Source organism: Zootoca vivipara, chromosome 15 (assembly GCF_963506605.1).
Source record: "Zootoca vivipara chromosome 15, rZooViv1.1, whole genome shotgun sequence".
NCBI classification, from domain to species: domain Eukaryota; kingdom Metazoa; phylum Chordata; class Lepidosauria; order Squamata; family Lacertidae; genus Zootoca; species Zootoca vivipara.
Genome location: NC_083290.1, coordinates 37,923,221 through 38,067,399, shown reverse-complemented (window position 1 = coordinate 38,067,399; position 144,179 = coordinate 37,923,221). Strand labels below are relative to the sequence as shown.

Sequence of the window (144,179 nt, the reverse complement as noted above, 5' to 3'; positions counted from 1 at the left end):
CTCCTTAGTAATCACAATCAATACATAAACATATGGGATTAGAGAGCAGAGCTCCTTGGTCAGAAGAAGTGTCCAGGATGGTTTTGTCAAAAATTCCCTCCTTAACCTAGAAGGTGGGATGCTTCCGAATTGCTCTTCATTTTAATTTTCCCCAAGACTGCTGTAGTTCTGAACTGCTTGGTGTCGTGTCCATTTTGGTTTATTTATATTCCACTTTGAGGCTCAAGGGATGCAGGTGGTGCTGTGGGTTAAACCACAGAGCCTAGGGCTTGCTGATCAGAAGGTCGGCAATTCGAATTCCTGCGACGGGGTGAGCTCCCATTGCTCGGTCCCAGCTCCTGCTAACCCAGCAGTTCGAAAGCACGTCAAAGTGCAAGTAGATAAATAGGTACCACTCTGTCAGGAAGGTAAACAACATTTCCGTTTCTTGCTCTGGTTCTCCAGAAGTGGCTTAGTCATGCTGGTCACATGACCTGGAAGCTCTACGCCGGCTCCCTTGGCCAGTAAAGCGAGATGAGCGCCGCAGCCCCAGAGTCATCTGCGACTGGACCTAACGGTCGGGGGTCCCTTTACCTTGGGGCCCAAAGGCCCCAAAGCAGTGAACAGCATATTAATGCAAAAGAAAAATACAACACAAGTACAATGAACGCAATAAAACAATCAAAACCAGGGGCGCTAACCATAGAAGGCAGAAGGGATTTCAGCCCCCTCAATATTTCTAGGCAGGGGGTTGAGACCCACCCCCCGTATTGAGGGGGACACCACCCCCCACTGCCCTGGGGCAAGCACTGACCCGCTGGGTGAGTGTGGGAGGCATAAAGGGTATTTTCACCCTCTGTAGCAATCGCCAGAGCACCTTCCATGAAGGCGCTCTGGTGGTCTTCAAAGGCACATCCTGCCCGGCGTGGCCAGACTGGAGGAGGGGCATTGCGCGTGATGGGCCTGATCTAAACAATACACAAAAGCAAAACACTGGATAGGTGTTTGTTGCATGCATAATATCACAGATGCAGATCCCCAACATTGCACATCTCGCTAGGAAGTCAGGTGAATTCACATCATGTTTCTCCACCACAGTTGTCCTAAGAGCTCAGTTAGGGGCAAGTGTATTGGCAACCAGTCACCCACCTAGCATGCATTTGCCCTCATCACACCCTGAAGAAGTGACCCAAATGGGACAATCACATTTGGGACTCTCCCCTTCAGGGCCTTTCCTTTGGGACTGGTCTGCTAGCATTGTCTCACCACCAGCTGGGGCGAAACCGAAGTCAGCAGAGCCATGGCTGGGATAACTCCCGGAAAAGGGGTGTTCTAGGTACGTGGTGGGGGCAGGTTGGGGCAGGGGGAGATGTGCCCCTATTCCCAGCTCCTATCAGCTCAGTCACATGACCCAGCAACCTAGTGGACATTACACTGGCAAAAAGGGTGGTGCAAGTCAAAGTTTATTTTAAAGACTTGTTTTTCCTGTGCTAGGCTTGTGCTTGCTCGGCCAGTAGCAGTCCCACTACAGAACAGTGTTAGAAATAGGGGTATATTACACCAGCATAATTTACACTCACTTCCTATGGTTCCGGTTGCTCTGTAAGGTTGGAGTCCTGTGCACACTCATTCAGAAGCAAACAGCACTGACTTAATCCTGAGTTAATATGCAGAGGAATTGTGCTCTACCGCTTCCATCCAGTATTTGTTTCTAAAGGATATCTTTTTTATGTTCCTCTCCTCTTTTCATAAAAATATTGCACAAAAACCCCATGGGAATCAAATGAGCCTCAAAAAAATACAGATTTTCCCCAATTATCAATCCAACTGAGCACATTTTTCTTTTCTACCTAAGACTGAGCCCTACTGATTAATCAGGTAAACATTGCCATTTAAGTAATAACAACATACTACTAAGGTACACAGAGGAGTAATATATCAAAACAACAAATTATACAATGAAATGTAGCATAAAAGCCATCAACTATCAGAACAATATGAAACAGAAAAACGTCAACATGGGAAAAGGTAGAACGATAAAGAGTGCTCTCACCACCAGGAATCCTATATACTTACTGGGGTGTAAATTCAGTGGGGAGATAATTGATTCATTTTTACTCAGTACCTTCTTATTACTCTTATCTTAGTCTGTTTCTTTTAAGAGTTTGTAGTTCCTACTCCTCCACAAAGCAGAAATTACCAGATGTCCTTCAGTTTTCTTCAAAAAAAATATTTATTTATTTTTTTGGAGCTGTTTCTATCTTATTGGCAAGTGACATTTCCTTCCCCAAGTTTTTAGTGCCATGGAGGAATGCCTGGCTTCTCATCAGCCTGAAACACTTTCATATTGCTGGCATCAGATCTCAAACATCCTCCTGCACTAAATGAACAAATAAGGGAGTCAAGGGTGGAGATGGACGATGCAATCGATAGTTTATCAGTTTTCTAATCTTAAATTTGGTCCTCCATGTTTGCACATTCTTTTAAGATTCCTTTCTTTCTTAAATGTCCTCATGAAAATTCATTTTAGTGAGAGTTTCTCCTAACAGACACATATTTGTATGCAACTTTGCCTAATGTACTCATTTTTGCAAACCAATCTCCTCTAATATGATGGGTTTTTGTATGCTATGTGCCAAAAATGCATATGTATAAACTTGACTTTGTTGGAGAACTGCAATGTGAAATTATGAGAAGTGTGAATGCTAGATTTTGGTATATTTTCCTTGAAAAGTGAACTGAACCAAATTTATCTACCCATCCCTAGTAATGGCGTTGTGCTTTGTAGCCCTGATCCCACTGCCAATTCTCATCCTGGCCACAAATGCTGCCAGCTACACAATCAGTGGCTGTGTGAAGGAGCCTTACACACATGATCATGTGGGGCTCATCATGCAAGGGGAGGATTCTTGTAAAACCTGTGTCTCTCCTTGCAGGAAGAAGCTCTCAATTAAATTGCTAATAGTAATACTGATAACAGTACTAGGATTATGATTTTGTTGTTATCTAGACACATTGAAGCTGATGTGTTTTAATCTCTGTTTAGATTACTGATGATTGTTTCAAAACATTTTTGTTATTTGTTTTTAGATGTTTTTATTGGCGATTTTAATATTGTAGAACACTTAGAGGTTTTGTTACCATTAAGCAGTATATACATTTTGTTAAATAAATTAAAAAATCAGTAATAGTGATGAGATTGTGGGATTTTAATAATGAATAAGAGTAAATTTTGTGATGTTAAATTTAGTTCAGCAATTTTATCTGCTAAGCTGTGTTTGTATATTTATGTACTTGAATATAAATTGCAGTGGCTGGTGGGCTGATTCAAATATCTACATTATCTACCTCATAGGCCAGGGGTCCCCAGACTTACCGGGCTTCGGGCCGGTGCCCGCCGTGCCGACCGCACGGCGGATCGTAGGGCAGGGGAGTGCGCGCGCAGCGGGCCAGAGGGCGGGGGAGTGCGCGCCCGTGCGCATGCGCACATGCACACGGTCGGGGAAAAATCGCCGAAAATCGCTTGTGCGCATGCGTATGGGCCTCCCCCGACCCGGAAGTGCATCGGAAATGACCTCTTCTGGGTCGGGAGAGGCCCATACGCATGCGCACAAAGGATTTTCGGCGATTTTTTGCCGATTTTGAAGATCGTCGCCGCGCCACGTGCCGTAAGAGCGGGCGGTGGCAGCGGGCGGCGGGGGTCATCGCGGGCCGGATTGGGAGGCCAATTGGGCCGCATCCGGCCCGGGGGCCGTAGTTTGGGGACCCTGTCATAGGTAGTCACACAGGGTGTGCAGGGTGTGCACAGACACACTCTAATGTTTCAAAAACCTGGAGATCATGGCGAGGAGGAGAGTGTATGGCGTGGCAATGCAGCTCTCTAATAATAATAATAATAATAATAATAATAATAATAATAATAATAATATAATTTTTTATTTATATCCCGCCCTCCCCAGTGAGAGCCGGGCTCAGGGCGGCTGACATCAATAAAGTTACAATAAAACGTAAAAGAAAGAAAAACCATTGATTAAAATGCAGATTAAAATACAATTTAGATTTAAAAATTGTTTTTAAATGCAGCCTCATTTTAACATGGCCCAAATTAAAACCCAAAGGCCAGGCGGAACAGCTCCGTCTTGCAGGCCCTGCGGAAAGATGTCAAATCCCACAGGGCCCTGGTCCCCTGTGAGAGAGCGTTCCACCAAGTTGGGGCCAATACTGAAAAGGCCCTGGCCCTAGTTTTGGTCAATCTAGCCACCTTATGGCTCGGGATCTCCAAAATATTGTTATTTGTGGACCTTAAGGTCCTCCGCTGGGCACACCAGGAGAGGCAGTCCCATAGGTACGAGGGTTCCAAACCACATAGGGCTTTAAAGGTAAAAACCAGCACCTTAAATCTGATCCTGTACTTCACTGGGAGCCAGTGCAGCTGGTAAAGCACTGGATGAATGTGGTCCCACGGCAGGGACCCCGTAAGGAGCCTCGCTGCTGCATTCTGCACCTGCTGGAGTTTCTGGGTCAGCTTCAAGGGCAGCTCTGCATAAAGCGATTACAATGATGAAGCCTGGAGGTGAGCAATCCTCCGGGATTAACAGCGCTACTCCTCTCAGATGCTATGACCGCACAGGGAAACAGCAGTAAGAGAGGGACCAAGGCAGAAGAGAAGCGTAGGGAAGCAGAGAGAGATGCAGACCAATTGTCCAATTTTTCATTTTTCATCCCCCCCCCCCCATTCCCTCATCTTCCCTTTCTGGTTTGCTACAAAAATTGTTATCTTCTGCTGCATGTTAAAATACATAAAATGTCATTACATTTGTGGGTGTTTAGTCAAAACCTGCCAATGAGTCCAATTCTTTATGTTGTTTTTGTAAATAAACTGTAAAAGATTCCCATCCATTATTAAAGTCTCTATTTTATGCAATTTATCTGTTAACTTTGCTAATTCTGCATAGTTTATCAATTTTTCTTGCCATTGTTCTTTAGTTAGTACTTCTTCTTTCTTCCAATCTTGAGCTAATAAGATTATTGCTGCTGTTGTAGCATGCATAAATATTTTCCATTTTTCTTTCAGCAGTTCTTGACCTGAAATGCCTAGCAAAAAGGCTTCTGACTTTTTTTTACAAATGTTATTTTAAACTTTTTTTTCAATTCACTGTATATCATTTCCCAAAAGTTTTTAAACTTTTTACATTCCCACCACATTTGATAAAATGTGCCTTCCTTTGTTTCTTTATCTTATTTGACAAATAATGTGCTTTATGATTTAGTATGAGTATGTATTCAATGAATGTTTGCCTTTTCTATAAATAAAATCACTGGGTGTACAACCTAATGAAATGTGCTTCACCTGAAGGCCAGGGTGAAGCACATCCAGTGCTTTTTTCTGGCGGGACGCAGGGGTACACACACCCCTAAACATTTTGTGAATCTAAGTTTGGCCTCATTGAGGGGCAGTAGTTGAATATGAGTAGGAAAATGAGAGTACCCCTAAACATTTTTTTAAAGAAAAAAAGCACTGTAACCTATCAATCTTAATAATACTTCTTTGACTTCTGTACCCTGAAAGTTAGGAAACGTTGGACAAGATGAAATCACACCACACATAACTGACCATTACCAGGAGGCATGGGGAGGCAAGGTGTCCCAGTGGTGATTGGGCTTCGAAGACAAGAGTTGGAACTGTTTCTTTGGCAGTTTGGCCAGAACTGTTTCTTTGGTCAGGGTACTGTACTGCTGGCAAAGAGGGGACCTGAACCAACGCAGGACTTGACAACTCGGTTGATGGAGATGGCGCTAATGTTGTTTTGATGGGGCTGTGAAACTGCACACGTTAAAAAAAGAAAGGGGGGGAATGAAAAGCTTTGTTCAAAGACCTCCATTTCACAGGAGGGCACAAACAAAATATACACTGCATTACAGCAATCTGTCAGCTGTCAGGAGAGGCCTTGCTGGAAATTAATTTTCAAGTGCAATTTCAATAGCCAGTTGATTTAAAGCAGTGCACCAGTGGATGGGACTGGACTTGAACATTCTTTTGTTATGCGTTGCCCACATACGTAAGATCAACCACATCTCGGATACATTTTATTTACTTAAAACATGTCTATAGCACCTTTCAAGGCAACCTCCAAGTGGCTTACAAAATGTAATAACAGTGTGTGTGTGTGTGTTTATACACACATACCGGTACAAAAATGTCAAAATGAATCACTGTCAGCACCTTTAAAAAGTAGCAGCAATGTCAAATACCAGCAAAAACAGCCTAGAAACCTTCAAATAACAGGGGCAAAGCCATAACATAACTCATCCATCAAATGCCTAGGAGAATATTTATTTTCTTACATTTTTGTCCCACCACTTTCCCCATCATGGACATGTATCCCATTTGGGCACTAACCAGACTCATACTGGCTGAGCTTCAGAAAAGTGGTGGCCTCCTGCATAGGAGGGTCCTCCCCCCAAAAAAATATTTGAGGGGCATCCTGTGATTGTTTATGCAGGGCAGGGCTTGCTTCTCCCCTCCCTCCCAGTATTATATTCAAGTTGGCACCCCTGGCCTTCTGTAACTTTAAACCGATCCTGGGATTGTTTTAACCTGGGGTCTAAATAACAGTGAGGATGCCAGGTAAAGATGCATAGCTGCCAAGTTTTCACTTTTCTCGCGAGGAAGCCTATTCAACATAAGGGAAAATCCCTGTAAAAAAGGGATAACTTGGCAGCTATGTAAAGATGCCTGGGTAGCATAGCTGCCAAGTTTTCCCTTTTCTCACGAGGAAGCCTATTCAGCATAAGGGAATTTCCCTTTAAAAAAGGGATAACTTGGCAGCTATGCTGGGTAGGGATATTCCATAAACTGGGTAGCGCCACAGGAAATGGAACTTTCCCTACTTGCTATTTACGTAACACATGGAAAAGGGGCATCTGGAGAAAAGTATCAGGTGGAGATCTTAAAACATGGATAAGTTTATGCACTATTAAAACCTTGAGAAGAACCTTCAGAACACGGGTGAGTTTCCCCACTCTTTCAACACCCATTGGCATTCCATCAGAATTACACTTATGGCCCTTCATGAGAATATAATAATAGTCCTGCTGGATTAGGCCATTGACCCATCTGGTGCAGGATCCTGTTCTCACCATGACCAACCAGATGCCTATGGGAAGCTCAACAGCACTCTTCCCTCCTGAGGGTTCTAGCAACTGGTATTAGCCAGTGTGGTGTAGTGGTTAGAGTGTTGAACTAGGACTGGTGAAACCATGGTTCAGAGCTCTATCCATCTATCAATCTCACTAGCTGACCTTGAACCAGTCCCTCTCAGCCTAGCCTATCTCCCAGGGATGTCGTCAGGATAAAATGGGGTGATCCTGTACTCCATCTTGAGTGCCTTGGTGGAAACATCAATATAAATGTAATAATCAAATAAAATGAATATGTGTGGATGATTCCTATCCAGGGCTGGTCTTACCATTGGTCAAGCTGAATTGGTCACCCCAGGATTTTAGGGCTGGGGAGTGGTGGCAAGAGGTTTTAGAGCAGTGGTGTGCCACATGGCATGTCCTACACAACCTAACCTAGCCTTCTGCCCAAAAGGATGGTGGAGAACCTGTCCCATTGCCAGTGTGAGAGTAAGATTCAACTACCAATCTAGTCAGCTTCTCTATGTGGAACGGGAGTGGATATCTTGTTTGCCTCAGGCAGCAAAATGTGTTGGGCCAAACCCTGTTTCTGCCCTACTGTACTGATTATGGCTTTCTCACATGTCATAAAAGAAGAAAACCTATATAAATAATATTTGCTCTATTAAGTTTGATATGTTGTTGTCGTTTAGTCGTTTAGTTGTGTCCGACTCTTTGTGACCCCATGGACCAGAGCACGCCAAGCTTAGAAGAAAGAGATTCACCGAAACACATCACACTTAAGCAGTCCTTAAAGAGCCAAGGCTTTCCTGTGAATTTCCAGAGGTACAGTATAGTGATCAATAATGTAACAACAGACGATTTGAGAGCATTGTTAACGTGAATGCTGTATGATGCTGGCAAACAAAGGCTGGCTTGTTCCATCAGGGAGAGGTGACATGGGTATTGTTTGCTACTAATCAATACTAGTAACTAGCATATAGGCTGCAATGTCAGATATACTGCTTGTTCCTCTTGGGGTAGCTGTCCAGAGAGCTGGAGCAGAGAGGGAGGGAGGGAGGGAGGGAGGGAGGGAGGGAGGGAGAGAGAGAGAGAGAGAGAGAGAGAGAGAGAGAGAGAGAGAGAGAGAGAGAGAGAGAGATAGGAGAGGAGCAGGCATCCGACAGGATTTGACTTCCTCTTCTAACAGGTGCTAAGTGTACCCCTCTGAAAGGATGAGCTTCATTCCATAGCTGACTTTGGGATAAATTAGCATAAATTCATAAGCCTTAAATCCCAGTGACAGCAGCACAGCATCCCTCCTGTTGTTATTTATTTTGAGATTTTCACTGGGGCAATAGCTCTGCGTTTGACATTTATATAGGTCACGGTGAGCTAATAGCCATCTGCCATCTGGGGACTTTTATAATGAACATTGCAGAAGACTATGAAACAATCTTTGGCATTTCCAAATTGAACACAAGCTGGAATGGGGTTGATCTTTGCAATATGTTCTGCCTTCGGCACACAGGTTAACTTGAGTCATTTGTTTGGCCTTGCTCTACACACCCTCTCAAATACAAACACACACACACACACACACACACACACACACACACACACACGGGTTTATAGGCTCTGAGGGGCACCACAGACTGAGGTAATGTCACAATTCAATGGATTATTTTGCAACACCATAAATCACCACCAGGTACATTGGCACCACAAGTTCCAGGGTATTTAAGAACTGTACCCACAACTATCCCTGATCATTTAGAATACAGTCACAGAAATAAACTACTCTGGGGATGATGTGTGATTTGATACCTGGGCATCTCTGCCCTTGACCCTATTTCACTCAAGCTCATTCACACATGACAGGGGAGGCTTGAGGAATTCAATGTTTGTGAAATCTTATCAAGATTAAACTGCGGGTGACAATGTAGATTTATCCTCTGAATTTGTCACTTCGATATTGTGATGCAAAATGGCTTTCCATAATGAATATATTGGGAGAAATGTACTCTAAAATGCTGAGAAAGTCTTGTTAGGAGTTTTAAGAAATCACAAAGTGATGCAAAATTGTGGCAAACTGAAATTAACAATGGAAAAAATGAGAAATTGAAATTAATTTGTCCATCTCTATTTGGAATGACACATCATTGTATATGCTGGAAAATAATGTGTGAAAGTCTAAAGTGGGTTCGAAGAGAGAAGAGCATCTTGGTTAGTCCCTGATTCTTTGAATCTGTCCAGAGTCTTAGACCATTTTTATTAGGGTCATTTCTCCATGAGTTCCCTGAACCTTAGGATAATAAATAAGAATTTCCTTTAATTTGTCAGGCTGCAGCTGGAGCTTGGTTGGATCTTCTCCCTTTTCCAAGATACATCTCATGTCAAAATGCTTCTTTCCAGGTGCTGAGATCTTTGAAAATTATTCTTTCCAGTCTTGCTCCCAAGTGATGTTTTTCAAGCAAAGCAGCTGGAGAAGCTTTTGATTGGAAATGCTTGCTCTCTTCCTGAGACCAAGGCCTCATCAGTGGTGCCATTTGTCCTTTCTCGTGAGCTTTTATCAAACTATGTGAGGGGAGTGCTTGAAACGCAATCCCCTCCTAGCAGCAGCACTGGCAAAGGTGAAGACATGATTGAACGCTGACCAGGTTTTGACCCAGTTTGACAGGAACTCAGGTTATAAAGGCCAGAGGCTTGCTGTGATAGGCATAAATCTTTCATATGGAGGCATTCAGGAAAGTTCAGAGGGTTCTAGTTTAAATAATTCAGCCTGCTGACATACTGGTTATAAGCACAGAAGGGAGAGCCTGCTCCTTGGCATGCAGTCCAACTGTTCCTGTTCGCTGTCACCTGTGCCTACTCAATCAGCTCCCTGTTTTTCCTTTCTGATTTTGTCTATTGGAGACTCCTGGGTATATTTTAAAAAACATGAGTCCATGGAGTTGTCATTCTGCATGAATTCACACCATCTAGTATTTAAAACTAATGAAGAATGGATGCAGTAGGGTGGCAATACCTGACCCCAATAGTAATCTAGTACTGTAGATGTATTATATCCCCACCCGCACATTCAAAATGCACAGAGTGATATTGAGATGAACAATGAAATCTAGGAGGCATCCAAAGGAGGAAAGGTAGCAATGGGGGAACTTCAGTTGCCCCACATAGTCTCTTGTTCCAGACACATGCATGTTCCAGTCAATACAAACAAACCCTTTAATAAACTCTGCTCAAGTTCCATGGCTTGTCATGGAACTGACCAGAGGGATAGTGACCCTGGACTTAATATTTAGTGGCACCCAGGGCAATGTATGAAAGCTGGTGAATCAATTGGGAGCATATGTGAAGCTGGACAGTTTTCACAGTGACATTTGACTCCAGAAGAGAATGAAACCAACTAACTAACTAACTAACTAACTAACTAACTAACTAACTAACTAACCAACGGGTCTAGTAACATGGAAGTTGAAAGTCAGGATGATCAAGTTTCCCCCAGAATGCTCAGAAGTTATTCAACAACATAATAATAGAAGCTCAGATGGAATGTGTGCCACAGATCATGAAACATACCACCAAGGACAAGAAGATGCCAGTGTGGTTAATAAGCAGAGGCAAGGAAGCTATGAGAGGCAAAAAGGCTTCCTTCAGAAAACAGGAATAACATTTGCTGGGGAGCACAATGCGGGGTGTTCTCTTGCTCACATGTCCTCCTAACAGGCTTCCCATAAGCCCCTGGCTGGTGTTTTGAAAACAGGATACTGGTTGAGATGGTTATTTGGTCTGATCCAGCAGAACATATGTTATGTTCTTATGGGGTGATGGAAGGTTTTACTTTATTTATTTTAATGGAGATTGTCCCTGGTGACCAGGGATGGTAAGGTAAAGGTAAAGAGACCCCTGACCATTAGGTCCAGTCGTGACCGACTCTGGGGTTGCGCGCTCATCTCGCATTATTGGCCGAGGGAGCCGGCGTATAGCTTCCAGGTCATGTGGCCAGCATGACAAAGCTGCTTCCGGCAAACCAGAGCAGCACATGGAAACTTCGTTTACCTTCCCGCTGTAGCGGTTCCTATTTATCTACTTGCATTTTGACGTGCTTTCGAACTGCTAGGTTGGCAGGAGCTGGGACCAAGCAACGGGAGCTCACCCCGTCACAGGGATTCGAACTGCCGACCTTCTGATCAGCAAGCCCTAGGCTCAGTGGTTTAACCACAGCGCCACCTGGGTATGGTAGAGTCTGTTAAATAGAAAATGAGCCTCTGCATAAGGCAGGGATATGGAAGTGGTGGCCCTTCAGATGGGGCAATTCCCATCAGCCCCAGATAGCTTGACCAATGGTCAGGGATGAGGAGAATTGCAGTCCAACAACATCTGGAGGCCTAGATGTTCTCTGCCCCTGGCCCAGGACCATAGCTGCCAAGTTTTCCCTTTTCTCGCGAGGAAGCCTATTCAGCATAAGGGAAAATCCCTTAAAATAAGGGATAACTTGGCAGCTATGCCCAGGACATATGAGTCTTTTATTTAGGTATTGACTGCCACAATTTTATGACATGTCCGTGTGCATGTGTGTGTACTTAGCAATGCACTCCTTTGATCAGTGGAATACAAGCAAAACTAATGTTACCAAAACAAAGCCCCCTTCCTACACCAACCTGCCTAGGCCCCAGGCTTATACAATGAAAGCCACAGCAATATATCATTTTATTTCCTTTATTTCAGCCTCTTAGGCTCTGGTTCTGATTAGTGGGTTTCTGAGAAGGAATGAACCAATTTTAAATGAGAACATTCTGTGTCAGGGGAAGAGAAAGAGCTAATGATTTAGAAGAAAAGGCATTGTTGATGCAAGCCTGCCAGCAGCTGGAAGTTTATGGGAAAGGCTATATTGATTGTACCTGGTGTTGGGGGCCCATCCTGCCTTTAGTCTTTTTGAAAGCTGGCTGGTTGAAATAAGTGTTTGCATGGACTTTCTCTACTGTTGGGTGTTAGTTTTTTAAGAGAAAATTTAATTTAGTCCTCCTAACCAAACTTGCTAGGGACTGATCCATAGTGAAACCACTTTTCCAGCCCATAGGCTGCAACCTTCTGAGGACCCCATGTCAGTAGTGGGGTGGGTCCAAAAGCAAAAAGTAGTTGGGGTAAAGGATGTGACACTTATATAGTGGGCTATATTCCAATTATGCAAATGGTAGGAGTTTCTACATCCCGTTACTCACACACATTTCTCCATTCCTCATGTAGTCAAGCAAGAACCATTATCACAATTCAAGGACATATTCCAGCCAGGCAAAATCACTTGAGGATGGCATAGAGCAGGAAGGAGGTATGGTCTGTAGAGAGTCAGAGGTCCAGGTAGAAATGTCCTGAGGGTTACATTCAGGCCCCATGGCCTTAGCTTCCAGACTACTGAGAAAGACAGTCCAGCAGCCTGATTCAGCATAAGGCACCTCTCTATAGGGAGGAACCCACATAATGGGACTAGATTTTGCATTAGCATGGATTGGTTGCACATGTCCTCAGGGCACATTATAAAATAAAGTTATTAAAATGCATCTATTAAATGCCGCCAACTGAAGTCCAAGGCTGGATCTACACTGTCCTGTTTAACGTTATTAGAACGATATTAGATAGATCGTTATAAAACAACACAGGGCATATCATAAAATAAAGTGTCTCTTACCTCTGCCAAATAGACAGCTTTCTCTTTTGCTTTCTCCCCACTGTCTCCCTGGTTTCTGGTTGCTTTGCAGCATCCTCTGCTGTCACATTTTAATAATGTTAAGAGCAGAACATCATGTGGCCACATGGTTATCAAAACCATTCCTTAACCTTCTCTTAACATTAAAAGCCATGAGTGTAGATCCACCCCAAGGTAAGAGGTAGAAGCAAAGAGACCCAAGGTAAGGGAAGTTCAAGGGAGCAGTGGCAATGGAAAGCAAGGAAATAGAGTCAGTGACAAACATTGTTCAGGCCAGGGGCTGCATTTGCTGTTGGACAGCCTCCTGAGGTCTACATGCCAGGGGTGGGTATGGCCAGTGAAAGTGGATGCGGCCACAATGGGCATTGACACAGCTACCACACTCTTTCCTGCACACAGTACACATGCACTCTGTCCCAGAGATACAAAAGCACACATGGCAGTGTGTTGTTCCAGATCACATGGTCGTGGGGACTGTGCTGGCCCACAATGAGGAGTGTGTGTGATCTGGTAAATCCTATATAAAGCAACAGAAGCCTTCTGCCAGGTTTGATTTCTTTCCCTAATGACACAAAGCACAGGTTAATGAAGTCAAAGTGGTCCTGGGCCATCCTTGTTAAGGATATTTGATGTGAGCCGTACTCTTCAGTGTCCCAGCCAGTATTCTGCCTCTTTCCCCATCTTCTACATTGTGCTATGTGTGTTCTCTGGCATAGTCCTCTGCCACCGAGGCCCTTGCCTGCATTTTGTCTACATAAATTAGACCTCGTGTAGCATATTGGCCTGTCAGGGGACTGGGAAGAAACTATATATTGTTTCTGGCATTCCCGGGCCCTTCTGCTCCTGACATCTGGTGTGTTTGTGACAGGGAATACATTCCTAACTCATTACCCGGGCAAGCGGAATCCCACCCTGACAGCACCATTAATCAGAATCAAGCAGCCTGGCAACTTCAGAAAGAAAGAAAAGGGAGGAGGAGAGAGAACAGAACCACAAAGCAAGAAAGAAATATAAAAAAAGGAGAGGAAAGACACTTTCTAACTTTCACTTGTGTGTCATTTCAGTGTCTGGACAATGAACAATCTATCTTTCCAAGTGACAGTTGTGATGGATGGCATTATTTATGCTTTTGTGTATTAAAAGACAGCTCAGGCCCTGGCTTGTCACTCCAGTGATGATCTGCCAAAAAAAAAAAAAAAGTTGAAATTTAATTTGGAAGAACAGAGGCCAGAGATCAAGGGAGACTGGACCAGGAAAACCTATCAAGCTGAAGGGGGGGGGAGGGGAGGGACATGCCACCACAAGGAAGGAATATGTCACAGTGTTCTTTTCTTTCATTGTTGCTGTGCAGTTTTAACTGGGAATGTCCTTTGAAGAGAGGGAAACAGGAATGGTCGTGTTAGGCCTAAAGCAAAAGTGAATGGTGTAAGTGTAAGACCACATTTACACCATACATTTAAAGCACTATGATATCACTTTAAACACTCATGGTGTTCCCCCCCCAAAGAATTCTGGGAGCTGTAGTTTGTTAAGGGTGTTGAAAGTTGTTAAGAGACTTCCTCTACTTCTCCCACAGAGCTACAATTCCCAGAGTTCCCTGGGAACGGGGGGGGGGGGAGGTTGTTAAATCACTCTGAGGACAGTAGCTCTGTGAGGGGAATAGCAGGGTCTCCTAACAAATCTCGACACCTTTAACAAAACACAGCTCCCATAATCTTTTAGAAGAAGCCATTTCTCTGGATAGCTCAGCTAATTAGAGTGTAGTGCTGATAATGCCAAGGTTGCAGATTCAATCCCCATATGGGACAGGTGTATATTTTTTTCATTGCCAGGGGTTGGACTAGATGATCCCCAGAACCCACCCCAACACTACAATTCTATGATTCTATGACTGCTTAAATTGATATCATAGTTTTGATCATGTGGCTAGAAATGTCCCAGACCGTAGCTAGGGATGGGCAAATCTAGGAATTTTGCCTTCTCTCTGATTCACCTTTTTCCACTCTTAATTTTAGTCCTCCAGATTTCCACATTAGTGTACATTTTTTTTAAAAAAAACATCCTCATGAAAATTCATCAGCATTTTGTTGCAACTGTTTCCTCATAGGCATTTTCTTTTGCATGCAATTCTGTCTAACAGACTTTTTTTTTGCAAAGCATATTTTCCCCCAATATAATGCCCTGTGTATGTCATTTTAATGCATACTTTACCCTAGTATATGCCTTTTTGTACATTTTACTTGGCTGGAGAATTGCATTGCAAAATTCAGAGTAATGCAAATCTGCTGTATTTCGGTTCATAAATTGTTTTGGAAAGCGTGGATTAGGAAGATATGTTTTGAAATGTGAGCAGTATTGAATTGTTTCCCCTAGTTGTTGCAATGTTGTTAAAGTTCTTTAATTAGTTAGCAATTAAATTGAGTTAAACTGATTCCAAATAGTTTTGAATACATAACGTAGCTGCATCGCATGATTTCTCTTTTTTGGGACATGTTTGTTTAATAACCCCAGTCGACAACCTTGCTGATACATTTTGCACCAGCTGGACCAGGGATCAGCAAACTTTTTCAGCAGGGGGCCGGTCCACTGTCCCTCAGACTTTGTGAGGGGCCCGGACTATATTTTGGGAAAAGAAAAAAAATGAACAAATTCCTATGCTCCACAAATAACCCAGAGATGCATTTTAAATAAAAGCACACATTCTACTCATGTAAAAACATGCTGATTCCTGGACTATCCGCGGGCTGGATTTAGAAGGTGATTGGGCCGGATCCGGCCCCCAGGCCTTAGTTTGCCTACCCATGAGCTGAAGCTTCCAGGTTGAGCCCAAGAGAAGCCCTACATAGAGCATATTGCAGTAAACTAGTATTGAGGCTGCTAATGCCAGGACCACAGTGTTCAAGGAAACCCAGCTTGAACTGGACAGTCCTTCAGACAGAGGAATGTTCTCTCTTAATAGGAAACATAGCCACCACAATCTTTAAATCCCCATTTGGTCCAGGCACCCCTGTAAACAGAGCACTGCCCTCTGTAAAGTAATACACATGGCCACATTAAGAACTGACCTCAGGCGGCATGAAAGAAAAGCAATACATATTTTATTACCATCATTACAGATAGATTTCTGCTTTTGAATGAACCTAACCTTGGCTATCCCCCCCCCCCCAAAAAATCTGCTTCATCTGACCCTAACAGCCAACAATTTGTTTTTCATTAGTACAAGCTTGTTTCATCCTCCTCTCCCAGGTGTGCTCCCATGTTCCCTTCTGCAGGGTACAGTATTTCATCACTAGAACAGCTGCAAAATGCAATGCAACCACAGCAATTCTTGTCCGTGAGGCTGAAGTGTAATTGCCAAGGAAAACTCCCAGTTGTATCACTCTAATGCTATCAAAAGCTGAGGATTGTTCCAGCATTAGCAATGAGTGGGGCGGGATTATGCAACAGGTTCAGTATACTCCAGTTGTGGGGGATCTCTGTTCCTCTCCCCACCCACCCACCCACCCAAGTGTTGCAATTCTCTATGGTCAAGACTTAGCTGGTTTCTGGTATGTCATATTCATCTGCTTTTATGAACATGTTGAGATGATTGTGGGAGGCTGGCTACTGAAGCACATGGACCTTCAGTTGCAGATTAAACCCTTTGAAGGCCCCCAGACAGTCAAAATCTCAGGGGCGGGTTCCATGTGCTTGATTGCAATTTTCTTTCAAGATCAAATCAATATTTTTTTTATCCGTTGTTGCGGGACCCCTAAAAGGCATGGGGCCCATAGGCTGGTGCCTATTTGGCAACCAGGCACTGTGGACCTTTGTTCTGAACTAGCATAATAAAGAATTCATACATCTGTTTGAGCTCTGTCAACATACTGTATGGCCTGGAGGTTCCCCACCTCTGGCTTAGAACTTTCACCCTCTTGGTAGCTAACAAGGATAGTTCCAGAAACTGTTCTTTTTGGGGCTGCCCCATCTGTTGTGCTATCAGAAATGTATCACAGAACTTCCTGGCAGTGAAGTATTCCCTGGCCCTGGCCTGGCTCCACCTACCCAAGATAGCCATTAAGGCCTCTTGGACAGGAATTAGTGTTCCCTGTTTGGGGTGGGAGAAACTTCCTGGAGAAATAGTGTCTGCATGGCTCTGTTTTGTTTCTGAGCATCTCCCAGCATTAAAATCCCTGGCTGCCTTTGCGCATAGATTTTGTATGTGAACGTCAGTGTATCAGGTGGTCAGAGAGAAAGAGGAGGGGGGGGAGGTTAATTTTCCAGAATGTACAATATTTCAAAATCATGTACAGACTGAATTGTGACACAGCTGTCATTGTTTTGTGACAAAACTGAATTTTTCCACATTTCGGAAGAAAAATATTTTGAGAATGTCAAACCTGAAGCACGTGTTTTGAGGGACTGTATGAATGAGCATGATTTTGAATGTCAAAACATTTCATTTAGGCATGCTTGAAATGCTTTGTTTGGACACCAACAAAATTATAACTAGCTCCAGGTCTTCTTTGGGGCCTTTAAGGAAGTGTGCTAACACGCAGCCTGAGTCCCTAAGCTTAGAAACAAAACATGGAGGGTGCTCTTCTGAGGTGGGAGGTCACATAATAACAAGACCTTATATCTCTTTATTTCACTTTGGGGGTTCGCTTAATTTTGGGGGAATATTTCAATCAAAGTCCTAAAGTGAAAAGAAAGGGGGGTCATTTGGGGAAGGGAAATTCTTGGGTTTGTAAGAGGTAATGAGTTTAAATATCATATTTCAGGTGTATTTGTTACATTTGAACCTCAGCTTTCCAGAAAAGAAAAGAAAAGAAAAGAAGACAGAGAGATTTGAAAGCAATAAAAGCCATATCCCCCCCCCCCGAAAAAATCCACATAATCTTGCCCCTTATCCTTATCCTTGGTTTTTCCTGTGTGTGTATGTGTATACTCCGAGCTCAGTTTGATTGTCAAACTGCATGTTACATGACATGCCTCACCAATAGTCTCTCTGGTCCTGGTAAGTGTTGAAACACTTCAAAACACTGGATAATGGATCAATGTCCTTTAGCTGCTTGTATGTCTATTTATTTTAACGCCTTACATTTTTGGCAAAAGGGCATGTGCATTCATTATATGTAGCTGGAAAATGCCCATACATTACCTCGCGCCCTGCCTCTGAATATCCCTCATTAAATTAATGCAGAGGTAGCAACACCCTGCTCTCCAGGTGGACTGCAATGCCCATCTTTCCCGACCATGGGCTTGGGTTTATGAGGAGTTGGAGTTCAGAGCATCTTGGGGGGCATGTCTTTGGTTACTCCTGCTCTACATTATCAATTTTGTGTTTGGGTCACATTTTGAGTATCAGGAGTGGTAACATCTTTCCTCTGAAAGTCAGTTGAATACCATATTGAGCAGACACTTTTGTGAACCCCGGACAGTGGGCACCAGTCCTTGTATGGGAGCCCCCACATGCGCTACTTGATTCTTGCACTCAATCTTTTAAAGTGATGTATTTTCACATCAAAGGAGGGCAGCAGTGTACCTGATAATAGCCGCCATCTGAATAGTGCATGCCTAGGGCTTGAATCATGTCCCTTGTCCAAGCTCAGTGTTGCCAATGAATAATGCCAAAGGATAGAATTACTTGCTTGTCCCTGTGCCCATAGATGCCAGAAACCTTTTGTGGCAATTCTGGCTGAATCATGGACTCCTATTATGGCTCTTGATTGTGTGCGATTGTCAGGTCTCCAATGGGATGGCAACATCTGAATCTGGTTTCTGGGAGGCAGAGGGAAAGGAGAACATTAACATAGCCAGTCAGAGTACATCGTTCAAGATTAAGGTTTGGTTTTGTGAGTGGTTCTGACACCTAAAGCAAGAGCCAGATGGCTTTGTTCTTGTCCCATATGAGTAAAAAGAAGAAGAAATGAATTACTTGAGTTCATTTATGTGGAAATCACTGCAGTCCTGCTAGACGTGAACTCGGGAAGGCACCAGCCAACACTGGCTGATTTGATTTCAATATTTATTAGAACAGACAAATCTCCTTCCTCCCTTTCTGGTTTGCTATTTTACAAGTTCACATGGATATTTCATGTAGAATACTGGTCATCTAGACTCACTGGGGTTTTTTATGCGGGGAAGGCTGTAGTTTACTATTAGAGAACATGTCTTGTGTGCAGGAAGTTCCAAATTCCACCCTTAGCATCTCCAGGTACTGCTGCCAGAGACTCCCTGGCTGAAACCCTGGAGAGCTGCTGCCAGCCTATGTAGATAATACTGAGCTGGAGGGACCAATGGTCCGATTCAGTAAAGGTAAGGTAAAGGATCCCTGGACGGTTAAGTCCAGTCAAAGACGGCTATGGGGTTGCGACACTCATCTCGCTTTCAGGCCAAGGGAGCCGACATTTTGTCCACAGACAGCTTTCCGGGTCATGTGGCCAGCAGGACTAAACTGCTTCTGGTGCAACGGAACACTGTGACGGAAGCCAGAGCGCATGGAAACGCCGTTTACCTTCCCACCAAAGCGGTACCTATTTATCTACTTGCACTGGCATGCTTTCAAACTGCTAGGTTGACAGGAGCTGGGACAGAGCAACGGGAGCTCAGCCCATCGTGGAGGTTCAAGCCACCAACCTTCTGGTCAGAAAGCCCAAGAGGCTGGTCTGCTTTTTTTTTTTTGCTCCCCCCCCCGGCCCCCATTCCCCAGTGCATTTATTATTTATACTCCGCCCATCTGGCTGGGTTTCCCCAGCCACTCTGGGTGGTTTCCAACAAAATACTAAAAATACAAAAAAAAATCAGACATTAAAAACTTCCCCAAACAGGGATGCCTTCATATGTGTGAGGGACAGAAAGTACAGACAGCCCCCTCCCATCCTGAGAACCAGTTCTTCCCCCAGCACCAGCAATAGCGGGGAAGGAGAAGAGTCCAGTGGAGAAGCAGGAAGTAGGGGCCAGGGCTCTGGCAGGGTAGCGGAGCCATCGCTCCACGTGGAAAAGGAAGAGAGAGAGGGGGAAAGGGAAGGAAAACATGGGAAGAAGACCTTTCCCTCTGGTCCCAGAATTACGCAAGAAGAAAAGAAGGAGGAGATTTGGGATCCCCAGACTTCTATGTTGGAAGAAAATGCGGGAATCCCCATTCCAGGGTTCTGACTAGAACTGGAAGCATGTACCCTGTATAGCTCTATCACTGTAAATAGACTGCACCTAATAAAAGCATGAAAAAGGCAAAGACGGAGTAGCGTCTTTACTCTAGAGTAGTCACCACCTCTGTGACAATATGTCTTCTAAAAGTCAGATAGTTGTTTATTTCCCTGACGTCTGGTGGGAGGGCGTTCCACAGGGCCGGTGCCACTACCAAGAAAGCCCTCTGCCCGGTTCCCTGTAACCACTTCTCGCAGTGAGGGTACCGCCAGAAGACCCTCGGTGCTAGACCTCAGTGGGGCCTAGAGAAGGGGGAGCAGTGGGGTGAGAAGGAGCAGCAGAGGTTTGAGGTGACTAGAGTAGCTGGATCTTGGCTGTGCGGAAAAACCTGCCTGGGGGAGAAGAACAAACTTAGGCTCCTCTTTTCAGATTGGCGAGGGGGGATTTTTACAATGCCCACCTCTAGTGTTTCACATCCAACACACACACACACACACACACACACTGAAAAGGAAAGGGGACCTTGAATCTGTGGCTTTCTGCCTCTTCCCCTCCACCCCCTTCAGGATGGACAGGGAGGAGGTAGTCTAGACTGCTACTGCATGGGAGGGATGGGACATAGTGGTGATTGCTTTGGAGTCACTTTGACTCCAATTCCATGTGCTCAGATTTCCCCCGCGATTTCAGGGATCGGATTCACGCACACCCCAATCCTGGGTTCCTCTGCATTTCTATGCTGGGCATCTTTATCTGCCAGCAACTCTGAATTTGTGTATTAACTATGGGCAGCCCATAGACTGATATCCCCCGCTGCTTCCAGTTCATCTCCATTTGTGGTCTCACCCTGCTCATTTATCAGAACTTGCTGAAATAGGCCAGTTCAGGTAACTAACATTATCTGTCAACAGATGAGCTGCAGCCAGAGGCATTTTGAACACATCTCTTTTTGCAGGGAAGAGCTACCCTCTCGAATCTCGAGCCTTCCCCATAAATGTACAAGTGTTTGTGCTTGAACTGGCACAGCCGTCTTGTGCTGAAACCTTCCTTTCATCACCCCATATTAAGCTGAAAGTGCTGCCTCTTTGGTTATGTACACAGCGCATTCCAGATCCTGTCACCAGGATGACTGATGTGTCAGGCTTCTCAGAGGCCCGGCAGCACCTGAGGGGCACAGCAAAGCCGGCTTTTCAGCTAAGAGCACACACAGCTATTTTTTAAAGTCATCGGGGAACTTTCCCGGCCTCCTTTGGCCCCATTCTTCTCCGCCCCAGAACCTGAATGAGTACTTCTTTCAGTAATGGGTTTTTTCCACCTGGTTGACTTGATGAAAGGTTTATGAGTTGACATTATGTGCAAGCAGAACAAAGCAAACAGAGAGAGGCGTGTGAGTGTGTTTGTGTGTTGGGTGGCAGAGGGCGCCGGATGCAGCTGCTGAGAACTTTATTGCAAACTGGGGGCAATAAATCCATTGGATCTTTGCTGCTGACCAAAGGGAGATGCTGTTTCATTTCCCAAGGAACTGGAGAGCTGACATATTTAAGATCTTCGTATCAGCAATGTGCACCCAAAGGTCTCACTAACTCCCAGCTGAGATGAGCCTGGGGAAGAAAGGAAAAAGTGGACTGCTCATATGGAACTGCAATGTGATTTGGTGCATTAAAAAAACCCAAAAACCCAATACCATCATTGTTCATTTGTGGTGTGTTTCTACTGTAATACCCAAAGCATTGCATAAGAATGGGAAAACCAAAATAACAATTCATCAAACACTAATACAATCATTAAAAAAAATATTTCTGGTCCCCCGTAGTTACTGCTACCAAGCAGAGGAATACAACAGAGAGAAGTGGCCAAACAGTTCTCATTTTTCTCAGTGGTAAAAATAATAGAGGGAGGAGAACAAAACACTGATACCACCCCAGACCTACATTGATCTAATCTTCTAAAAGGATGGAGTCCAAAGCAGAGCCTTAACAGTTGACTGTGGAGGAACATGCTGAAGAAGGAATCTTGAATTTAGGCCACAGCTAATTGAACACCAGTAGGGATGAGCAAGAATATTTATTTATTTCCATAAATTTATATACCACCTGATAGTAAAAAGGGCCTAAAGGCCCCCAGAAACCTGCACCACTTGCTGCTTCAAAACCAAACATTGTTCTAGGGCAGCTTCATGTTGCAATACCCCAGCACAACCACTGCAAAGCTTGCCAAAGCATATATAAGACTTAGGGTGGCCGCATATACATCACCAAATGAGAGGGGACAAAAGCAGACACATATTTGTATAACATTTGCATATGCTAATATGCTATTCTAATATATAGGTGCAGTTACAGTTTTAAAAGCAATTACTGTAATATAAATAGAAATGCAACATGGTAGGGAAGAAGACAGTGACCAGGTGACATGCCTGCCAGCTCAGTTTGTTGCCCAGTTGCTAAACACAGATGGACAATGTAAGGGGGAGAGATTACAGAGAACCTCCCCCTCTCATCAGGAGCAGTTCGTCCCCAAGCAGCCATGAAAGTGCGGGGTCTGAAGGCATAGCTGCCAAGTTTTCGCTTTTCTCGCGAGGAAGCCTATTCAGCATAAGGGAAAATCCCTGTAAAAAAGGGATAACTTGGCAGCTATGTCTGAAGGGGCTAGTCAGGAAGCGGAGCGAGAGAGAGCCAGGTCTCCGGCAGCATGGGAGAGCCCCTGCTCCACAGGCGGGAAGAGAGAGAGACGGAAAGGGGGGAGAGGGAAAAGACGGAGCGCAGACCCTTTCCCCTGGCACTGGAATTAAGGAGGAGGAGAAAGGGGAGGAGATTCGCTGTCCTGAGACTGTTATGTTGGTCAAAGTCGCGAAAAGGGGCAGTGCCGGATTCTGAGACGGAATAAGCGGACATGAAACAGACAGCTCACTACACTGTAAATAACGTGCACCAATAAAGACTCTTTTAAAGACAAGCATGTGGAAAGTCGTTACTCAAGAGTGTCCGTAACAACCTCTGACAGACAATGTCAAGGTTCTCCCTTCTTACAGTTCTTTTTATCTTTAAAGTGGACTAGGAATGGGTGAATCTGTTGATTTTGCTTTCTCTGTTTCTCATTTCTTCCAATCTTAAACTCAGTTCTCCATGTTTCCATATCAGTTTACATTTTTTTTAACGCCCTCATGGAAATTAATCAGCATTTTAGTATGATTACCCCAACTAGAAATTACCCCTGTGTGTATTTCTCCTGGGGATGTGGGATAAATGCACTTCACTTCACATGCAAAGATGAACCTACCTAATTGTTTTGCAAGAAATGTTTTATGTTCAGCAAAATCGCATACAATAATGTATGTATTAGGAGCAATTCACACAAAAAGCTGGCGAGTTTTCATGAGGACATTTTAAATAAAAAAAAGCGCACACATATGTGGAAATGTGGAGAACTGAACTTAAAGGCGGAAAATGAGAAAATGAGGGCAATTGAAACTCACAGATTCACTCAGCCATAGCTGTGAGCTGTCATCCCTAGTGGGCAGCAACCTTCCTCTGCTTACAGGAAAGCAGAACTGAATATGGCATGAGTGTTTCAGAAAAGGTGAGCACCCAGGAAGGCTGCAGAGTGCAGGTTACCAGAGAGATGATTTGCAGAATGAAGGAATTGGCACATGTCACACAGGCAGATTTAGGGCAGCGCAACCAGATCCCCTGCACAATGTACTGTCCAAAGGGGACACCTTCCTGCCTCCTTCCCAAAGCCTAGTAATTGTTTGCTTTGGGAAGGAGGTGGGAGGGCTCTGACAGGGTTCTAGCGTTCTCCCTCTTCCTTCCTAAAGCCTAGTTACAGGTAGGTAGCCGTGTTGGTCTGAGTCAAAGCAAAATAAAAAAAATTCCTTCAGTAGCACCTTAAAGACCAACTAAGTTTATATTTTGGTATGAGCTTTCGTGTGCATGCACACTTCGTCAGATACACTGAAACAGAATCTACCAGACCCTTTTGTATATTCAGAGGGTGGGGGTGATGGGAATAGGTGATGGGCTGATGGGAGTGGTAAACCTGTAGGTGGCTGTTAACGACAACAGCCACCTACAGGTTTACCACTCCCATCAGCCCATCACCCATTCCCATCACCCCCACCTTCTGAATATACAAAAGGGTCTGGTGGATTCTGTTTCAGTGTATCTGACGAAGTGTGCATGCACATGAAAGCTCATACCAAAATAAAAACTTAGTTGGACTTTAAGGTGCTACTGAAGGAATTTTCCTAAAGCCTAGTTAGCACTTACTCAGCTTTGAAAAGGAGACAGGAGGGCTCTAGGACCCTGCCAAAGCCCTCTTGCCTCCTTCCCAAAACCTGGTGCCTGACTTTAGGAAGGTGGCATAAGGGAATGGCGGGGTATCAAATTTTGGCCTTGTACAGGGCATCATATTACCAAAGTCTGCCCCAGCTTACAAACCCCATTGCCCACTGCAAAAGTGAAGCAAGCACGGCAAGACTCTGGACCCTCCCCACGAGTATTTCACCCCAAATTCTCTCTCCTTTGAATGCTATTTTCCTCATTAATTGATGGAGAGCACTTGAAATAAAGCACGGTGGAGATGCTTTCTTGGCACAGCACTCATTTGTATGAGCATCCCACATTGCTTGTGTTTTCCATACGTGGGGAAAGACTATTGAGAATGTCCTGCCCAACAGTTATTTCTCCAAAACAATCACGACCACAAGGATAAAATGCTTCTATTTTAAACTCTAATCCATTACTTCTGCATAACTCTTGCAAAGCAGATGTCCTCGAAATGTCAGAGTGGAGCAACATGCTCAAGGGATTAAGGGAGTTCCACTTTGTAAATGACACTGCTGAGTTGCAATTGATGCCCCGGATGGTTGAAAGCAGCAAGGAATGGTAGCAATGTCTCAGGGTGGTTGGATTATTAATTTAGAGAAAGATGCCCTCAACCTCTTCCGTTGATTCTGTGCTCTGGGAACTGAGGCTGCAAATAATGTTCCCAAAATGAAATGAACTTTTGTTTGTTTGTTTTCACACTGATTCCACTGTCAACACCACTCTATTTCTCGGGAGCTGTACTCATTTGCGATTTGGGTATATGATTCTAACAAAGGCTGTACTTGCTCATTAGGAGAAAGGTGCACAATTTCCACTACATCTGCATGCAACTGTGGATATCCTATATTTGAATGCATCCCTTTGAGCAAAGTTGCCTCTGCTCACAGGAAACTGGGGTATCAAGGAGGAAGGCTCCAAACTGATGTTCTAAGCTTCCTGAAATAAGGACCTAACAATTTATGTATTTGTTACAAAAATGTGATCGTCTGTTCTTCACCCTGAAGTTTCACAGAGTCTAACCAATGATGATGATGATGGTGATGGTGATGGTGATGGTGATGGTGATGGTGATGGTGATGGTGATGGTGATGGTGATGGTGATGGTGATGATAATGATAATGATAATGATAATGATAATAATAATAATAATAATAATAATAATTTATTTATACCCCACCCACCTGGCTGAGTTTCCCCAGCCACTCTGGGCGGCTCCCAATCGAGTGTTAAAAACAATACAGCATTAAATATTAAAAACTTCCCTAAACAGGGCTGCCTTTAGATGTCTTTTAAAAATAGAATAGCTGCTTATTTCCTTGACATCTGATAGGAGGACATTCCACAGGGTGGGTGCCACTACCAAGAAGGCCCTCTGCCCGGTTCCCTGTAACTTCACTTCTCGCAATGAGGGAACCGTCAGAAGGCCCTCGGCGCTGGATCTCCGTGTCCGATGGGGGTGGAGATGCTCCTTCAGGTATACGGGACTAAGGCCGTTTAGGGCTTTAAAGGTCAACACCAACACTTTGAATTGGGTTTGGAAATGTACTGTGATGATGATGATGATGATAATAATAATAATAATAATAATATAGCTCATAATTACTTAATAAAGGTCCTTATGGCAGCAACATTGTAAGAAAGAGTAATGGATAAGAAAAAGTAATGGGTATGAGTCAATCTGTCAATTTCAGTTTATCTCACTTTCTGGGTTTTGCGATCTTAATTTCAGTTTTCCACCTTTTCACAACATTGTGCTATGCTTTTTAAAGGCCTGGTAAAAATTAATCAGTGACCTTTTCCTAATATAATGCATTTGTGCTTTATTTTCATCACCATATGCATTTTTATGAACACTTCCCCCTAGAAAATGTATGTTTACACACATTTTGTGGGTGTGGAACTGCATTACAAAATTCAGAGAAGTGCAAGTTTTGTTCTGTTTTGTTTTGCATACACTTTCAGAAGGTCAAACCAGGTAGGGTCACATTAAAATGCAAAGTGAATCGAATTTCTTGCCCATCCCTAGTTACACACACTGGCAGAGGAAGAGGAGTGGGGGGGGAGCGCACAGCCCCAGGCAGTGCAATCCCGGTTGGGTGCCACCGCAGCTGCCCCCCGCCCATGCTGGATGCTATGCCCCTACAGGTGGCGTGCCACGCCCCGAGATGCATGCCACGCCCCTGGGATGTGCACTAGTCCCGCCCCCACCTGCTGTCCACCCCCCCTGGTGCCGGAGCATGAAGCTCCACCACTGGTTACACAGTAGTGAATATGTGCTCTGTGCATATTTGTTGTCAATAAAGAAATGTGCATGCCCTTTCCGGTTACATGTATAAAACTCCACATTAGGAGAATACCTTCATCAGGCCCAACCAAAAGGTCAACAGAATTATGTGGAAACTGCCACATTCCCTAGTAGTCTTTATCAAGCTAGATTTATTTATTTTTCTATTTAAAAAGGTTATTAAACCACTAAATCCAAAACCCCAAAAAAGCAACACAAAATATTTATTTTTAAAATACATATAAACTGAAAAGTTAAAAACAAGTTGACATAAAATGTATCAAAATATAATAAAACCAGCCATTTTAGAACAAATATGCATAATAAAATGACATTTTAAAATTGCACGTCTGGATGTGTTGTCTAAACAGAAACATTTTTAGGAGACGCCGAAGAAACAATACAGTGAAGGAGCTTACCTGATATTGATGGGTGTAACATTAATAGATGATAAGTAAATCCAGATAGGGCTTTTTCATCAGAGACAATTGTCTTGGGCCTCGGAGAGGGAGGATACCAAATCAACATTGGGAGAGGTGCTTTGTTATCAACTCTCCCCAGCCCAGTTCATTAACTTGAGCCCCATAAAACTAACGGAGAAAAAACACCACTTTGTTGTGAGTGGCCCTGTCCTTTTTCTCCAATAGCAAACTGATGGCTGCAGCTGCAGGAAGTGCTAATGGCAGCCCCCCGCCCCCCAGCTGAACCATAGTCAGACCTACCCACATGCTTTCCAGGCTCTTTGTTCCCCAAGGTGTCAAATTCTGGTTGGCCAACAGACTCAGAAAAGAGGAAGGTAGGTAGGGAATGGTTCTAAATAGATGCTATGAGCAGACCCCTTCAAAACTGTTCTCTCTATTTTATAATAGAGAGAACCTTGTGGCTCGGGACCTCCAAAGTATTGTTATTTGTGGACCTTAAGGTCCTCTGTGGGGCATACCAGGAGAGGCGGTCCTGTAGGTACGAGGGTCCTAGGCCGCATAGGGCTTTAAAGATCAAAGCAGCACCTTAAACCTGACCCTGTAATCTACCGGGAGCCAGTGCAGCTGGTAAAGCACTGGATGAATGTGGCCCAGTGGCAAGAACCCCATAAGGAGCCTCACCGTGGCATTCTGCACCCACTTCAAGGGCAGCCCCGCATAGAGCGAGTTACAATAATCAAGCCTGGAGGTGACTGTAGCATGGGTCACTGTGGCCAGATCAGGGCGACAAAGGTACCGCTTGATACGGCAGAGACAGGATAATGCCACCTTTGCAGTGGCTGAAACCTGCGCCTCCCTGGAAAGGGAGGCGTCGAAGGTTACACCCAAGCTCTTGACAGAAGGCACTGGCACTAATTGAGCCCCCACAAGAGATGGGAGATGCCCCCCCAACCCCATGTCTTCCCGACCCAGCCAGAGGACCTCTGTCTTTGAAGGATTTAACTTCAACCAGCTCCCACACAGCCATACAGCCACAAGCATCTGGTCAGTGTGTCTGGGGCTGAGTCAGGGCAGCTGTCCATCAATAGATAAAGCTGGATGTCATCAGCATATTGATGACAACCCAGCCCAAAACTCCAGACAATCTGTGCAATGGGGCACATAAAGATATTGAAAAGCATCGGGGAAAGGATTGTGCCCTGCGGGACTCCACACACCAAGGAGTGCCCCAGCGACAACTCCTTCCCTAGCAACACCTTCTGTCCCCGACCTGAGATAAAGGAGCACAGCCATTGTCAGACTATGCCCTGAATCCCCATGTCGGCAAGGCGGTGGTCCAAAAGTTTGTGATCGACCATATTGAAGGCTGCTGACAAATCTAAAAGAATCAGCAGTCCCGACCTGCCTTGATCCAGCTGTCTATGGAGATCATCTGTTAGGGCGACCAAAGCCGTCTCAGTCCCATAACCAGGTGAAAGCCAGACTGAAATGGATCCAAAGCCGATGTTTCATCCAGGAACCTACCAAGCTGTCCGGCAACCGCTCTCTCAATTGCCTTACCCAGGTACTGAAGATTCGAAACCAGGGGGAAATTGGATAGATCTAAAGGATCTAGAGATGTTTTCTTTAAGAGCAGACTCACCACTGCTTCCTTCAACTCCCTTGGGAAAGTCTACTGCTTGTGTCTAATTGTGAAGGAGAAAGAGCATTTTCCAGAATTATCCATTGCTAAAATTAAATCGAGGTCAATAATGCTTCAGCCCAGACTGTCACCTGTTCTCCACATAATGGGAACTTTGGAAATAAATGTCTTTGTGTAATCTCATATTTGCCGCCAAATTTGCTGCCAAGAAAAGTGGGGGAAAGAACACGGTGTGACTTTTGCAATAATCTGTGTGTGGCTTTTGTCATTGTGTGCAAACATTCTCTTCAACTTCATTGTTGTTTAGCTGAGTTGATGAAACATGGAAAGAGGATCTGATATGCAGAAAGGCTGTGTTCTGACTAGGGCCAGAAGGAGCCTGTTCCAGAATGGAAGCTTCCTGGTCTCAACCAACATTGATCTATCTACTGGTAGCTCAGTATTACCCATACTGATTGGTACCGGTAGTGGCTTACCAGAGTTTAGGGCATATGTCTCTTCCAGCCCTGTTGGGATTGAGCCTGGAACCTTCTGCATGCTGTACCACTGAGCTGCAGTCCTTCTTGTAGTTACCACCTGGTGCAGATTACAGCTTTTGTCAAACATGGCCCTTAATTTTTCCACAATTCTCTCAGGATGCCTAAGTTTGATTCTCATTGCAAGAAGACTGAATCATTGTTCACTCAACTCCAGAAGAGTGGGATTCACTCAGAGCCCATGGACAGAATCGGTGTTCCCCATCTCTGATTTCCCCAAACTCTGACCCACCTTCCTTTTGGTAAGCAGTCTGAACAGCTCACCTGTTGAATGACAGAAACAAATTAGACCAGTTGCTGCTTCCTGACATCACCTTTCAATGGTAAGTTGATGGTGGAAACAAAGCATTTGTTTGCTGTCTGCAAACACTCTGGGGAGCATCTGCCTTTGCTGGAGCTGTCAATCAAAATTGTGTGCATGTTTCTTGGAATGGTTTTCAAAGGAAAGGGATGAGTTCAACCCACACTTCTATCATTGATGTGTCTATAATGTGATTTCCCCCTCTTTCCTCTGCCTCTCCCTCCAGCATAGGGCCCAACTTACAGAACTTAACTTTAGACCTACTTAAAACAAATAAAGTTACATTCACTTAGTTGCATAATTTCATATACTTGTCCCAACATAAGGCACAGTATCTTAGATTACAAATATTTTTGCATCTTGCGCTAAAAATCAAAGCTCCAATTCATCTCTGTTCCAGCCTCCATTAGCCTGAGGCCGTTTACTGGAGAGGAGAGAGTCACACATTCATTCTCTTCAGTAACTTGAAACAAAGACAGTGCTCCACCGAATATGGATGCCTGTAGATTGCACAATCCTTTGCATGTGATTTAAACACCTTGTGACTGAGCCACAAATATACAGCACCACTTAATGTTAAACCTGTTAGGCTCTCTTCAGCTTCAATGGCGATTTCCTGCCATGCTTCACAGTGCAATACAGGTATATTATATATTTATTCTCCACTTCGACGTACATTAAACAATTACACTTAACACAAACAGCTCAGTTGACAAAGCCCCTTCTTGGCATGCAGATGGTCCCAGCTTCAGACTCTGGCATTTCCAATGAAAAAGCTCAGGTAGCAGGTGGTATGAAAATATCTTCCTGTAACCAGTTTCAGGTAGGTAGCCGTGTTGGTCTGAGTCGAAGCAAAATAAAAAAAATTCCTTCAGTAGCAGCTTAAAGACCAACTAAGTTTTTATTTTGGTATGAGCTTTCGTGTGCATGCACACTTCGTCAGATACACTGAAACACTGAATTATGTTTCAGTGTATCTGACGAAGTGTGCATGCACACGAAAGCTCATACCAAAATAAAAACTTAGTTGGTCTTTAAGCTGCTACTGAAGGATTTATTTTTTATTTTTCCTGTAACCAGCAGAGTGTATTATGCCAGGCTAGATGCATACATTGTCTGACCCATTCAAAGCTTCCTGTGTTCATGTAATGTACTGTATAGAGGAGCAGTCTGGGCAAGGATATCTGATCCAAACCCTTTTGTGAGCAGGAATATACTCTATAAGTGTACGACATCTTCACTACCTTGAGTGACATCTTCTTCCCAGTGACTTTGAAGACAAACCTTTTACCAGGGCAGCCATGCATATGAGTGGTTCTCTCATCATTTTTTTTTTTAAAGATTAAAAAGGAAGAGGAAAGCTGGACAACAGCAGAGAAATAGAATGTGCAGGAGTGGGAAAAGAAGACAAATCTATCCCCTTTCCATCTTGTTGGCACTGTCATAGGTCCATCCTGTTTTAGAACATTTCTGCCCTGTTTTGCTCTGCTGCACCGTTTTGCGTGAATTCTGTGCGCACCTTTTGCATGTAAAATGAGCATACTATTCAATGCATGCATCCATGAAATGCACAATTTGCATGTATCTTTTATGTGAAATGTGTGTCTTTTATGCGCACGGTTTATGCAGTGTGAAATCTTGATGCATAATCTGGCAAGTTTGGGAGCAAGGTTGGGTAAGTTCACTGTGGAATCAGACCAAACAAATCCTTTTCCCACTCAATGGCAGGAGAAAAATGAAAATCTGAGCATTTTCTAAATCATTTCCCTAGGTGCCAGGACTCAACCAAGAGCTAATTGACCCTGTACATGGAACATGTAGCTTGCTGCGTTCCACTGGCAGGGGGTATCGCTTCATTAGCAGGCAACAGAGTGTCTTTGATTCCTCTTTATCTTGTGCTACAGTTAAGTCCCCAGAACTGACCGATTCAAATTATAATTGCTGTTATTAAAACTATAAACTCTGAGGCCATTAAAATCAAGAGAAGGGGAAGCTGTGGAAGGAGACTGATTAACCCTTTGCTCTTCTAATTGCTCCATCGTAATTGTAGATCACTTGCTATTCCCAAATACAACCTAGTCGGAAAATCACCACCACCAGTGGCAGACAGGCTGAGCAGCTGCAACACAGGAAGGGTGCTTCATACGGAGTCACAGACCACTGGTCCATTTAGGGTAGGTATTGGGAAGCTGTGGACAGGCAGTCCCCCCCCCCACAAACATTTATTAAAGTACTTTAAAAGGTAAAGGATCCTGACAGTTAAGTCCAGTCGCGAACGACTCTGGGGTTGCGGCACTCATCTCGCTTTACTGGCCGAGGGAGCCGACGTTTGTCCGCAGACAGTTTTTCTGGGTCATGTGGCCAGCATGACTAAGCTGCTTCTGGCGCAGCGGAACACCGAAACCAGAGCAGCGCACGGAAATGCCGTTTACTTTCCCGCCGGAGCGGTACCTATTTATCTACTTGCACTTTGATGTGCTTTCGAACTGCTAGGTTGGCAGCCAGCGTGGTGTAGTGGTTAAGAGTGGTGGACTCATAATCTGGTGAACTGGGTTCGCTTCCCCGCTCTTCCGCATGCAGCTTCTGGATGACCTTGGGCTAGTCACACTTCCTTGAAGTCTCTCACCCCCCCCCCACTCACCTCACAGAGTGTTTGTTGTGGGGGAGGAAGGGAAAGGAGAATGTTAGCCGCTTTGAGACTCCTTAGGGTAGTAATAAAGTGGGATATCAAATCCAAACTCCTCCTCCTCCTCCTCCTCCCCCTCCTCCTCCTCCTCCTCTTCTTCTAAATGTAGTAGCAGTAGTAGTACCAGTAACAAAAACAATAATTATTACTACTATAGCAAATAGAAAAGTTATTTCTTTACAGTGCCTTTAAGAGGTGGGGCAACTGAGCACTCCAGGCCCAAGCCATACAGGGAGCAAAAGTAAGATCTCTTGTCCAAATATTCCATAGTCTAGAACAGTGGTCCCCAACCTTTTTTTTTTGGCCATGCCCCACCTAAGCATCTCTAAAATCCTAATGCCCCCCCCCGGTGACATATAATTCTTATTATTCAAAAGGGGAACTCTTATTCACGTGGAGGAAGCCTAAAAGGCCATTTACTGTTAATAACTCATTCTTGAATTGCCCCCCTCTCTTAAAGATCAAATTGCCCCCCAGTGGGGCATGTGCCCCACATTGGGAACCATGGGTGTAGAAGAACACAAACAGGGGAAAAACATGTATAGAAGAGGTTATAGGTGCAGCATAGGTAAGTTCCAGGCTTTGGATCTAGTGTAATTCCATGGAATTGCAGGAGTTTCCATGTGTATGGGAATTCCTCTTGGGCCAGGTTGTCGCATTGCACGGATGAGCTTTATGTGCATCCATTGCTATGCATGGAAAACTCTTTCCAGTGTACTTTCAATGCACAGATTTGTGCTAGTCCATGTGGTTTGACAACCCCCTCCATCCCTTTAACATAATGAGTTGTCCTCAACAAAATCACTGTGCAAGCAGAACAGCTTCTGCTCATGCAGAGGAACTTCCTCTCCCTCTCCTCACCCTGAGAACCCTCCATCTTCTCTGGGTTTTCCCCAGCCTCTGGAGGGGGTTGTGTAAGCTCAGCAAAGAGTAAAATTTTAAAGCCTGGAGAGAACAGCTTTCCCAGTGAGAGTAAATTTCAGCAAAATGCTATTTGGATAAACGTGAATGTTAGTTTTTTCCCTCCCAGTGGTGGTGCTTTTCAATTAACTGATTGTCTTTTTAAAAAATAAATAAAGGACAAACAATTTGGTAGCAATTTCTCTGGAGAGCCACTGTGTTGTAGTGCAGAGAGGGGATCCTGTTCAGCCATGAATCTCCCTGGGAGTAATCGGAGCAGATAAGCATGTCTAAATTTTTGAGCTCCTAATGATTGGGGTTGGAATGATAACAATGAAAGAGTAAGTTACCCCTCAAGAAAAATACATAAAATTAAAATAAAATATCTGAATAGATAGACTGGTGACTGGGAGCGGCTGCCGAGACCACATAACACCAGTCCTGAAAGACCTACATTGGCTCCCAGTACGTTTCCGAGCACAATTCAAAGTGTTGGTGCTGACCTTTAAAGCCCTAAATGGCCTTGGTCCAGTATACCTGAAGGAGTGTCTCCACCCCCATCGTTCTGCCCGGACAATGAGGTCCAGCGCCGAGGGTCTTCTGGCGGTTCCCTCGCTACGAGAAGCCAAGTTACAGGGAACCAGGCAGAGGGCCTTCTCGGTAGTGGCACCCACCCTGTGGAATGGCCTCCCAGCAGAGGTCAAAGAGAATAACAATTACCAGACCTTTAGAAGTCATCTCAAGGCAGCCCTGTTTAGGGAAGCTTTTAATGTTTGATGGATTCCTGTATTTTAATATTTTGTTGAAAGCCACACAGAGTGGCTGGGGGAACCCGGCCAGATGGGCGGGGTATAAATAATAAATTATTATTATTATTATTATTATTATTATTATTATTATTATTAAGGGGACAGGAGTCAGATATAGTCATTAACCAATGCCTAAGCTAATACCGCTCACAATTGTAATCAATAAAGTTGTGGCCAAAATTTGCCCAATAGCCTTAAACCTAAAATTCAGTGTCTGTGTGAAGTTCTTTATTCTGACAGAGGGGTTGGCTTGGGGGTCTTGACACGCAACCATGTACACAGCGCTGAGTTCTTTGGAGGAAAGGTGGGGCATAGTTGTAACAAATAAATAATACATGGAAAGTCTACCCATGATACTGAACCTTACACAATATCATAGGGTAGTGACCCGAAAATAGGCATTTTTTTTTGCTATTGCCCCTGTATTATGGAATGGTCTTCCCTTTGTTGTACATGAAGCAGCAACCATCAGTTGCTTCAGATGTCTTGTAAAGGAATCCTCTTTGAGTAGGCTTTCCCCAACCTATAAGATTGGAGCACAGTTTAAATTTGTTTGAATTCCCCGATTTCTTGTTTTTATATACTTTTATACTATTGTTTTACTGATTTTAAGTTGTAGTTTAGTATTAATGTTATTTACTGGTTTTTGTGTTGTACACTGTTAAAATATTTTTTAAAATAAAGAAAAATCCAAGCTTGCACAAAAAGCTTCAAAATTTGAAACTGGTTCTTAAGATTTTGAATGATTTCAAACCTCTCTTCTGAAATTTGACAATGTGCATATTTCTGTGTTTTATGCTTGAGTTTTGTGACATCCCATAATGTGGAACCTTCAGCCCCTTGGGCATTGTCTCGGGAAACTTCATAACAATTTCCCACTTCATTTGGGATAATGTTTTGGGTTTTCCAGTGGTTGTATCAAATTTGGCACAGATATCGATGCTAAAACACCTTTCTGCATTTCTTATAATTAAAAGAGGAATGCGAAACAAAATCAAGACATAACCCTAAAAAGAAAGGAAAAAAGCTGGTTTCACTTTCCCTGCAAGCAGGTGGATTGTTTGCTGTTGAAAGAAAATTCTAGCACCTTTGAAGAGTTCCCATCACAGGGCGGTTGTAGCTCATGGTATTTCCACAGGAGAGAGACTTCCGTGTAAACAGGGAGACACAACACCTCCCTAATTACATAATAGCTGTGCCAGATGCAAGCTCCCAGGTGGAGTCTTGCTTGAGACAGGTGAGAAAAGAGTGATGACAGAAATGAGATGTAAAGGTATTTTTGAAGAGGTGCCTAACCAGAGCGGGTCTCATCCCTCATCAGAGGAAAGGAACCCAAAATCATCTGTCACTCAGGGATTAGAACTTGTTTCGGGGGATTTCCAATCTTTCATTCTGACAGTGTGGGTGGCTTTGACTGTTTGCTTGTCAAGGTAGGTTTCTCCCCCTCCCTTTTCTTCCCTGGGGCGTGTTTGGCTTGTATATATGCAGCAGTTCCAAGGCCTGGAGAGACGTCATCTTCTAGGCTTGTCATTTCCAATCATGGTGCAAAGAGATGCTGCTGATCCACGGAGGCCGTGTCAGAAAACACATTGCTAATAATCATGAGGTTGCTGTGTACTACAAGCCAAATTGGAGACAATGAAGCTTAATGTTAAGAACAGACCCAAAAGTTTTACATTGCAGGGATGTCTGAGTGAGACTTTGGTTGGGGTTTCAATTGTGTAACATTCCAGGCTCAATGAGGACAAGATCCCTCCCACTGCTCTGGTGGGCTTGGGCACCACTACCACCAGAATTTTCTTTTCCACTGAACCTTTGAGACATTCGATGTGCAGTGGTACCTTGGTTGTCGAACAGCTTGGCTCCCGAACAAATCGGCACCCGAACGCCACAAACCCAGAAGGGAGTGTTCCAGTTTGCGAATGCTTTTCGGAAGCCGAACCTTGGTTTTCGAATGGTTCCAGGAGTCGAACGGGCTCCCGGAATGGATTAAGTTCGACAACCAATGTAGCATTGTTCATTGATGTGGGTTTTAAACTTATTTGGGGGGTATATTACCCTTACTGTTTTACTGCTGCTTGTTGCATTTTTAATGCTTGTTTTATCTGATGTTGTTTATCATATAGTTTATTTTTTAAAAAAATAAATGTGTCTATATTGTTAGCCACTGTGCACACCTTCATTTTAGGAGGGGAGATTGAGTGACTGTGTACATTATTAACCCTTTCTCAGCTTGCCAATCTCTACTTCACTGCACCCAGCAGCTTTTCCCCAGACATACCTGTTCTCACTAACATGTGCATAATTAATTGGGAGAGGAAGCTCAATCGCAGAGCACATGATTTGCATGCAGAAGGTACAATACCTATAATTTTCATTTAAGAAGATCAGTGAGCAAGTGATTAGAAAGCCATTTGTCAGAACCACTACTAGTCAATTGCAAACTATTGCCCACTCGGATCAAACTCAATGCCTAAGTTGCATGAATTTGCCCCGATGAAGAGTAAGATGAATAAAGTGGTTTTTGGTGGAAGACAAACTGCAGGCGAATAGGAACAGTGTTGCATGCAATGAATACAGGGTGTCATGGAAAAGGATATCTTCTTGCATCCCTAAAACCAGAAAATATGGTCACTGCTTCACTCCCCTGCATGGCCTAATTCCAGCTGCTCTTGACATGCTGTCCTTCACTCTTTGCTAGCATTAGAAGTTATTAAAAAATAATAATCATATATCACTTATTCTTGTCTCCTTTATGTGCAAAGGTGTTTCTGCTTTGCAAGAGATAGAAAATGTGGAAACACAGCTTAAAAAAGGTAAAAGCATTATTTGGTCAAGGGCTTTTTTGCATAATACTATTATCACCCAGAGGACTCGGAAATAATCGTGTTATGTGTGTGTGGTGGAGCATTGAAGTGAATGGTCTCATCTTACTTTTTGATGTTGGAAGGATTTAGGTTCTTTGCAGGAACAAGGTACTTCAGACAGCTGATGGAGTCAGAATGTGCTTGATGGAGGAAAGCATAGGCTGAATAAATGGGATAATTAAAAGTTGTGTGTGATCAAAAACATGGAAAAGATTAGAAGGCTGTTTTTGCAGGACCAAAAAAATAAAATGGTCTGTGCAGTGAAGGAGAGTTGAAGTATGGTAGTGCACAGTTTGTTGGTCCTTGTTAGTCCAACATAATTAAAAGATTAAGGAGCTACACATACTGTACATGAACTGCAATGCACTTTTATTCATTACAAAGCTAGTACTCCTTTCTTCCTTGGAATTCAGAGTAGCTTCCATGGGTTCTCCAAGTGATCTCCCATCTTAAACCCTCTGGTTGCATCATTTGTCTTCACATCATGCCAAGATGACAGTGGAACTGCCCTCAGAGGGTTTGTAAGAGCCACCCAACCACTGTCTGAACAAAATTCACAATAGCAATCAAAGTACAGGCTAGGCTAACATGGTGAGGTTTGAGGAATTGTACTTTACTAGCACCTACATAACAAAATTCTGTTTGAACCCTAGGGAAAAAGGCGATTTCCTTGCAAAATAAGTGCTGCTTTGAGGAAAGAGCTCTGAATCACCTGTAAATGGCAAATGACACCTGTAAAGTAGCAATGAGGTACCTTTGGCCTTCCAGTTGTTGGACTCCCATAATCCCTCACCACTGATCATGGTGGCTGGGACTGATGGGAGTTGTAGTCCATCAACATCTGGAGGGCCAAAGGTTTTTCCAATCCCGATTTAAAGGATCCCATTGACCAAAAGAATGATTGTACATTGTTAATGCTAAAGATATTTGGTGAGGCTCTCTATCTACCTTGTTGCCATTTTCAAATGCTTGTGCATACACCATTGAAAAAAAAAAAGACTGCAGCATACAACACCAGACTAATCCATCCATCATAATCCTGGAGCTGCCAGAAGTCATGTAACTGCTTAAAGAATTTAGCAGCCCTCTAGCACTTATAGGGGGAGGAGGAAAGCCCCATCTAATTAATCACAGGTGAAACAGCTTGGCCTTACTCCAAAAAGCCTTGGAATATCTGCCAAGCTTTGATGGTAATTTTCTTTCTAAATAACCCCCTCAAGAAATTCACGATTAAGTAATTAAAGTGATGAATAAAGAGATACTTAGTTATTGGAAGGAGGGGTTTTTTTTGAGGGGGGGGGATAAAGTTCCAATCCATCTTCTCCCCTCCAGAATGAAATCCATTCCTTCTTTTTACATCACCAGTATAGTATAGTATAGTATAGTATAGTATAGTATAGTATAGTATAGTATAGTATAGTATAGTATAGTATAGTATAGTATAGTATAGTATAGAAATCAGATATAAACGTGTGCACTCTAACACTCCCTGTTTGCCTTACCTTAGTTTTTTGACTTCTGGTGATGCCAAAATTGGTGCTTGAACAAACATTATTGTCAGGATGCTTGTCAGCGGCTCCCAGCTGGTTGCCCAGGAAAGTATAAAAACAAGGAAATGTTTCTTACCATCCTCTGTTTATTCAGTATTTACAGAAAGAGGCTACAGAACCCAGCCTCTTGGGTAATGACATTGTCCCAAGTGAATCTCCACCCTCCGTCTCTCCCACTTCCTCATTTGTAACTTCTACAGGTGCTGCTACATGCCCTCTGAGCTCTTTGCTCTTCTACTTTTAAGGCTTGCCAGGTTCTGGGAGATGAAGGGTCTGGAATGCTTTCTAAAAACACCATGTCAGCCAGCTGCCATTCCGGTCCTGCCTCCTCCTCTCCCATTATTTCCCAACTTTCCCCCTCATCTGCCTCTGAGCTGTGACCTCCTGCAAACCACTGTTGTAAATCTACACTGTCTTCCACTTCCTCCTCCCTGGAAGGGTCAGGATGGGGAGGCAGTCGCCACCATTCCTCCTCTGCCCAGTCCCTGACAAATATCTGCCTTGGAAACAAAGACCTTGGAATGTAATGTGAAAATAGCCCTCTTCATGCACATTAGTTGGGAAGACAGATGAACTAATATCAGTGTACTGGAAGAAGCAGTGTTGAAGCAATGGTTCTTCAACATCAACTTCGTTGGACTGGTCATGTTGTGCGGATGCCTGATGATCGTCTTCCAAAGCAACTACTCTATTCCGAACTTAAAAATGGAAAGTGTAATGCTATAGACTGTCTCAAGGGAAATCTTAAAAAATGCAGTATAAACACTGACAACTGGGAAACATTGGCCTGTGAGCACCCCAGTTGGAGAACAGCCTTTACCAAAGGTGTCATGGGCTTTGAAGACACTCGAACTCAGGACGCAAGGGAGAAACGTGCTAAGAGGAAGGCACGCTTGGCAAATCCACACTGTGATCAACTCCTGTCCACAAACCAATGTCCCCACTGTGGAAGGACGTGTGGATCCAGAATTGGCCTCCACAGTCACTTACAGACTCATTGTTAAAACTGCGTTTATGGAAGACAACCTTACTTGGCTACGAGTGATCGCCAAAGAAGAAGATATATATGCTAAATGCATGGAGAAGAGGGGCTGCTCCCTTCTGGCCCCATGCCAGCTCTGCCCCTGACACCCACATAGGCTGAGCAAAAAGTTTGTGTGTAGAGTATCTACATGTGTTGTAAATGCACAGGCATTCCATGTGACTGGAAACCCAGCATGATCTATGATCTCAACTAGGGATGGAGGAGAAATTCAATTCAGTTGGCACTTAAATGTGAATCTATCTGATTTGCACTTTGCAAGTTGTCTTCTTGGAGCTATGCAAAGCCCAAGGAGTCCAGACTTACTGTCCGTACATGTCTTATTAAGGCATCCTCCGTACTGCCCCATGGGCTCCTTTTCATTGTCAGGTCAGGGCAATGAGCACCATTTCCTAAAGAGGGGAATTTGCCAATCACTGCTGAGCTCTTTTAAACAACAACAACACAAACTATGTTAGTTGCACTAAGTTCCCAATCAAATCAATGGGATAAATTGCAGGAAGGGATTACTTCCTTCCATCATGGGTTGAGTAAGTTCCAGCTGCTCAGCCCCTTCCCTTGATTTGGAGGACAACATCAAGGAAGACCAAGATTGAGGGCAGGAAATCCATTTGAATAATCCAGTCACCATCCAGACAATTTTGTTGCTGATACCAGACTTGTATATCATTTTTGCAGCATGATTTTGTTTTTTGTTCTTAAAGAAGAAACTTGCTTTGATAGCTTTTCAGGGCTGTAATGTGGAATAAAAAGTATTCTTTTAAAAGAAGCCATGACTTAAGTCTCATTGATTTCACTGGGAACTCAGTATAGTATACTTGGTGATGGCATGAGGTTTTTATTTTGTCAAGAAGATATGAAGGAGATCTGGTGCATGTGTGTATATTTCTGGCAATAGCAAAATAACCACTCACATCAACTTCACACAAGGCACTGCACATTTTATTTGTTTTTGCTTTTTTGCTACATGGAAATGATTTTCATGGGGAGAAAAAATTCTGCATGTGAAGCAGTCGAAAGGTTGAAAGAGGGAGCGACTCTGGGACCCAATGGGAAATTTTTTGAATGACATGGTACAAAGCTGAAATAACTTTGGGGATCATCTAGCCATCGCTTCCCTTCCAAATGAAATGAAGCCTGAGGATAGTTTGCTCACCTTGCCTACCCCAACAGAATCCCTGAGGTGGAAAGCTCTCAAAGACATTACGGTGACTGTCACTCATGCTTAATTAGAGATGAGTGATGATCGGAGATGTTTTCCCTTCACATATTCAGAATGGCTATGGAAAAGATATGGATGATTAGGATCATGGACAAAGGGCATAGCAAAGAGGTGACCTTGATCTCCTGGGCCTGAATTAAACAGGAATCCAGGTAACAAAAACCCAATGGCTGTGTTGGAAAATTTAACTAGTAATTATCTTACATAGGAAAGGTGAATTATTTGGAAATGGAAGTTAACAGTAACAGCCTTTACCAATCAGAATTCTTCCAGATGTTTTGGACTAGGATGCCCTGAGGTCCTTGGAGGGAAAGCAGGGGGAGATGCCATTAAAAAAGGAGGAAGGCTGTCACAGTAATGGTTGTGTCCCCTACTCTTGAGATTTTGTTGGCATCCATCTGTCTCGGAAGACAATGGAAAAGTGTACCTATGGGGCTGAAGTCTAACCACTGGAGAGTCACAGTGCCTGCTGTGGCTGTAGAAACTGATATGGGAGAGACATGTTTTGTTGCAGCTGAGGCAGATGAAAGCACCCAGTTATGCTGCTACAGGTGCACAATGGCACTTCTCTCTGTGCTCCTCCCAGCGGTCATTCCTTCTCTGGTCACTACTGTGGATTCACAACCTGTCTGTCTTGAGATTTAGTCTCAATATTTTCTGTGAAAAGGGATCCATTTGCAAGGCAGGGAGAGACCTTGGCCTGAAGCCCTGGAAAGATGATATTATGACCTATTGCTTGTTCATTAGATGTGTGAGTTAGGATGGGGGAGAATTTTGATTAAATCTGCATTTACATGTGAACCTCTGTAACTCACTGTAATTTTCAAAACCATACAAGAACCGAAACACAGCTGTGCTTCAAAATTGGCACATGCCTGAATTCTGCAACACAGTTCTCCAGTCAACTGATGTGCAAAAAAATCTGTATACTGGTAGAAAAATGTGCATAAAATGCATAAATAAATGAAAATAACATTAAAAATGCATTTTAGGATAAATTGCATTGCAAAACATACATATTGGGCTAAATCGCCTACAAACAGGTGTATCTGGATACAGGTAGGTAGCTGTGTTGGTCTGGTGTAGTCGAAACAAAATTATATCTATATCTATATATCTATATATCTATATATCTATATATCTATATATCTATATATCTATATATCTATCTATATATATATATATATATATATATATATATATATATATATATCAACTACGTTTATCATTGGTATGAGCTTTCGTGTGCATGCACACTTCTTCAGAAATTATCTTCAGAAATATCTGGAGAAATTCTCACTAAAATGCTGGTGAATTTATAATGACTTACCCAGTGGCGTAGCTAGCCACCTGGCTGTCCGGGGGGGCGGGGTGTCCGTCGTGCACATGCGTCACGCGCCATGACGCATGATGCACACGCACACAGGAGGCATGCAATGCCGCACCGCGGCAAACTCTGCGAGCAAGCTGTAGAGTGAGGCAGCCTCGCTTGCATCAGGGCTTGTCCTCGATGGCGGCGGCCGCGTCGTGTGGCAGCGGCAGCGGTGGCCATCGGAGGTGGTCAGCCCCGCCCAGCCTGCTGCCCCCCGCCCAGCCTGCCACCCGAGGCAGCGTGCCCCTGCCCCCCATTACTACGCCACTGGACTTACCCCCCTAATTCTCAAACTGATGTGAAAGTGTGGAGAACTAAACTCAAGACTGGAAAAATGAGAAACGGAGAGAAACAGAAATTGACGTGTTTGGCCATCCCTGGAAAATAAGGCCTCTTCTTACACTCTCCAGCTTAGTCTGCTACGTCCAATATCTCTGTGAAATTCCACGGTGAAGGTCATGCTATATATTTGAAACAAAGTCTAGTGCTTCCCCTTTTAAAGAGAAAGCAGCACAGACCTTTGTCTCCAGCCTCAGGGATCACTTAATTGGCTCCCCCGTAAAAATGCAGTGAGCTCAGTTGCCTGATAATGATTATAAATGACAGAGACTATCAGATTTACCTTGGGACATCTCCAGGGAGTTTGCAGTTAGTTTAGTCTGAACTCTGCGTCAGCTGCTCAGGCTTCTTGCTTCTCAGTATGTGGTGGCTGGACTCAAGCTGCAGTCTTTCAAACCTAATTAGTGTTAAGGGAAGGAGGGGAACCCACAAACCCTCCTTTTCCTCCCCCCGCCATCAGTTTTTCAAAAGAAGGCCAGAGATATATTCAAGGTACAAGTAACTTACATATTTGTAGGGAGCTTGATCTTACATAATAAAGGACTTCATCCACACTTGCAGATTTGAGACTTTAGAAGGGCAGCTAACATTCTTGGGCCTGAGGGCTGAAAACACTCTGCGGGCAACAGAGGACTGGGAGATGGCATCACTCTTTGGCTTATGGGGATGCAAATTGCCCCTTCCTGACTCATCAGGTGACCAACAGGAGGAACAGTGAGGGGGTGATGTGCTTCCAGGCCAGGGGTGAATCAACCCTTCATAGACCTTGTGAAATACACTGATGCACCAGAAAACACACACAAACTCCTAATGTCCTTGTTGTTCCATTCTGGCCTTGCAAAGAAGGTAGCATCTGGAGAAAGCAATTTGACCCAACAAAGGCTAGAGGTAGACAGAGGCCCTTTGAACCTCAGTGTCCAGTCCAACTCTCTGGCCTGTAGATGGGCCTCCTGCCTGGTTCACTCCCTATTGCATGGGACCAGCAAGGTAGAGCCTGGTTCCTTGGGTCCATGGAAAGCGTCCCAGCTGTGGCTCTATGGGCCCTGGTGCAGTGATTGACAGAAAGCTCATTGTTCTCTTCAGATGCTGGGTTACCTTCCCATTTCTCAGCAGGAGAAGTGCCTGGGAGCAGCAGAATGCAAGGAGGATGCAAGGGAGCTCCAACCACACTCCCTTCAGGAAATGAAAGGTCTCCCCAGAAGCCCCTACATTACAACAATCACCCGAGTTTGTCTAAACCAGGAATCCCCAAACTTCGGCCCTCCAGATGTTTTGGGCTACAATTCCCATCTTCCCCGACCACTGGTCCTGTTAGCTAGGGATCATGGGAGTTGTAGGCCAAAACATCTGGAGGGCCACAGTTTGGGGATGCCTGGTCTAAACTATACTTGGTGAGAATTTTGGATTTGGATCCTGGAATGCTCCTATAGGCGACCTTACATCATACCCCAGACAGGAGTGCCTGGCATGCTATGGTCCATGGGGTCACGAAGAGTCGGACACGACTAAATGACTAAACAACAACAACAACATCATACCCCAGGGTGGAAGCAGGGAGAAATGGTTGCAGACACTTCATAAAGAACAAAGTATTTATTTGAAGGGAGATGCTGGCTTCTTTCATGATAAAAACATGTGGTCTGCTGTCACCAAAGCATCCTTTCGTCTGACTGTTGAACGAATGGACTTTATCACAGCTGTCAGGTCATTTACTAAAGTGTTGAATGGGACAAGGCAAAAGAACTGATCAGAGGCGTAGATCTCAAAATTGGTAGGTGGCCGAGCAATCACACATCTGTTTTTAGAAAAAAAAAGTCAGCAATAACACAATTTGAAAAACTATACATTGTTTTTTGGACATATAGTTTAAGGGGTTTTGAATATGTTAAAAAAAAGCTCACATAATGATGCAAAATATCTGTGCAAAATGGGAGGGGTTAATGGGAAAGAGAAAATTTAATTCTTAATCATGTAATGATACCCTAAAATGTATCATATATTCATGATACAATATTTTAATGCAGTAGTACAGTATTCTCACTTTGCATTTTTGTGTTGTGAACCACCCTGTGATCTTCGGATGAAGAGCGGTATACAATTTTAAATGATAATAATAATAATAATAATAATAATAATAATAATAATAATAATAGGACCAATACTGATCCATGTAAATGCGAACAATTTTCTTATTTGTTTTGTAAATGACACACTCAAATGGACCTGCGTCTATAAGTTTCAATTTGCAATATACTTTCCTATTTTCAATAAGACTGTTCTCATCTTTCTGACGGTAGAGGCCAAAGCAAAGGATTCCAAGCAACTCAAGTGCTAGATTGTAGATATCCCCAAAGAAGAGCTGTGAAGGGGGGAAAGTGACAATATTGTCTTAATGCCATATCAACATTCCTTGATAAGATGAATTTCATTGATAAGTCTGTTTGCACCTTCTCGGACGGGTGGCTTTCCCCTGTGAACTGGCCTACTGCAGGCCAGATTGTCTTTCTGCCACCAAATTGGCCAATGGAGGCAGGAATGTAAGGGGCGTTTCCCCTGGGCGCGGTGCCAACCGACCAGTAGTGGCTCTTTGCACCGCGCCCGTGGCAAGGATAAATGCCTGGCCTGCAGGGCCTTTGAGCCTGTCCCTCGCTACGCATGTCCCATAAACTGCTGGTTGAAGGCCCTGGTTTAAAATAGTAGTTTAAAAGGAATCCACGGACTCATGGTTGGTCTTCCTTGTGAGGGGTTGTGCCCTGAGCCTGAGTCTAGGGGACATCTGGGGGGAGGCCTAGTAGACCCCCCTGCTTGCCACCATACCAGGTGTTCACCCGAGGCTGACCTATGGTTGATGCCCAGGGTCAGTGCTGTCTGCAAGGGTGCAGGGAGCTAGTCGAACCAGAGCCTATGCAACCACACACTTGATTGTAATCAATAAAGTTGTGGCCTGAATTCTGCCAAAAACCAAACCAAAAATTTGAGTCTTGTCTGAATTTATTTTGGGGGGGGGGGGGTGGTTAAAGCAACTAGCAGTGCATTACAATTGCTTCCACTAGCAGAAAAATCATTAGGGGGTCCACCAAGATCATCAGCATTTTTGTTTAAAAGGAACCACAGATATAGATGTTAAAGGGCATTGGGGCCAACACGGCAAGAAGGATGGATCAGACCAATTCTTATTCCGTCCAATTTCACACCTTCTGAGCATGAACAGAGGTTCATCTGCCTTTGTGCCATTGTCTTCACTGACTTAAGCCCTTCTTGTTACTTCAAATGGACCTTTTTAAATGAGGGTATTGAATGCTGATACAAAGCTCATGCATGTGATTCAAAACACTCTATGGATTGCAAATCCAAGAAAACAGTAAACACAGCTGCCTATCTTCCTAATTCACTTGTTCGTGATGGTTTGAAGCACATCAATGAGACTTAAAAGAGGTAGCTTGAAGAAAATGAGCTAAATACAACTCACCAGTAGTCCGTCTGTTGCACTTGGAGAGTCTGTCAGTGCTACAAGTGCCAGTTTACACCTGTTCCTCGATCCAAAGTGCATCATATTGCTAGTACTGCCACTCAGTGAAGCCTCCTCTGCCAGATATTCTTCCAGTTCTGGACTGGTCCCTCCAGTCACCAGTGACTGCAGCAAAGCTAACACGTGGTGATTACGGTAGGTCTGCAATGAAAATGTACAGAAGACAAACATTCCTTTCCACCAGATGATACAAAGGACAGCAAATGCCTATCCAATTAGAATTGATAGGGCCTTCCTGTAGGCATTCTAGAACAATGGTTTTCAAATTTCCTATAATCATGCAATGCTAATTCACTTTGATTTGCCTGCCGCCAAGAAGCTTAAACATCTTCTGTGGAATCCATGTGCATTTTCAGAAGGATCTGGCATGCCTTTTCCAATATTAACATCATTACGGTACTGCTCAGGGTTCTTGGGCCTCATTGTCGCACGCACAATTTGAGTGTACTCACAATGGATTTTCCAGCAAGAATTCATAGCAGGGATGGTTGTGGTGGACAGCGCTCTCTGCCAGGCAATATATATGGCAGGATTAGGACTGCAGGATTAGGACCTCTGATCAATTTTGGGGAAACTTTGGAAAATTTCATCAAAGAAAGTTTGATTGCCACTCTAGCTGATATCTCTCGAGTGTGCAGGGCATGGTGTATTGGCCACCAGCTTAATGTATGTGAGGAATCTGAATCCTAACTGGTCTGACACTGGAAATCTCTATATTATTGTGGAGATGCATGAGCAAGATAGTAGAGAGGCAGCATGGTGACCAGTACAGGGCCGCAAACTATTAAATTCAGATGACTGGGTGACTATGATTTTTTTCAGAAAAATAAGGGGACACCAAATCTCCCATGACAGCCTACTTAGATGTGACAAGCATGACTACAAAGCCCTTAAGCAGGCTTCCTCAAACTCTGCCCTCCAGATGTTTTGAGACTACAATTCCCCTTATCAGGGCCGGCCCTATGGTTAGGGTGGGTGGCGCAGGGCGCCAGGGGGCGCTGCGCAGCTGCGCCCGCCTGTCACGTAGCAGCGCCCGCCGCACTGGGAAATGGGGCGGGGGGCACCGGAGGGATCCGTCGCACCATGGCTCCAGGTATGCTTAAGATGGCCCTGCCCCTTATCCCTGACCACTGGGATCATGGGAGTTGTAGGCCAAAAACATTTGGAGGGCCGAGGTTGAGGCAGCCTGGCCTTTAGAAAATCAAGAACCAGCAAAGTACCCCAACCTTTTAAAGGTATTTAGAGAATCTGAAGGGATGATTCATATGACATGTAGATAGTAGCATTATTTATGAGTGTTACTTATTTGTTTCATATATTTATCTATCACTTGATATCTAAAAAGTCTCTCCTGCCCTCCTCCTCCTCCTCTCTCTCTCTCTCTCTCTCCAATGAAACAAAAATAAAACAATACCATATAATAAATAATACTATAAAAATACTATAATATTATAAAAATCTAAAAAGGCAAAAACAAAACAAACAAAGCACCATATTGTTGTTTAAAAAAACCTTTATATCATTAATATTTTTTTATTATAAGGTAAAGGTAAAGGGACCCCTGACCATTACCGGTAGGTCCAGTCGTGACCGATTCTGGGGTTGCGCGCTCATCTCGCCTTATTGGCCGAGGGAACCGGCATATAGCTTCCAGGTCATGTGGCCAGCATGACAAAGCCGCTTCTGGCAAACCAGAGCAGCACATGGAAACGCTGTTTACCTTCCTGCTGTAGCGGTTCCTATTTATCTATTTGCATTTTGACGTGCTTTCAAACTGCTAGGTTGGCAGGAGCTGGGACCAAGCAACGGGAGCTCAGCCCGTTACAGGGATTCGAACCGCCGACCTTCTGATCAGCAAGCCCTAGGCTCAGTGGTTTAACCACAGTGCCACCACCCAAAGCAGGCTGTTGGAACTGATGAGAGATAAAAGAACATCTAACTAACTGTGCTGCCTTTGCAGCATGGGATCACTATACATTATTTCTTTTGTTGCCTGGTGGCATATGAGAGGGAAAGTGCTATTTTCTGGTTTGGATTTCATGGAACACTATAATTTGCCACAAATCCAGAAGTAATAAATTGAGGCATGCAAGGGGATGAGAGAGATAATGAGGGAAGGGAAGGGAAGCAAAGAGGATGTACATGCTGGTTAAGTCCAGTCAAAAGCGTCTATGGGGTTGCGGTGCTCATCTCGCTTTCAGGCTAAGGGAGCAGGTGTTTGTCCACAGACAGCTTTCCGGGTCATGTGGCCAGCATGATGAAACTGCTTCTTGTGCAATGGAACACGGTGATGGAAACCAGAGTGCACAGAATTGCCATTTGCCTTCCCACCACAGTGGTACCTATTTATCTACTTGTGCTGATATGCTTTTGAACTGCTAAGTTGGCAGGAGCTGGGACCGAACAACGAGAGCCATGCTGGTGAATTGCATTTCAATTCTACTTGAGCCTTTTCTGCCTTTTTGAGGAGGGATTTATTCAGAATTATCATGTTCTCTTGGCCAGGCTTATCTAGCTCAGAGGGAATCAACATTTTACATACTTTGCTGAGCTCTTTAACATATCATGGCTAAACTTTTTTGACATCAAAAGGATTTCATTTACATACTTGGCTTAATTAATCGGATTTATGTGTCACCTGCATTTTATTTGCTGAGTTATACACCGAGTTTGCAGAATGAAAAGAAAGACAACTAAAGAGAGCTGAGTTTCTTTAAAAACATCCCTGCAATACAGTAAATGTGAGTACATTAAAAAGAAGCTTCAGTCTCATTGAAAAGGAACGCACTCCTGCAAAAATCCTAATTCACCTAGACATTACTGATATGCTTAGGTACATTGAGCAAACAGAGTAACAACAACAAAATCAATCTTGATGTAATTGTATGCATGATTACATCAATATTATTTTGGTGGTGTTTTACCCATGCTCAGGAAGTTCTTATGCACAACTATAAAACACTGCACACACACAAATGTTCAAGATTAGTTTTGGGCAGTTTTATCTTTTTATTAAAAAATCATTTTTATTAATTTTCCAATACAAACCGCCAATTAACATCTAATCATATTCCAATCAAAAACAATAAACTAAAAATAAAAAAGAACCAAATTATAGTCCAAATTATTAATTATTAATTTCCCCGGACTTCCCACAGTCTGGACCTCTTGAAGAACATCTCTCATTTCTGCCTTCTTCTGTTGTCCTCCTATTTTCCACATTCCAATTTTATCACTTTAAACTTCTCCGTCCCTGGCTATGCAATTCTCAATCGTCCAAAATCATATATCCTTACATCCATCGAGAACAGCTTTATTTGTAAATATATATTTTTCCAACTGTCTATTTGCCAGCGCAGCTTCTCCTGACTTCTTTTCAATCTCCCAATCTGGGCTGTTATCCAAGTCTTCTTTTAAAGTTTAATGATGCAGCAACTCCCATGTCGTTAAATTGTTGAGTTATTCCCATCCGGGCTGTTGTCCAAGTCTGTCTTTGATGTTAGGCATTCTGTTTGCATATTGCAATGTAAATGAACTGTATTCCACAGGTATAAATCATTTGACGATCGATCGGCTTTCGGAGACCACACAATCCCCCCTCCTGGGCCCTAGGAGGGGGGCTGCTAGACATCCATTTAGCCTTCTCTCTCACACTTAATGAAGAAATTCTGCAAACAGATGCAAATATTGTCCCAAATTATTGTCTCAAATCACTACAAAGTCATCCAGCAAACATCTCCCACTTCCCTTGAAACAGGGAGGAACTCTCATTTTTCTGTGCTGCGTCAAAAGCACCATCTTGCTTCTTCTTTTCTTTATCAAGTCTTATCAAATCTTTCAAACCAAATAATGCTGTGCAGTTGAAGATTTAATTTTAAATAGAAGTCCACCTGTACTCCTCAAAATAAATTAGGTTTCTTAATGAGGCTTGGCGTAGAAGACCAATTGTAAGTGTTGAGAAGAAGAAAAAAGAACATACCATCCTCCGTAATCCAAACACCATGATGAAAAACTTTGAAGTCCAAGCTTAAACGCCAGGGACTGTACAATTTTGCAGGTTTTTCCTCAGTCTTCTTCGGTCCAGACTATGTCTGTTTATTGTCCAAATCTGATTATTTTATCAAAACAGATATTCCCGGCTATGGGAATGGCTTCGGAGAGTGCTGGCTGTGTCGTGCTCTTGGGACCCAGTGTCCTGCCACTTGCACAATGCAAGCTGGGAAACTCGGACTATCTGCGGTTCTACGAGTCAGTCCTCCCCCACCCTGGGGAGTCTGCCAGGGCTAATTACCCCCATATCAGTTGGACAGTGTTTTATCAATAGGCACATGAGCATCAAGAATATTTAGGGGAGGGACAGGTGTAAACGCCCTGAAAATGTTAAGAAATCGCACATGCTCTAATTCCAGAATGAACTTTAGAAATTTCTCCACTTAACACCACAATTCAGGAGTAGAATGCAAGATAGAGGCAAGTTATGAAACAATCAAGCAATGAAATGTATGAAATCTACTCAAACCTAGCTTTAAGATTTTTAATAATATGGATAATTAGTGACATATTCACACAACTTTCTTGTCTTGTGCTAACTATAAGTAGTACAACATTAGCCTATCTATAAAGTCAAATTAGGGTGGATTTGTATGGTATTCTGAGTGAATTTGCATTTCTTGTTGTGTCCAACTCCATTCCAAAGTCCATTCCAGGAATCTAGAGATGTCAACAGGTTGTGCTTGCATCCTCTAGGGCCTTTTGGGAACCAAAGAAGACTATCCTACACCATGTGAAAGTCTTATACCCATACAGTCAAACCTCGGTTTGCGACCACCTCCATTTGCGACCGCTTCGGTTTCCGCGGACCCGGAAGTGTTTATATCCAGGTTCCACGGCGCTCGGATCCGCAGAAGTAATCTGTGCAGTGCTCAGATGCGCAGAAGCGATCTGCACAGCATTCATATGCGCAGAAGCGCTCTATCGATGCTTCGCACACGCGCAGAAGCGTACCTTCGGCGAGCAACCAATTCGGGGAGCGACCAGCTCCACGGAACAGATTGTGGTCGCAAACCGAGGTACCACTGTACAAGTAAAGACCTAGCATTATACAGAGGCTCCCTGAGATGCTCTAGGCTTCAATGTACACGTCCAGAGGTTTTGTCTGTTGCAGAAGAAGCTGTCCATTGCTGAACATGGTGGAGGTCTGGCCTTATAGAATTACAGGAATGCACTGCACCCTTGGCCCATTCTAGAAATAGTTCTGCCCAAATAAACCCTGCTCCTATGAACCCTAGTTATAAATTCCACCAAAATTCCAGAAAAGTAATTCCTGGCTTTAATGTGAAATAAATGCATGTTTTAGGTTAGAAGTGCATAATACATTTTGTAAACAAAGCAAACATGGACAGCAAGTCAAACTGCATTTCTGCCCATAGTAGAACTTTGCTGGAAGAGGTTAACAATTCAGTCTTCTAGAGGTGGATGATTTAATACGAGACTCAAGTTGGAAGGTTTATAAGGGACTTACAGTGCACATTATAGCATCCAAAAAGCTGTCAGAAAATACTGTTCCTCTGGATAACTGTTGCATTCCATAAACAGACTCATTTGTGCTGCTCTGTTCAAATAACTGTGCATTGGAGGCGATCTCTGAAAGAGGACAAAGCAATAGCAGAAGCTCAACCACTTGCAAACACCAAGGTTGTATATAATCAATGGAAACTATCATAATTAAACTCAACAATTTCCAGTGCTGTAAAATAATGTGAAGAATGCGAGAGAAAAGAAGGAGTGGTTGCTTTAATGGACTTGGACCCAGGTGGCGCTGTGGTTAAATCACTGAGCCTAGGGCTTGCTGATCAGAAGGTCGGCGGTTCAGGAGCTGCTTGGCAGGAGCTGCTTGGTCCCAGCTCCTGCCAACCTAGCAGTTCGAAAGCACGTCAAAATGCAAGTAGATAAATAGGAACCGCTACAGCAGGAAGGTAAACGGTGTTTCCATGTGCTGCTCTGGTTTGCCAGAAGTGGCTTTGTCATGCTGGCCACATGACCGGAAGCTATACGCCGGCTCCCTCGGCCAGTAATGCGAGATGAGCGCGCAACCCCAGAGTCGGTCACGACTGGACCTAATGGTCAGGGGTCCCTTTACCTTTACCTTATGACCAAATTGTATGGGACCCAGGTGGCGCTGTGGTTAAACCACTGAGCCTAGGGCTTGCTGATCAGAAGGTCGGCGGTTCAAATCCCTGTGACGGGGTGAGCTCCCGTTGCTTGGTCCCAGCTCCTGCCAACCTAGCAGTTCGAAAGCACGTCAAAATGCAAGTAGATAAATAGGAACCGCTACAGCGGGAAGGTAAACGGTGTTTCCATGTGCTGCTCTGGTTTGCCAGAAGCGGCTTTGTCATGCTGGCCACATGACCTGGAAGCTATACGCCGGCTCTCTCGGCCAAAAATGCGAGATGAGCGCGCAACCCCAGAGTCGGTCATGACTGGACCTAATGGTCAGGGGTCCCTTTACCTTTTTATGACCAAATTATTTACTGAGGCTAGGAGTTGAGGTCAATCAAGAAATGAGCTCTTGTGACAATAAATAATGGTGATGATTATCAGTAAGCAAGCAAGCTAGATGCATTTATAACTTGGTGGCACTTGATCAATTACCCGTATATACTCGAGTATAAGCCGACCCGAATATAAGCCAAGGCACCCAATATTACCTCAAAAAAAAACTGGGGAAACCTATTGATTTGAGTATAAGCCGAGGGTGGGAAATGCAGCAGCTACTGGTAAATTTCAAAAATAAAAATAAATACCGCCCTATGCCTTTCCCAGCTGGTGGCGGCAGGGGGGGGGGGAGAAGTGGTGAGGAAGGATCCCTTCCTCGCTGCTTCTCCCTCCCCGCTGCCTCGCTCAGAGCAGGCATACGACGGGGGTTCGGAGAGTCACAGCACAGCACTTCTCCAAACCCCTGGTCCTGTGCCTTTCTCTGCCGCCACCCGCCTCACTCAAGTATAAGCCAAGGGCGGCTTTTCAGCACATTTTTTGTGCTGAAAAAGTAGGCTTATACTCGAGTATATACAGTATATTGTGATAGATCAGAAGTGACAAGGCTGAGTACTAAGACTCACCTGGTTTGTGAAAACAAAAAAGTCAACATTTAATTACATTTCCCCTACCACTATCCCATATTTATATTAATTACAGTGGAAGATGCAGGCCAACAATATTTGGAAAGCAATATTTGGAAAGTTAGTAAAGTTACTTAAGTAAAAATAGTTAAAATAAGAAAGATGTTCTCAGCTGACATAATCATTACTGGGGCAGAAAAGCCACCATAAAGTGACTTTTTAAATCTGCATTTTTCATATAGGAACATTGTGAGTGTTTCTGATATCTCAGGAGACCTTGACTATTCCAAATCCCTCACTGCCAAGCCTCTGCTGCCCCCCAGCCTTCCCAGAAACCAAATCCCTCAATTATTGCATTCCATCCCTTTCTTTTCCCCAAAGGCTATCTTCCTTGAGCAGCAACTGAATGTGGAGAGTGAAGGCCTGCTCCTCAGGTCGTGAATGGACCGCTACACCTTCACAGCCCAAAAGTATCTTGAGGACCCAGTTGCTGCTGGGGAAAGTAACTATTTGGGGAAAGGATGGTGGAATATTTCAACAGACTGAGCTTCTGTATAAGCCTCACTCAAATGCAAAGTGGTTTTGGCTTGGAACATTAAAAAGTTTGTTATTTCCAAAGTGGAGGTGCTGTTTTCAACCACCTCCAATTCTGAAATCCAGCCACATCAGTAGTTTTACTTTGTACAGCGGGCTAGGGACAAAGGTGAGAGCTGTTTCCTAGTCCTGCTGGAACTCTCAGCGGCTTTTGACACCATCAACCATAACATCCTTCTGGACCGTCTAGAGGGGTTGGGAGCTGGGGGCACTGTTATACATTGGTTCTGCTCCTTCCTCCTGGGCTGTGTTCAGAAAGTGGTGGTGGTGGTGGATGAGTGTTCAGACCCCTGGGCTCTCACTTGTGGGGTGCCCCAGTGTTCTGCCCTCTCCCCCATGCTTTTTAACATCTACATGCAGCCGCTGGGAGAGATAATCAGGGGGGTTGGGCTGGGTGTTCATCAGTATGCGGATGATACCCAGCTCTACCTCTCTTTCAGAACCAGTGAAGGTGGTGAAGGTCCTGTGTGAGTGCCTGGAGGCGGTTGGAGGATGGATGGTGGCTAACAGACTGATGTTGAATCCTGACAAGACATAAGTACTATTTGTGGCGGACAGGACGCGGGCAGGTGTGGAGGACTCCCTGGTCCTGAATGGGGTAACTGTGCCCCTGAAGAACCAGGTCCGCAGCCTGGGAGTCATTTTGGACTCACAGCTGTCCATGGAGGCACAGGTCAATTCTGTGTCCAGGGCAGCTGTCTACCAACTCCATCTGGTATGCAGGCTGAGACCCTACCTGTCTGCAGGCTGTCTCGCCAGAGTGGTGCATGCTCTAGTTATCTCTCACTTGGACTACTGCAATGTGCTCTGCGTGGGGCTACCTTTGAAGGTGACCCGGAAACTACAACTAATCCAGAATGCGGCAGCTAGACTGGTGACTGGGAGCGGCCACCGAGACCACATAACACCAGTCTTGAAAGATCTCCATTGGCTCCCAGTTAGTTTCCGAGCACAATTCAAAGTGTTGGTGCTGACCTTTAAAGCCCTAAAGGCCTCGGTCCAGTATACCTGAAGGAGCGTCTCCACCCGCATTGCTCAGCCCGGACACTGAGGTCCAGCGCCGAGGGCCTTCTGGCGGTTCCCTCGTTGTGAGAAGTGAGGTTACAGGGAACCAGACAGAGGGCCTTCTCGGTAGTGGCGCCCGCCCTGTGGAACGCCCTCCCATCTGATGTCATAGAGAAAAATAACTACCAGACTTTTAGAAGACATCTGAAAGCAGCCCTCTTTAGGGAGGCTTTTAATGTTTAATAGATTACTGTATTTTAATTTTCTGTTGGAAGCCACCCAGAGTGGCTGGGGAAACCCAGCCAGATGGGTGGGTATAAATAAATAAATAAATAAATTATTATTATCATCATTATGAACTATCAAAAGATCCCAGAACGAAGACTGAAAGGAATAGACCCGCACCAAAACTTAAAAGCACTTCCAAATCCTCCAGAAACATCACGTGGATGTTGCAGGGATGAAAAAAAGGTTTGCTTTAGTTTCATGCTGAGTCTTTGTAACACTTTGTTGCCTATATTCTCCTGATAAGCTGTTGAGACTTCTTCAAAGCCTGTGAATTAACATTTAAGTCAAATCTTTTTTTATGTACCTTGGACACCGCATGCTGTCGCTTTCTGTCTTTGAATTCTAAAGAGGTTTCAGGAGTAAATAAATAATGCATCAGGCATAACACTGGTGAAATTTGTTCCCAAAGAAGAACTTACTCAGCTCGGTGATGATGGGAGTCCGTTTGGAAAGGATGGGCATTGATCGGCCGGCAATTGATCCCTCACTGATTTCCATTGGAGTAACTTTCAGTAACAATGCAGGCAAAAGAAAGAAGAAGAGAAAATCAGAAAACAAAGAGCTAAATTTTGAGACTGCCCAAAAGTGCTTATTGCATATTATTGTAACTATAAAAGACACCTCTGTTTGTTGCATGCTATTCTCCCAAGCTTCATTATCTTGAAAGATTTGAGATATCTACTTGAAAGCTCTTCCTGGAGCTGTTTATTGTCATCAAATATTAGTCAGTCAAACCAGTGGTCCTGAAGCTGTAAATGAAGTCAGCCCTAAATTCCATAATTCCTCTTCTCTACTAGCCTTCCAGAGAGGGCACAGAGTAATAAGATCCCTGCTGGATCAGACCAAAGCCCATCTAGTCCCCCATTGGTTGTATCCAACCATGTTCTACTCACCGAAGATCTAGTGAAATTAATGAACCAAAGCTTGTCATATCAATTAGCTTCAATGGAGTAGGACTAGTGTTGGATACAACCAAGAGTGGTCAACTGGATTCCTATAGGAAGCCCCCAAGCGAAACCTGGGTGCAACAACAGTTTTCCCATGCACAATTTCCCAGCGACTGCTATGTAGAGATATAATGCCTCCAGCAGTGGCAGCATCTTTTTTTATATGGGCTGCAGCTCAGCTGATGAGTTTCTTCAGTGCTGCTTAGATCCTGCATGCTTTGCCATTTTTCTCCTGTTTTATTTATCCCTCTGTGCTGCCTTGAGCATATGGGAAGGCTGCTCAACAAATAGATTTAGCAAGACATCAATTGAATTAATCTTAGTTATATTAATTGTTCAATGAGGACCAAAGGCAGTCTGCAAGAGACATCTTTCAGCGTGTGTGTGTGTGTGTGTGTGTGTGTGTGTGTACGTCAGTGTGCTTGTGTGTACTGTCAGCACCCATCTATCTCAAGAGACAATGGAGTGTGCCTCAGGGGGTGAAGTCCAAAGCTGAAGCCATTTAAGGGTTGTGAGTCATCCCAGAGCCATCCCCACTACCCTGCCTGTAAAAGTGACTTTTTCTCATGCAGGCCAGCAGTATTCTTCCCAATTGCTCATTTAGACCTCCATCTGCACTCTACATTTTAGGGTGCTAAAAGTTGTAAGAGGAAACCCCTATTCCCCTCACAAAGCTATGATACAAAAAGGGATTTAATATCAATCTCTTTTCCCAGGGAACTCTGGGAATTGTAGCTCTCTGAGCAACAACTCTCAGCACTATTAACAAACTACACTTCCCATGTTTTTTTGGTATAATGTTTATTTATATGCAGAGTGGACACAAGACTTTAGACATAAACTTGCTGGCTCCCATTTCCCATGTTTCTGGTCAGTGACTGCAAAGGCATTAGAATAACCTGTGGGAACTAGGGGTATTGGTGGTCATTGCAAATTACGCATGCACACACACACACACACACACACCTGAAAAAAGACCCAATTTATGATATAAGAACAGTTTCAATTTAAAGGATTGGTACAATCTGATTGCAGATTGTGACATAAAGAATACACAGTACTGTTTATTTGCTTGCAGATAAAGTAAAGCAAAGCAAGAATTAACCCCCACCATTTCTTGATTTAAACCCAGGAAAGCATTTGCTGCATTTTCTTCTCCCTCCCATATGCTAATGAAGAAAACAAGGTCACACTACCAAGGTGGTAATAAATTGGATTAAAAATGGAATTGGCTGTATAAGCAGGAATTTGGGTGGTATTAAACTTGTTGGTGGGATATTTTTGTCACGAGATAAAGGAATTATAAAATAGATTTTGGAGTGCACATAGACGAATACAATCCTACAGGATTCAAGGGGGGTACACCTTTGTGCAGCAGTTAATCCAATTTCAAAGTCAATGAGCCCTATAGTAGTCACTCAGCAAGTTGTTAATAAAAAAACAGACCAGGAAGATGAAAATGTTTTCAAAGTGCTATAAGAGGCGCCTACCTAAGACAATGAAATCTTCAATGTCTTAGATGCACACTGTTGAATACAGTGGTACACCGTTTGCACCCCGAAAAGTACTCAACCCATGTGGCGCTTTAGCACATGTGCGAAGCGCCGATAGAGCGCTTCTGCGCATGCACGAAGCACACAGAACGCTTCTGCGCATGTGTGCATGGCGGAACCTGGAAGTAAAACCTAGGTACTGCAGAGTACGCAACCCGAAAGTACGCAACCCGCAGCTTACGCAACCCGAGGTATGTCTGCATTATCAACTAAGTATCATATACCTTATCTGTAGGTATTTTACTGTAGGTATTTTATTGACTTCATTTCAGTTATTTGAGAATATCTAGGTAACAGACCAAAGTCACACTCTGGTGCAATGATGGGACGAAACATCACTGCTAATACAAAGAGGCTGAATGACTGAATATATCACTGGAAAATTATGGGGGGCAGTATAAGTAATTTGACATATTGCTAAAGGAAGGGTTTTGCAACTGAGTTGTTCGATATCTTTTTTGAAATTTCACTCAAAATAGCCACTGCCCTGTACTCCAGCCGCAGCCTCCAAACCATCTTCAAGGGCAGACCCCAATGTTAGGTTGAAGCCAGGTTCTGCTGCCTATGAAAGTACAGTATGAGAGCTTGGCAGGACCCTCACAACGTCCTGTAGGTGGATTTGCAAGACCTGGCAGAAGCCAAATTCTGCCAGGGAACTAAGGGAATGTAAAATGTGATAATAGAGTGCATTACATTCATATAACATGAAGGTGACCAGAGCATGGGTTACTATATCCAAGCTATCTTTAACCAGGGAATGGCTAACCAAAACTGGAAACAGTCACTCTAGACCAGTATTGGTAGCAGCAATCCAGGGTCTCGCTCTTTCTCTGCCACCGGGTTATTTTAACCTGCTGTGCCAGAAATTGAACTTGGGACATTCTGTATGTGAAGCATGGTTCCTCTCGTGGGAGGGGGCAGATAGAAAAGGCCTGAAAGAAGGGGCAAAATGCAGCAAGTGAAAGAAGGATAGAGAAAGAAGTTATTACATGAGGAAGACAATGTAGTAGAGGCCAAGATGGGGCAAAGCCACCTGCAATCGGGGAAGAGAATCTAAAGCTCTTGCCCACTCTCTCACCTAGAGTCTATCTTTTTGGCTGCTACCATCTCCATCTCCACTGTTTGATGGACACCTCTCTGATGTCTAGATTAATGGTCCATTCTTCTCACACAGCATAAGATTTAATGGAGGGAGAGAGAAAATCGCAAGGCATTCTTTTGACTGAATGTGGCTCTGATGATAAGGAAAACTGTGTATTAAGATTTCAATGACATGGATAAAGTGGTTATAGTGGGGGAGGACATTTGACTGTGTGTGTCTCTGTGTGTGACACTCCATTGCTCATGCTTTTATGAAAGGTATTTCTAAAAAATATTTCTAAAAAATATTTCTAAAAAATAAATGTTTTAAAGGGGGAGGAGGAGGAGGGTCCTCTAATGCCCTATTGAGGTTATTGGAGGGCATTGGTGGAGCTGGATCTGACTTCTGGCCTTGGCCCCTTTTACCCCAAACTTGGGAGTTTTGCACAAAAGCCAGAGGAGGAGGAGGAGGAGGAGGAGGAGGAGGAGGAGGAGGAGGAGGAGGAGGAGGAGGAGGAGGAGGAGGAGGAGGAGGAGGAGGAGACAACAATGAAGACAGAATGGTGATGTTTCACGTTTCAGAAACAAGGCCAGGTAACTGAAACCGTAGAACAGTGACTATCCATGGTGGAAAACATGCCTTAAATGCAAAAGGCATCAGGATTGATCCTTGGCATCCCCAGCTTAGTCTCATGGGAGGGAAAAGACCCTTCTCTGTCTGAGACCCTGGAGAGCTTCTGCCAGGTTGATGAGACAATCTTTGGCTACATACACAAATCTTCTGACCAGATATTAGGCAGCTCAATGTTACAAGGAAGCTCCTGTAATAAGGAAGCTCCATACAACTCCAAAAACTGGTGGAGAAAATCAAATGAGAATTTCAGCAGTGTACCTGTTCAGATGAGAGAGTGTTTAATTTTAATATGAAGGTAGCCATGCCCTGGCTACAGTTTCCTTATTTTTGCTCCCCAGGAGTACACAGCCCTGTACCTGAAATCTCTCATCTTGGCAGGCTGCTATTACAAAAGATTACTTAATTGCACATTTCTACTGTATGTTTGGATTGTGGTAGCATATTAAGCTGTCAGGCTTAATTATTGTTGTATGTTTAGATTATGCCACAGATTATTTAGTTCAGTACCTAGGTTTGCCAACCTGTTTGTGATGGAACATGACAGGATACTAATTACAGCAATGCTGAGAAATCTATTTTTTTCCCCTATGGGAAACAATGTCATGTTTCCACCCCTATTAGGAGAGTTCCATACCCCTTTATTTAGATAACAGAAGGTTATCAGCTAACTGAGCCATATAAGATCTCCCAGGAAGGAAGTGTGTCTGCCTGAGCTCATTGTGAGTTCTAAAAGACTTTATAAAGAGCTTCAAAACATCAAACAATGTTTACACAACAAGAAAAGATGGTATGAAAGCACAGAACATTTAACAAAAAAATTCAGCATAGCAGTTGAAAAAAGTACAAGCACATTTTGAAAGCTTACTAAGAATTCTTAAGGAAGTGGTGCTAGTCTTTCATTAGACATCCTATTCATATAACCCCTCTGAGCTTTCCCAATGTGGAAGAGAAGAAGCCTCAATGATGTGAGGGACTAAGGCAGGTGGGGGGGGGAGTTGTGACTCTTCAGATATTGCTGAACTACAACTCCCATCAACCCTGGCTATTGGAGTTGTAGATCGGTAACACCAAAACCACGAGCTTTGCTAATCATACCTAAGTTGAAAAATATCTTTGACATGCATTTCTTAACAACTGAGTTATTTGCGTTACAAGCTATGACAAGAAGATGAATATAAGCTTCATTTTTATAGGTAAAGGACCCCTGGACGGTTAAGTCCAGTCAAAGGTGACCTTGGGGTTGTGGCGCTGATCTCGCTTTCAGGCCGAGGGAGCCGATGTTTATTCACAGACAGCTTTCTGGGTCATGGGGCCAGCATGACTAAAGCACAACAGAACACCATGACAGAAACCAGAGCGCATGGAAATGCCGTTTACCTTCCTGCCGCATTGGTACCTATTTATCTACTGGTGTGCTTTTGAACTGCTAGGTTAGCAGGAGCTGGGACAGAGCAACAGGAGCTCACCTCGTTGCGGGGATTTGAACTGCCGACCTTCTGACCGGCAAGCCCAAGAGGCTCAGTGGTTTAGACCACACCTCCCTGATTCTATTACCCTGTTTGAACTTTCAAAATATATTTATTCCTATTTTTGTCTTTTAAAGTTACTACTAAACAACAAACTGTGTGAAGCTCAGCTTATCACTAAACAATTTATTGGCTTTAGGTGCAGTATGTGCTCTACCTGTGATTCTCTCAATATATCTTTTTAAGCTACAAAGTTATTTCCACTGCATGTTCATTGTATCCTGTAAGCAAGCAATATTAATAATACTAGCTGAGGCCTAACTACTTCAGGACCAGGTTAACTCCAAGGAGATCAAGCGAGCAGCAATGAGCTTTCTGTCTACTCTGACATTTCTGGACTCTTGGTATTTGGTTCTGATTGCTGTAGTTTACTTATTTAGTTAAAAGCATTTATATACAGTGATACCTCAGGTTGCAGACCCAATCCGTTCTGGGGTGCCGTTCGCACCCCGAAAAGTCCGCAAACCAAGCAGCGATTTCACGCAAGTGCAAAAGCATGATGGAGCACTTTTGCGCATGCGCGAAGCACACAGAACGCTTCTGAGCATGTGCGCACTGCGAAACCTGGAAGTAAACACTTCCGGGTCTGCCACATTCGTAACACGAAAAAAACACAACCCGCAGTGGACGCAACATGAGGTATGACTGTACTGCTTATTATGGGACGCAGGTGACGCTGTGGTCTAAACCACAGAGCCTAGGGCTTGCCAATCAGAAGGTTGGCAGTTTGAATCCCCGCCATGGGATTTGCAACATTTATTATGTAACTACTTTATAACAATTGGCAGTAAAACTTTTTCTTGCGGTGGAGAGCTCATTCATTTCTACTCTGCACAAGGTCCGGATCAGGGATTCCGCTTGCAACAACCCTAACAAAAACTGTGTGTGCCACCATACCTGCCAAGTTGCTGTCGGAGAAATAAGGGACCGGGCGGAAGTAGCAGACCGGAAGTAGCACTGCCACCATTTTGGAACTGGGCAGAGCATGCTCAGAAGTGACTTTTGATGCTGCTTTGCCCAGTTCCAAAATGGCCGCCATGCCAGAAGTCGCACTGCAGCCATTTTGAAACTGGGCAGAGCAGCATCAAAAGTCGCTTCTGAGCATGCTCCGCCCAGTTCCAAAATGGCCGCCGCGCCAGAATAAACCGGGGAAAAACAAAAAAATTCGTTTTTTCAGCTAGGAACAGCTGGAAAAACGGGGGTTTCCCGGGGAATACAGGAGACTTGGCAGCTATGGTGTGCCACACAGCCTGCCCTGCACCTCATAAGCTAGCCTACTGACCCTACTCCAATGCAGAAGAGTCGACTTCCAGTCTAGTTGGTCTCTGCATTGTGAAAGGGAGGGAAATAGCATTTTGTCCTTCATCTTAAGGCAACAAAATGCCTTTGGCCAGGCCTGGAGACATAATGCTGGGATAGGTGGATGGACTTTTGATTTGGACCTATTCTCTAACAACCCCCTTATTCTCTGCACACCCTTTCTGTTCCATTTTCCTCCCAGCCAGTACTGGAGCCTAGCAGGTGGGAAAAGGTCTTTGACATTTTTTAAAATCACATCTTCTGTAGAAATGTAGAATTGGTAAAGGCACGTCCTCATTTGAGGGTGTAACTCTAGCACCACCACTGGTTATTTTGGGTCCCAGAGACATCCAGATCGTAGGTGTGAAGATGTTTCTTGAACATCTGAGCTTCCTCTTCAATGCAACGCAGTCTGAACCCCTTAAAATCCCCATTCCTGCTTAGTTATTACCATCTTTTTTTTAATAAAAAAAAAGCAGACCCATCATTTCCTGATTCCACACCCACCCACCCAACTTATTCAAGGGAGTTACATTATGAGTCTACATCACATTCATGACAAAAAAATGCATTTTTGGCAAAGTTTTTGATGTGAAACAAAGAGACTTTATCTACTGTTGCGAAGTTTAAAATAACAACTGAATGGGAACAGCAGGGTGGCAGTATGTCAAAACAACTCAGAAACTGGTCTGTCAGCAGCTGAGAAGAATTGTGTTTAAAAGGCAAGTTTTTAATTGTCTTTATTTTTTATTTTATTTTTTTAAAAAACAGATGAGAAACTTCTCAGCCTTACTAAAAAGCACATTAACAGTGCAATCCTTTGCATATTTACTCTGTTGAATGGAAAAATATGCACTGAAGGCTGCAACACCATACCCATTTTTATTGGAATAAGCCCCATTTAACTAAATAGGATTTACTTCAGAGTAGCCCTGAATAGGAGTGCACCACTGATCTAATTTCCAGCTCCTGGAACGTTGCTGGATTTGACGCTCAAGAATTGAGTCTGCTGCATTTATTCCCCATCATCTATCACAGTTAACCTTCTCTGTGGGAGACTTTATGGAATATTTTTTTGACAGGAAAATGTCACCTCGTGACAATTTTTCTCTGTCATTGCACAGTTAAACCTTTCTTATAAAAGTGCCCGCACACACTGCCAGTCTTATCGCCTGACTTACAGTACAAAGTGACTTCAAAACTGTGGTAAATTATCCACATGGTCATGTGATGGTGCCTCCAGAAACAAGCTTCTTCCTTTACCTAGGAAAATAACTACTACTTCCAAGTTATTTGGCTCCCTATTAGACAATACCCCTCCACAAGTGGAGTTGATTTCTGCTTGCGCAATAGAGTGTTCACTTCTTTGCCGCGGGCCAAGGGGGGAGCTCGGTGCCCTCCCGCCTGTGAAGGCGACGCTTTGAGCTCCTCAGCGGCGGCGGCGGCAGCAGCACCCATAGCTGAAGGCTTCAGCTGCGGGCGCTGCCACCGCTTGCTCGCTGCAGCCGCTGGGGAGCTCACAGTGTTCCCTCCGTGGGCGGGAGGGCGCTGAGCTCTCCTTTTGGCTCGCGCTCCTCCCGCCTGTGGAAGGGACACTGGGGGCTCCTTGGTGAGTGGGCGGGCGGCGGCAGCGCCCATAGCTGAAGGCTTCGGCTGCGGGCGCTTGCCGCCACTACCGCCGCCACTCGCTCGCTGCGGCCGCCGCCGCTGGGGAGCTCTCGGCGTCCCCTCCATAGGCAGGAGGGTGCTGAGCTCTCCTTTTGGCTCGCGCTCCTCCCGCCCGTGGAGGGGACGCTGTGAGCTCCTCGGGGAGCGGGTGGGTGGCCGGCAGCGGCGCGGGGGTATTGCGGGGGAGGCTCGGCAGCACCCCCTCCATTTTCGCACCCTAGGCAATGGCCTAGTCCACCTAAATGGACGCACCGGCCCTGTGCACACCCTAAATATATTCAGTGCTGGATTTATGTATAAGCTAAACAAGCTATAGCTTAGGGCCCCACTCTCTTGGAGGCCCCCCAAAAAAATTAAAGGAAAAAAAATCTAGATGTACATTTCCAAAATATAAGATAAAAAATAAATAAAACAAAACCTACATACAGCAACAGTGTTTTGTGTTGTGTAGGCTCCTATGATGTAAGTAATGGGCCCCGCCTGCTATCCTGCTCCCTAAAATATCACTGGTTTGCTCATTTCTATATATAGGGTGCCTACATTCTGCATGTGCAAATGGCTTTAGATACCTATTAGGTCCATAAATTACCATCTAGCATATATTCAACACACACACACACAAAAAACAGCGACAATTTGTTATTGACAAAGGACAGCTGGACATATAAAGGGCCCCATTACCTTCAGTAGCTTAGGGCCTCATCAAACTTAAATCTGGCCCTGAATATATTCTAGGGGGTCCCCTAACCCTCTGTAGCTGATTTGGGGAAGAAGTCCATGTATCGTCTTCCCCCTTCTTACCTAATGATGAATTTGCTTTAAAATGTAAGGAACGGATGTTCAGAGTAGCCAGGATAGATTTTGTATCCACCAGGGTTTGATCACCAGGACCTCTCGCATGGGCCGAGAGAACGGCACACATGCTACAATACTGGATGTTGGCTGCTTTCAGATCAGCACAGGAAAGTGCACTGCCCTGGTAAAGGGAAAAAAGGTGTGGAAGTCATGAGGGTCAAAGGACTGGCAAGACTGAAAAATCCACGCTTCAGCTGAAATATCATCATCATCATCATCATCATCATTTGAATTTATATACCACCCTATACCAGAGGATCTCAGGGCAGTTCACATAATAAAATCAAGATATAAAACCACAAAATACCTAATAAAAGTAAAAAAAAAAAAAACCCAATACACCCCCCCCTTTTAAACACATCATAGAATATAAATTGGATCAACCAAAGGCCTGGTTAAAAAGGAATGTTTTGCCTGGCACCTAAAGGTGTATAACGAAGGTGTCGGGTGAACATGTATTCAGAAGCTTTGATGTTTGTTCGAGAGAAACTTGAATCCCATAAAGGCAGGTCAGTCCCAGTTCAGGGACACTGACTAAAATACATCCCTTATTTTCTGTTCAATATATGAAAAAAAAAGATGATGCTGCAGAACAAGGGGCAGATTTCAAATTAAGGAGGCTCTAGCAGGAGGCCATCAGAACCTGAACAGGAAAGCAAAAAGTAGAGAGCTTCTGCACAGAAACAGGACATTAAAAGTAAAAAGGATTTCATGAGGTGTGCTCCACTGATATGCTCAAGTCACGTGATGTTTCTCTTGGAGCCAAATGCACTGGATTCAGAATGAAAACCCAAATTCCAAAGGAGAACCCAGCAGCTGTTATACAAGGTGGTTGGGAATAACACGTTCCAAGGTTTTCTTTCTTCTGAGGCATATCTTCTCTGACTGGCTTCAGACGTGATAAACAAGCATAGCCAGGCCAGTGTGTGATCAGTTTTGTAATACTGACTTTTGTTCATCTCATCCAAAGGGGATCTTGGATAGGAAACATGTTCAGGTTGCAGCTGCTGGCTGCATCTTTCCTATGTAAGATCTTCCTTCAAATTACACCAACAAGTGCTGTCAATTAAATGGGAAAGTGACCATGCATTAGATTGGCTGAAATTGTCCATCACATGCAAAGAAAAGTAGCTGCCTAAATGGAAGAGCCCATAAAGCAGGAGTGGGGGGTCAAATTAGGCCTGACGGGTGTTCCACACTCACTTATCTCACACTGATGTGATATCAGGTGTGGAGCAGGTAGAGTTGAGCCTGCGAGAGAAAAATAATTTCTTGGCAAGTGGAGCTTACTGAAAGCACCGATTGGCTCGCTGATGCTGAGCAAGCTCCTCTGAAGTCATACATTTGCAGGTGCAGGCTAGATTCAACCCACTCCTGAAAAGGAGTGTTTCCTTTTTGCAGACAGCTCTGATGATCTGCAGAGGAAATATACAGTATCCATTCGCAGGAACGCTCTGAATCCAAACTGTGCCTGCAAACTAACAAAGCTGGGCTCACTATCAGGGCAAATCAGTGCCGACAGTGAGCCCTTTTTACACTGTCATGTGATAGCATAATGACATAAAATGATTGGGAGGTGACCAGACACACCCACTTGTCAAAAACAGCTCACAAACGGTAGGCCAGTTTTCATTCTGACTCTTGGGTTGAAAAGGCTTATTACCCACCTTTACCATAAAGTAGATGTTTGGAAACATTAAGGCAATAAATAGAGAAGGTTTCTTTCATCTATTCATGCTGACCATGATGGGAAAGCACTCTGTTTATGTATTGCTTATTTGTTTGTTTCTTCATTTTTGACAAGTCTTTTACTTCCAAAGGCATAGCCTCCTTAAATTATGCCATGTGAACATGTTAGCTTCTTTTGATCACTTTTGTTCAACTCAATCGCAAATGTCCACAAAGAGAAGATATTATATGATTAATAATATTAGGGATGTTTGTATTTTGATGATCCAGTATCATTATACGGTAGTTGCTCTGAGGAAGTTTTCAGTTCCATGATTTTAACATAAATGCATTTTTAAGATGAGAATATTGGGGAGGGGTACGATATGTAAAGAATATGTATACCCTCAGTAAGAATAGTTTGGGGAAATTGTGGATGAATTCCCATTCTCTGTGGAGATAGTCAAGTGATCCAAGAAAGACAATATCCTTCAGCTCACTGAATGTGAAGTTACTGGCTCGTAGAGGCATCACAAAGTTCCGCAGTCCAATCAGCGAAGACGTTGCATCTCCGAAAACACAGACCACAATGTGGTCACGCAGAACACTGAATGGCCCTTTGCGTCGCTTCTAAACAGGACAAAACAGAAGAAATGAAACATTATTTTAGAAAAAATAGTTAGAGGGAAAGGGGGCGATTCTCATGTTGGGAAATGGATCCTTGACATACTGCCATATGTGTTGCTTTCAGATTTTGGTGGGCCCTTCAATATGATGCTTGCTCATTGCTGTCACAGCCACAACTACCCATTCATTGGGACTGCCCATTCATTTACCTTCTCCCCTTGGACTCAGTTCATACCATTATCGAGAGGGAGAGGAGCAAAGGGAGTGAGTATCAGGAGTCTTTGGTTCCTTCTCCTTCCACCTAGTCCTACCAGTTTTCTTGGGAAGGGCAGGCAAAAGGTGAAACAAACTGAGAAGGGGGGAATACCCTGTCCAAATTTGAAATTCAGAATGTATCACACTAAATCTCAAAATGTCTTTTTTTACTTATGAAGGGGAACCTCCCCCCCCAAGATCAGAATTTCAAGTGTGATATTCTAGGATTTCAACTTCTGTGGTTTGGAAAGTGGATTTCAGTTTAAATTACCCAAAATGTTGGCACTTCTCTTCTTTAAAATAACAGTGATTCATAGGAAATCAAATTCATTCAACTGATCAGCCACCCACAAGCAACTATCCGGGCAATGTGCATTTGAAAAATCAACAATGAAGAAACAAAAACCTATTCAAAACCAGTGTTATGATAAAAACAAGTTAAGAAGCAGCAAATAAAACAATTTTGAAATCAAAATAAATCACTTTAAAGCAGAGATCAATAAATTAAAACATTGCAGTACCAATTTGGACAGAAAGCTGAAATAATTAAAGTATCACAGAGCTAAATAGCCATATGTTGCCTTTAAAAAAAATAAATGTTAACATTTTTAAAGTCCTGTGGGCAGTGTGTGTGTCTTTCCCTGGTACTGAAAAGCCATTAAAATAGGCAACAGTGAAACCTCTCTGGGAAGGACATTTCACAACTGAGGAGCTGTGGCGGAATAGTGCCTGATGATGATTCCGGTTCATCATGGGTTAATCTATCACTCCCATTATAGGCAGGTGTTCCCTGGGAGGCGGAGCTAGATGGCATTGGGCAACAACCATTGAATGGCAGTTGGGAGTTGGCAGTTGGGAGTAGAGTGTTAGAGAGGGATGCAGGAGCTGTATTAACAAATCTGTGTTATATGAAAAGAAGATATGTGCTTTTAAGAACCGGAGAAATTCATGTTTATAAGTTAAATAATAAAGTTAAATGTGCTTAAACGTTCACTGACTCGGCAGTGTCTCAGTACCTTCAGAGGTGTGACAAAGAGGCGAGAACAAAGCTTTCCTGTGGAAGAGGAAACTGTTTGCTTTTTCTCCTGTCATACAAAGGGCTGGTTGGCGAAGCCAAAGGAGCCACATAGTTGCCTAAGGGAGAGGTACATTGTAGAAGTAGGGATCCCAGGGAGGGAGACCCCACTGGTGGCAATAGGTTTCGAACGCAGAGCGCTGAGGTACTCTGGAGACAAGTCCAATTTGGACACTGGAGGTTTTTCTGTTGATACTCTTTGTAGAGAAGCACAGGGAGAGCCTCTGTTGTTAAAGCAGTGAGGGGTGGGAAACAGGGAATCCCTCACAGGAGCCATTGCTGGAAAAGCCCTTTCTGCTTTTTTAAAAAAGCCTTTTTGCTTGGAACTGTAGGAGATGAGATCCCAAAGAAAGATTTTGCATTTTTTTTTGTATGCCACAACAGCAGCTAGATTGTTAATTGCCAAATTTTGGAAATCACAAGAGATGCCTACAATAAAGGATTGGCAGATGAAGATGCTGGACTATATGGAACTCGCTGAGATGACTGGAAGGATCCGCAACCAGGAAGAGGAGAAGGGGGAAGAAGATTGGAAGAAATTTAGAGACTATTTGTAGAAGTATTGCAATATATAATTTACCTGTAAGGAAGTATAGATAGGCTTTCAGAAAAGTATAAGATTTAACTTATGGATAGAAAGGATTGATACTGAATTTATTTTCCCTGTAGTTCAAAATTTTAGAAGATGAATCTGCTAAATGTGATACTGCACAATGAAGCTCAGAGGGAGGGACTGAGGGAAGTCCCCATAAAATGGAATGAAAAAAATGTGAAATAATGTGAAAATTTTATGTTTTGTTTGTATGTCTTGTTTGCTGTAACCATTTTCTGTATCTCTTAGTGGCTGGATATCCTAGAAGAAAGAAATCATTTGATGATCTGAAAGCTTGGTTAGGCAGTCTTTCAGATACAGGCAGGTGTCAGTCTCTTCTTGTCCCATCACACCCCTTCCATGCCACTTTTTGGGGACTTACACAAGCATATGTTCTGCCAGCTGAGCCCTGGCTAAACTGGGATGAGAGGTACACTGGCTCAACTGGGACAGTTCCACTCATTGTGGTGGATCTTGGGTTTGTGTTGGACTTCTAGGTCCCAAACCAAGAATAATTTCAAAAATGGGGGTGGACTCTTTGTGTCTGGTGCAGAAATATATGTCGAGCCTAGCACTGGTCTAGCACACACACACACTTTCACAATTCCTCCCCTTTTTCAGTGATGGCTCCGACCTGGTGGAATGCTCTGTCCCTCGAGACTAGGGCCCTGCAGGACTTGTTCTCCTTCCGCAGGGCCTGTAAGACAGAGCTATTCCGCCTGGCCTTCAATTTGAATTAGCCTGATCCTCTATCCCCCTTTCCCTTTCCTCTTCTATGAAGAAACCCTTTCTGGGACCCTACATTTAAATTCTTCCCTGGTCTCCTTGCTAGCTGGCCCTAGTAGGACCAACTTGGCCAGTTAGCCCTGGTGATCATTTGATGTCTACTGACTGGGGTTTGTTTGTTTGTTTCCCCCCAAAATGACCCCTGAATTTTTGAATTTTATTGATATTGACACTGCATTTTATGTTGTATTTTATGCTGTTTTATGCTGTTTTTAATTTGCATTTTAATCAATGTTTTATATTTGCTGTTAGCTGCCCTGAGCCCGGTTTTTAAACTGGGAAGGGCGGGGTATAAATAAATATTTATTATTTTTATTCTAGGAACTTTTCAGTGAGAAATGTCCAGCAGCATTTCTCAACAGCCCACTAAGCATGCCAATGAGAATGATGCTATGTCACGCAGCTCAGCAGTATTCCTGGGGCAGAATGCTCCAATAGGAAGGATGCTATGTCATGATGAAGTGTCATTCCTATGGGGCACTCAATCCATGAAGAACAACAAACTACTAAGTAAGCCAAGCAGTCACCTCTTATGGTAACAAGGCTTTTTGGGGTGGGTGGGATGCATAGGTCTCATTCAACCTGTGGAATCTGTGCAACTGGATAAATCAGCACAGGATGCCTTGTGTTTGGCAGCTGCCATTGGACAAAACTCTTAGGTGAATGAGCATTCAGCCATGGCCATGAATGTATTCTGGAGATTAAGGACTTCACTGACACTAAGATCAATGAGTTCTACACCTAACTGAACACCACCAGCATCCCATGGGCAATGCCCTTTGAAAAGCACAAGGTACCCTGAAGCCTGCTAGCATATTGAAGCAATGCATAGGCTAACCAACAAAAATGGGTGTTCCTGCTTTGAGATCTGCTGTACTTCTCGATTTCAATGTCATACTACATCATACAACACTGCTCATTTTGGGATGTTTTCTCTTTATCAATTGATTGAATCTTTCCATGATTGGTACATAGTATATGCTAGGGATGTGCATCAGATCTGTGGAAATCTAGCTGGGGAGAGTCTTTCCTTTCTTAGAAAAAAAAACACAGGGGTTCTTTTAAAAAGGTAAATGCTCTGCTTTAACAAAAAGGAACTAGAACTCTTCCAAACTCCACTGCCACCTCTTGGAGGTCTGCAAGGCCTATATTGAAGGCCACAAGCAACACCAGAAGGGAAAGGTCAGTGTGAAGTAGCAAAGTTTTTATTTTTTTAAAAAAATATACTGTACACGCAAGGCTACACACCACTTGGCTATCTCTTGGTTATTTTATGGTAGAAAGGGAATCGCTTTTGCACACACACACACACACACACACACACACACACACACAGCCTGTTAGTCTGCAATTTGGCTGGCTTGATTCACTCTGGAGGGGTTCCTATGCCTGTAAATTTCATCCACTTTGGCCAGAAGGGTAAAACATTATAGCTGTTTTTATATTCTCTGTCATAGTGAGTGGGGGAACATTCATTTCATATGGAGCAGCTCAGAACCCAAAATACAGATCTCAGTGGCAAGAGCACAGGGTGACTCAGAAACAGATTGGTTAATAAAAAATAAAAATGCACAGATGCAAGCCAAATCACAGAGACTGTACAAACCCCAAGTAAATGTTCACATTTCCAATCAAGAGCTGCCAAACTATTACATTCATAAAATACTCTCTCCACAATGGGTTTTTTTTTCTTCAGAGGGCAATAAAAGACTCATGTCATGGGAACTTTGCTGATGAGTGATTAGAATCATAGCCAAATTAAATGATCATCTTAACTAATTGGATTAGTCTAAATTGAATAATGAAACCTCAAGCTGTATTTAGTGGAACGTGCCTTAAATCCAATTATTAGTCTGTCAAGTGGTGCTAAACAATGGAAATGATCCATTCTATAGACCTTTTAATAGGAACTATTGAACAACAACCCAGCCAGACTAGGATATGGGATGGTGAAGGGAAAGGTAGTTGGCGTACGGAGAGGGGAGGAGAAGCATACATTGTAAGTGTGGTAGAAATTATTTGAACAGACATATGCTGACCTGAACTAAGGATGCCTCTTCTTTTTTAATTTATTTTTTATTAAAAGATTTTCATGAATAACAAAGGTACATATAACGTCTCTGTTTTCAATTCATAGAGCCCTTTCTGCATGTCAGCTACATTCGGTGTGATACATTGTTGTCATAGGCATTGTGAGGTTGGGGAGACGTAGGGAGAGAGGAGAGAGACAGAAGAGGGGCTAAGGATGCTTCTTTTTTTATATAAAAAAAATCACTTTAGTTCATTTCCAAATTGACTAGTTTTGTTTCTGAAATGGAACCAATGATTTAGGAATTCTCAAATGTTCTTCTTTAAATTTCAAATTTTGTACAGAATACTGTGCATGGTGCTTCCACTTCCTTCCTGATTTCCCCCTCTCTTTATTGGATGTACTCTGGGTTAACAATAGGCATTTGTGCCTTGAGAAAACTGGTTGTACTCAATATTACCTTTTGTGTTGTATTTCATTAATCTGGAGAAGACTGAAGTATTACCAAAGCAGCACATAAAACAAATCTTCATATACCTCCCATCTCCAGTGGGCCTTCGTCCTCCCATGAATATGTGTTAAGAACTGATGGTATCTTTGCAGACATTGCAACATGCTTGGGAAGGTGTGCAATTTAGTACAGTGGTAACTTGATTTACAACCATAATCCGTTCTGGAGGTCCGGTTGTAAACCAAAACAGGTTGTAACCCAAGGTGCTCTTTCGCCAATGGGGCCTCCCCCCCAAAAAAATAGGTTGTAATCCCCCCCAAAATGGGTTGTAATCCCAAAAAAGGGACACACACTTCCGGGTTTGACATGGTTGTAATCCAAAACGGTTGTAATCCAAAGCAGTTGCAAACCAAGGTACCACTCAGTTTTTTAAATGATAACTATTGTCATGCTGCTTGATTCTGACTGTCAGTTGGTTAAAAAAATTCTATTGTTTCTAAAATCATGGAGAATAAATGGATAGGCAGGCGGCTTTGCTATGCTGTTTTTGGTACCTGCTAAACCAGGCATGTAATTTTAACATGGGATCTTATTTTTGTTGTGCTTTCTTTAATTTTTTTTAAAAAAACTGATCTTACTTACCGGTACGTTTCGCTAAATTTTAGGTCACCTTATTGAAGGTTTGATTTCCTCGATATACTTTAATAAATATTTTATATTGTTTTATGTAAACCTCTTAGATGTTTTTGGTGATTAAGCGGAATATAAATCCTGATAGTTAAATAAATAAATAAATAAATAAATAAATAAATAAATAGATCCAGCTCAGTGTGCTGAATGGTACCTGACAGCTAGGTGTAAGTGCCATTTTAATTTCCAACAATACCCAAGATGTAAAGTCATTTAAGAGTATTGTTGGAAATCTAAATGTTGGCTCGATCTAGCTCCCCAGCTAGATATTGGGGAAGGGGCATGGCTCAGTGATAGAACACCTGCTTTGCATGCAAAAGGTTTAATCCTTGGCATTTATAGATAGGGCTGGAAGAGAACACTTTTTTTTTTTTTTGAAATGCTGGAGAGCCACTGCAAATCAGTGTAGACAATACTGAGCTACGTGGACCAATGATCTGATGTGGTAATAAGGTAGCTTCCCCTGTTCCTTTGCACTCAGAGTATGGCTGAGGGTGCTACCGAAGCTTATTGCTGCCTGCCCGCCAGAGTCCAACAAGTCCAACAATGAGGGGGTACTTTCCCCAGGCAACCACCCCATCACACTTGGGGCTGGATATAGCACCTTAGCAACTGCATTAATAACTCATATTTGGAAGGCACAGCTTTTCCCCAACATGAGGCTGCCTCCAGCTTCACTTTCCAAATCTGTCCATGCCATGAGGTGTTACTGGCACAGGAAGCTGGCTAGAAACAAGTTAATAAGCTAACACCCACCCTACATACATACAGTGCACCTACCAAGAGGGCCTTCTCAAAAGGAACAGCTTCACACCAATGGAACATTCCTGAAGAGTCTAGAGTGGTTTTTCCGGGGTCCTCCTCCAAGATTTCTGAAGGTTTGGGTGCACTAAAAGGGACAAAATAACAGGGGATGAAATATTATTAGCAATAGCGCAACACCAGCAACATGGCACCATCTATGCGCATGACACTATGCAAAGAATGTGAAGGCTCTGTTCTTTCCACCCAAAGGGCTTGCTACAGTCATACCTCGGTTTAAGTACGCCTCGGTTTGAGTATTTTCAGTTTAAGTACTCCGCAGACCTGTCTGGAATGGATTAATCCACTTTCCATTACTTTCAATGGGAAAGTTCGCCACAGGTTAAGTACGCTTCAGGTTAAGTATGGACTTCCGGAACCAATTACAGTGGTGCCTCGCAAGATGAATTTGATTCGTTCTGTGAGCCAATTCATTTTGCGAAAAATTCGTCTAGCGAATCCCATAGGAATGCATTGAATTTATTTTATTTTATTTTTTGCCCATAGGAACGCATTAATTGAATTTCAATGCATTCCTATGGGAAACCGCGATTCGCTAGATGAATTTTTCACAAAATGAATTCGTCTAGTGAGGCAACCTCTGCTCGAAAAATCTCTTCATTAAGTGAAAAATTCGTCTTACAGGGCATTCGTCTAGTGAGGCACCACTGTACACTCATACCTTGGGTTAAGTACGCTTCAGGTTGAGTACTCCGCAGACCCGTCTGGAATGGATTAATCCACTTTCTATTACTTTCAATGGGAAAGTTCGCTTCAGTTTATGAACGCTTCAGGTTAAGTACAGACTTCTGGAACCAATTGTGTTTGTAAACCGAGGTACCACTGTATCTGGAAATGGACAAAAGGGGAGCAAGAGAGGGAGGAGAAGGTAATGGAGGAAGGGCCCAACAGTATCCTACTAGCACAATGGGGCTTTCCCCTTTCTCTCCTTGTTTTGCCCTGGGCATGCCTTCCCCAAATCTGCTGGAGAACCCCAGAACAGCATCCAGAGAGAGGAAAGCCGGATAATTTCATCTAGAAATGCCTACTGAAAGAACAATCAGAAGAGCATGCCGTTGAATCCCTCCAACAATTATGGTTAAAGTGTTGACATGCTGTCTGACAGACACGGCATTGCTTGTCTGTGGTCCGTGATTTATTTTTGAGCCTTCCACTCATCCAAGAAAGTAGCTGCAGGTTTCGAAATGACCCAAAGCATGTAGACATTATGTGCATACTGGTGTTTACTTTTGCAAGTAGGCAGCAGCGTGCAAGGCAATGGGTTCAGAAAATCATATTGATGCCACTAAGGGTGATGCTGTAAGAAAGAAATGTGATCTGGCTAACATCACATTTACCTCATCCATAAGGACTTCTCCAGAAAAACAGCTTCATTGATTAATGGGATAATCACAACTCAGAGCTGTTCTAGGGAAAGAACATGTTGGATTGTATCTTGCATTTTCCTCCATCTTACTTGCTTCCTCGGAAAACAGATGTAGTGGCTGAACCGGCAAAAAAGGTAAAAGGGTAAAGGACCCCTGAACAGATTAAGTCCAGTCAAAGGCGACTATGGGGGGGTGGCGCTCATCTCGCTTTCAGGCTGAGGGAGCCGGTGTTTGTCCACAGACAGCTTTCTGGGTCATGTGGACAGCATGACTAAACCACTTCTGGCACAACGGGACACCGTGACGAGTGCCAGAGAGCATAGAAACACTGTTTGCTTTTCCACCACAGTGGTACCTATTTATCTACTTGCACTGGTGTGCTTTCAAACTGCTAAGTTGGCAGAAGCTGGGACAAAGCAATGGGAGCTCACCCCATCATGCAAATTCGGACCAATGACCCAAAGATCAGCAAGCCCAAGAGGCTCAGTGGTTTAGACCATAGCACAACCCACATCCTGACTGAAGTGGTATTCAGACTTGAAGTGTTACTTCATACCCTGAACATAGGTATCGGGATCCCGTTCTAGTATCTCAGTGTTTGACCAAGCCAAACCACCATAACTACAGACTGGTCCATCTATCTTAGTAGTAGCAGCTCTCCAGGGTCTGAGTCCCCCCCCCCCAAGTTCTGCTATCTGAGAACCTTCGGAAATAAACCAATGGGATGCCAACCGCTTGGGTGAAACAAAAGGCTTCTCTTTACTTAGTCAATGAAGTGGCAAACAGGGTGTTGTGCAAAACAAGGGAAATTTTCCTATGCTTCAAATGTCATGCAGGAGAGGGATTGAACATGTGGCAAGCGCCACTTGGGTGGAATGGCTGAAGCAAATATGAGGCAGAACTGGGAGAAATAATGCCACTCCAGTAATATTTAGTAATGGCCCAGGGGTAATGCATGAGCTTTGTTTCCAAAAGCGGACTGTTTCAAGTTTAAAAGGATCAGGTAGCAGTTGAGATACAGGAGGCATTTAGTTCAGTTCACACTGCAAGGCAAACCTATCTACTTTGCACTTTCTGATGAAATATGGGAACCAAAATGTATCTTATCTGTAGAAATTTGCAGCTCTCCGTATTTCATGATGGAATTTTCTAATCAATTAATGTGTACTGAAATACAGTCATACCTTGGATCCCCAACACCTTGTGAGTCAAACATTTTGGCTCCTGAACACCACAAACCCGGAAGTGAGTGTTCTGGTTTGCAAATATTCTTGGGAACCCAAATGTCCGACACGGCTTCCAATTGGCTGCAGGAAGCTCCACTGTACATATATGTGGAAATCAGAAGCTGCACTTTGGTTTCCGAACATTTTGGAATTCGAACGGACTTCCGGAACAGATTCTGTTCGACTTCCGAGATACCTCTGTATATATATTATGGGAAAGTGAGCATCAAAATGAATATATCTGTGAAAATAGCATGCAAAAATGCATTATGATGGGGGAAAGTGAGTGCAAAAAGTGTGTATTGGACAAAATTGCATATCAAAATTTGCACATTACGGGAAATGCACTCTGAAATGTTGATGAATTTTCATGAGGCCTCTTTAAAAAAAATGGATTGCAAACTGATGTGGATAACAGAATTTACAATGGGAGAAACAAGAAACTGGGAGAAACTGTAATTGACAGATTTGTCCATCCTTTGGTAGCAGGTTCCTTGAAACCCCTCTGCCAAAGAATTTGAGAGCTGCTTTCAGTCCAAGAAGGAAGTGCTGGGCTAGATGGACAAATATCATGACCTATGTTCCTAAGAGCGCTAATTCAAGCATTCAAAAGAACAAACATGTGAGGGCTTAAACATGGAAGGAGAAGTGGGCCCATGCATGCCAGTCATGCCCCAAATATTCCCGAGCGTGTCCGCTGCACCTTTCCCAGAAGGTCTGATGGGAGTGTGTAAACACATTTGGCCAAACACACTTACAAGTTTCCTTGTGGTCAAGCACCCTGGTTTCCTGATCATAGGGAGGACTGAAAGCACTTACAAGACCCATTCAGACCTTTCTACTCAAAGTACAAATATTGGAGGGGGGGGTTAAACCAGGATGCTCAGCACATGTGCACCCTCTCCCCAGTTTCAGTCGAAATGTTTTAATTTGAAAGCCTGAATAGGGTTATGGTTGCAATCCTATCCATGTTTAGCTGAAAGTAAACATTTCAGGTAATCATTTCATTTATCATTGTGAAGCTCAGTTCCAAATAAATATGCATAGGGCTGAGGCTGCATGTTTCATTTCTAGAAGAGTGCATGCAAATACACAGAGGGCCTTGTTGCCTTAAATGATTTCCAGGGTTTACAAATGCCCTTTCATCAGGAAACCAGCTCAGAGTTATACAAGCTGAGCCTTTAACGGCACCAGAAATTAATGACAGCTCTTTGCCAAATACCATTCCAGCCATTAATGAATAGCTGGTGTTAGAATGTGTGTCTGGGTTCAAGTTTACAAAGCAAAAAGCAAAGCGCAGTAGAGGGTCATGTTCTTTGTCATTTTAAATAAGCTTCTTTAAAGGGAAACACATACAAAACTGCCTTATGTTCAGTCAGACCATTGTTTACACTGACTGGGAGCAGCTCTCCAGGGTTTCAGGCAAGGGACATCCTAGACCAGGCACCCCCAAACTGCGGCCCTCCAGATGTTTTGGCCTACAACTCCCACGATCCCTAGCTAACGGTACCAGTGGTCGGGGAAGGTGGGAATTGTAGTCCAAAACATATGGAGGGCCGAAATTTGGGGATGCCTGTCCTAGACCTACCTGGATATGCGGAGGATTGAAACTGGGAATTTCTACATGCAATTCTACATGCCCTACAACTGAACGATGGCCCTTTCCCCATAGCTCAGTAGTAGATTGTATTGTACCCATAGCTGACAGCATGCTCAGATGGCCACTCCAAATTTCCCAACCCATTTTCAGCTCGAGAAACTTGAGGGCTGCTGCCAATCAGATTAGGAAATGCAAGGCTAGGTGAACAGTCTGCATGTAGAGCAGATACTCTACAACTGAGCTACACCCCTTCCTGAAATATCAGATACTAGTGGATAATATGGGGGAATATGTTAACAGTGTATCTCAGTCCTCCCCATGCCAAGAATAGACATTTCTGTCCATTAGTCATATGGCACCTCCCCAGCATTTGAAACCTCCTCCCTCCTGCCTGGATGATGGATCGGTCAGGTGGTGATTAAATTGTGTTTTGGCAAGAGGGAAGATATCTTGTTGCAAGCTCTTTTAACTCGGCCCAGCTCAGCAAATCAATCAGTGCACACTTTTCCATCACCATAAAACCATGATCTATGTACACAAGCTGTCACAGATGATATCTCCCTTCACTCAAAATGTTATAGGAAGCATCTATGCCCCGAAGGAAACACCTGTCAGAGCCCTGGGTAGGGAAATAAAAAAAGGCAAGACTGCTTGAAACACACTTCATCAAAAAGGCATCCTTCTCCAGATATCATTGCAGGGGGCCGGGGGGGGGGGGAATGCTCATCTATCTCTCTGTGTCTTAACTAATGTTCCCTTCTGCCATATTCTCAGCAAATGACGTGAGATTTTCAGGAATCTACTTTTCTTGGGAGAACAGTGAATCATTCTGGTGATTCCCCAGTATCTGCATTGAGGTATCTCCAGGAAAATGAAGCAGGAAGAAGGTAGGCTTAGCAGAAGTACAAACAGATACAGATCACAAGGCAATAACTGATGGCCTGGTCTTCCAAGGAAATTTCACAAGCCTGGATCTGGTTTTGTTAAAGTCTAAGATTGTCTTTGAAATCTAGCTCTTAAAACAGGAAGCTAGGAAACTGCCTGCACTACCAAACAGTGCCAGCTCCAGGTTTAAGGGATCCTTGGGAAAGGCGTGCCCATTCACTTTCTTCCTCTCTTGGGACAAAATCCACACAGTTGTCCGCAGAGTTATGACAAAGCTAGCGCAGGAGACTGCTCCATTTCCCTGACTCTTGACTAGGGATTGGCAAATCTGTTGATTTCAGTTTCTCTTATTTTCTCATTATTCTGCTCATAAGATCAGGTTTTTTATTTTCCAGTTTCCCATCAGTTTGTGATTCCCACCCCCCTAAAAAAAACACCATCAGAATTTTAACATGCATTTCTCCTTAAACTGACAGTTTTTCCAGACATTTTCACTGATTTACTCTCTTTCTGCTTGTCATTTTCAAGAATGGATCCATTTTTTAGGCACCTCCTCTGCATTTTCATTTACATTAGTTACTTGGAGAACCGCATTGCAAAATTCAGAGAAGTGCGAATTTCAGTTCACATATTGTTTCATTGTGTGAAACATTAGCTTTACATAAAAATACTGGATTTATTCCTCATCCCTACTCCTAACGCTGCTCAGATGGAGCACGGGAAAAGGCAGAAACATCAAGGAGCAGCAGCCCAGCTGCACCCTTATCTGGACAGGAATAGCCAAACTCTTGTTTTGTATGTTCTGATAAACTCTAGGTTATACTACTGCCTTATATGTGGGGCTGCCTCTGAAGATGGTTCAGAAACTTCAGCTGGTGCAGAATTCAGCAGCCTGCTTGCTCATCAGGGCAATATGATTTGAGCATATAATGCCAATCTTCTCCCAACTTCACAGGCTGCCAAATAGTTTCTGGGCCAGATTCAAAGTGCTGGGTTTGACCAGCTCAGGACAGGACCACAATATCTCAAGGACACCAGGCAAAAACTTTCACACCTTTGACCTTTAACTATCTGTTTCCTTTTAGAAGTGGGTGAGATGTTTTTAATGTATTTCTCTTTTCCCCTGGTTTTAATGTATCTATGTGGGGGTTCTTGTAATGTTTGTTTGGTTGTTATTCACTTTGGGTTGCCGTGGGCAAGATAAAGTGACTGGCAAATTGAATAAATAATAAAATAAATAGTAATAATGGAACAACAGAGATCTGTAAACATTATTGAATGTTGTTCAGAGGGTGGTGAACTTTGGTGAGGAGCAGTAGGGTGAAAAACCATCACAAACCCCTCTCTCTACAACTATGAATGGTACAGAGGCCCACTCCTTGTTTGCATCTGGTGGCTCTCTGATGCCCTGTTATTTATCATATGCTTTTGCTTATTTATAGGAGGTCAGGGTTGAATATTACCATCTCTCCTTATTCTATCCATACAAGGATACTGTAGGGCAGATTAGGCTGAGGAAGACTAACTGTTCCACCATCACTCAATGAGCTTCACAACAAAACAGGAGTTTGAACATGGGTACCCCAGTTCTGTCCAACATGTATGTTATATGGGCTCTCAATCTCACCTCATCAGTACTTTTCAGAACAGCATGTAGGGGAAGTGAATGTGTGGAAATCCTCTTTACCTAAGGCAAAAGAAGTTTCCCTTGTCACTTCAGTGCTAGGTGTATTCTTTTTTAATCCTTTCCCTTTGCTGCTGCCCCTCACCATTGCCACAAATTATCACCACTTGATTTAGAACTCAGCAAAGTGTTTTGCGAAACTTAATAAATTAGCACATATATAAAGGCGCTGTTTGTAATTGAAAAAGGATAATTATTTAGAGCATTCCAACCCCTAATCAGCAAAAAGCCTCTGTGGACAGGTAAAATCAATCACAAAACCAGCTGCAATAATCTACTAGTGATTATAACCACCAAATCAACCCTGCTTTTTTGTAGCAAGACTGAATCCCGGTGAAGACCATATGCTTCTGTCTGCCTTTGGTGAGCTAAAGCAACAGCCAGTCAAGCTTATACAGTAATGACTTCCTTTCTCTTTAACACTAAAGACAACCACGACATTCCCTCTTACAATGTTCGTGATGACATGGGAGTTCAAAGGAAGGGATTGATATCAGTAGTCTTGGGGCTATTCTCTACCATTTATTGGTGGGTTGCCTACCTTCCTTCTGGATGTTGCAGAATTTCAACCCCATCAGCCCCAACGATCAGTTACAACTGGAAGCAGGAGCAGCTCACCAGTGTCATGGAGCCACAACAAAGGTCTCTTGCCAGCAATGTCGCTACCACATATTGGGAGAGGTAAGGCAAAACAAGTTTGGAGCTGCAAGGGTGCAATCTAACGCTCCTACCAGAACCACCACAGGGCTCCAACCTCCATTACCTTGTCTCCCTCCCTCCTGTTATGGGCACTAGTAGAAAAGGCAGACACTGAAGAGGAAAGCAGCAATGTTGCAGTGTGGATATTTATAGGGCTCCCATACGTCTGAAATTTCCTGGGCATATCCAGAATACAGCAGTTGGAAACGGTGTCTGGGCAAAAAAAATCACTGAAATGTCCGGATTTTCACTTTTTAAAATATGGCAACACAAATAGGGCTTCCATACATCCAGATTTTACCAGGATTTCAAAGGCAGAATTGAGGTCCTAGAGCAGTGGTCCTCAACCCCCGGGCCACGGACCGGTACCGGTCCGTGGATCAATTGGTACCAGGCCGCCCAAGGAACATTAAATATAATTAAATCAAAACTATTAAATCAAAACAATCTAAATAAAATATAAACAATCAATGTCCCCCCCTCAGCGGGCCGCAGTAAAATTATCAAACGTTGACTGGTCCACGGCGATAAAAAGGTTGGGGAGGACTGTCCTAGAGGAATTACCAAAATGTGGTGGTTTGTCCTGGATCTTAGGGAAGTCAAATTGTGTTTTGGCAGCGTTGTAAAGAAAAGCTGGACAACTTTGGTGGTTTCCTTAAAAAAGCTCAACAACCTCTGGGGTGTCCTGGTTTTTTTTACTTTTTGAAAAATGGCAACCCTAAACCCTAGGTATTTACCTATTTCAGAAAGGAGAGAGGGTGGCATCAAGTCAACTCTACTGACAGCATGTCATTTATGAGACATTTCTGACAGCTTCTCTATGTATTTGCATGGCTAGTTAGTAGGTTAATTTAATTAAAATTTTGCTTGTCAACAGGCTGGTGGATAGTGCTCATTACAGTGGGTGGGGTTGGGTGGGGGCAGCTTGGAGAAGCTGTTCTCAGTGGAACCTCCCCCCCTCCCCCTGTCCTCTCCCTCCTCAGTTTTGTTGCAGTTCCCTATTCACTGGCCTCTTCCTCTGGGCCCAGATGGCTCCCATTCAGAGTGAACGAGAGGGAGAGGGAGAGGGACATGTCTACACTTTGATTTCCAAGCATGGGACAAGCAGAAGTGTGGTTGAGCCCAGAGACAGAGAGGGTGGGGAAACTCATTTGTCTTACTGATTTTGTCCCTGGAGAGGTCAAATTACAAGGGAGGAAGGAATGGGGCTCCAGGCGCTTGTGGTAGCGCCCCTACTGAAAGGTGCCTAACTTTGTCAGTCACATATGTGAGCACCTGAATGCCACAGCAGCCTTTTACCTTTTACCACTCTTCACTGAACTGTTAAAATGTTATAAGGAGGCCAAAGCCCCTCTGTACATGTGGGAGGATAAGACTCTGTGCTTTAAAGGAGGAATAAAATTGAGACTTATGCCCAGACTAAACTGCTCATCTTGAACTAAAGGGTTCAAGATTTGGTCCCACCTAAAGGCTTTATGATTTGTTCTCGAGAAAGCAGCCAGCGGCAATCCTTGGAGCCTGGATCTCCTTATTAATCCCCTTCATAGCTGTTTAACTTGAGTTCCCAGTCCAGCAATTAAATAAGGATCATTATGATATGATTTATGGTATATGTGTAAATGTTAGAAATTAGTGTGGGTAATTAAAATATAAAGTGTGCACTGCCAGGAGGTTGAGCCATTCTCCATGTCCTTAGCAGAGAATAAGGAGGTGGCCAGATTATAAATAGACGAGTTTGCACAAGTTCACAGGGTAAAACCAATTAGCCAACTCATCTTTATGCGCTTGGAGTAGTTCAGATAACCTGTTCATCCACAGCACATGATTACTTGTTGGAGAGATCCTACCTAGATATTTAGTTGTTGAGATCCCCTATATTGCTTTATATGGGCTTTGAAGTTACATGTGAGGCTCTTGCATGCCCCACATCACATCACATCACATCACATCACATTCCTTTCCCCACCCCATTGCTTTGTTTTCTAAACTTCTCATTGCTAAAGCAGGACATAGAAATACAAGGTGTTCCCATGTACATATATAACCCTACAGGCTGAAAGTCATGTAAATCCATACAATTGTCAGAATCAACACGCAATGGGTTCTGTGGTCTTAATTGGGGGGGGTGTTAAACCATGTTTGCCAGATCCATGTTATAATCCAGAGGTCATCAGTGCAACTTGCAACATAATTTGACCAGGCTGTGGGTTGTATCAAATGCTAGTCTTATTCAGCGTACACCCAGCGAAGTTAAGGGACGTGACTATTTAAGGTCCATTAATTTAAGAGATCCATTAATTTCAGGCTCCAATACTTTGGCCACCTCATGAGAAGCGAAGACTCCCTGAAAAAGACCCTGATGTTGGGAAAGATGGAGGGCACGAGGAGAAGGGGACAACAGAGGATGAGATGGTTGGACAGTGTTCTCAAAGCTACGAACATGAGTTTGACCAAACTGCGGGAGGCAGTGCAAGACAGGAGTGCCTGGCGTGCTATGGTCCATGGGGTCATGAAGAGTCGGACACAACTAAATGACTAAACAACAACAACAATTTCAGAGTATCTGCTCTAAGCAGAACTTAGGTGGACACAGCCATCCTTTGAAACCAGCACTTCTCTGAATTTTGCAGTGTCGTACCCTGCCATGTAATGTGTACAAAAATGCATTTACTAGGGTGAAGTGTGCAGGTATCATCTAGGATAACCTTAACAATGCATTATAAAGGCATTAAACATTAAAATGTATCATAAGATTGCTTTGTAAAAATGTGTTTATTAGGCAAAAGTGCACATAAAACAATGTGCCTATTAGGAGAAATGTTGATAAATATGGGGACTTAAAAAAAAATTAATCCAAACTGATGTTGAAATGTGGATGACTGAATTTAAGATTGGGGTGGGGGGAGAACCTGAGAGAAAGCAGAATTGACAGATTTTGCCCATTCCTAGTGGCTGCAGAGAAACATATAAATGGCAGAAGAAGCAGAGGCTAAGAGGAAGGAGTCTTGTGGTTCTTTTTGACTGAAGCAAAGCGTGCAAGGCAAACAACAGCAATGGAAAAAGGCTAAGCGAAAAAGTACAGCTGACTGAGCCAAGGCTGAGCCTATGGCTGAAGGAGCCTGAGGCTTGTGCTACCCTACTCCTTACACAAAACAAATTAGGGAAGAAGAAGCACCATTAGCACCCTTCTTACATGCATCAGAGAAAAGAGCCAATCGCACATCTGATCATGTCGGCTGCACTACAAATGGCAGTCATGATTTGGCAGACAGATTCTGTCCTAGAAAGAAAGAAAGAGGGGTGGGGAAGTGGCAAGCCCCTGTTTCTGATGTGCCAGGTGTTGCCTTCTGGCCTGTTTTGCTTGCAATGAAGATTTTCCTCCAGCAAAAAAAACAGGCAGCTTGGATTTCCCAAGAAGCCCTGCTGTGGAGGAAAAGCCAGGTGAGGTCAGAAGTTAAAACCACCCTGTCCCAGCTGACGTGGGGAGAGGTGGAGGGGAAGCTTTCTTGAATGTAACAACACATTCACCCACCCCTGCCTGTCTCCCTTTCCTAGAGAACAGAGTTTTACACTTGTCCTTCACACAAATAACCCGAGGGTGGGAATTATTCAGAAAGCTCATGTTTGACACCCCATCTGTTCATTTCTGACAGCGATATATAATGTAAAGCTATAAAAACTTGAAAAATAATGCAACATAAAAAGGGATTGACTCGGCTCCAAGAGGCCATAAACGGTAACAAATACCACTGTGTGATTTATTTTGTGCTGTAATCTTTACAGTAAGTCATCTTTCAGACATTTCCTTGTGACAGGTTTTAATAATATTAATGCCCAGAGCAATCCAAATCATCGCCAATAGACATATTTATCAAGCTGCCAATCCAAGTAAATGAAATTCTATAAGCAATAATGTAACATGTTAAAAGGGAGCTAATAAAACAAGTCAGCGGAGAAATATTACTTCAAAGAATTCTCCCTTCTCTCTCTCTAATCCGTCCCTGAATGTTATACAGCCAAAATGCAAATCTTTTTTTCCCCTTTTGTGATTTATCGCTCCAAAAATATCAGTGACCTTTCTGCAGACTCCTGCACAGCCTCCCCTACACATTCATAAAGAGTGCAATGCATTCTCCCAGATTAAGTGAATGCAGGAGTGCTTAGTATTATTACTTTCTCTCTCCCCACCCTACACCGACACCCCCTGCCTTGCCTTTGGACCAGGATTTGATGGGTAGCATCAAAGGGTGAGATCTAAAGCCCTGGAAATTTATTAAAGGCTGACATGCTATAACTGTACCTTGGCAATTCAACAGGTATTTATGAGCAATTATCCAGGTGTTAGATAAGTTTCAATTAAGATGGAACCCAAGTGTACTTTTTCTAACCTAGATTGGTGTTGTTTTTTTCATTTAAAAACAAAACAGTTTGGTTTGGTTAAAAGATTTGGGTTTTTTAAAAACTCAAGATAGAAATCAGTGTGTGCGGCTGTAGCCAACTTTGTATGATTACTGTCTTATGCAGCCTTACCCAATTTGGTGGCTTCTAGAAGTTTTGGGCTATGACTCTCATCAGCCTTATCAGCATGGTCACAGTCCAAGACATCTGTAGGGCACCAAGACCAGGTTGGCAAAAGCTGGTCTTAATTAGCAAATGACCCCTCCTCTGCCCAGATTGTAAATGTAACCATATGAGACTTGATGGTTTCACCAAAAGGAGAGTAACCAAACAGGGTTTTTCTTCTGGGGGGGGGAGGTGCTGGTACAGCATACCCGTGAGTACCCCCTGGAAAAAAACAGTGGTTAAAAGTGTGGCACTTACTGTAACAACTTCATGGCGAGTACTGGCACCTTTTTCCAAGAGGAAAAGCACTGCCCATAACCAAATAAGATTTTGTCCAAGCAGTGCAAGAAACAGCTTGAAGATACACATGGGGTAATAGTCAACTAAGTTTTACTCAACGTAGACCTGTTGAAATTAATGGACCTAACTTTGTCGTGCTGATGGGTATACTCTGAATAAGGCTTAGTTAAATGCCACCTGTGGAATTTGAGTGGAGGAATTCATCCCAGGGTTAAGTTTCCTGAAAGCCATTAAAAGATTATCCCTTAACATTATAATTATCCATGGAACAAAGAGAAAGTGTTTAATGGTTCAGAGATCAAAAACATATTAGCATTTAATGAATGCTTGTGGTGGGGGATAATTAGAGGTAGTTTGGTAAGCACTAGTGGGGGATGTCACATGACATGACATGATTTTGTCCATTGTATTTTTGGAAATGATTTGTAATTATTAATTGGTGGTAATCGTTTGGGTTGTTTTTGTTTCATTGCTTTCTGATATTTTCTAGATATTACCTGTATATAAATGAATTCCTGAATTTTATTAATTCTTTAGGGTGTTTTAAAAATTGTTATTGGACGGCAATGTGATTTTGTTGTATGTTTAGGCACTTTTATGGGCTGTAAACCGCCTTCATTATAGTACTGTAGAAAGTGAGGTATGGGAAATGAAATCACCCTATTACTATTTCTGCTCCTTTTTCCAAGTAGCAGCCAACGAATGGAGGTGATGGCAGAGGGTAGTGTAGAGGTACACTTATACAATGGCGTTGTTTTTTTATTAGATGTTATGGGGTGGGGTGGAGAAGAGAGACCCTGGTTGCAGTGCTGAAACATCTCCCAATAGCATGTCCAAAATGTAATCTCATAACTCTGAATCAAATCCTACTGAGTTCAGCAGCGTAGGGATGGAGGAACCTGAGAATTTCCAGTTGTTGTGGAACTACAACTCCCATCATCCCTGATCATTGGCCATGCTGGTTGAGGCTAATGGGAGTCAGAATCCAAAAGAACCTGGTGGGTCACAGGTCCCCCAGCTCTACAGCCAAGCTTATGACAGCACAGACGGAGGTTATGGGAGAAGTTTCTCTTCCAACTCATAGGAGAAGCAGAGAAAGTTGTGCAGAAACAAGCAAAATATATGTATATCTTTAGAATTGCTGAAGATCTCAACAAGACAGAGATGTTATGTTAGTAAGCAACAATGATTCTCACAAGATGTTAATGGAAACAAAGTATAAATCATGAGATAGGAAACAACTCAGGTGTTGGACATCAACTCCCATCATCTTGGACCATTGACCATGTTGGCTGGGCTGATGGGCACTGAACTCCAATAACATCTTGAATGTGCTTGGCTGGCTACCCTTGAACAAAGATGTCTCTCATTCTATTTACATTCTTATTTACTGACAGACTGTCCAGTACACTCCCTAACTCTCCCTAACACTTTTGGAATACCTTTGAATGCAGTAACAAGCAGTTTTTCACTAACATTCCAGTCGGTAAGGGCATTACACTTAGGGAAGTAATTGCATATAGAATTGCAGCCTAAGGGAGGTTTCAAAAAGGAGAAGCTGAAAGTTGACCATGTCTGGATTAAATGGAAGAGAGGTGTAGCCTTTGATGATTGCTACAGGATCATGATCAAGTTGAAATGATAACTTTTAAGATTGATGGCACTGACCTAAGAAAGAAAGCCTTCTCCTGTATGCACCTTACGAGTGGGGGACCTCAGACCTGGGGGTCAAATTCATCCCTCCAGTCCCATCTATTGGGCTCTCTGGACTCGCAACAAGACATGGCTCCTTCTCAGGCCACACTCCTCAAGTGCTTCTGCATGGCAGGAATGTGTTCTTGAACTAGGATGGTGCCTGTTGCTTGCCTGGATGAAGGCTAGAGCCATGTGTGCATGTCAGAAACACTTGATTTTTGTATGCTGTTGTTTTCATCCATCTATCTTGGGAGACAACAGAAGAGTTCACCTTCAGGGGTAAAGTCACAGTGCCTGCTGTGTCTGTAGAGACAGATATGGTAGAGACCTGCTTTGTTGCAGCTGGGGCAGATGAAGGTGTCCAGTTGTGCTGGGGCAGATGCTCTGCATCCCTCCCAGTGGTTGTCCTTCCTCTGTTCACTGCTGTGGATAGAAGACCTGTCTGTCTGCAAGCATTGCAATCGTTAATGGTGGGGTTAATGTCAGCCTTCGTGTCACATTTGCAGACATCTTTGTAACACAGAGTTGGTCTGCCAACAGGCCTAGAGCCTGAAACCTGCTTCCCACTGAGCATGTCCTTGGGGATCTTGCCATCTTCCTTCTGTGTACATGACCAAGCCAGCATAGACATTGCTGAGACAGAAGTGGGAACATGCTGGGAATGTGGGCTTGGGAGAGCACATATTTGCTTGAGACTGTCCTGCCATGTGATGGCCAAAATCTTCCTGATGGCATATGGAAGGCATTGAGGTGTCACTCCTGGAGTCTGTAAGTTGCCCACAACTCACTTCCCATAAAGCAGCATGCTCAACATGCAAGCCTGGTAGACCTTCATCTTGGTATTGGTCATTAGCATCACATCCTCCCATACCCTTTTGGAGAGGCGAGCCATTGCTGTAACTGCCTTGCCGATGTGCTTGTCCAGCTCAGTGTCGATGAACAGCTTGCTGGATATAGTGGAGCCCAGGTAGACAAAACCTTCTGGATAAAAATAAGAGTAACATCTTTTGCACTTGTATGACTCTGATCCCCAGCAATCCCTGACATGTTGTCCTCTGTGGAACAGGGCCTTTGGGCTGACAAGGCTCCCCATCCCCGCTGTTCCTTGTAGTTATCTGCTGATGTCTTTCTCTCAGAGCCCCCTGATTCTGAAATTCAGAGACTAGCTATGAAAGAAGGTTCCTGTTCGGTGCCCAACCAAGCCATGGAATTATCTCTCCAGTGAAGTTCACCAGGGATCCACACTGTTGTCCTTTCAGTGCCAGGCTAAGACTTCCTTGTTTTCCCCAGGCATTTTAGAATCTCATTATTTCAGTTCTTCTGGTATGGCATGTAGATTCAGCTCCTATGTTTCCTGGTTGTATTTTAGCTGCTGTGATTCAAGTTCTTTTATTGCATCAGTCTTTCCGTATTTCAGTTTTAAGTGAGGTGACATTGCTTAGAGTAATGGGTTTTCTGTTGTATTATTTTGATTGATTTTGGACAACATCTTGTTTTATGAACAGGTTTCACATATATTAAATAGTAAACAAATACCTTTGCATAGCTACTGGGTCATTGAGTTTCGCTACAGGAATTTAGCAAACTAAACAACAACAACATTTCAGCTGAAACCCTGAAGCAAAATGAAAGGCCAAACAATTTGGGGGGAAATCTGAGGACATACAGTTTTGACCTAGAGGGACCTTTATGGGAGTTTTAGTTCAAGAACCTCTTGGGAGTCAAATGTTCACCACACTGGCTCTAGCTAATTTCGTCTTTACACAATAACATAAAAAGGTAAAGGATTCCTGACAGCTACTGCATTCTGCCGAAAATGACATCGCTAGCTGTATATAAATAGTTATCGAACTCTAGTACTGAACTCTAAGGAAACCAGTTCCCTATGTTTGGGACAGGCACTCACTGTACAGAACTCTGGCTATGGGATATATGATATCACAAGCCTCTTCTTCCTCAGATAAACTTCTGAGTGCTGTTTTCAAATATTTTAAAAGAGCAAGTTGCGTGCCTGAACCATGGTGAGAGGGAGAGGTGAACGTATAAAGAAAGCAAGTCAGTCAACAAACACTATCTTAATTAATGAGTAAAGCTACTATTGCAAAGGTGCTGGTGGGGAGAAAACACCAGACTTATTCCGCAAAATAAAATAAAAAACCCAGCGAATTATCTTCTAAAGCGATTGAGAGGCACTGCAGTGTACAGGCTACAGTGGTGAACTTGGACTGAGAGGACTCCGTTTGAATCCTCACTAAGCCACGAAGCTCACTGAGGGACCTTGCACTGCTAACAATTTCTCAACTGATCCTACTTCACAGGGTTGTTGTAAGGATAAGATGTGGGGGAGCTTGCCACCTTCAATAAGACTTACACCAGGGTAAACAGCCCACAGAACGTTACCCTAAATATAGTAAATGAATACTGGCGTGTTCTGTAATATAGGATGCATAAAATATGGTTGGCCTAGTGCTGATCTTTTGATTTTTATTGCAATGCTGTCCATGTATTTCCAAGCGTCTATTCCCATGATCATGAGCACTGTTCAAAAACTGAAACTATGGAGATTCCCTAGATTGTGGGGGAAATCAGAATTTAGTTAGACTTCCTTGCCCTCCACTACACACTATTCCCCCATTTTTCTGTTCGGTTAAAATTGCTTATTTCTATAGCAGCCTACTGACACAGATCGAAATAATGCAAAGAATTCAGATCTTGTAATGTGTTGCAATCAATCTATGTTTTATTGCTGATATATTTTTTTCTGAGTTATATGTACTTGATTTGCTTTTCTTTCATGCATGTTTGTGCAATTTGTGGGTTGTTGTTGTTTTTCTTCTTCAGATAACCGAGATAAGAGCTGGGATGAAACATAACCAGCTGAGTGGAGCATTTTATAGAATCATAGAAATGCAGAGCTGGAACGCACCCAAATGGTCATCTAGTCTAACCCCCCACAATGCAGGAATCATAGCTAAAGAATCCCTGACACATGGTCTTCCAAGCTCTGTTTAAAAACCTCCAGTGAAAGTGAAGAAGAATCCACCACCTTCCAAGGGAGTCCAGCTCTGTCAGAAAGTTGTTCCTGGTGTTTAGTCAGAATCTCCTTTCTTGTAACTTGAAGCCATTGGTTTGGGTCCTACCCTCCGGAGCAGCAGAAAACAAGCTTGCTCCATCTTCCATGTGACAGCCCTTCAGATATTTGAAGATGGCTATCATATCACCTCTCAGTCTCCTCTTTAGTAATGTTTGTATTTTGAGGTGGGGGCAGGGGAGAACTGTGATCTTTGGGGGGTTTAGGGCCTCTAAAGGTCTTAATCTGGCCCTGTACGGGGCAAACTTTTGCTGCGGTAATCTCCTTCTCTGCTGTTTGATGGCAGGAGTTAAGTTTCAAGGGACACGGGAACAATGGTTTTCCTTCAGTGCTTGCCCTCCTCTTGTGAGAGCTATAGAGAACATCTGACAGTGAAAATCCTCTCCTCTTTCAAGTTAAACAGCTGCAAAGATTTCAGCAATCTCTGTAATCCCCAAGGTGTAATCCCACAGTAAGGAAACTCGCTTCTCTTAAATACCTCCCTCTGGCATAATTGACTTTTCATGCACATTTTAATAATGATATTTCAGCAGGTTGAGAGAGTCTCTCTCTCCCCACCTTCTTCAAATTATGCTGCGGACACAGGGGGCGGGGAGAGACTGTATTGTAAACTTAATGATGAATTCCACCCCTCTTGAACAAATTGGTAGAATGCCCTTGTGCATGTCTGTCTGTGTACACACACACATGTAGGAGGGGGCCTTTAAGGTGCTCCCCTCTGATATTTTACCACTTACTTAACTCATTAAAGGAAGATATTAAAACAGTGTCTAACTCGATAAATGAAAATGACCTTTTTACCATTCACTGTGGGAAAAATGAAAGCCTCCTGTGAAATCAGGGGGACAGTGTGGTGCAGTGGTTAGAGTGTTGGACTAGAAGCTGGGAAACCAGGATTCAAAGCCCCACTCAGTCATTAAACTCACAGTGACTGCCTCTCAGCCCAACCTACCTTACAGCTGTGAGGATTAAATGAGGGGGCTAACACGGAGCTCCTTGCGATATAAATGCAAGCAACCACTTGGTCATGAAGGTGGGGAAGAATTGTCTCCAAATTTTTCAGGAATGGGTTGCTACTTGCTTTACTTACCTTCTGAGGTGGCCAAGGGCTCTTCTTCTTCTTTATATGACTTTATAATAACTATTTTAAAAAGTAACATCTATATCATAGTGATAAGGGTCCTCCCAGTAGCTCTTCACTGTTTTCACTTCTGGAAATGTCTTTGGATAGATATCCTGCTATAGCCCATTGTGTCCTACCCAAGGCATTTGAGGAACTGTTGCTTGTAGAAAGGGACACAAGGTTCTTCCCACAGGAACTTAAGTGGGACTTAGTAAGGCAGGTGTTTGGGAATACTGAACTACAGCTCTCATTAACCCAAGAAAGAAATGGCCAATGGCCAGCAGGGATGGAAGTTGTAGTTCAGCAGCATTTGAAATATCAAAGGTTCCTCACACCTACAGGATGTGCCAAATCCCTTCTGGAATTTTTTGGGAGAATTCTCCCGCTAAAAAGCAGCAAGAAAATGTGGGCGACCTATCACTAGTGAGCCTGACCTTTGCTTCAAAAGAGGTAGACCTGTCAGAGAGATGTAACCAATGGCAGTTGGGTGAGAACCCCTCTTCAAACCAGGCCTGAATTCAGTTTGATCTGGGCTCAGCTTGCAATGTGGCACAGAATCCCCAAATTTCAATATTTCCACCATAAATAGTGACAAACTTCAGCCAGTCAAATCCAGCTGCCCCCCACATTAGATGTAAAGTGCAAAGGAGGCTTAGAAAATCACAACTTTAAAAGAAGCATAACCTCCATTCTCCCATTTCACACTCTCACAAATTCACAAGGAATTCGGACCAGGAAATGGTGCACACATAGATCTCCCCAATGTCTTACCTGACCTCAGACTCAGTGTGAAAGGGAAAATCCAGGTAAGGGAAAAATCCAAGGGAGCGTGAACTGCTCGTAGAATCGTGCGCTGCTTTCAACTTATCTGAAATAAAAAGCATTAAGAGGCCATTTCTTCTCTTGCTAGTCTTAATTGTTTTTCAGCAGCCTAGGATCAATCAAAGTCACTTTGATAGTGGCAAATAAGTGCATGTAGAAGCATCTCATTACCAGTTTCAGGTTCATGGTAGCCCCTAAGCCAGGCTTCCTCAAACTTGGCTCTCCAGATGTTTTTGGTACAACTCCCATGATCCCTAGCTAGTAGGACCAGTGGTCAGGGATGATGGGAATTGTAGTCTCAAACCATCTAGAGGTCCGAGGTTGAGGAAGCCTGCCCTAAGCCAAGTGAAAAGGTAATGTTCAAACAATTAGATCATCATCCCAATATGGCGTCAACATTGACATGGTTGGGCTAAGACCCATGTTCCAGGAAGTGGGCGTGCTGGCAAGAACTCCCTGTACCTCCTCACAATTCCCCCCACCTGCTTGTTCACCTTGTCCTTTCTGGACCAGAGCTGATGTGCAAGCCATTTATGGTACTGTGAAGACAAGGAACAGCAGCTACCAATGTCCAGCGGCAGAGGAAGCTGGTTGGGGGCCTGGGGTGGTGCGCCCAGGGGCGGGGTGAGGGCGGGGCAAGCTGACCATAGGGGCGGGTGCACCAAGGGGCCTCCAGAGTCTGCCTGCCTTCTCCCAATCAGCCGCCCTACAGCTGGGGGGGGGGAGGCAGCGGACGGACCGTTTGGGCAGCACGGAGCCTGCACGCGCCCCAGCCACCACCAGTGAGTGCCTCCCAGCATTTTGTCACCCCCTCAGTGGTGAGACCCGGGGTGGACCGCACCCACAGCACCCCCTTCCTCCGCTTTATCTATAGGCAGGGGGTTGAGCCCCCTCCATTATTGAGGGGGCTGCCATCTTCCGCCGCCTCCAACAAGCACTGGGCAGGGACAGGAGGCATAGAGGGTGATTTTCACCCTCCCTGCTCCCCGCCGTGATCGCCACAAAACCTTCTGGGAAGGCGCTCTGGTGATCCTCAAAGGGACGCCCGTGCATCCCAGCAGGCTTGGCTGGACTGGGGGGAGGCATCACACATGTGGCATCATGCATGCATGTCCCGCCCCCCCAATGTTGGGTCCTAATTTGTGCGCCTGCTGAAAGGCAAGGAGGTAATAGCAGTGCTGAGCTTTAGCAGGAACAGCCAGTGATACTGGCCTTTAGAAAGAGGTAGACACACTTTGGGAGGGGGCTTCATGGAAATATTCACAATGTTATCACACACCAAATAACAGTGTTGGGTGAAACTTTAGTGTTTATAAAGCAGGTAAGAGGGGTTGGCATGGTAATAGGGCAAGGATCTTCTATTATTATTATTATTATTATTATTATTATTATTATTTAATCTTTATTAGTTTCAATTAAAAAAAGAGGATATATATACAACAATATTCAATACCAAAGCTGGAACAAAGAAAAGAAGAAGAAGAAAGAAGAAGAAGAAGATAAGGAAAAACAAGTACATACAGCAATTCTGTTGTATAAATATAATAACAAATTGTCCTTTATGTTCATACAAATACAATTTCGTAAAGGAAGAGAAAAAAGAAAAAAAAGAATTCTATGAATAAACTTTTAAAAGACTTCCAAAAGATTTTGTTTACTGTGTCTATTCCTTTATAAAGTGCAGCCTCATATTACATTCAGTTATCTTCATATATCCTAACATATTATTTACACTTTTTGTTTTGCAAGCATCAGTCTAGCTCTGTCAAGAGAATTTCTTTCTTATAATGATTTTTAAAGTATTCTTTAAATATAAAAGTTATCAGGAAAAGTAAGAAACAACATGAAACAGAGAGTCTATAAGGAATGGAGAATATTTAAAAGATCAATAATTGATTCCCATCATCACTTGCTGTTAGAATGGCATTCTGTTCAATGGTGGGGATTGCAGTCCAGCCCAGCCTTCCATGGAAGTTGACTAGTGTTAGACCCTGGCTACCATACAGGATCAGCCAGCATCCAAGATCCCACTGGGCAATCACGGGAGACATTCTGGCCCTGCAGGGCTCTACTTCAGCTAGGAGCATACCCTGAACCTACTGTATCTTTCCTCCAGGCCCCTTACTATTCTGATCCTACCCAATACCATATCCACACAGAGTTGTCACATAACATTGAGATTGCCTAATATGATGAAACACTCATTAAGAGCCAACTGATGTTGAGAGAAAGATCCCTTTCTGCTCCTGTTAATCAGTGACCCAAGGAGCTCAGTGAGGCCACTATCATCACAGGTAGGCAGGTGCGATAGCTCACCGGGCAAAGAGTGCCCAATCTTCTTGTGGGCAAAGCTTTTGAGCACTTGGCCTTTCCCACCCCATGTGAGCTCCCATGGAATAATACAACTTCTTGTAGACTCCTGCAAGGGCACTGTGGAAACTTATGCCCCACCTGTCCACTGTCCCAGGGCCACTGAATCATTGGCCAAAGATGCTCCATTTACTTGGTGTGTGGAAGGTCTACTTCAGTGGAAATTGAATGCTGTGTAATTACAAGAAACTACACTGGGCTGAGCAGCAGCTTTTTTATATTATGTAGCCATAGACTCGACACCAAATGTGAACACTATAGAGAAATCACATTGGGTTTTCTACATTTCCATGTCAGTTTGCTAGACCTTGTGAGACTTTATCAGCATTTTAGTGCAGATTTCTCCTCATAAACATGCACATTTATTTTGTAAGATGTTTATCCAACCCTAAATATTATTATAACCAATTTCCTCTAATGTAATGTGTGTTAGTTTCACTAATATATGAATTTTAAATGCACACTTTCCCCCAATATATACATTTGCATAGACATTATGTGGTTGGGGAACTGCAGCACAAAATTCAGAGAAAGTGAGAATTTCAAAGGATAGCTGTCTTTCATTTCACAGATTGGTTTGGGGAAGTGTGAATTTGGTAGGTTCATGTTAAAAGTGAACTGAACTGAATTCCCCACCCCCACCCCTATCTCTCATGAATGTAATGTGTGAACAAGCCCACAGGTGTGTGCTTCTGAGATCTCACTGAGGATGTGTGTTCCTGTGAAATCTACCAAAGTGACAAAACAGTTGGGTTAGCAATGGGGCTTGCCTGCCATCTGCTGTTCAAATAAAAGATAGAATGTTTAAGAATAAATCCTTGAACAGACCACGGCCACTTCAAACACTCTATGGGAGTAACAGTTCTCAAAGCAGTAAAGTTGGCATTAACTACAGCTTCACATACTCTGGGAGATAAACGTTCCTGTTTGGTAAGCCTCAGTGCTCATCTTCATTAACCTAGTAGCCTCCGGATGTTTTGGACTACAATGTCCATCAGCCTCAGCCAGCAAGGATGGGCCTGATGGAAGCTGTGGTTCAAACATCTGTAGAGCACCAGGTTGCTGAGGGCTGCCCAGTGCTGTTATAGCAACTTAGCACAAGCATGGCTCCCAGTAACAAAGACCCAACTGGCTATGATTGTGCTCAGAGGTAGCTGGTGAAACAGCCCAAACAATGAAGCAGCCTTCTCCCTTTGCAGTATCCTTCAGGAGGAATTCCCATCACTAAACACCAGAAGGCAGTGGTTGTGGAAGCAGAGGGGTGCTTCAGTCAGGGACATGCAGGCATGTGGTCCTAAAACTCGCTCGCTGGCAGCAGCTTGGTAAAAGAGGGCTTGCCAATTGGCAATCTCATGCCCCTACAACCACTTTCCGATGCCCCTGCACACATTGGACTGCAGTGGCAGCTCATGCTTGCCACTAAACGAAAACCCTACTTCAGGGAGGGCACCAAATAGATCTTAGACTTGGAGCCAGGTTCACCTCCCTAGGAAGAACATTCCAAAAATGGAGAGTCCCTGTGGAAAAGGCCTTTTCTTGTGCAGTCGCCCTCTGAACATTCCCCCGAATGGAGTCCTCTGAGAAGGGCTTCTGAAGATGGCAAGTGGGTCCAGGCAGGTTCATATGGGAAAAGGTAATGGGGTCCTGAGCTATATAAGACTTGACAGGTTAAAATCAGCCCTTTGAATTTGGTATGGAAACCAAGCACAAGCTAGTGTAGATGGACCAGTGTTGTAAGCTTGGTCCTCCTTGTCACAGGTATAAGTCTGGCCACCCAATTCTGAACTGTCTTCAAAGTCAGCCCCTCATATTGCAGTAGTCTAGTCTAGTACTGCTATAAACTGCCTTTGTCATGCATGTTGGCGTTACTAAACCACACAGCTATGAACACAAGAGTCTCCTTTCCCCCATATCTTTGGAGATATACATTTTATATCAAAATACAATTGATAGATGACGGACTTGAAGGCTAGCTATGCAATCCACCTCTGACTTATACATGGTTAGTCCAGTCTGAAATGTAGGGAGAATTTACCAGAAGGGGAGCGTGAGGCTTTTCTCATGGCTTTCGTTTTGCAACGACATTTTACAATTAGCTCTGGATTCATAATATCACTGTGGCATTGTCTACAGTAAAACCGTGCCCTAGACAACAAAGGAAAAGAAAAATAATCTGGATTAAATTTAACAGGACAGAACATAGTCAGAACAGTTCTCTGTATATATGCATTTCCTTGTTTATTTGTGGTCTGTATTACTGCATTGCATTGCATTTATATCCTACCCTTTTCTCCAAGGAGCTCAAGGTGCTGTACATGGTCCAAACACATTTAGTCTCCGAAACAACCCTGTGAAGTAGGTTAGGCTTAGAGGCAGTGACCGGTCCAAGGTCACCCAGTGAGCTCCAGGCCAAATGGAGATTTGAACTGGTGATTTGAACCACTCTAACCCCACACTGGCTGTATTTTCTTTTGTTATTTTGTTTTTGCCTACTTTTCAACATAGGTTCACAAGGCATGATAACATTTTTAAAAAGCAACCATAAAACTGATTGAAAATAGAAAAAGTAAGAATTCTTAAATGCTTCCAGAATATGTGTGCCTCAACCTATTTTAATTTTCTAAATGCTTCCAGAATAATGTTTCTGTTTTGGTTTTTAATATCTTTCATAAGTTGTATGTAGAAAACAGGTGATCGTTTTTTTAAAAAAATGTATCCAGTTGTGTGTGGCAAGGGAGGGGAGAAAGATAGTTCTGAACAGTCTGGACAAATGTTGTCAAGGGAATTTGACTTTTGAGAAAGCGACAGTTAGGGAAGTTAGGCCTGGGAGTAGAGAGGAGGGAGAAGGAACGGTGGGTTTTGTGACGATGAAGAGAATGTTATTATAAGTTTGTAAAGTGCATCGGATGAGGGGAGATTGGAATCAAAGTCTGCAATGTTGATTCATTTTATGGGAAAAGATACAGGCTTGTAATAATATTATATGGTGGAGAAAATTAATTCCTTTCACCTCTCCCAATTCTGGGTATAGCAGTGATATGTGAGGGGGGGAAATGGGGGGCAGGCATGTCATTCACAAATGTGTGTCCTTATATGTCAGGTGTGGGAAATCTTTGACCATCAAGATATTGCTGAATTCCTATTCCCATCATCTCTGGCCATTGACAATGCAAGCTGGGCTGATAAAAGTTATAGTTCAGCAACATTTGGGAGACCAAAAGCTCCCCACACCTATTATATGTGTTGTGCATGAGCCAAGGCTGTATTTGTGCTGGGGAAGGATATGTGCATTTTGTTGCATGCTTTCTCTGACAATATGCCTTTTGTAGCATTTTTTAAAAAAATAATAATGCAATCACAACAATTCGTGCAAATTTCAAAGGGCAGAACTGTGTGGGTTTGCATATTGTTTGGAAATTGCAAATTAGGTAGGTTCACATTTAAATGCGAGATTCCTCCCCACCTGTATTCACTTGTATATATAAACGACGAGTGTTTCCCTTCTTTGGCTGTGAAACACAGCACAAAATAACAATGTTACAAAAACACCTGGCCGATGTTTGACATCTACTCCAATGTTTAACAACTTTGAACTGTATTCAAATGTGGATGCAAGTAATTAAAGAAATTACCTATTGAGTTGCACTGTAGATTTGGCGATGAAAAAGCCCATTGTGTCGAAATGGAGTTTAATCATGGAAGGTGGATTGATCAGGATGCTATTGTCAAACAGGTTGAGAACAAGAAGAAATGTCATTTAAGCCTCCCTTAGTTTACTGTTTAAATTTTTAAACATTTGTATTAAATCTGTACAGCTGCTACATGCAGAGTCAGAGAGCAGGAGGTGATGGGGAAAGATGATCTTTAGGGCAAACGGAGGGTGCAAATGCAGATTTGTCCAGGATCACTTGAAGAGCTTCCCCAATTTACTGAATTCTGTGTCTCCAACAAAATAACTCCAACATTAAATCCTGGTGACCTACTTCTTCTATGGAAGGCAAATATTTACATGAGCAAAAAAGAGAGACAGAAGTAGAGAAGCCTTGGATGTAGTGCCAAGACCTTAGCAACTAATCTGATTGTTCCATCTGCCAAGTGGGGTGACTACCCAATGAGCCAAACAAAGCAGGCAGAGACTGAATTGGGTTTAAATCAGGGGGAGAAAACCTGTTTCTTCCAAATGTAGTTGGACTCCAACTCTCACCAGGCCCCTGCCAGCACCAGGGGAAAATGGGATCTGTAGTCCAGCAACTACTGAAGGGGCCTAAGTACCCCATCCCTACTCAAAGTACAGTAAGTGAATCTGCTATCACATCCAAAGTTTCACCACTTGAATTCCCTACAGAGGCATTAAAACATAGAATTATAGACTTGGAAGAAACCCTGATTATCATCTAGTCCAACCCCTGAAATGCAGGAACATGCAGCCATCCCATACAGGGATTGAACCTGCAACCATGGGGCTATCAGCACCATGCTCTAACCAACTGAGCTATCCAGGCTGACATAATGGAGTGGTGTTTTGCCTTTCCAAGAGCTTGCCCACACTTCCATTTGTGTCACGCCTGGAAAGCACAGGCCTGAGCAGTTTCCCCCTTGCCACGTTCCTTTCCAAGGGAAGACCCACTCTTTAGTGATAGATCAGAACAAATGGCAATCCAGGGCAAGTCCCGGTTGCAATTTGCTCCAATTCAGCTCTAAAAAGCAGTTTTCCCTGGAGGAAAGCAGTGGGACAAGTATGGATAAGCCCATGGGCTTCTGCTGGAGATAAGAAGAAAGAAGTGTTTGGGAGGGGTTATGTTGGAAGAACAAAGATCCTTTAGATCTGATGCCAGCAGGGTTGGCACAATTTTGTAACGTACTTCACCGTCTCCCCTTGGCATGGCTATTCTGAGGCCCAACGGGGCTCTCTTGTCGCAGTTTATCTATACATAAGGTATTCCTTCCTCTGTTTTTCTGTACCCTCACAGCAATCTGTCCTGCTCAGGTCCTAGGCAGGTTGCTCTGGCCCTGGGGACATTCCAACCCAAGGAGTTTAGGGTATCATAGTTAATCCTGTTAAATGCAAGGAGTTCAGAAGGATAGGTGCCCACCTATTTCCTTGCATGTCAGATCGAAACTCGATAGCAAGCAGCATGAGATCCAGCTTCAAAAAGCACAATCTAAGAAAGAGATCAGTTTGTGTTATTGACAAAGGAACAAACAAGTGAAGAAAGGAGGGGAATCTGGGGGATTCAAAGTAGCAACCATTGCTGAAAACTTTATCAGTTCTTAAAACCTGTTGGAGACATTTGCCCAACAGGTAAAACACAATGTGAGTGAGCTGCCCCATGAGCTCTACTCAGGCAAAATGATTCTTATGCATGAGTGAAGAGCAAGACAATGTTACCACACACTAGACCCATCCATTGGCTTCCTTCGCTTACAACACAAACCCCTGGATGGAATGAGGCCCATAAGCAACAAGACTTTGAATACCAGTGGCTGTGAAGCATGAGCAGGACAGTGTTGTGGTGCTCATGCCATGTTTGTGGGCTTCCCATAGATATCTGATTTTTCACTGTGGGAACAGAATGCTGGACAAGATGTGTCTGGTGTGACCCAGTAAAGAATTCATGTTCTCACGAATCAACTAAGGCAGTGGTGGTGGGAAATCCTGGACTTACTTGGCCACGTCTTTGAAGGACATGTCAATAAAATCATTGGATAGAAGCTGAGTCATCACTTTATAATCCTGGCCTTCTATTTCAAGTAGGTGCTTATTCAAATTCATCAGTTTCTGTAACAAATATCATCATTGACATCATCATCTGGCCAACTAACAACATCTAACATCTAAGCCCTAAATGGCCTCGGTCCTGTATACCTGAAGGAGCGTCTCCACCCCCACCATTCAGCCCGGACACTGAGATCCAGCACCGAAAGCCTTCTGGCGGTTCCCTCATTGCGAGAAGTGAGGAAGCGAGGTTACAGGGAACCAGACAGAGGGCCTTCTCGGTAGTGGCACCCGCCCTGTGGAACGCCCTCCCAGCAGATGTCAAGGCAATAAACAACTATTTTACATTTAGAAGACAACTGAAGGCGGCCCTGTTTAGGGAAGTTTTTAATGTTTGATGCTGTACTGTTTTTAATATTCATTTGGAAGCCGCCCAGAGTGGCTGGGGAAACCCAGCCAGATGGGTGGGGTATAAATAATAAATTATTATTATTATTATTATTATTATTATTATTATTATTATTATTATCTAACAACTAAGTTAGATGAAATGCACTCTGCTATTGTGAGTTTGTTGTTTGTTGATTTCACTGTCAATTTCACAACACTATTTTTTGTTGTTGTTTAACTGCTTCAAGAACATTACTGTAACATTGATATAAATAGATATAACATATTTATTTTTTAAAACCTTGTTCAAGCCTTGTTGCATTCAGAAATATATGATCTCGTGTGTGTGTGTGTGTGTGTGTGTGTGTGTGTGTGTGTGTGATATTTTTTCCATGTATAAGACTAAGACCATATTTTTTCCTGAATTTTTGAAGTTTAAAATAAGCGGTCGTCTTATACATGGACAGTGCATAGTGCATTTTCTTAACTTTGGATTTAAAAAATAGGGGTCGTCTTATACATGGGGGTGTTTTATACACGGAAAAAATACGGTGTTTGTGTGTGTGTGTGTGGTCATATATATGGTCATATATATTTGACTGTATCTAACTATCGCCATATATATATTTGACCATATCTATCACCATCTGTTTTGCCATTTGAAGTACTGAGGGGAAGATTGGCTGGTGTCTCATACCAAGATAGGCTGTGCCCATGTTCCCAGAATGTTGAATGTATGAAGCCTATTTTATTATAAGGTAGTCTGTATAAACAGGTCAGACAGCACCTAATCAATCCAATATTAACAGAATAACCTGAAATTGCTGGCTCTTTCCATGTCCATGTTCTCCTTGAGGATATGATTGATACTATTATACTGGCTGTAGCAAAATTCCTCTCAGAGGCAGTAAAAATCAGAAATTAGTATGTATAGCCTAAAGCTCCTCTGTTGCCTAGGAAGGCCAAACTTACACCTTGTTAACTGTTGCTATATACTATTGTTGCTCTGTGCTTTGGGTCTATGGACTGCAATAAAGCTTTCTCTCTCTCTCTCTCTCTCTCTCTCTCTCTCTCTCTCTCTCTCTGTGTGTGTGTGTGTGTGTGTGTAGTGATACAGAGAAAAAAAGGGGGTAAAAGAGGCCCCATGGAACATGTGTACTCTGTATCCATGGGGCCTCTTTTAAAGGACTCACCCTGTATGTGTGTGCAATGTAATATACTCCCATGCATTATTATATAAACTGGGAGTTGCATTCTGATCTACAAATAAGTTTGGGAGTGTCAGGTATGGAGAGTCCACTGCAAAAAGCACACCAAACAAATTCCTTCTGCATCCCTAGCTGTCATCCAGATATCTAGAGGGCTGCAGGTTCTATGGAGAATCACCCCTAGCCCGTGGTTATTTAATTTATTTATTTAACTGTAAACAGTGGAACAGCTGTACTGATAAATCTGGAAGGCTCTGGTTAACTCAACACTCATTAAAGAATTGGAAAATGAATTACCTTGGAGTCTTCCCTAATGAACAGACTGGTCAACAGTGTAGTCAAGCCGGGCACCACACAACTCTGTGCTATTAGCCCAAGTTTGAGCTCAGCAAAGCAGATTATACTATCCCCTCTCCTCCAGTCCCAGTTGGGGAGCTTTGGAAGGTAGACCTGTTTCAGGCGAAAAGGGGTGGGGGGAATGTGAAAGGATGAGAAACAGCAGAATATTAAGTTTCCAATTAAAACAGACAAACAGGACTATGTGGCCGCTAAGGAAAAGACACCCACCCTGGAAGGCTGTCAAGAAAGGAATGTGGCCCTCAGGCTGGAAAAGTTTTCCCACCACTGGGTTCTAAGCACATAGTTTTACATTCATCTACAGCAGGCATGTCAAACCTGCGGCCCTCCAGATGTTTTGGCCTACAACTCCCATGATCCCTAGCTAGCAGGACCAGTGGTTGGGGAAGATGGGAATTGTAGTCCAAAACATCTGGAGGGCCGCAGGTTTGACATGCCTGATCTACAGCATGTTGTTGGTGTCTGAGTCACTAAGGCATCACATGACACTTTGGAACAACCTCATTTCAACTTGGGATGGTGCCTGATAGATTCCAAGAATATCTCTGAGTCACCACACTTTGGCTTAGGATTTGGGATTCGTCTGAAACTAATATACACCATAGATAAATAGACAGCCCAACCTTGTTAGAAGACTGGATGATCTGTAATATGACTTTGGTGTTTGGGAAGTGATTCTTGATGGACAGTACCCTGCATGAAAAAGAAAATAGTTGTAGTTCCAGAACCATGAATCCCACCCTACTTTGCCTGTTCTGCTTCTGAGATTCATGCTGAGGGTATTTAAAAAACAACAACAACAACAACCATAAGCCAATGTGAAAACTGAACATATCATTGGAAAAATAAAAAATTGAGAGAAACTAGGATTGACAGACTTATCCATGCTTAATCTTGATACAGTATGTATCATACAGATGACTAAGACCCAGTTGTCACTGATGTATTAAGCCTAAATCTCATTTCAGCCACTCCAGATTGCAGGTTGGGACTTGCATAAAGGAATAGCTCTCCATTAAAAATATTCTTGTCAGAGAGTAAGGTTTTAGCAAACCAAATTGGTAGATCAAGAAAATGGCTATGTTCAGAGTTTTCCTTACAAATAAATAGATAGATGCATTCACAACTGTGTAATTCTCCACAAGCAATCTAAAGTGATTCACTCCACACACTGGTGTACTAGAACTAGGCTTACATCTGTTCTACATAACAACACGAAAAGGGAATCTGAAAAGCAGAGTTTAGCTCCAGAAAAACCTACATATCACCTGGTCAGTAGAACTATTGTGTTGTTCCTATTCAAAAAATGAAAGAACAAGCAACCTACAAGACAATTTTTTAAGATGGTTTGGGTCTATGGTTTCAAAGCTCTACTAACGGAACTTGTTCCAAAACAGACACAAAACAACCAATGTTACATCCAGAAAGTTGTATAAAAGCAAAACCACATGTTTGTCTAAGTACTTCTTACAAATATAAAATAACTATGATCTGAGTTAAAAACAAAGCTCTGTCTTTCTCATAGCCTGCATTCCAGCCTAAGGCCATGTTCTCCTGAAGAGAAATCATTATCCCTGGGTCCCCAAACTAAGGCCCTGGGGGCCGGATGCGGCCCAATCACCTTCTCAATCTGGCCCGCGGACAGTCTGGGAATCAGCATGTTTTTACATGAGTAGAATGTGTGCTTTTATTTAAAATGCATCTCTGGGTTATTTGTGGGGCATAGGAATTCATTCATATTTTTTCCCAAAATATAGTCCGGCTGTCACGGTCCGGTCCACGGAGCAAGGATCAAGACGTCGGCAAGGCAAGGGTCCACGGAGCAAGGATCAAGACGTCGGCAAGGCAAGGGTCCATGGAGCAGGGATCAAGACGTCGGCAAGGCAAGGGTCCAAGGAGCAAGGATCAAGACGTCGGCAAGGCAAGGGTCCACGGAGCAGGGATCAAGACGTCGGCAAGGCAAGGGTCCAAGGAGCAAGGATCAAGAGGCCAGATGCAACCAGGCAGGGAAAGCGTTGCTGTGGCAAAGAGCTGAAGGGAAATGCTGGGCTTTTATCCCTCCCAGCTCCTGCCACCAGGTGCAGTGAGATAACAAGTGGCCTCACCTGAGAAACTACTCCTTGCCTCTCCAGCACAAGCTGAGGTCTTCACCTGTGTGGCCACGCCTTGCTTCTCCAGCACAAGCTAAGGCAGGCCCCAGTCCTGCAAAGCACCACAGGCCTGACTTCTGCCCATACTCCTGACACCGGCCCCCCACAAGGTCTGAGGGACAGTGGACCGGCCCCCTGCTGAAAAGGTTTGCTGACCCCTGCATTATCCCATCCTTTGTCCTCTGTGGCTTTCAGAAAAAGAACAACTTTCTTCAAAATGGCTATTTGCAACTGAATACGTTTTTCATGTGATCTGAAGTTAAATACCACATGAGAGAGCAGAGCAGAGATACATTAACAGTTAATCATTAACCCACCAGAGAGCTTTTCTTTAACTCCTATGGCAATTTCCATGCCTCTTTAGCAATACACAGAAAGTCATTCTCTATTTCAAAGTACAATTAAACTATTATACTTAACACTTTTCTCTCCCCCCCCAGCATAAAAAATCCTGTCTTACCTCATGATGTTAGTAGTATCCTCGATATAGGGGTTGGGAGAACATGTGTCAGCCAAGATGAGACATGCGTCAGCATTCTCCATCTATTTCCGAACAAGAGAATAGAGCGGAGGCTAGAAGTAAGTTGGCAGCCTAATCTTATTCATATTTACTCTAAAGTAAATCTGTGTTCAGCTGGGCTTAGTCCACCCATACTAAACCTCTAAACAACAACTTCCCCTAAGAAAAGAGATTGGGGGGAATGTCATCCTCTCCAATTTGATACTCCATTCACAGCAAATTGGAAAAGCACATTTAGGTGATTTTCTTCTCTCTCTTTTCCAGGGGAGGACAAAAATATTGAAATTCTTTCTTAGGATCTTCTCTGCTTTTCTAAATTTCCTCCTTGAATTTAAGCTCCACTGCTGCAGCAGAGCTCCTCTCAGTAGCCTCAGGCTGACAACTCCTACACCCTAATGGGAGGATGTGGTAGCACTTGGGGGGGGGGTGAATGTCTGCTTCCAGGCCCTCCCTCCATCAGCTCACATGATCCAAATTCAGCTCAACTGTGAAATAAATTAAAGAAACAAACACTCAAATAAACAGAATGGTAAGTTGCTTGTTGTTATAACAAGGGCAAATATCTGTAGTGGGCAATTGTGAATGTTTCCCAACAGAATAGGGTAGGAATGGAGAGTGTGTGGCATTCTAGAGGTTGCTGGAGTCCAACTTCCATTCTTGTTGGTCACTGGCCTACTAACGGGGGTTGATGGGAGTTTGAGTGCAACAACATCTGGTGAGCCAAAGATTCCTCATCCTTGGACTGGAAGAAGCTGCCAAGGATGAGGATCAAACCATTGACCTACCTAGCTAAGCATCTGCACTGAATCAGCAGCCACCGCCACTACACTATAGTTATAATAACTATATACTGTACTGTATATTGCCCCTTAGGAACAAATCACATGCTTTGGTTGAGTTTCAGTTTCCATTCTGGCTGTTGACAGTTGTTGTTTTATGCCCAGGCAGGAATCAGAACAAAAGTTATTCCGTGGTTCTAATAAAGTTTTCAACCCTTAGTTACTGGCTGTTCGTATAATTACTATTCAAGCTTTCCAGGATAAATATTGGGGGGGGGGGGGCTCTGCTCATTCTGCATTCCTTTTCAACTCTGCCCCAGACTCACAGGGGCTTGGGATCAACTCAAGATGGAGTGTTACTTTCCTAGTGCAGGAAGATTATTTCCAACTCAAACTCAGTAAACACCTGCAAATTGCAAGAAAGGCTGTTGCTCAGTGGTATAGCATCTGCTTGGCACATAGAAGGTCCCCCACTCATCTCTGGCATCTTGGAGTTAAGATTGGGAACCTCAACTTCTGCAGTATGGACAACGCTGAACTAGATGAGCAATTGTCTGACTTGGTATAATGCAACTTCCTATATTTCTATCATTCCTTTGGTTCTGCAAAAGAGAATTCACAGCTAAGGCACTCTCCCACTAGACTCGGTTCATGAAGAAGCGGAAGTCTTACCTTAACTCTCTGCAGATCTTCAGTCTTCATCACAGAACCTTGGAAGAAAGTGGAATATGCAGCATAACATCTAAATATAGTTTCCAGTTCCAGACCTGGATCATTTCTAGATAGGAGAAAATGTATGCAGAGAGAATGAAGGTGTTCATCAATTCCTAAGAATGAGTGTATGAGTGTGTGTGTGTGTGTGTGTGTGTGTGTGTGTGTGTGTGTGTGTGATTCTGTGTCCATGCTTAGAATTTAATAGTGAACTGGTTAAACCAATTCATTTGTGAAGGTGGCGGTCTTGGCTGGCCTCATCAGCATCTTAAATCTTAAAGAGTTAGCTAAGAGATGCCTTGCCAAAGTGACAACTGATTATGCTTTCAGGAGGGAAGCCTGCCCTGCCACCCCCACTTGGCTGGTTGCCAGGTTATCTGATGAAGGAAGACAATAGGACAGGGAAATTTGTTTTTGGTGTTTCAGTTTTGACTCGGTTGGAAATTGCTGAGAAAGGCATGACTTTCTTGGCTGTGCTTAATCCAAGTGTATGCCTGTGGGGCTAGGAACCAAATGGGGAGGCAAGGTCTGTTGGAATGTTAATGCTGCAAGCCCTTCCATCCTATGCTCAGGTTGTACATATGTATAAATAAAACCATAAATGCTACAAGCATATCATAGTCTCAGTTGACCTTCATCCCAAGGAAACTGAACCCTGGATAAGCACTGACACCCCTGGAGCCTCTCACCACTCAGATGCTGGGGTATGTGCAACAACATATGGTTCCTTTTTCAGTACCATTCTAAACATCTGCAGTAACACCCTTGGAAGAGTCTCTCTCTCTCTCTCTCTCTCTCTCTCTCTCTCTCTCTCTCTCTCTCTCTCTCTCTCTCTGTGTGTGTGTGTGTGTGTGTGTGTGTGTGTGAGAGAGAGAGAGAGAGAGAGAGAGAGAGAGAGAGAGAGAAAGAGAGATGTGCTGCTGGAGCAAAAAGAGTGCAGCAAGTACTAAATCAAGTAATCATTTTGCCCATCCTGAAAAGTTCAAACCACTCATTCCCTTTCAGCAAGGCAGGGTCCTATTGAAAATCAACCAAGAGTATTTTAATAATAATAATAATAATAATAATAATAATAATAATAATAATAATAATTTATTATTTATACCCCACTCTGGGTGGCTTCCAACAAAATATTAAAATACAAAAAAATCATCAAACATTAAAAACTTCCCTAAACAGGGCTGCCTTGAGATGCCTTCTAAAGGTCTGGTAATTGTTGTTCTCTTTGACCTCTGGCGGGAGGGCATTCCACAGGGTGGGTGCCACTACCAAGAAGGCCTTCTGCCTGGTTCCCTGTAACTTGGCTTCTCGTAGCGAGGGAACCGCCAGAAGGCCCTCGAGGCTGGACCTCAGTGTCCGGGCAGAACGATGGGGGTGGAGACGCTCCTTCAGGTATACTGGACCGAGGCCGTTTAGGGCTTTAAAGGTCAGCACCAACACATTGAATTGTGCTCGGAAACGTACTGGGAGCCAATGTAGGTCTTTCAGGACCGGTGTTATGTGGTCTCGGCGGCCGCTCCCAGTCACCAGTCTAGCTGCCGCATTCTGGGTTAGTTGTAGTTTCCAGGTCACCTTCAAAGGTAGCCCCACGTAGAGCGCATTGCAGTAGTCCAAGCGAGAGATAACTAGAGCATGCACCACTCTGGCGAGACAGTCCGCGGGCAGGTAGGGACTCAGCCTGCGTACCAGATGGAGCTGATAAACAGCTGCCCTGGACACAGAATTGACCTGTGCCTCCATGGACAGCTGTGAGTCCAAAATGACTCCCAGGCTGTGCACCTGGTCCTTCAGGGGCACAGTTACCCCAATCAGGACCAGGGAGTCCTCTACACCTGCCCGCCTCCTGTCCCCCACAAACAGTACTTCTGTCTTGTCAGGATTCAATCTCAATCTGTTAGCCGCCATCCATCCTCCAACCGCCTCCAGGCACTCACACAGGACCTTCACCGCCTTCACTGGTTCTGATTTGAAAGAGAGGTAGAGCTGGGTATCATCCACATACTGATGAACACCCAGCCCAAACCCCCTGATGATCTCTCCCAGCGGCTGCATGTAGATGTTAAAAAGCATGGGGGAGAGGGCAGAACCCTGAGGCACCCCACAAGTGAGAGTCCAGGGGTCTGAACACTCATCCCCCACCACCACTTTCTGAACACGGCCCAGGAGGAAGGAGCGGAACCACTGTATGACAGTGCCCCCAGCTCCCAAGCCCTCTAGACGGTCCAGAAGGATGTTATGGTCGATGGTGTCAAAAGCCGCTGAGAGATCCAGCAGAACTAGGAAACAGCTAGTTTGTATTTCTCAAGTACTTCCAACCCTACCTCCTTCTGTCAGTCACCCAGAAAAGGGATCGTTGCTCAAATAAGTGTGTGTGTGTGGAGTGCCCCCCTATGGTTGGGCCTTTGACCTGTGGCACAACAGCTAAGGATGTCTCAGGAACTGAGCAGTTGTTTCTTCCTATGAAAAGTTACTCAGGTACCAGGTACACAGCTGTTCCTGTGTTGCTTGCTCAATAAAGTAGTAAGAGATAGGTTTTCTCCCTGCAATTTCATTGTGACAGTCAGCCACACTTACTGATTGCTTTGCTTTGCTTGCACCCTAAACATTTGGTGCAGCACTAAAGAAGGTGATCATTATATGTTCATAAAATGCAAGGTACTTAAGAATGGTAGTTGTGTTGCTAGCAGATGCAAGAATTAATGCAATTTCCACTCCAGGAACCTAGATGGTATCGTAGCTGCCAAGTTTTCCCTTTTCTCGCGAGGAAGCCTATTCAGCATAAGGGAATTTCCCTTAAAAAAAGGGAGAACTTGGCAGCTATGGATGGTATGTATCCCCCCCCCATTGAAATCAATGTGATATACTTACTCTCCCAAAAAGACAATCTCAGTTTCAACCTGCCCAGAGCCTGGGGATAAGAAGTCCCTTAGGAAAGTAGTTACGCTGTTCAGAGTGATATTACCACAAACCACAATAAATCTGCAGGAAGAAGAAATGTCCACAGATCATTTTATTGTCTGGAAAATGTAGCACAACACTACAAATTAGGAACTTGCAGACCAATGTAGCTGCCACCATGACAATCCAAATCTATATTCAAGTCTGCTTAGAAGTTTTTGTTAATTAAGCAGTATATAATTCTTTTAAAAATACAATAAATATTGCAAATTGAGATGTATCATGTTCACACATAAATACATCCCACTGAATAAATAAGTCTTACTCCCAAGTAGGCATATAGAAGCTCCTTGTCTAAATTTGATTGATTTTGCTATTTATCTAATTTAAAAGTAATTGTGTTTTATCAATGAATTTCTAAGGTACTTTTTTATTTAATGAAAGGGGACAAAAGTAGGTTAAAATCTAAAGTTCTGTACTTCACATTGCTCCACCCCTAAACATCTGCATGTAGTGCTGTCAGGCTGGGACTCAACTATGCTTCAGTGCTTTGTGATTTATATGCTGCACCAGAGCATAGAAAACATTATTTGAAAGCAAGATTCTACCGCCCTAATCTACATTCATTTAGGGAAAACAGCATTTCTCGTTCAAATAGCAAATGAGGTGGCCAAAGTATTGGAGCCTCAGCTTCACGATCAGCCTTTCCAGTGAGCACTCAGGGCTGATTTCCTTCAGAATGGATAGGTTTGATCTTCTTGCAAGTCCATGGGACTCTCAAGAGTCTCCTCCAGCACCATAATTCAAAAGCATCAATTATTCGGCGATCAGCGTTCTTTATGGTCCAGCTCTCACTTCCATACATCACTACTGGGAAAACCATGAGTCATTTAGGGCTTTATAATTAAGAGGAGCACCAGGAATTGGGCCCAGGAATGAAGTGGCAACCAATACTCACAATCTCTTACTCAACAGCAGCCAGTATGATCAAGCAATACCAATCACAATAAACTTTCACATTCTGAGTTGTTGTTGTTGTTGTTGTTGTTGTTGTTGTAATTAAAATAAAGGAGAACTTGAATTTACTCACTTTCTGCCTTTCACAACCATGTAGGAACCCTTGTGTAGTTTAGTGCTTCCAACAATGTCTACCATTTCAGGCACCAAATTTGCAAAAAGGATCTAGGACAATAGAAATATACAAGCTCAGTTAAATGAAATGCCAGGATGAAAACTCTTAAGTAAATAAATAGGGAACCCAAGGACATTTGAGAAAGAAAAAACAAATGTTAGCACTGAGGCTATTATTCACCATACATTTAAAAGTCTCTGGAAGAGCTGTAGCTCAGTGGTAGAACATCTGCTTTTTATGCAGGAAGCTCTGGGTTCAATCTCCAGGTATCACAGACTGGCTGGATGCTGAGGAGTGGTGGGAGGCACCAGCTGGGGGACCCCCCAAGGGACCCCCCAGGGGAAGAAGGCTGAGAGCCAGGGGATTGGTGGCAGGGCGACGATGCATGGTCAGAGGGAGAAGAAGCAGCAGATTGAGTCAGAAGCAGAAGTAACAGGATTTAGTGAGGAGGAAGAGACTTTGGCAGAGAGCAGTTCAGACTCCAGAGACTGAAGAGGAGATTGGCCAAGAGGCAGCAATGAGATAGGCTGTGGAAGAAACCAGGGAATTTCCCCACCTGCTGCAACCAGCTCTCCTCCCCCTTGGTCTCATAGAACATGCAGAGGAATGAAAAGAGCAGAGCAGAGATTGGTTGTGTATGGATGCAGTTTGCAACTGCTTGGGAAAGACCCTTAGGGCAGGCTTCCTCAACCTCGGTCCTCCAGATGTTTTGAGACTACAATTCCCATCAACCCTGACCACTGGTCCTGCTAGCTAGGGATCATGGGAGTTGTAGGCCAAAAACATCTGGAGGGCCGAGGTTGAGGAAGCCTGCCTTAGGGAGTGGTGAGAAGGTGGGGAGCTTCAGTCCTCACAGCTACCTCATTGGAGTACGGCCTATTGGGAACAGTTCCTGGGATCACAAGGTCTGTACTGTTTTGGTTTCTTTGACTAAAGCATTAATGGCACAGACCTAAGCTTGACTCTGACGCCTGGCACCAGGTAGGGTGGGAAGAGACTCCTGCCTGAAACTCTGGAGGGTCACTGCCAGTCAGTGAAGACAATGCTGAGTTGGTCTGATTCAAAATAAGACTGTTTCCTGCACTTCCTAGTACACATCAGATGTCATTGACCTGACACACTAAATGAACTGAAATTTCTCAGACAGAAATTCTGACCAAGGTTTTGAGGAAATGGGGGGGGGAGAGAACTTTCCTCTTGAACTCTTCAAGAATCTCAGCCCCCCCCCCCCTTGAGATTATTCAGCAATGTGGCCTCCTCAATCATGCTATCTGTCAGTTTGGCAAATGCGTTACTATAGTGGTTCATGCACTTGAGAATTGCCACTTAAAGGGGCCAATGAAAAAAGGCTGTTCTGTAATGCATCAAATTAGGTAGAACTAAAGATCTCAGGTGCAGGATTCTGAAGAAGACAAAGAAAAACTGTAGAGTAGATTTGAAAGGGCTAAGAAATTTCTTACCAAGCCAGCAATGATGAAAAAAAGGATGAATGAACGCCCTAAGGAGGTTTTTACCACCACATCACCATATCCAACTGTAGACATGGTTACCATGATCATGTATAAGCAATCAAAGTAAGTCAGGCTTTGGGGGTTTTTATTATATGCCCAAGGATCACCAGAATTTTCGATCTGTGCAAGAAACAAAAAAATAATTAATTAATTAAAATAGAAAAAAAAAACCTGTGTAAAAAAATTTTCCACCTGAAAGCCTGAGCCATTGCAGCCATTGCTTTACATACCCAATGAAGAAATCCTGCAGCAGTGAGACAAGTGCTGACAGATACAGCTAGGAGTTTGGACAGCTTGATTGCAGTGCTAAACCGGCAAGGAAAGACATGACCTGAGTTCCAAAGTGCCAAAGTCATCTCTACTTATTCCTCCTAACATTACTCAGATGGGAAGAATCCCACTCGGGCACCGTACCACTATCGTAAGTAATTCAATTGGAGATAAATATAGATCCATTCATGAATTATGCTTTACATTCTGCTATTTGGCCTGTGATTCACACAAAGTGACTAACCACCAATAATCACAAACATATGTATGAATTTCCCCACAACATACCAATTTTCTCTTTATCTTAATTTCTCTCCAGATTTCAGAGTTCCAGGTTTTCTGCTATTGCATCCGAAATGGCACCAATGCATTAGATTTTTTTTTTACTGTTCTGTTTCAATTTTCATATGTTGTACAGAGCACATTTTGCTATAGCTTTCAGTTCCTGCAGTTCATTTTTTATTTCCCCATCTGTTGCATTTTAACCAACCTGCAGTTGTGTTTTGATGAAAAACTACAAAAAAAGCAATTAATACAACTGCTCCTGCTCTTGAATCAAGACACTTTTTGTGTGGGGTGTTTTAACAATGCACAGTAGGACTCCCAAAGTACATGCAGGACATGTAACAAAATGTTGCAGCTCAAAGTATGCAGGGTTCTAGCAAGCCAGCCATACCTACTTCCAGGATATACCATTCCATCCTTACCCCAGGTTATTCATCTATTCCCCCAGTCAGCTAGGATTCTGCGATCACTGAGCATGTTCAATCCTCAATGGGCTGTTTAGGGTTCCCCCCCCCCTAAAGTTGTTGTTGTTTCCCAAATCATAAAGCTTTCCCTGACCCTCTGATGCATGGATGATGCCCTTTTGGCTACATAACAAACTACACTCAGTTAGAAAGCCAGTGTAGTGATTAGAGTGTTGGGATAAAGCCTGAGAGACCAGGGGTCAAATCCCCACTCATCCAGAAAATTTGCTGGCTGATCTTGGACCAGTCTCAGGCTTCTTCCCGTCCCAGGAATCATCCATGCTCATCCTCAACATGCTGCTTTTAATCTAAATTGATTCTATATTCCTGCTGTCCAGGTGAACCAAGAAGGAAATGGGGATTGTGATATTGGAATACACCTATGTGCAATGCCATTGGGCACACACGTGTTTAAACACACACCTGTTGCCAGGACATGCTGCAGTGTAATGCAGAATTCACCTGCAATGAGTTTTGAGCTTTTATTTTTGGAATGAAACCAGTTTCCCAAGAAGCACTTTTGAGGGGCAAAATATACATCAGATCTGGACTGTGTGCGGACTACATAGAAAGTAGTCTCCATTGATATCTATATCTATATAAATGTAGGCATTGCGCACGCGGATGAAACAGCCTTTCTCCGTAACTGCTGAACCATAATGTAACAAATTTGGCCACAACGTTCCATGCCCATCATGGAGGGATCTGGCATAATTCCCCCCCCCCAAAAACAGCACCTTTCACACCTAAAAAATGATTAAACAAAAAAAGTGGCGCCCAAATTAGACGTCATCCAGCAGAAGCTCTGAAGACTCCAGCAGCTGCGCTGCCGGATGACATCACAAAATTCCACAGCAACCAACTGAAAACAGTCCTTTTGCAGCAACAAGGCCCAGCTTTTTCAATAGGCTGCAGCATTGCCAACCAGGGGGGGGGGAGGCACAGGGATGAGGCACAACAAAGGGGGGGGAACTCATAGTCATGGAGGGGGGGGAGGACCCTGAGTCAGCCAAAGCAGTGGGGGTGGGTTGGAACAGGGAAAACTGAGTAGGCCGACTGCCAAAACGGCCATTCCACCTCCAAAGCCCAAGCCCAAAGCCTCTCCCGGCGGCTGCATTAATAAACACCTGGCAGCATTAGGCAGTCATTCATGATTTCCCCTAACATGCACTTGTTGGCATGGCAAGGGGTTTTTGCTTTTTAATTTAGTGGGTGTTGTGTTACATGTGAGGCTACGGAAGCTATTTTAAGTAAGGGCAGTTGTACCCCTTTTAACCTAGGCCTTATACTATGACTGATTGCCAGTCTCTGCATCTTTATAAAAAAAACCCAACCATGCACTTTCTCTCCCCAGTTTAAGTCCTCAAACCAACACCACATCATACATTCAAAACACGTACTCCAAAATTAGAAAATCCAAATAACCAAAACAAACAAACAAAACACAAAACAAACAACAACACACAAATCATACAATACCCACCAAAATAAATGACAACCCCAAAAATAAAATTAAACAATAGTAACTTCTGCTTCTCATGTTCTTATTTTTTAAATAATAATAATATATATATATATATATATATATATATATATATATATATATATATAAATGTTCACGATGCATGCACAGTAGCCAATGTATGGAGATACAGGGGGGATGGGACAACACACCCCGGGGACAACAGAGGGCTCAGACAAAAGTAAATACTGGGGAATAGAATCCAGAAACTGACAGTTCCTTCTCCAAGGGTGGGGGCCAATGTAGGAAGATACTGGGGGGAGGGGCTAACACTCCCCAGGGACAACAGAGGGCTCAGACAAAAGTGCATGCTGGGAAATAGAACCCAAAAGCTGACAGTTCCTTCTCCAAGGGTGGGGGCCCAAGTATGGAAATACAGGGGGGGAGGGAGCAACACTCCCCGGGCGCAACAGAGGGGTCAGACAAAAGTGCATGCTGGGAAACAGAACCCAGAAGCTGACAGTTCCTTCTCCAAGGGTGGGGGTCAAGGTATGGAGAAACAGGGGGAGGGGGCAACACTCCCTGGGGACAACAGAGGGCTCAGACTGGGGTGTGGGGGAGGAAGGGGCTTGACAGCTCATGGGTCGGGACAGGGTGGGGGGAATCACAGGAAAGAACCACAGCAACACGTGGCTGGGCCAGCTAGTTGAGAATAAAATGTTGTGTGTATACAGCCTCAGATAACAAGTTCTCTATACAGAATTCATGGTGATGTTAGGAGGACATTCCACAAGCACAGTTTGCAATTTAATTGGATCCACAGAACTCCAAAGATGAAACACTCTAAATGGTGAGGGAGGCCCCACTCTCTTAGGGGCCCCAAAAAAATTTTAGGGAAAAAAACCCTGGATGTACATTTCCAAAATTTAAGATAAAAAACAAATAAAATAAAACCTACATACAGCAACAGTATTTTGTGTTGTGTAGGCTCCTATTTGTTATGTGCAAATCACTTTAGATACCTATTAACTCCATAAATTACGATATACCATATATTCAACAACAAAAAAACAGTGACAATTTGTTGTTGACAAAGGACAGCTGGACATATAAAGGGCCCCATTACCTTCAGTAGCTTAGGGCCTCATCAAACCTAAATCCGGCCCCGTGTCTCTCCCAACCAAAAGCTGTCCAAATCACAATCCTGTGGGCAAAACTCCACACTAAGCAAATGACTTGGTGCCCAGGCCACCACAATCCCAAGGTGGGGAAGGAGGGACCAAAGGGAAATCTATTGCTTATCAGAAAAGTGGTATGATGCGAGTCTGACTTACGCAGTCGTCGTAATTTGGAGAAACTGTAATATTTTGGGAAGTTCCATCAGTCGGAGAGCTCGCAAGAAACGTAAACCTACAGGAAAGGAGGTGGAACAATGCTTTGTGAGTGGGGGGAAAGGTCCTTGTATTGGTGAGCATTTGTGCATAACCCCTGTTATTATCTGGTCTGTTATGCTTAGGTTAATATCCTAAGCTTCCTTACCTAGATGTAAGTTCCACTAAACTCTGTGAGGTGGACTGCTAGAGTATAGCAATGGTTCCTAATAGAAACAGGCATTTAAGGAAAAGAGTTGGTAGTATTTGATGGTCAGCATGCATGTATTGAATATTTGGTAGTGTTTCATGGCTAATCTACAGTGTCATTTAGCAGTACGTTCTAAATACAGTCATACCTTGGTTTAAGTACACTTCAGTTTGAGTACTTTCAGTTTAAGTACTCCGTGGACCCATCTGGAATGGATTAATCCACTTTTCATTACTTTCAATGGGAATGTTCGCTTCAGGTTAAGTAAGCTTCAGGTTAAGTACTCCGTGGACCCATCTGGAATGGATTAATCCACTTTTCATTACTTTCAATGGGAATGTTCGCTTCAGGTTAAGTACGCTTCAGGTTAGGTATGGACTTCCAGAACCAATTGCACTCATACTTCGGGTTAAGTACGCTTCAGTTTAAGTACTCCGCGGACCCATCTGGAACAGATTAATCCACTTTCCATTACTTTCAATGGGAAAATTTGCTTCAGGTTAAGTAAGCTTCAGGTTAAGTACTCCGTGGACCGCCTGGAACGGATTAATCCACTTTCCATTACTTTCAATGGGAAAGTACAGACTTCCGGAACCCATTGTGTACTTAAACCGAGGTACCACTGTACGTCCTTTTGTATCCTGAAATACAAGGTCAATTGGGCTGATTTTTCAGAAAGTTCACATATTTCTGTGTTGGGCTGCACTATTAAAAAGGCATCCAAAGTTGGAGCAGGGAGTGCTTACGCTTTTGAGTAACCTTGGGGCTTCAGTTGTCCCACAAACAGAGGCGTTCTGAGGTGGGGGCGGGGGGGCTCCTGGTGCCATTCCAAAGGGGGGTGGTGTCACTCTGGGGTCACAAAATGCCACGCACCCCCCTGAATGCGTGCCACACACCCAGGGACATGCACCATGCCCCTCGCGGGTGGCATGCCAAGCCCCCTGGTACGCGCGCCGCTCCGGGTACCGGAGCAGGTTGCTTCACCTCTGCCCTCAAATCCTGTTTTTTTTCCCCTATTGAAAAACAAAACCAAACAGACTGAGGAAATACTGTACTCAGAGTTTGGCAGGGGAGGGGAGATCTTTAGGTTTCATGGGCAGAGGTTCTCAGAGCACTCCAGTTACAGCAATTTGAGGAAAGAACTCTACCATATTCCCCATGGGGGCAGAAGCTCGCTCCAGTCAACCGTCCTTGGGGTAAGAGGTTCCTTGGTGTGTGAGTGAGAGAGACTGAGTGGTATTTTCCCTACCTCAGTCTTTCTTGGGAATTTATGCTGTTTTCTATGCAAGTTAATGGAAATATTGGTGTACTCACCAAGCCAGTTTCTTCCTAAATAGAAAGATACACAGACCGGAGTAATGGTGAAGAAGTCCACAATGGAATTGAGTTCAACCCAAAACGCCAACTTGTCACTTGCTGCAAAGAACTAGAAAAACTGCAAAAAATCAGATGACACAAGGACCATATCTGTCTAGCTGTCTTTCCACCCACCCACCCACCCACCCTAACTAGCTATGTACACCATTTCAGGGAGGGTGGCTGGGTGGAGTTGCTGTTCATTGCCTTTCTTCTTGCCTGCTTGTCAGCTGCTGATCACCCACCATTTCACTTCAGATATTAGCTCTTCATATGAAAAGCTAGTACAGATGGGTGGTGTCAGAGAGCAGACTGAGGATTACAGCTCTGAAGAAGAATGGTGGGAACCTCTCCCTCTTCCTGCTCTTGACCAGGATCCTGAAGCTGCTTAGGAACAGTGGAGCAGCATGGATTTAGAGAATTGGTTTGCAGAGGGACATGGTTTGGAAAATAACAGCTGGGCAGAGCTGAGTGGGAAACAGCTAGAAGAAGCAGAACAGGAAGAGAGAGATATAACTGACTCCCCTTCGCTAGAGAGTGTCCAGCCTATCTCTCCAAAGGCAAGGAGATAAGGTTGCTATGCAGAAGGCTCAATGGTTGTGAGATCAGGTTGCAAGAAGGGGAAGTGACAATGACTGGGGGGAAGGAGGAGGAAAACTTAATTGGGAGCACCTTTGCTCCGAAAATGGCTGCTGTGTTCTTTTGCTGTGATCATTAAACACTCTTAAACTGGTAAGGGACTCTAATGATTTGTTCTGCTGCTGCTCGTCCGGGGGGCGGGGGAGGAAGCCATTCTCCGAAGCCTGACAGGTGGGGTACAAATAATAAAATCATGATGATGATTATTATTTCCAGCTAGGAATGGGAGAGAGAATCCATTTTCATTTTTCCACCATTTTTAAATTTATTTCCATAAAGCTTTTTCCTGATTCAAAAAGATAAAGGGGAAGAGGGAACGAGAAAGAAGGAAGGAAGGAAGGAAGGAAGGAAGGAAGGAAGGAAGGAAGGAAGGAAGGAAGGAAGGAAAGAAAGAGGAAAGAAAAAAGGGTTTCCAATTCTCTCCTTGTTATTTATATAAAAAGAATTATTCCAATAGATTATGGCCATCATAATAGAATATAAGCACAAATTACACAGCTTCAGAATGAAAGACATTGCAAGACAAATATACAATGTCCAGATTTATTTATTTATTTAAAACATTCCTTCTGGTCAGCATCCTTAGGGTTTGACACTTGCACTATCCATAAAGGTTACTCTTATCTTTCTTGCTGCTTGAGCAAAAAGTGCCACCCCTATAATTGATGCATTTATCAACATCTGCCAACAGCCATTTAATTAAAAAAAAGATCTGGTTGACCTAAGGCAGTCTGAAAAGGGGAGATAAATTTGGGGAAAGAAAAGAAAAAGGGTTTCTGATTCTCCCCCTGTAAGTTATGTAAAAAGAATTATTCAAAGCATTTGCCCACGATAAAATCAAACTATTTTACTTTCTACAAGCCAGTATTATCTCAATCTCCCAACCCAAATATTGCATATTCCTTTTCTTTTTCACACAAAAAGTCCAGAAGGGGTTCACCACCTATGGAAACGTAATTGGAAATTTACGGCATGTTTTACATTAAGGGAGAACCACCAAAAGATGCTATATTGATGGTATGTAAGCCCCTGTAAACTTTCCAAAATGTACAAAATGTTCCAAATACATGCTGGAGATGTGGAGAACCACGTGGAACTCTCTTCCACATGTGGTGGATGTGTAAAAAGATTAAGACCTTTTGGAATGAGAGAGAGAGAGCTCAAAACAATGTTAAATGTATCTTTTCTGAAGAAACCAAAATCATTTTTATTGGGAATTACAGGTCCAGACATTGTTAGGAAGATAAGAAAAGTCTTTCTGTATGCCACCACTGCCACAAGGGTACTTATAGCAAAACATGGGAAGAGTGACAAAATTCCCACTAAATCTCAAAGCTAGTATATCTAAATCTAGTAGCTTTCTAAATTAGTAGCTTTAGTAAATCTAAAACTAGTAGAATATGCTGAATTAGACAGTCTCTTGGAAAAGATTAAAGATAAGTCAAAACAGGAGTTTGAAATGAACTGGGAACCTCTAAAGAGATATTTAAAGGATAATTCTAAGGAGATATTTAAAGGATAATTGTTGCAATCTGCAATCTGCAGGCTGAAATTGGTAGCAGCCTTTAAGTAATCTCTACAAGTAATATAGGTTAAAAGCGAGAAAACAGACTTATATATGTATGAAAATTATTATTTCATGAATAATATATTGAGGCAATAGGTTTATTAGAGTGGGAAAATTGGGAAAGGACAGGAAGTCAAACTTATGTACTAAATATAGCATAGGAGGATTTATATTCTTTTGTTGGATTTTCCTTTTGACAAAACTGACTTATGTAAAATAAGGAAGATAAATCTTTGATGTACAGATGCAAGTATGAACAATAAAGTATATATGAATGAGAGAAGTCCAAAAGGGGTTCCCAATTATACAGGGGCTGGCTTCATTTGCACAGGTTCTGTAAGAACGTTTATAATATACTTTAGTTTAGTTGCACAGCAGCAAAACGGCTTGCTGACTCATTAGAGTCTTTCTTAGTTGCGAATCCCTTTTATCCCTCTTAAAAACAATACACATGAATCTGTGTTATAATAAAACAGATGTCACTCCCACCGGAGTGGCAGAAGCAGAATCTGTTGCCCCTGTGGATCTGATACCTGAGGCCAGTAGCGTAGCAAGGTGGGGGTGGTGCGGGCGGGGCACCCCAGGCCCCACACAGTCGGGGCGCCTCACCCCTCGCCTCCACCCGCGCGTGCCATATGCGGTCCGTGCTGGCTGCCCCACGAGTGGCAGCCCGTTATGGGCCGCTGTGCACCAGCAGCAGCGCGTACTGACTGCGCATGTGCAGCATCACAGCACAGGGATACTACACATGCGCCAGCAGCAGCGCGTACTGACTGCGCATGTGCAGCATCCCGCATGCTACACATGCACAGTCAGTACACGCTGCTGCTGGCGCACGGCAGCCCCATGGGCCACTGCTCACACACAGCGGCCCTTAACGGGCTGCCGTGTGCGAGCGGCAGCTGGGCTGGCGCTGCTGCTCCCACAGCAACCTTACGCGGGAGCAGCACCACCAGCCTGGACGGACCACGCATGCGTCACGATGCCCTGCCCCCAGGGGGCACCTCCACCTTTGCCGCCCTGGGCAGCCAAGCGGCAAGGTTCGCCACTGCCTGAGGCAGTCATTTCACACTGCTTCATGGGTGGGCCAGCCCTGCTGACAGATGTCTCCCATCATGCATTTCATGATGTGACTTTTCACCAGCCGTCTGGGGAAATAAAAGTTAAGTACTTCACCTGCTACTGAGAGTGTTGGGGCAGGTACATCTCCTCAGTTTTGCCATATGTCATTCTAACATCTGCACATTCCTTTATGAATGGCCATGACTTTCCCTATTAATTTATGAAAGAAAAATAATAATTCTTACCCGCAATCCAAAGTAAAAGAGGAAGAATAAATTGAAGAAGAGGTCAACAAAAACTGTCTGGTCTTCAAATGAGAGACAGAACTGTTTAACACTGGAGAAGAGAGGGAAAGCAATTAATCATTGTTTACAGGCTGATATGAATTCCCATGTCAGTATCGTTTAATGGTTAGATTCTTCGACTGAGACCAGGGAGACCAGAGTTCTATGTACATAACCCTGAGCTCACTGGATGAAAGGTGGGATAGAAATGTAATCTACTAAATATTGTGGGACGCGGTTTGTTTGTCTTTGTCACTCTGCTCTCTTTGGATTTGGATAACACTTAACTATCGCCAAACGCAGCATGAGGGTTCCTGAGGTGAAGAGGTGGTAGTATTTGTCAATGTTTGGATTTAGGGCACCATTTTGAATCAAGATGATGGACTGAAACCTGATTTTAGCATGACTTCACCAGCTTTCTGGCATAGATTCAACCACAAGATAGTGTCACCACAATCAATGCAAGCATTCCAGAGGTGGAAGTGGCAGTCTTTGTCAATGATAGGATGCCAGGCACCATATTGATTCAAGTTGGCAGACCAAAATATGGCTTTGGCATGATTTCACCCATATTATTTTTTGTCATAGGTTCATCACCATCTGGAGCCAGAACCAGCACTAACACTTATTCTAGGAGTGAAGCTAGCAAAAAGACCATGGAAGCAAAGACTCCCGATTCTGGGCAAAGGCCATTCAGTGGTTAGCCAGAAACTGAGAAGGGGCACCTTGGAAAGTGCTGTACTCTCCTTCATTGGGAGTTTTTAAACAGAGGCTAGATGGCTACCTGGCAAGGATTCCTTTGCTGTGATTTCTACATTGCAGGGGTTGAAATAGATGACCCTTGATATCGCTTCCAACTCTTTAATTCCATGATTCTATGATATATATTTCGGCGGTTCGAATCCCCACGACAGGGTGAGCTTCCGTTGCTCGGTCCCTGCTCCTGCCCACCTAGCAGTTTGAAAGCACGTCAAAGTGCAAGTAGATAAATAGGTACTGCTCTGGCGGGAAGGTAAACAGCATTTCCATGCACTGCTCTGGTTCGCCAGAAGCGGCTTAGTCATGCTGGCAACATGACCTGGAAGCTGTATGCCGGCTCCTTCAGCCAGTAAAGTGAGATGAGTGCCACAACCCCAGAGTCATCTGCGACTGGACCTAATGGTCAAGGGGTCCCTTTACCTTTACCTATGATATATATTGTAGGGAAGTGGAGGGGGGGTGCTGTTTTGCTTTAAGTTAATCCATCTGAAACTGTTACTAGGAGATGGGGCAGGTGCCTGAGATAAACTGAAGTTCTTGGCTTTGTATAAAGATCAAGAAGCTTTCTGTAATTTAGATTAAGTAAGGAGAGAGGTGGATTTGGGGGGTTCATCACACAAGGAGCTGAAGTTGTTGTTGCTGATGCAATGATTTTAACCAAAGAGGAGGCCAAAATGCCCTAGTTCGTTTTCGAATTAATATAAGACAGGCTATTCTCCATCTCCACCGTATCAAGCAGTTGGTCCCTTACCTCTCTCGCCCTGATCTGGCCACAGTGATCCATGTGACGGTCACCTCCAGGCTTGATTATTGTAACTCGCTCTACGCGGGGCTGCCCTTGAAGCTGACCCAGAAACTCCAGCGGGTGCAGAATGCCGTGGCGAGGCTCCTTACGGGGTCCCGACCGCAGAATCACATTCACCCAGTGCTTTACCAGCTGCACTGGCTCCCGGTGGAGTACAGGATCAGGTTTAAGGTGCTGGTTTTGACCTTTAAAGCCCTATGCGGCTTGGGACCCTCGTACCTACAGGACCGCCTCTCCTGGTATGCCCCGCAGAGGACCTTAAGGTCCACAAACAACAATACTCTGGAGATCCCGAGCCATAAGGTGGCTAGATTGGCCTCTACTAGGGCCAGGGCCTTTTCAGTATTGGCCCCAACTTGGTGGAACGCTCTTTCACAGGAGACCAGGGCCCTGCGGGATTTGTCATCTTTCCGCAGAGCCTGCAAGACAGAGCTGTTCCGCCTGGCCTTTGGGTTGGACTTAGTCTGACCCCTGTGTTTTCCTCCCTCATGGCTTGGATTTATGGACTACTTAAAATGAGGCTGCATTTAAAATTTTAATACTGTATTTTAATCTGTATTTTAATTAATTGCTTTTCATGTTTTATTGTAATTTTATTGGTGTGAGCCGCCCTGAGCCCGGTTTTGACTGGGGAGGGCGGGGTATAAATAAAATTATTATTATTATTATTATTATTATTATTATTATTATTATTATTATTATTGAATAGGGCACCCACACAGCAGCCAGTGTAGAGACATAAGCAACTGGAAACATGGGCAATGAATGATCCTTGTTTTGATCATGGAAGTGTGAGTGGAATGCTGTGCTGTGGCTAATCTGGCCCATTTTATGACACTCGTCACAACTTTGACCTTTTTTCATGGGAACAATGGAACTACCTTATGCTGTATCTAGTCTCTAGGATTTCAGGAAGGGCATATTTTTGAAATACTTATCTGCAGATGACAGAGATTGAACCAGGGACCTTTTGCTTGCAAAGCATATTAAGGTGTGGCATATGCCTGACTCTTCCTTCAACCAGTATAGACTGGTGCAAGATTTGTCATTAAAGCAAATTTGGGTTTAATGAGATATTCAGAACTGGCAGCAACTGAGCAAAACCACCCTCATTCTGCATCATCATGCTATGCCCCTTCCCAAATATCAACAAGTTGAATTTCACATTCCATTTGGCACCTTTGACAGTTTCCAGATTTTGCGTTTTTGACAAGTGCAGAATGACAGAACAAAATTGCCAAAGCCATTTTGATTTGTGCTTTTAAATATGATGTTGCTGCTTCCATCCCAGGAAAAAAAATATCCCACTTTTCAAGACGTAGCCTGTACCCTATATCTTTTAGTGGGACCATATGCTTCAGTTGCAAGTATCTAACAGATACAGTAGCTGTTTTCTCACCATTTATTCCCAAGCTGCTCATGTGGGTCCTCAATTTGGAGCATTAAAAACCTTGTATTTTAAATTTCTGAATAAAGTATGGAATTTAGTACTTTAATCTGAATGTGAAAGCCGAAACATACACACTGCGCAAACACACCATATAGTGCCACTGCCGTCTCCTCTATGTTTGTTACCAGTAATTTTCAAAGATCAGTTCAAAGTACTGAGGTTGTTGCTTTAATTAAAACCCTACATGGCCTAGAACAAGAGTATCATGTCTACCGACATATGAAATAAAACAAAAAAATTTCTTCCAGTAGCACCTTAGAGACCAACTAAGTTTGTCTTTGGTATGAGCTTTCGTGTGCATGCACACTTCTTCAGATGTGCATGCACACGAAAACTCATACCAATGACAAACTCAGTTGGTCTCTAAAGTGCTACTGGAAGGATTTTATTTTTATTTTTTTTCAACTACGGCAGACCAACACGGCTACCTACCTGTAACTAGAACTACTCACATATGAGCCTGTCTGTGAGCAAGAATAACCACTAGCTCAGTGGTTAAACACATGTAAGGAGATTGCTGTTGCAATCAGGTTCTGCTTGTAGGTTCCTCATGAGCACCTGGTTGGCCATGTGAGAACAGGATCCTAGACTGGATGAGACTGAGCCAGAAGAGCACTTCTTCTGTTGTTATGCTTCACATGCAAAAGGCCCAATCCCTGACATTGGGAAGGGCCATAACTTTGTGGCAGGTTCAGTCTCTGGCATCTCCAGGTAGGACCAGGAAAGACTCCTGCCTGAAGCTCTGGAGAGCTGAGGCCAGCCATTGTGGACAAGACTTAGCTAGATGGTTTAATGGTCTGGCTCAGAAACATAGGGAGCTGCCTTGTACCATTTCTGAGCAGGGCTGAGAAAGACTCTTGTCTGAAACACTGGAAAAATGCTGCCAACCATTGTGTGAACTATAGCAATCCAGGTGTGCCAAGGTTCTGGCTGGTATAAGATAGCTTCCTATGAGGGCTGAGATCAGCCTGAATCCTGCTACAGGTTCCTCTAACACCAGAAATATGACAAATAGTTGGGAGGGGGGGGAGAAGGCATTTTCTGTGTCCGCAAGGGAAGACCACCTGGCTCCATTTTTGCTCACCTTTCAACCTTTGCTCACTGCAAAGATAGATATTTGGGGGCGTTCGGCCTCCAAATATATAGTAATTCTAGTGAGCATTTCTTGGAGTGCTCCTTCCCAATATAATTTGTGCATTTGATTTCTAATGTGATTGATGGATTACTGAGAGTTTCAATATGAATTTTAACATTGTTTTTATTATTATTTTATATTTATTATTTTATATATTATTATTATTATTATTATTATCCTGTTGCCTGTGTTGTTTGCCATCCTGGTGATTTCAAGAGAAAAGTGGATATGGATACAAATATTTTGAATACCTATATCACTTGTTTTTGTTTTGTTTTTGTTTTTTAAAAAAACAACAAATTAAAAATACACTTTAGGATACATTTCTGAATTATAATTACCTTTGACAGTTGATGAAGTAAATGATGAGTGATCCAATGCTAAACAGGAACACCAGTATGACCTAAAACAGAAATCCAGATTGAATCCGTGATAACTGATAATGAAAATCCAGCTGATTCTAAATCATGCCATTCATCTATCAAGATGCGAAACCATTTTACTATCTTCTTAAAACAAGGATGGGGACTCTGTAGCCCTCCAGATTCACTTGGACTATAACTCCCATTATCCCTGGGTGTTGCCTGGGATATGTTAGCTGTGGCTGGTGAAAAATGAGTCCAACAATAACTGGAGGGCCACAAGTTGCCCATCCTTTCCTTTAAACTTCACTAAAATGTTGGGTAGATGTACACTTTATGGCTTTCATGTGCAGATTACTGGACACTTTATTTTGTGATGATAGAGCCGTCTCTTTCCAAGTCATACCTGCCAAGTTGCTGTCAGAGAAATAAGGGACCAGGCCGGAAATAGCAGACCGGAAGTAGCGCTGCCACCATTTTGGTGCTGGGTGGAGCATGCTCAGAAGTGACTTTTGATGCTGCTTTGCCCAGTTCCAAAATGGCTGCCGCGCCAGAAGTTGCACTGTAGCCATTTTGGAACTGGGCAGAGCAGCATCAAAAGTCGCTTCTGAGCATGCTCCGCCCAGTTCCAAAATGGCCGCCGTGCCAGAATAAACCGGGGGGGGAATCCGTTTTTCAGCCAGGAACAGCTGGAAAAACAGGGATTTCCCGGGGAAAACGGGAGACTTGGCAGCTATGTTCCAAGTATATGTTCATCACACAGTTTGTACTATGCAGGAATTGGACAAATGGATTAATCTGTATCAAGCACTGTTTGTTTTTATGTATTTTTTTCAGCACATGAAATTAAACATGTCCAGGAATGTACACAGATGTCACAACATAAATTATTATTATTTGCAACAATCATCAGATAAAATCTTAGGGTAACAAAGCAACCCTCAATTTTACACAGTGCATTCAATTTTACACAGCGAACATAGAATAATAGAATTGTAGAATTGGAAGTGACCCCGAGGGTCATCTAGTCCAACCCACTGCAATGCAGGAATCTCAACACATCCAGTTTGAAACCATACCAGGCCCTACTTAGCTTGGCAAATGTGCTAGCGGTTTCATTGCCACACATTATATGAATTTGGGGTGTGCAACTTCCCCTGGTTCCCCCCCCTTTTTTTTACTGTTTCTCTGTTTCACTTTGCCCTGCTCTCCACTCCTCCTGAATCTTGGTTTTAAAATGATAATTTCTAAAACTAATTCAGGAATTGTAGCGTGTCCAGGTTGCACATGTTTGTATTCATAAAACTCTGGGGAGGGGAAGGTTGATGTGATCGACAGCATGGCTGCAATTGAAGTTGGAAGTGGTGCACTAATCACTGACTCTGTCCAGAATATAAGGCATCTACTAGGAGGAAAAAAAACTGGTGTGAATGCTCTGGTACACTCTGATCTTAAAATGCTATTACTCACAATACAAGCCAATTCCACTGAAATCAATGGCGCTTACCTCCAAGCAAATGCTATTTAAGATCAGAAGTGGTCGGCTTCAATCCAAAGAACATTTAGTTGGAAGTAAAATCTATGAGGCTTAGGACTGGAATGTAAGTTTGTGATCTTTTAGGAGAGCACAATCTGTCCATATATTGCAGTACATTGTAGTTATAGGCCTTGAACTCTTGACAACAGAGATTCTGGTGGAGCATGCTGGGCTTAGGGCCTGCATTTGAGCTTCTGTATCATGTAATGCTGACCCCAAAGAAGAGGAAGTCAAATATGGCTTGGCTTGGAAATAAGATGAGCTGTTTTTTAGGGTTTGGGGGGGGAGTAGTCCAGCTTATAGGGACCCAGGTGGCGCTGTGGGTTAAACCACAGAGTCTAGGGCTTGCTGATCAGAAGGTTGGCGGTTCGAATCCCTGCAACGGGGTGAGCTCCCGTTGCTCGGTCCCAGCACCTGCCAACCTAGCAGTTCGAAAGCACATCAAAGTGCAAGTAGATAAATAGGGACCGCTCCGGCGGGAAGCTAAACGGCATTTCCGTGTGCTGCTCTGGTTCATCAGAAGCAGCTTTGTCATGCTGGCCACATGACCCGGAAGCTGTACGCCGGCTCCCTCGGCCTTTAGAGCGAGATGAGCAGCGCAACCCCAGAGTCGGACACGACTGGACCTGATGGTTAGGGGGCCCTTTACCTTTACCTTTAGTCCAGTTTATATATGAGCCAATCCCCAATGTAAACCACAGTGAACCTCACACATCCCTAACTGAAATAACAAACTGAACCTGCAACATAAAGTTACAGTGTGGAGTGCCATACCCAGGGTTGATGTTTTTGAGCTATTTTTATGGAAAATCGGCAAAAACAACACTGTCGACATGGGTTGCCGTATGTCTGGATTTTCCCAGGCATTTTGGCGAATTCGCCCAGACACTGGTTCCGACTGCAGTATTCTGGGTTGGGTTTTTTTCTCCTAACCTTTTTTTTTGTACTTTGGAAAACCTTGAGACTTTATTGAACCTGCCAGTACCTTCTTATTTTGCATGAGTGGTGCTGTTTTGTGGTGCCTGAGCATAAGAAATGTGTATGGGGTGGTTATCATCTTGCAGCCCTGCCGCCTCTCCTACTGTAGTATCATGTTATGATTATTTGTAGTACTTCTTCATGTGCCTCCTCCTCAAGTGGTCTAGAGCAGTGTTTCTCAACCTTGGGCCCCCAGCTGTTTTTGTACTACAACTCCCATCATCCCTGACCAGTGGTCCTGCTAGCTAGGGATGATGGGAGTTGTAGTCCCAAAACAGCTGGAGACCCAAGGTTGAGAAACACCGGTCTAGAGCAGGCATCCCCAAACTGCGGCCCTCCAGAAGTTTTGGCCTACAACTCCCATGATTCCTAGCTAAGAGGACCAGTGGTCAGGGATGATGGGAATTGTAGTCCAAAACATCTGGAGGGCCGAAGTCTGGGGATGTCTGGTCTAGAGGGTGGCAACACGAGAATGGGCCTTCTTTGCAGTGGCTCCCCATCTGTGGAATGCTCTCCCTAGGGAAGCTCACCTGGTGCCTTCATTATACACCTTTAGGCACCAGGCAAAAACATTCCTTTTTAACCAGGCCTTTGGTTGATTTGATTGACATCCTATGCCAGAATGTTGTTGGCTCAAAATTGGAAGGGGGGGGGGAAATACCATCAATTCAGGAGTGACATATAAAATTGGCAGAATTCATGAATTTAGCAAGAATGATGGCGGTAATTAGGAGGGTCCCAAAACAAAAATTGAAAGAAGAATGATGGAGATATGTGGAGGATTATTTTTGCAAGGAGGGTATAAATTTGAAATGAGTGATTTGCTTAGACTGAGATCCACAAGAAGACAAATACATAGACATATAATGTAAGAAAAATATGGAAAGTTTTAATTTTTAATTACATACAAGAAGGAAGAGGCATGGTAAATGTTATATATTGAAAGGGAACCAATATTAAAATGCTTGGAAGTTGATTTTTATTCTTCTATTTCTTTTCAAATTTCTCTTTCTCTTCTTTTTTGTCCCTTTTCTTTTTTTCTTTTCTTCTCTCCTTATGACTTGATTTGATATGATTTGTTAGAATGTTGCTTTTTGTATGTATTAGTTTGTTTGTTATGATTTGGGGGAAATTATTATGATGTGATTTAAAATGATTTGATATGATTTGTGCCTTTTGGTTTGTGTTTGTCTGTTGGTTATGATTGTTGATGTTTTTAATAAGAAATAAAGTTAATTTTTAAACCTGGAAAAAAATGTGTTTTTGGGGGGGGGGGCTATTGAGTTGTTATTCTTATTGTTATTATGTATTTTGTGATTTTATAGCTTGATTTTATTCTGTGAACCGCCCTGAGACCCCCCTTGTATAGGGTGTTATATAAATTCAATTAATAATAATAATAATAATAATAATGATTCCCTTCCCAATGCATACATATTAATTAAACAACTCACCAATATGCGTCCCACAACAGTCTGAGCAGAGATCATCCTCACCACCCAAACCTGAAAGTGTCTCTTCCATAGATTTAACCTAGGCATCCTTCGAGTCTGTTAAGGGGGAAAGAAAGGCGCTGAGTCCTTGAAAAGGACCACAATCCACATTGCTGTGCTACAGGCAAGCAGGGCACTCTCATCTCTCAGATTATTGCTGTAGGCCCCCTGCTACTTCTCCATGTCCCCACTTCTCCACACAAGTGAAATTTGCACACCAGTCTCTGTAAAAGCATGAGAACACTGCCCAGTGTTTAAATAGGGGCAGAATCTTTTGGGGAAACTGGGAGAGGGGGGAATGGCTTTTAAACTAAGCACACACCTGCTCATTTTGATCCTGCTGATGAGCAAGGCAGATCTCCTATTTGAGTGCCAAGCCCGGATATTAAATAACAGACACAAGTGTAAAAGGGGGTGAGAGAAGAGTGGTTTCTGGAAATACTGGAAACCTCTCAGTGTGTTGGTATGTTAACAATAAAAACAAATAGAGAAAATTACGCCAATTCCACTAACACTCCCCCCAATTCTTTAAAAACATACAACAAATAACTAGATAGCAATCATGAGCAGCAGAACTAGATCATTCACAGCTAGTCCCAGCTTTCAGTTTCTTCCATTTGTTTACATTTTTCTAAGCCTTTTAGGTTATCTTTTCCAAGGTCATGCTCATGAACTGTTTACTTTTGCACATATATGTTGTTGTACATTGACCACCACACATATATTTGAGTACAATCACACCAATACTTTATCCCTAATGTGTGGTTGGGGAGTGAGAAAGCACCCCCCCCATCCCGAAGAACCAAGATGCCTCCCCAAGGATGGTTCTTAGTAACCAGCTGTAACTACTGTATATTGTCCAGGCATGCAAACCCTCCTTGCTCAGCATCCAATTGTGTGTTTACCTTCAATCCAGTCAATTTAAGCAAGGACTTCAATGTGTATTCAATTACTCTGACCATCAAGATGAGGAGGATACCTCCCACAAAAATGGACAGACAGGAGGACATAAAGGCCAGCTGAACATATTCAGTGCAGTGGCTCCCAATTTCCTCATCCCAGCTTCCATTCTCTTCATGATAATACATATCTCTTTCCTGTGCTGTCTCTTCTGCTTTTTTCCTACTGTTTGCTTGGGAAGTTCTAAGAAATACCCTTCCATTCTAGAATCTTTGTGATGTCACTGCCAACATATGATGTCATTCATAGAGCGAGCTGCAGACATCAGCTACGTTTATGGAACGTGGGGGGCACTGTGAGTTAAACCACAGAGCCTAGGGCTTGCCGATCAGAAGGTTGGCGGTTCGAATCCCTGCAACGGGGTGAGCTCCCATTGCTCGGTCCCTGCTGCTGCCAACATAGCAATTCGAAAGCACATCAAAGTGCAAGTAGATAAATAGGTACCGCTACAGCAGGAAGATAAACGGCGTTTCCGTGCGCTGCTCTGGTTCGCCAGAAGTGGCTTTGTCATGCTGGCCACATGACCTGGAAGCTATACACCGGCTCCCTCGGCCAATAATGCGAGATGACCGCCGCAACCCCAGAGTCGGTCATGACTGGACCTAATGGTCAGTGGTCCCTTTACCTTTACTTATGTTTATGGAAAACCAGCTGAACAAGGAACAATGTGGATTACACAAAGAAAGTTGCCTCAGCTGCTGCTTCCTACTTAGCCCTGAAAGGGTGACTGGGTAAACCCACACTGTCCCAGGGTGGATGGATGAGACACCACAGCAATCAAGGTGTGGTGGTCTCACTTGCATGGAATGATCCTTTATGAGCCAGACCCATCCCCTTTCTGATTGACCCACTAAGGTACAAACATCTCCTCTCCTCCTCCTCCAGGAGGAAGTCAGTCAAGGCTTCCTCCTCCATTAGTTTGAGCCCAACTTATCTCCATGTGAGACTCAGGAGAGTGGCATGTTCTCCTCAAGAGGGACCCATAGTAACTTTGGTAAACAACATCAATTGGCAAATGGAATATGGGACGAGTTTACCCCAGCACTCCTTTCACAATCCTACAGCAACTCTCAGATCCATTGGAAGTAAATAAAAAGATTTGGCAGATCTCCTATGTCACCAGGAGCATAGCATGGGTTGCCTGTGCCCAGTGTGGGGAAGTGTTGTGCCCCCCTAGTGGACTGGGAAACTGGGGTGGGGGTGCATACTGGGTAACCACATTGGTATTGACAGTTGTTGTGCTGCTGCTCCTTCCTTCCTTGTTCCAACCCAACCCAGAGGCTCCTTGTAGCCAATGAATGATGCTGCCACCTCGACAATGAGGCAGCTGGAACCCCTCACAGGAGAGGGGAAGAAGCAAACAGGGAGGTGCAACTTCAACCCTGCATTAAGTCTCTATTTGGGTATGTCTACACAGGTAGGACTTGGATGCACTCATGCAATGCATTCAGGAGTGAAAGAGAGAGGCTCAGGAAAGGTTAGAGGAACAGGTGGTGAGTGGGCTGCACAGATTGCAGAAACTCCTTCTCAATGCTTCCTTGCTGCTGCTCCCCCTTACCACCACCTGCCTCCCCTCTGTGCCCCCAACTGGCTCCTTCACAAGAGCAGGGAAGCTACCGCAGCCTCCACAGCAGAGGCCGCTCCTCTTCCTCCTCCTTCCTCTGCACCTCTTCCTCACAGCTAGCTCCCTCCCTACCCACCACCCTGCTGTGGTCCTCCAGTGTGGTGTAGTGCAGTGTTTCCCAACCAGTGTGCCTCCAGATGTTTGGGGACTACAACTCCCATCATCCCTAGCTAGCAAGACCAGTGGTCAGGAATGATGGGAGTTGTAGTCCCAAAACATCTGGAGGCACACTGGTTGGGAAACACTGGTGTAGTGGTTAAGAGTCTTGTAATCTGGTGAACTGGGTTCACGTCCCCACTCCTCTACATGCAGCGGCTGGGTGACCTTGGGCTAGTCACACTTCTCTGAAGTCTCTCAGCCTCACTCACCTCAAAGAGTGTTTGTTGTGGGGGAGGAAGGGAAAGAAGAATGTTAGCCACTTTGAGACTCCTTAGGGTAGTGATAAAGCAGGATATCAAATCCAAATTATTCTTCTTTGGCCCAGCCAGCCCCCCGGCTGTCTTTCACCCCCATTTGCAGTTGCCTTGAGACCCCTGCACTTCACTGGGCAAACTCACCAGCAGCAAAACAAAACACAGCTGCTCTCGCAAAGTGGCACAGGGCTAGGGTGCAGGGCCAGTGTGAGGACGCAACAGGCATTCCTCCCAAAAATGCCCCCCCAAATGTGCCCAGGCCCACCAACCCGGTAGTCCCCACCTTGCCACAACAAGCCCCCTGTGTGTCACAACAAGCTTGAGTCTCAGACTAGGCCTTGGACAGAGGAGACAGACAATGGAGACAAAAAGGATGATGCACTATATTCTACATATTGCTTGATATAACGGAACATCCCTCTTTCCTCCTTCCCCTTCTTCAAGCCTCACTTCTGCAGCTGCTGGGATCAGATGTAGCTAGTTATCTCAACCATTCACTCCCCATTGCAATATAATTTCATCTAAATCTCTAGGGTTCTTAGAGAGGTTTTTTTAAAAAATCTTTTATGAAACCAATGGATGAATAATAACGCAATCAGGTTTCTCTTCATGCAATCAGAACAGTTGAGTGGGGAAATGGTGATTTTTGTCTGAAAAGGGGACACATGCCCAGGAAAACCAAGCAGCAAAAACAGTTCCCTAGCATGAAGGCTGATGGGCAAAGAATGCAATATTTTGTGGCTTTTAAATGTAGCTATTACTGGATGCATCTCCTCCCCACTGTGAAAGCCAAAGGGGGCCAGTTCAAGTCAGTGTTACCATGTGAATAAAGCAATGTGCCGACAGTAGCCATTTTGTAACTTTGGCAATGTGACTCTTCTTCTTTATATTTCCACATGTGTGTACTTTCCAGCTGACCCAGCACAATTATCATCAATTCTCCATTGTGGAATACCCTCCTGCTCAAGCCAACATCTGCTGAAAAGCAAGTTTCTAGAATTAGATTGTATGCATGCAAATACAAGGGTTGTCCCCACCCATAGAAGCAAGACGTGACTGGGATTATACATCACAGCTTTATTAACTATCAAGGCCCTGAGAGAAAATGAATCTAGGAAAATGTAGGAAGCCTAATATGATGAAGGTGCTTTGAGAACCCATCAGCCCTTCATCTGGGCAACCCCATCCTGGCTCAGGGTCCCAGATTTAGATAGTTAATCAATTAGTACCCCTCTATGTCTGCTCACTTAAGCTGAAGTGGGCATCCAAAAGTTGTATCCCAGAATTTCGAAGGAAGCCTGTTCTACTGCTCAAGGTCTGTTTCTTCTGTTCCTGGTTAGGAGTTAGGGTAGTTGGTGCCCTTGGGCGCTCATCAGGGGTGCTAAGCTAAACTCCTTCCCTGCTCATACTATGTGTCACAAGCGCTTAAGCTGGGCTACCCTCTACCCACCTGGAGAGCACAAAGTCAGACAGGCCCCTTTGTGAATCCTTGATCAATAAATTACATCCTTTAGTAGAAAGGTGGACACCACCATCCCTATGAAGTTGAGGCAGTGAATGGTGGATCTGCTCATATGCAATGTACGCACACCCATGTAACCTCCTGATTCTCCATGAAGCACTGTAGTGCAAACTGTCACCCTAGGGTTCTAGATTCAGGTAGGTAACTGTGTTGGTCTGATGCGGTCTCTCTCTATATATAATTGTCCGGTAGCACCTTAGAGACCAACTAAGTTTGTTCTTGGGACGTGGGTGGCACGGTGGTCTAAACCACTAAGCCTCTCGGGCTTGCTGATCAGGAGGTCGGCGGTTCAAATCCCTGCGATGGGGTGAGTTCCCGTTGCTCAGTCCCAGCCCCTGTCAACCTAGCAGTTTGACAGCACACCAAAAAGTGCAAATAGATAAATAGATACTGCTCCGGCAGGAAGGTAAACGGCGTTTCCGTGCATTGCTCTGGTGTTGGTGTTCCATTGCGCCAGAAGCGGCTTAGTCATGCTGGCCACATGACCCGGAAAAACTGTCTGCGGAGCGGACAAATGCTGGCTCCCTCGGCCTGTAAAGTGAGATGAGTGCTGCACCCCCAGAGTTGTTTGCAACTGGACTTAACTGCCAGGGGTCCTTTACCTTTTTTAAGTTTGTTCTTGGTATAAACTTTCATGTGCATACACAGTTAAGAAGTGTGCATGCACATGAAAGCTTACACCAAGAACAAATGTAGTTGGTCTCTAAGGTGCTACTGGACAATATATATATATATATACTGGACAATATATATATATATATATATATATATATATATATATATATATATATATATATATATAGTGTCATTGTAGGGGACTGAAAGGTCTGGTTATTGATAACATGGACAGTAAATAGATTGTTGTTGTTGTTTGATTCATATACCACCCTTTATCAAAAGATCCCAGGGAGGTGTACAATATTAAGAACATATTTCATGGAGCATTAAAAAATAATAATACAGAGCATAATGATAAACAGCATACTAATAACAACAGTGGCCTCCCTCACACAAATGTAACAGGTCATGGATTATTGAATGGCCAAAGGCCTGGGTAAAAAGGAATGTTTTTGCCTGGTGCCTAAACGACATATCATGATGGCACCACTTGATTATCACAGCAGAGCCTCGCCACCGAATCCTAGAAGGCAGTAGACCAGATGTTATGCGACTGCAACAATTGGGAGGGGGTGAAGAATCATGGAATGTTAAACTCCTCATTACCTTAGACCAGGTGTAGGAAAATATTGCGCAAATCTGTATCCTCCTTTTTGACAGCATATAAGTGGCCAACCATACCCAAATGATGAGACACAGAGCGTGGCCTCAGAAAGCAATCCTAAGGCTTGGGCAACTTCATGCAGATGATGGCATTTCTTACAGAAACAGGTGAGGCAGGGAGATATTGCCCAGGATGAAAGGAGAGATATTCCCCCACCTTGTTTACAGACAGATTCCACCTGCCTGCACTTTTTAAGTTTGGATTATTGGCTGTAGATCCTAATGTTATATTAATAAATATAAACTTGAACCAAATGTCTTGTCTCTCAAGTCATCTTTCCGGTGGGCAGGTAATAAGACATTAATTCTGAAGAAAGAAAACATACCGGTACTCTTTTGTTTTCAGATAACACTCATTACAGCAAACATAATCCTCCAAATCTTGCAGCCACACTTCCTCCTATCTCTTAAAGTTGCAGGGGTCTGCTTATTCAACCACCGGTATCTGTAGCTTTCCCCAATAACTTGCATTTTAATGCCAATGTAAGCCCCAAAATGGGCACCATTCTTGGTTTATAGTCACAGCCATCATCTAGCCATAGCTGCCAAGTTATCCCTTTTTTAAAGGGATTTTCCCTTATGCTGAATAGGCTTCCTCGCGAGAAAAGGGAAAACTTGGCAGCTATGCATCTAGCAGCTTGTTTTGGTGAGGGCAGGCTGATGTATAGGTCTCACCATTGGATGGCAGCATCCTCCTGCCTTTAAAATGAAGTGCCACCAGCATTCACGTCTTAGTGCAAACCAGTCAGTCACAAATCACAAAATTGTACAGCAAAAACACAAACAGGAAGGGTGTAGAGGGAAATGTGTGTGATTTATTAGAGACAGTGCCACATCCTACTCTGATTTCAAGCTGCAAGGTTGTATTTACTGCAGTGTCGGTGGTGTGGGAAAGAGATGTGTCGCAGTTGACTTTGCATTTACTTCAATATATAAAAGACAATCAGCAGTTGGCAATCTTTCCAGAAATGAATTGCTGCTTGTACAATCATTGATTTCAGTACATGCAAATGGAAACTGTTCATTAAGTAACAAGGGCAGTTTTTGTAAAAGTTAGCTCCCAGATGAACTCTATTTGGCAGCATACACACACCACACATTTAAAGCACCCTGCCTCTGCCCCAAGGAATCCTGGTAACTGGAGTTTAACCCTCCCAGAGATACAATTCACTGCACCCTTAATAAAATATTGCATCCGGGATTCTGAGAAGGGGTGGGTGGGTGGTTCAATTGCAGTTTAAATCTATGGTGTGTATGTAGCCTTTGTTTTGTTCCTATTAGACTCAGACTCTATCTCACAAATGTGATTCAAGGTAGGTTGTGAGAAATACAGGACTAAGTCTAGAAAGGGCTTTTTGGGTGCTTTCATTCTTCTTAGGCTGCATTCAGGCAGAATTTTATTCCGTTTTCCTGACATTCCCTTACCTGATATTTTCCATGTTTTATGTGAACTTTCACACAATGAAAATGCCACTTCTGGAAACCTAGTGGAATCTACTGGAGATTTAGCACTCATTTCCATGTTGATTGTTTACAGGGGTGAGGGATTTATTTGCAACCCAGTTCACTGTGAGTTTTCTGTTGTAATTTCATGTGTTGAAATTTGGGGCAGTATCCTGGCATACAATTCCCCGTCCTGCCCCCACCCCTGCTGCTTAAGGTTTAGTGTGACTTGGTGATATATCAATGAAGAAGTCAGTTCCATAATGCAACAGTTAGTGCAGTGTGAAGGGAGCATTAGAAAATGGTGCTAGCATTATAACATGGAAAACTAAACAAATAAACCCCACATCCACTAGTGCCAACCATATTGGGGGGGGGGCGTGGTGCCACGGATGCAACTTCTGGGCTTCCCAGGTGCTGCTGCGGCACGCACAACCTGACATCATGATGTCATGGTGCGGTGTGACATCATAATGTCATGCTATGTTGAGCACCACGGGGCATCCATAATCTGGGGCCCAAGGTGGAGACCCTGCCCGCATCTGAATGTAACCTTATTCAAAATAAGAGTGCAGAACCTCAGGCGAGGACAAATGGGTCCTCCAGAACCTCTCTATCTAGTCTTTGGGACTTTCTACAGGCCTCTCCTTTCCCCAGCCATTATTCCCAGGCCTGTGGCAGAATGTGTGTTTGTGTGTGTGTGTGTGTGTGTGTGTGTGTACCTGGTGGCTAAATGGGGATGAAGCCAAGGAGATTGCAGTGATGGAGACAAGGCGTTCTTCAACTTCGTAATGATAATGATTATAATTAATGTTGATAACACTGCAGAAATAGTGTTACAAACATGTTCGAATGATATGGATGTAGCCCTAGGTTGCATGCACACAGCAGTTTATTTTGTTTCCCCAATGTCTCCCTAACTGTTACTTTCCACATTATATCTGAGCTTTCACACAGAAAAGCCCCTTCTGAAAATCTAGCAGAATGTGGTGGAAGTTTTGCGCTCCTTTCCATGTTAATTGGTTCCAGAAATAATCCGTTTCCCAACCACATTAACCCACAAAATTGGAGAAGTAAAGTGACAAAATTTGGGACAGTACGGCGGCACACGGTTCTTTTCTGCCATTTTCATGGGGAAAGAGAGCCATGCATGTGTGAAAAGGGTGGGGGAGAAGCGACGTTGTCCAATCCCACTGTGGCGCACTGCATCTACTGGCGTGAATGAAGTTTACCACAACATGCTGGTATATTGGTCAAAAAGCCACAGGTCCATAAAGCAACAGGTACTGCAGTGTGAAAGGATCTTTAGAAAGGGGGACCAAAGGTTACTACCACAATCAGGAAAACCAACACAATACTCCCCATGTTTCAATGCGCCCCGATTGAGACATTCTTACGTTCTGTTTGTGGAAGCAGGTGTGTACACCCATTCTCACCCTTCTTCCCCTCCTCCCCCTTCTTGTCCCCAATTGCAGTGGTGTTGCATCCTTTGTTAGCACCCGGGGTGTCCGCATGCATGCGTACAGAAGGCAAGACTGCCATAGTCCTGTGCTGCCAGCCACAGCACAGCTCAGTGGAGGGAGAAGCCAGCCACCCGAGTCTCAGAGGGTACTTGCCTGGAGGCAGAGGCCATACACAAGGTCCAGGCCAGTCCTAAGGTCAGGAGTATCTCAGTTCACACAGTCAGACGTTCTGGGGGTCAAGAAAGACAAGGGTCCTAGACACTGGCAGAGGAAGGTGGGTGCACTGGGTGTTAGCCGTGAAGGTGGGTGACATCACCACATCACCCACCCACCCACGCTTGCTGCGCTGGTGGTGGGCTGCTAGGGATGATGCTGCCACAGGCAGCTAGCCATGCCCCCGACGCTCACCGCATGGGTGGCAGGCGGCTAGGGACGCTCACCATGCTGCACCACGCCCCCCACATGCTCACCGTGCAGGTGGCTATGGGAGCTTGCCATGTGGGCCGGCTAGCCCCGCCCTTGTGCCGTTCTGGGTGCTGGGGCCATAGCTGCCAAGTTTTCCCTTTTCTCGCAAGGAAGCCTATTCAGCATAAGGGGAAATCCCTTAAAAAAAGGGATAACTTGGCAGCTATGGCTGGGGCAGGTAGCTCCACCCCTGGTCCTAGATTACAAGAAGCAGCAAGATCTGGTCAGGAACAGCAAATGTTGTTTCCAGCAACTGACTGAGGCTGGAAACCCTGCTTAAGAAAGCTGGAGCCTGCTGGTACTCATCAGGAGCAAGAAGGCTGATCAGCAGCAGGTGGAGTCACTTCACCCTCTGCTCCTTCAGGCTGCTTGCTCAGCAGGTGAAGCTGACTCCTGGCCCATGACAAAGACCAGGAGCTGGGGGTGGAGGGTGAACAAAACCCACCAGGCCAGCCCAACCCTTGCCATTGCCGGGCAGGTGTGGGGAACAGAGGACCTACACAGGGAGGAGCCCAGCCGGCTGGCATGGCCCTTGGCAGACACATCCCCCCAATACTGGCTGGGCAGTCAGTCAGCGAGGGGGGCAGAGACACGATGGCCAGACCAGGCTTTGTGGCCCATAGACCCTCAGCGGAATGTGGGGATCTCTGGGTTGGGACAGCTGCCTTGTGCACCCTCAAAATACAGTGGAACCTCGGTTTATGAACACCTCGGTTTACGAATTTTTGGTTTACGAACGCCGCGGACCCATCTGGAACGGATTAATTCACTTTCCATTACTTTCAATGGGGAAGTTCACTTCAGTTTATAAACGCTTCAGTTTATGAACAGACTTCCGGAACCAATTACACCCATGCTTCGGGTTAAGTATGCTTCAGGTTGAGTACTCCAAAGACCCGTCTGGAACAGATTAATCCACTTCCCATTACTTTCAATGGGAAAGTTTGCTTCAGTTTATGAACGCTTCAGTTTATGAACAGATTTCCGGAACCAATTGTGTTCATAAACCGAGGTACCACTGTAATGTGCTTGGGACTATGGCCCCACTTGCCCTCCCCATGCTATACCCCTGCCCAATTGTGGGCAGGAGTCTACAGTCAAATATGCTGGCAACCCTCCCTTCAAATTATTTCTGCTCTATGGTTAGGATGGAAGGCCCTGTGCCTTTACTACAGTTAGGGATACAGGTAGGGCTACAGCTCTACCTCTCTTTCAAATCAGAACCAGTGCAGGTGGTGAAGGTCCTGTGTGAATGTCTGGAGGTGGTTGGAGGATGGATGGCGCTGCCAGGGGACCACCAGGGGTCAGCGGAGAGCCTAGTGGATCAGAGAGACGGCTCTTGAACGTCTAGCACCTGGCAGCTTCCTCCGGAAGGTGGGACTGAGGCTCAGGAGGAGATGCCAACCCTTAGAGATGTTGTGGAGCTGGGAGCTCCAGAGGGAGAGTTTCAGAGGGCAGACCCAAGCACTCAAGGGGAGGAGGCTCCAAGAGCCACAGTGCCGGTCCCTCAACTGACCAGCTTTAGTGGAGAGGGTGCTCCACCAGCACCCTCACCCCAACAGAGGAGGGGGGGAAAGAGGAGGGACCAAAAGATGAGGTTCCGGGTGCCCCGGGGGTTATGCTGGCATAATTCACGGAGGGAGGCACTTCCGGATTCTGAATCAGATTAGTACAGTCATGCTTTTTGATGCTCTGTCTTGTATATATGTATATATTAAAACCCTGTAAAAACCAAGCACGGGGTTTGGAGCCGCTTACTCATGAAGAAGCTGCACACACTATTACAATGGCTAACAGACTGAGGTTGAATCCTGACAAGACAAAAGTACTGTTTGTGGGGGACAGGAGGCGGGCAGGTGTGGAGGACTCCCTGGCCCTGAATGGGTTAACTGTGCCCCTGAAGGACCAGGTGCGCAGCCTGGGAGTCATTTTGGACTCACAGCTGTCCATGGAGGTGCAGGTCTATTCTATTTCCAGGGCAGCTGTTTATCAGCTCCATCTGGTACACAGGCTGAGACCCTATCTGCCCTTACCAGAGTGGTGCACAGGGCCGTCTTAAGCTCATTGGGTGCCCTGGTGCAGGGATCCCTTGGGCACCCCCACCCCCCACTCTTAAAAAAAAATCTCGACTTCTAGCTCTTCCCCTCCATTTTTTTTAAAAAGGAAAGCTCTTACCTTCCCTGGATGCGCTGGGAGGCTTCCCTGGAGGCACTCGCCGTCTCCCCCGCGCCGGAAGGCCTCGGGGCTCCACCTCGGCTGAACCGAGAGCCGCAGGGCCGGGAAGGGGAGAGCACGGTTTGCAGAGAGGCCTCCCCCCCCCACGGAGCCAGCAGGGAGAGCCCCACTCCTGCAGTCCGGTCGGAGCCCTCCCGCTGGCAGCGGAGGCCATGGGCACCATGGAGCCAGCGGAGAGAGCCCCAGACTGTGGGAAGGCATCTGAGCCTTCCCGCCAACAGGGATGACCCTGGCGCTGCATTTCATTGGTAGAGCTGCTGCCATGTGGCGTCGCCTCTACCAATGAAACACAGTGGCGGGGTGAGGGATGACCCTGGCGCTGCAGAGCAGAACAGGGTCCTAGAGCCCCTGCTCCACTCGCTTACCTCCCTACTCTCCCCTGAGTGGCACAGCTGGTGGAGGGAAAAGGGAGGCCACCACACAGCCCCCCACTTGCTGGGGCGCCCCTCAGCGCCCCCTGAGTGCCCAGGTGCCCTGGTGCCCCGCGACACTAGAGTCAATGGGCGAGACGGCCCTGGTGGTGCATGCTCTAGTTATCTCTCGCTTGGACTACTGCAATGCCCTCTACGTGGGGCTACCTTTGAAGGTGACCAGAAACTACAACTAATCCAGAATGTGGCAGCTAGACTGGTGACTGGGAGGGCCACCGAGACCATGTAACATTGGTCTTGAAAGACCTACATTGTCTCCCTGTACGTTTCCGAGCACAATACAAAGTGTTGGTGCTGACCTTTAAAGCCCTAAACGGCCTCGGTCCAGTATACCTGAAGGAGCATCTTCACCCCCCATCGTTCTGCCCGGACACTGAGGTCCAGTGCCAAGGGCCTTCTGGCGGTTCCCTCGCTGCGAGAAACCAAGTTGCAGGGAACCAGGCAGAGGGCCTTCTCAGTAGTGGCACCTGCCCTGTGGAACGCCCTCTCACCAGATGTCAAAAAGAAAAACAACTACCAGACTTTTAGAAGACATCTGAAGGCAGCCCTCTTTAGGGAAGCTTTTAATGTTCAATAGATTATTGTATTTTAATGTTCTGTTGGAAGCCGCCAGAGTGGCTGGGGAAACCCAGCCAGATGGGCGGGGTATTATTTATTTATTTATTTATTTATTTATTTATTTATATTAGGAAGACAATAGATAAGTAAAAGTTATCTCACTCAAACACACACACACACACACACACACACAATTCCACAAAGATGTTCTTCCGTTTTTAGGCACAGTTTTTATTTTAGCCATTACCTGGATTCATAGGGAAATCACTGCCAGCTGCTATATAATGTAATAAAGCCAATGTGGTGCCTTCCAGTTGTCGTTGGACCATCATTCCCACCATCCCTGGTGATGGGCCATGCTGGTTTGGGCAGATGGGAATGGTAGTCCAACAGGAGCTAGAGCAGGCATCCCCAAACTGCGGCCCTCTAGATGTATTGGCCTACAACTCCCATGATCCCTAGCTAACAGGACCAGTGGTCAGGGGTGATGGGAATTGTAGTCCAAAACATCTGGAGGGCCAAAGTTTGGGGATGCCTGAGCTAAAGGATACCACATTGCCCCCCCCCAGTGTAGTCCAATGCTCTGTGTTATCTCCTCTGCCATTGAATTATTTTTGATCCAGTCTTTCAAAGGCTGGTCTTACTATGCTAAATAGAGATTTGAGGTAATCTTTGTGGAGACATAAATGCTATTAGAGTACTCTAGTGTGTGCATGCTCTTCATCCTTCCTTGGCTGTATTTAACCTACATTTTTGCAGCTTACAGCGAAGCAGGGAATCTTCCTTTCCAGATACACATTATAAGAAAATGAGAGATCCCAAGGCCCAAGTTTCTCCTGTATGGTAAGTAAAAGGCTCACAGCACAAACCCAGAAAAAAAACTATTTATTACTAGTTAAAAGTGAATTGGGTTTAACAGCAGGAGATGGAAAGGTAGCTCCATTATTTCAGTTACCATGCTTCACAAAGCCACAGGCTGTCAGTAACAGTGGCAAGGGTTGCACCAGAAGATGGAAGGGTGAGGGAGCTGGGTATGTTTAGCCTGGAGAAGAAGAAGAGTTTGGATTTGATATCCCGCTTTATCACTACCCGAAGGAGTCTCAAAGTGGCTAACAATCTCCTTTCCCCTCCTCCCCCACAAGACACCCTGTGAGGTGAGTGGGGCTGAGAGACTTCAAAGAAGTGTGACTAGCCCAAGGTCACCCAGCAGCTGCATGTGGAGGAGCGGAGACACGAACCCGGTTCCCCAGATTACAAGTCTACCGCTCTTAACCACTACACCACACTGGCTCTCTTCAGTCTCATAGAATCATAGAAACATAGAATTATAGAATTGGAAGAGACCACAAGGGCCATCCAGTCCAACCCCCTGCCAAGCAGGAAACACCATCAAAGCATTCTTGACATATGGCTGTCAAGCCTCCGCTTAAAGACCTCCAAAGAAGGAGACTCCACCACACTCCTTGGTAGCAAATTCCACTGTCGAGCAGCTCTTACTGTCAGGAAGTTCTTCCTAATGTTTAGGTGGAATCTTCTTTCTTGTAGTTTGAATCCATTGCTCCGTGTCTGCTTCTCTGGAGCAGCAGAAAACAACCTTTCTCCCTCCTCTATATGACATCCTTTTATATATTTGAACATGGCTATCATATCACCCCTTAAGCAGTATCCTCCATCCTCTTTGGCACTCAGATTAAAATAAACCCCTACCCTTAGCATCCTTCCATTCATAAAAGTCATGTGGATAAACACTTTCCTTTCAAGTCACTTAAGAAAGAAAAAAAGACACCTGAACTTTCTAGATTAGAAAATAAAGAGGTTAGCCCGAAGTTTGGAAACAAATAACCCAGTCGGCTCTGTTCCTTCCCAGTTTCCAGTTTAATAAACATGCATCTATATCTAATGGGCAGTCTGTCAGTTCTCTTTAATAGAAATCACCTACTTCTCTAATAATCATTAAACAAATTGACAGTGTAATAGCCAGGGCATCTCATCTTAATGCCACCAGCTCCAAGAGGAAAATTTCTTGTTAATATCTTTTCCGAGAGGCCATTACTCCGGTTAATGCAGGCAAGGCTCCTGATATGACACAGCATCAAAAGCATTGGTGTGGGGAATTTATAGTGTGTTATATATATATATATATATATATATATATATATATATATATATATATATAT

At 43.9% G+C, this 144,179-nt stretch overlaps 1 protein-coding gene across 1 annotated transcript; it reads right to left on the bottom strand.

Moving 5' to 3' along the window:
* Window positions 1–43,850: 43,850 nt before the first annotated feature.
* On the bottom strand, window positions 43,851–130,695 carry KCNU1 (potassium calcium-activated channel subfamily U member 1). Its single transcript, XM_060268599.1, has 29 exons — window positions 130,513–130,695; window positions 129,569–129,664; window positions 125,579–125,640; window positions 121,050–121,140; window positions 117,495–117,606; window positions 115,934–116,009; window positions 112,349–112,424; window positions 112,068–112,238; window positions 110,566–110,657; window positions 109,446–109,556; window positions 106,539–106,644; window positions 105,028–105,110; window positions 103,041–103,110; window positions 102,358–102,510; window positions 100,413–100,525; window positions 99,840–99,908; window positions 98,379–98,465; window positions 96,782–96,891; window positions 88,212–88,318; window positions 74,142–74,149; window positions 73,280–73,388; window positions 66,400–66,624; window positions 64,273–64,447; window positions 60,601–60,614; window positions 55,184–55,247; window positions 51,281–51,402; window positions 45,700–45,900; window positions 44,496–44,589; window positions 43,851–44,032 (listed from the first exon to the last, which is right to left on the bottom strand). The coding sequence occupies exons 1-29, from the start codon at window positions 130,693–130,695 to the stop codon at window positions 43,851–43,853; spliced, it is 3,162 nt and encodes a 1,053-aa protein (XP_060124582.1).
* Between the last annotated feature and the right edge of the window lie 13,484 nt (window positions 130,696–144,179).

Bases quoted from the DNA above. Each gene is read 5' to 3' on its own strand.
- KCNU1 (XM_060268599.1), bottom strand. From the start codon at position 130,695: ATGTATTATCATGAAGAGAATGGAAGCTGGGATGAGGAAATTGGGAGC. The intron at 125,641-129,568 runs GTGAGTTGTTTA...TTTCTGTTTTAG, and splicing joins CTGTTGTGGGACGCATATTG to GTCATACTGGTGTTCCTGTT. The intron at 109,557-110,565 runs GTGAGTAAATTC...TTCTTCCTGCAG, and splicing joins ATGGTTGTGAAAGGCAGAAA to ATTTATTGTGGTTTGTGGTA.